Source organism: Myotis nattereri (genome assembly GCF_964212035.1).
Source record: "Myotis nattereri genome assembly, chromosome: 17".
Lineage (NCBI taxonomy): Eukaryota > Metazoa > Chordata > Mammalia > Chiroptera > Vespertilionidae > Myotis > Myotis nattereri.
This window is the reverse complement of record NC_138092.1, coordinates 26157758-26301936: the sequence shown is the minus strand read 5'-3', so window position 1 is coordinate 26301936 and position 144179 is coordinate 26157758. Positions and strand designations below refer to the sequence as shown.

General features: G+C 39.2%; 1 pseudogene across 1 annotated transcript; it reads left to right on the top strand.

Annotated features, from left to right (window-relative positions):
* Positions 1 to 61956: 61956 nt before the first annotated feature.
* On the top strand, positions 61957 to 78690 carry LOC308533255 (ferritin light chain-like; annotated as a pseudogene). The gene is made up of 2 exons: positions 61957 to 61979; positions 78175 to 78690. The product of its transcript is annotated as a ferritin light chain-like (transcript).
* Positions 78691 to 144179: the final 65489 nt, after the last annotated feature.

Sequence of the window (144179 nt, the reverse complement as noted above, 5' to 3'; positions counted from 1 at the left end):
TTTAATTCGATCACAGATTGCATTCAAAGGAATATGATTTAGTAAGTCAAATTATTTTAACTATATTACAGCACTTCAAACATTTACCTTTGAGCCCCAAAGAATGAATCAAGTGTCTCTTTTTCAGTTCTTCCTTGCCCCAAATTCTATGGGCTTACTCCAAGTCTAGTCACTCTGAGTGCCTACTAGCCTGATACAGACAGGCTCAGGAGTTATCCACATGCGGGGATTTAGCTGCGCTTGAAAAGGGAGCAAGCAGGGGAAAGGGGGAGGGGGGAAAAAAAAGAGCTGTATTTTTTTTCTTTCCACAGAGCAGGGACCTTTACAATGCTTCACAGTGTGCGAATAGAGCTACGTGCTGTGATACCATTTAGCAATAATGGATGGCTTGTGCTGCCCAGACTTAACAGGCCAGTGAGCAACATCAGGCTGCAGATGGAGTGCTGTGAGACTGCCGTGCATGAAAAAAGGATGAAAAATAAAATTGTCTATGGCTATTGTCGACATATTTATCCCTTGTTTAGGGATTCCCATGGCAACAAAAAGCTGTGACCCGCTAGTGGAGGTGGGGAGTCTGCACTGTAGAAGGGTGAACTTCTTGCCCAGGAACTGAACCCTATCTGCGTGCAATCACCCCCTCTAGTGATAACATGGTGCATGGCAGGGCTTTTCATAGTTTCCTTTGGCACCAAGCACTCAACGCCATATGTTATGGCTCTAAACTCTGAAAGCATAATATTATTATATTAAATTAGCATGACTTATTTTTTAGGAGACTTCTAAAACTTTATTGTTTTAAGTCTTTTAATTTTTGCTTTCCAAGGTTTGGTTTTGTTTCCAAAAGTTAAACTAAATCTGGTAAATAACCAAGTTGCTGGCTTGAGCCAAACTCTTCTCTGTGACCTTGCCTATGTCTCCCACATTTGGGAAACCAGGTAAAGAAGAAAACCAATTAGCATGGAAGAAACAGTTAGGGTCTTTGAGGCCACTGTTCTTTCTTTCCTGGTAGAGGGGCTGGCATACAGTTATAATCTTAGGGGTGTCCTAAGCTATTATATCTCTGCCCTGACCCCCACAACCTCCCGCTCTCCAACTGTCATCTGTGACAATGTTCATGCTTAGAAGTCATATCCAGACCATCCAGAAGTTCAGTGTGCTTCAGGAGCAGGAATCTCGACCCAAAGTGTGCCTATTGAAAGTGTACAGTAGATTAAACTCCATTGTCACTCCCTACCCCAAACTCAGTAGCCTAGACAGTGGTCGGCAAACTGCGGCTTGGCAAACCGCGGCTCGCGAGCCACATGCGGCTCTTTGGCCCCTTGAGTGTGGCTCTTCCACAAAATACCGACTTCTGCGCATGGGCCACGAAGTTTCAATCGCACTGTACAGGTGCGCCCGCACGTGGTATTTTGTGGAAGAACCACACTCAAGGGGCCAAAAAGCCGCATGTGGCTCGCGAGCCGTGGTTTGCCGACCATGGGCCTAGTAGATTCCCTGGGAAGACCTTACCCCTTTAAGAATTTACAACTCAAAACCTGCCCCCGCAAGCAAGGTTTGAAGAGCAATTGATATTTCCTGGTCTATGTATTGTGGAATCTTGATCAACAACAAAGTTCCCATTATGTGTTCCCCAAAACACGGGTATCATGAACTTTTCCTCTAAAAGAAGAAACTGGGATAAAAAAAAAAAAAATATTAAGCCCTGCACATGAAGTTTCAGAATGGGCTCTGAGAATCTATCATTTAATAATCAAAGGGAAAAAAACAACAACTGTTTAACTTTGCTAAACCTCATATTTTCCAAGCACAAATAATCATAGCTTCTGTAATTTGTTAATATCCTACCAAATTATAGCTGTGAAATTAATCTTGGAAGCATTGATCTTGAGTAAGTGCATGGAAATTCAAGGCAAGCAAGGAACTCCTTAAGAAGCTGGATTTGGAAGCTGTGAACCCAACAATAAGGAAATGATATGAAGAAAATGAGACATAATAACCACCATAGAATTGGATATATTTAAATCATTCACATAAGGATTCTGTTTTGCCTTATAAAGTCTAATTAGGAAAAGGTAGACATGAAAGCATCATTTGGTTTTACTATGTTTTATTTAATTTTAAGTAAGAGAAGCATTTTTCTTCTATTTGTTCTCAAAGTCAAAGAGTACATTTTAAAAAATTCAGCTTTGGTAATCCCCTAAGTACTTGGATTCAGAAAAGTTTCCATCATGGGACCATTCCTGTTTCTCCATCTCTCTCCTTCCTCTTCCTCTTTTTCACATGCTCCCCAATCTCACCCCCATTCACACAATTTGGTGCTGTTCTATGTCTAGAAGAATGGCTTAATTTTTCTCAATGATCTTTTTTTTTAAGTTTCAGTATATTACATTCTCTATATATTTTTCACTGTCTTTGTATTTCCTGCAAGATTTCCCACTGTGACAATAGTAAAAACTTTCACAAAATTTTGTGAAATTAAAAAATACTTGAATTTTATCTCCCATAATTACTAGCAAGAAGACCTTGAGCAAGTGACTTAATATCTTTTAGTTTCAGTTCCTTTATCTGTTAAATGGATTGAATAATATCTGCCTTATAAATAAGCTTTTCAAAATATATTATACACATTTTAATATTCATTTTACATGTATATAATAGGGAATCTATCAATAATATTCTAATAACTATGTATGGTGTCAGATGGGTAGGAGACTTATTATGATGATCACTTAGTAACTTACATGTCTAATCACTGAAGTATATACCTAGAATGAATATAATATTGTATGTCAACTGTAATTAAAAAATAAAAAATGATTTAAAAACTGAAAAAATAAAATACAAAATTTCAAGGATAGTGCCTAGCACATAGTAAGTACCTAGTAAGTATTAATTCTCTCTTTAGAATACAATATGATTGTTTGGCATACTAAATTATTTTGCTATTTTTTTATAACCACCCAGTCAAAAAAGAAAAAAAAGGTAACAAAAAAAGGAAGCTCTATTTAATAATACAAAGGATTTCATGGAACCCAATAAGTATGGCCAGACTAAATATAAATAAAATGTAAGTCATCAGGCAGCTACTCTTTCTGTCTCTGCATCTCACAATGTCAGCTCAGATTAGCAGTAGAACATGTTACATCAAGTACTCAGACCTATAGTCCTTCTGTTCTTTGACTGAAGTCTACTAAGATTCACCAAGACATAAGCTTAGGTCATTACCCATACAATATTTCCTCACTTTCCCCAGCCCACTCTGATAAGATAATAAACTACAGAAATGATTTTGATGGCTTTTATGGGAGATTTCAGTCTATAATTGGAGGGGAAATTCAGGGCTGTAGGTAAACATCTCTTTTGGCAGAGGCTAACGGTTAATTCCAAAAGAGAATCAGATATTTCATATCATCTTTTATTCTTCAAAAAAATTAAATTTATCTCCCCTCTTTTCAAACACTGTGGGAATTTTTTTATTAACATGGGGATTGTCAGAGTTCAGACATCTGAGTAAGGTAACTACATAACAGAAATAAGCATCACAAAATCTGGAGACGTGGGACTATTGTCTATCACAAAAGAAGTCTATCTGATTGAAGACTAGAAGCAATCCAATCAGAAGAAGAGAATCACAGTATGAATTGGTTATTAACAATCAATAAACCTTCTTACCCCCGTAACCTCTTCAACCTATGGTCCCCCCCCCCCCCCCCCGCCCATGCTTTCTTGTTATGGTCCAGAAAGCATATTTAACAAGGACATTGAAGCAGTGATCCAGTTAACTTAACCAAAGTTCTTCTATTCTTATGTTTTAATCCCTGCTCAGCCATTCAATTCCTAGGTGACCTCTGGCTTTTTTGGAAAGGGCATTATAGTGCTTATGGACTGAAGAACTGCTAATTCCTCTTTAAAAGAATTTGAAACTATAGAGGAAGATAAATACTTGGCTTAATAGGCTTGATCCTGATTTTTCCTCCAAACAAATTGACATTTGTTAACAATTTGGTTTAAGTCTATAATTAGAGAAATGTAAAAATATTGTCAGGTTTTGTTTTACCTGTTTATCTGCTAATTTAATACTTATTGAACATCTCTATGCAAAGGTTCTATTGTAAGATGAATTTACAGCAAACCAGCTGCCAAGTTACTTGGGGTCTGTAAGAACCCCCAGGCAATAAACAAATAATTCTAATCTATATATATATATATATATATATATATATATATATATATATATATATATATATATAAAAGCCAAAGCGACTAAATGACCAGTCAGCTGGTCGCTATGATACTCACTAACCAATAGGGGGCAAACACTCAATGGAGGAGCTGCCCCCTGGTGGTCAGTGTGCTTCCACAGCCAACCTCCTGCAGCCAGCCAACCTCCCACGGTCCCTCACCCCGGCCAGCTGGCCCTGATTGGCCTCGATCAGGACAGGGCGAGATGGCCCCAATCGGCCCCAATCGCCAGCCAGGCTGAGGGACCCCACCCGTGCACGAATTCATGCACTGGGCCTCTAGTTTCATATAATAGGTGAGCATATAGGTAAAACTGTCAAGGAACATACATAAATGATCTGAGGTAAGGAGGGGATGCAAGACAGTATTAGAAGAACCAGGATTTGGAGAACAAATAAGAATTTTCAAGAAAGTAGTGTCGAGGTCAAAACACTGGGTGGGGAATGGGGATGATTTTGGATCTTCCAGAGGAGAGAAGAGAACATTTGAAGAAACTGCCATGGAAAAAAGGCAGGGCAGAAATCTTGGATGTTCTTGGTAGAGTGACAAATGGTGAATGAGTAGAAAGACAGGCAGGGATAGATCACAAAGGGCCTTATAAATTATTCTTTGGAGGATGAACAAAGGATCAGAGGCCAGTTGAGAAAAAGGAAATAGTGTAGAGGGGGTGTGTAACAAAAAAAAAAAAAACCCTCAGTCTCCCCCCTTCTGTCCAGAGGAAACCCCAGATCTTCGCTATGTCTTTCCTTCTTTTGAGTCTCCTTTACTATTCACACAAAACACTTCATGTCTAGGCACCAAATGTGTGGAGGTTGTTTCCCACACGACCAAGCAATTCTCTAAAACCAGTAGGGTGTCCAAGAATTCAACTCAATTCTGACACTACCTACTCAGAAATAGCATCAGATTCCATAGGTTAAGAGTTCAGTTCTACAAAGCTGCTCTCCCTTCAGTTCAGATGGCAGTTGGAATCTTAGGAAGCCACCTGTACTTCTGACCAAGCTGCTGTAAAAGAGAGGCTTTAACGAACTCCTCCTCAGGTTTGATTAATTTACTACAGCAGGTCACAGAACTCAGAGAATGATTTTACTTCCTAGATTACCAGTTGCATTGATAAATGATAACTTCTCAGCCAGTTGTCTCCAAATAGTCTGTCCCTTCAATAGAAACAACTGTGGGTTTATTGTTGGTCATCCTGCTCTGCAATTGTAAAGTTAATGACTTTCTTACAAAATAAGATGGATAGGTTAAAAAAAATTGGAAAAAAAATCAAAGATGCTTTCCTCTCTTTCTCCATCATTTTACTACTTTGAAAAAAAGTGAAATTCAAGTCTAAGAGTGAAGGATTTGAAATTACTATCTCAAAAATCAATGTATAGCCTCAACTAGTATCTCAACTGTAGGTGTTTTGTCAATAATGATACCAAAACAGACTGAGTTGCGGTTTTGTAAATAAACTATTGTCCTGAAAACGAAAAAAAAAAAAAAAGAAAAAAAAAAAGAATGGAAGAAGAAACAGGAAGAAAAGCTTGTGCTGGTGTTCAGAGTTACTCAGATCTTTCTTTGGAGGTTGGGAGGAGAAAAGAGCCCCTAAGGCTCCTCATTTTACCAATAAAGTTTCTGTCTAATCCTCAGAGATGCAATAATGATGAAAGATACTGTTTCAGGGTGGTATAGTAGGTGCATGCATTACTGGTCAAGTTCTCCTGAGATATCTCAGATATGTGTCTGATTCCTTAGTACCATTTCCAGTTGGAAAAAAGAGGAAAAACAGTATGACCAGGTTAATTTCAACTGCTCCTATTTTTATTGCAACTGTAAGTTGATTAATTATCATCATTCTCAAAAAATTAAAAATTAGTATTCTGACAGTGTAATGTGTCATACATAGAAAAATGGATAATTTAGGGAGAGCGGTTAGCAAGAGAGAGAGAAGATTACATAAAGATAGGATTTCCATAAATAAAACAGTACTTTAGGAAACTCAAGTTAAATAATACGATTTAGACTAAGTCCTCTGTATTAGGTTTCTATGATTATCATAAAAATTACCACATACTGTTGGCAAAACAATGTAAGCTTGTTATCCTAAGAGTTCTGTATTAGAAGTTGAACATAGGTCTCACTACTCTACAATCAAAGTGCTAGCAGGGATGCATTTCTTCCTAGAAGCTCTAGGGGTGAACTTATTTCCTTAACTTTCCTGGCTTTTAGAGGCCACCCACGTTCTTTGTCTTGAAGCCCTTTCCGCTGTCCTTAAATCCAAACATATTGAATCTCTCTGACCATCCTTTTGTGCTCTCATCTCCCTCAGATTCTCTTCTGTTTCTTTCTTCTACCTTTAAAGACCCTTCTTGTTACATTGGGCCCACACGTTAACAGGGTGATCTCCCTCTCTGCTGATTAGCAGCCTTACTTCAATAAGCAACCTTAATTCACAGGTTCCAGGGTCTCAGATGCAGCCACCTTTCAGAAGTCATTATTCTGTCTACCACACCCTCACTTCTTCCACACAGTTCATAAAATCACACATGAGATCCTACAGTTACCTGAGAAGTATTATTATTTAACTTTCTGAGTGCGTATGTGATTTTTTTTTTTAGATATGAAGGATATTTTACAAATGGTTATTCCAATCTTCAAGCTCTATATGATTCCATTTAGCAGGCATCCCATACATTCTGGGATCTCAGGAGTAACAAAAAAAAAATAGTGTGCTTTCCCTCAGAATGCCACATCTTGCCAGTACGTCTATTGAGACTGTGTTTGCAGTATCCATAAGCCACCTCACCTTCTACTGTAAGACAGGAGACTATAATGGGACTAACACAATAAAACAAAAGTAATAATTTTGGCTCATCTTTCTTCTAAAGAATTATTCATTTGCTTTGCTCAGCCCACTGATGTGCTGATCATGGTCGGTGGTGGAGATATGTATGTGGAAAATCCAGGAGGTTCTAAATTGACCCACAGGCTATAAAGGCTATGGAGCTTCTAGAGAAGAAGAGGTCAGTCAAAGAGAAGACAGAGAAGAAGGGATTAGGATGGGATAGGCTAAAGTTTGGAAAAGAGAGAAAGAAAAAAACAGGAGCAGTTGTCATGAGACCAGGACTTCCAGGAGATATGTAGCAAAGATGTTTGGGAGGAAGTCTTACTGTACATCCCAGGTTTGTTTCTAAATCTACCCTTTCCTTCAATGTGTTTGCAATTGGATATGTTTCTATTGAATGTTATATGTTGAAATTGTCCCTCAACGCAATCTAAATTTATTTGTCTTAAATAAAAATGATCCACAAACATTGTTTGAATGTTTATCAAGTAGAGAAAGCTATAACCAAAATAAGGCCCGGTTCCTGGCTTAAGGGTTCTACATTCTGCCTACATCTAAAGCTATATAAACAAATTAATACATATGCTATAGGCAGTAAATAGTAAGTTCTAATGAGTAGGGCCAATAAATTCTACAAATGATTGGAGCAAAAGAAGTTGCAAAAAAAAAAAAAATACATACACCAAAAAAGCCTGTCATCTCACTTCATATCAAATTAGCACTATGATTATAGCAGCCAGCTATTGAGCCTTTATTTTATGCTAAGTACATGCCAAGGCACTTTATCATATCACATTTAACTTCCCACATTCTTGAAATGTAGATATTACCTCTATTTTAAAGACGAGGAAATGGCTAAATATTTGCACAGAATAGGTGATTAAACCAGTATTCCAACTCATCTTACGTTTTTCTCTTTCCCTAACAGACCATGTGATAGTGTATAAGCCATATAACATTTTTGGTCATTTTTTTCTTAGTCTGTAAAATGATCAGTATATTAGTTTTCCTTGCTACTGGTGGTAAGCTGAAAAATATTGGTCTACAAACATATATTCACTTCCTAATATCCAGAACCTATGAATAGTACTTTATATGGCAAAGGATTAAGGATTTTGAGAACAAGAGTTTAACCTGGATTACCTGGGTGGACCCTAAAGGCAATTTAAATTTCTGTTGTTTTAAGCCACCAAGTCATTTCTTAAGGTAGCCTGAAGAAACTCATACAACATCATAACAAATGACCTCACAGTTAGCAGTGTAAAGAAAAGTAACGTATTATTGCACAGTTCTATAGGTTAGAAACCTCTCATCAGTTCAGGTAGGCTCAGCTATTTTCTCTGCTCTAAATCTCACAAGGCTGAAACTGAGGTGTTGGCAGGCCTGCGCTTCTTTCTAGAGCAGTGGTTCTCAACCTTCTGGCCCTTTAAATACAGTTCTTCATATTGTGACCCAAGCATAAAATTATTTTCGTTGCTACTTCATAACTGTAATGTTGCTACTGTTATGAATTGTAATGTAAATATCTGATATGCAGGATGGTCTTAGGCGACCCCTGTGAAAGGGTCGTTCGACCGCCAAAGGAGTCGCGACCCACAGGTTGAGAACCGCTGTTCTAGAGGCTTCAGAAGAGAATGCACTTCCAAGCAAATTTAAGTTCTTGGTAGAATTCAGTTCATTGTGATTACAGGGCTCATGACACGCAAGTTTGGAAAGAAATAGAACCCTCTCTGAGGACAAGGATCGTGAGTGTTGCTCATTGTGCTATTCCCAGGATTCAGTGACTTGTCTGGCTTAGAGTACGTGTATATTTAATACATTTTTATTGCATTTGCCCCCTGCAGGGAGATGCAGCTTCCATGTCTGCTAGGCTAACCATGCTAGCCACTAGGGACATATAAGGGAGGCAGGACAAAGCACACTGCTCTTGGAGCCTATGGTCTAGCCAAGGGTGAGCCGACAATAATTAAATGAAAGTATAAACAAGTTCATAATGACAAACCCTGTGAAGAGTTCTATGAAGTTAAAGCAGGAAGGAATGTAAAATGTGCAAAAGATACCTCATCTAGTCTTGAGAATATGGAAGCCATTCGTAAGTGAGGAGACTTTGAGCCCAAATATGAAAAATGGGAAGATGTTGCGTGAATGATGGCTACATAGGTGTGGGTAAGAAAAGGTGTGACCATAGTCCAAACCAGGAGTCCTGTATTTCCTACAGCTTGTGGAATCACTATCTGGTGATTTTTAGTTTATTTATGTGTTTATTTTCTACTCTTGCTACTAGAAAGTAAGTTCCATAATGATCCATAACAAGTAGTTTAAAATGGTAATTTGATTGCCTTAATGAAAGATTCTAAGAACATTACTAATTACATATTACAGTGTCTTATTTATGTAGACCTCTAGGAAAAATTTCTCTGAGTTTTCAGTTCTCTCTATCAAGGTCGGATGTGTTTCTCTTTGGCAACCAAAGCGCTTTGTTTTGTTTTTAACTTACAGACCCTGAAAGCTGGGTTGACTTCATGTGACTTGCGCAGTTCCACAAGCTCCATTCAAAAAGGCCCCTTGTTGAGGTTTAATGTTCTTGGGTAGCTGAAATTCTTAATACTCTTTTGTTTAAATTTGTATTTTGGACCTTGGGACAATGGAGCACGTGCTAGGCTTCTAGCTTCAACTCACCTGCAGCCCCACCTCCCACCACCTACCTGCCTCCCTGGGATGATGAGATCTTGGCTTTCTAAGGGCCATCCCTGACCTCCCCGTCTCCAGCCTCACTCAGATGCTACTGATGCCCCATTCCTCTTGGCACCTCAGGCACTGCCTGGCTTTTCTGTCTCAGGATAGCGACCACTCTGCACCCAAGGAGAGTTTGTGCACCAGCCTGGGCCGTGGGGAGGGTCAAGGTCAGGTGGTGCAGACCCTGTGGTGTTTCAGGACAGGGCATAGCAATGGGGGTCTCAGCCCTGGGCTGGCAGCACCATGTCATTGATGGGGAAAGCGTCTTGACCACCCCCAGATCCATGTACTGATCACACCCAGGCAAAGGATTTTCAATCTTGTGGGGGTTGCCTGTTCTTGTTGGGTTGGAGTAACGGGTCGTGGGAAGGGCAGACTGACTTCCTGGCTCTCAGAGAACACACATTATGTAGGTCTGGTGGCTGCAGGAAGGAGAGCCCAGCAGCAGGTGGGTCTCCTGAGCCAAGTCAGGAGACAAGCTCCAGGTGCCTGCTGAGAGCCTGCTCTGTCAGCCAGTGTCCCCAGGCCCGAGGGAGAGAGCCATTAAATAACAAATAAAACCACCATAACAGGTCTAGAGTGAGAGCGTGAAAAAAAGGAAAAAGTTTCATGTTTTATTACATTTAATGGCATTTTCCCTGCTTTTTCAATTAGGGCCCCCACATTTTCATTTTGCAGAGGGGCCAGCAAATTATGTAGCTGGCCCTGCCTATAAATCACATACTAAATCATATTTTACTCATTATGCTGCTGCTAGGAAAATCAGAACAAAACTTCAACCAACTTTAGCATGATATCAAATAATTTATGGCTTATACGTTGAGTAGAGAAATAACCTTCCACCCATCTTTTTTCTTATCTTTCTTGACTTTACTAGTATTTCCCTTTACCTTTTTATGTACCCAAAGAAGAAAAAACTCATTTTTAGTTATCTTTGAGAACTTTAATCCTTTTTAATGTACTTATCTAAGATAGAAAGTCACTAATTAAATAACAAGGGAATTCTGTATGTACCACACTCCTATAAAACTCAAGAAAAGCTTGCTTGATATGACTTGTAGTTATTTACTTCATGTGGGAATTTGCCACCATTGCAGTTGGTACTGTGTAAGTACATTCTATCTTGTCACACTCATCAGACTTGTGAGAAATCTAACTTCTTCACTGGCTAGAATGTTCAATGAGGATGCTATGAATGTACTCTGTCGTGTCCCATGCTTTATCCCACCATTTCACAGAGAACATGATTAAGAGTTATTGATGTGCCCTGGCTGGGTGGCTCAATTGGTTGGAGCATTGTCCCATACACCAAAAGGTTTTGGGTTCGATTCCCAGTCAGGGCACATACTTAGTTTTCAGGTTTGATCCCAGGTCAGGCATGTAAGGGAGGCAACCAACCAATGTTTCTCTTTCACATCGATGTTTCTCTCTCTCTCTCTCTCTCTCTCTCTCTCTCTCTCTCTCTCTCTCTCTCAACAATAAAACCTTATCTTCAGGTGAGGATTAAAATAAAAAGAGAGCGTGATCAGCATGTAATATTGCCTGCCTTTGTAGAATGGAAACCTACTCACTTTATATGCATAAAAATGGTTGCTAAAGTACTTTGTCTTTAAAATCAAATGTATGATCTCCACTGCTCACTATGGCTATTAGTTTCTGGCCCCATCGTCCTTTAAAGGGATACTACCTTCAACATTTGCATTGCAAGCTAGAATAACCCATTGATCAGTGATTTTTTTTTTTTTTATTGATCAGTTAGTATATGCCTGGTTTTTCTAAGCACTGGGAAACCAGTAATGCACAAGTTGGAAGCTATCCCTAACCAAAAGAGATTTCAGTCCTAAGGAGCAAAAGACTGTAAGCAAGTAAACAAACAATACTACTGTAGATCATGATATGTTATAAAGGAAGAAAACAGAATTATATGTTACAGGCAACAGTTAGGGGAGTTACGGGAGTTTCGTTCCATGTAAGCCAGAACTTTAAGGAGCCTCGGAGAAGCCAGTCGTTAAACATGCCGGGAGCAGAAATTTTAGAAGAGAGAAAGGTTAGGAAAAGAAAGGAGAGAGTATGGCTGAGGCATAGCCAGGATAGTCCATGATACCTTTTCAGAATTAGCCAGAAGTAGCCCAAACCTCCTTCCTGCTCTACCCTCCCTTAGTCATTAAGGCCATTAAATGGCTCCCTCTGGTAGTTGCTACACTTCAAACATTCTCATAGGACAAAACCGCAACTGATAGAAGAAATATTTATGAGTGATACCAAGAAAACAATATTAGCTGGGTGAGTAGGGAGATAGCGAGCCAGGAAGGAGGACTATGAGCATAAATAGGTAATGGTCTCTGATTGGCCTAAGAGAAAGCAAAAGGACAGGGCAAAACCAATTAATGTTGACAAGGGACCGAACATGGGTGCTTTACCTAGTTGCTTCTTGATTTTCCTAATAATTACTGCAGTCAGTACTAATCTCTGACTAACAACAGTCCGATCCCTGTCTGTGATGAGACTTTAATGTTTAAAGTTGACTTTCCCTTTCTCTTACATATCGAAATTCCAAAAAAGAAGGGAACCAAACAGTTGAGTCTAAAGCATCCTTAGTCAAACTTATGAGACTCAAAAGGCTTCTTTCTACTGTCCAGCCCAGCTCCTCCATGGCAGGCTCTCTCTTCCTGGCAGCCTGCAAGAGGTTCCAAACCATCCCATCTTTAATGCTCATGCAAGGGGTACTTCTAGCTATTACATGCGATACTTATTTTAAAAGGTGTTCTGAAACTTCCAAACACTGAAAGTTTTTGAAGGGCATATGATGATAATGATGAGGATGATGGAGATGATGAGGATGGTGATGGTTGTGTAATTCTACCCCTTCATCCAAGTGGTGGTGGTTTCCTAGAAAAAGCAAACCTGATTTTTACTGGCAGAAATGATTTGCAGGGCCACGTCCTGTGAATGAGAACGTTCACTGCAGGAAGCAAGCGTTCCCACGGATTGCAGTAGGTGGTTAGCTTTGTGATTGCACTAACATCATCACAACCTTGCCTTAATTTAACTCTATTAAATAGAAGAACACCATGTGAGATCCTTTGGTTGGTGTGTGTGTTGGGATGTGGGGGTGGTGGTGGTGGAATAAGGCTCCCTTGAATGCCCTTTTTAACTCAGTGGAGCATTCCAGGAATCAAACCACTCTAGGTTTCAAGGGTCTCAAGAACCCAGCCATGGTTTGACATTAAGCAAAGTTTTGAATGATTTTGAGAGGAAGAAAGCAGAGAGGAGGGGTATATTTTGGGGTCAGATAAATCAAAGCACATTTGGCCAGACACTGCCCCCCTTCATTTCCAAGCACATGTGAATTTCCAGGGAAATTGAATCCATGTGTTCCTGATTCATTTACATTTAACTCTTCAAAATGCTTTGTAAGCCCTCCAAGAAGCCTTCAGTGTGTAGAGATAGGAGGCTGGGCTTTGTTAGCCAGGCAGACACCTAACAAGCTGAATGAATGGGACGAGGTTTTAAAGACAGAACTGAGGAAGGTCAAGTGGTTTCCAAATTTGACCCAACATATTCCCCTTAACTTCTGGGTCCCAACCACCAACTTCTGCAAAGTGTACACAAAAATAAACGCTCCTGTCCCTGGCACCCACTGAGCAGACTGACGCAGGCTTTCACAGCCACTTCCACACAAACCTAAGCCCTTTGATGGTCAGAGACAGAAACCCTGACATTTGATAGAAGCCTTGTGCTTCCCGATGTTAGTTTTCTTTTCCTGGGCTCTAGTCACTTCCTTTTGTGAAATGGAAAGGCCGCTGCTGCCACCCCTGAATCTTTGATAAGAATTGACGAGACCCAGGGGAGTGTGGGAAGAGTCGCTGACTTCAGCAGCTTGGCAGAAGTTCCACAGAGACTTTCTGATCTTCCTCCACATGCTGAAAATCCCTAGAAGTCCTTTGACAGAGAGGAGGTTCAGAAGGGCAGCCTTCCTGTCCTCATTTCTATTAGAAAAAAATCACACTCACACACACACACACACACACAAAATAAGGGTAGCCACCACATTATATCCTAGAAAATCAGACATAATAAATATATCCTGTTCTTTGAGTGGGGCAGGGAACAGTTAGAGCTCAGTCATTCTCCCCTTCCCACACATCTGACATGCAGTCATCAGTAGACACACCCCATCTTTAAATTGCACAAATGTTCTGGCAAAAACCTAGGCTTCCTTTATTATGTGATCATAGCTCAGATGCCTAGCTCACGAACAAGGAGTTTTCACAAAAGAAATTGCTAGAGCTCACATGTGACTATTGGGTTCCAGATACCTCTTTCTACCTTTCACTTATATAGCTTCTCCATCTGCAGCATATTCTGCAGTATCTGAGATTGTCTAGCTAAATCCAACAAAGTCTTTTTGAGTAGGTCAAATCCTGGTATAAGCTCTCAGAGCAGTCTTACATTTGCTTATGTGATTATGTCCATAATGCCCAAGGTCTCTTCTAGTGAATTGTTTTATTACTGTAACGTAGTGTCTGCCACCATGTAGACGCTCAAGAATAGATACTGAATGGATTTAATGGGGCCTTACTCTATGCCAGGCAGGGTGCATTAAATTCCATTGGATGCCCACAATAAACCTAGACTTTTTGCTCTTAGGATCCCTGTTTTTACAGAATGAAATGGAAGCTTAGGAACATTAAGCAGCCTACTAAGGCCGTGAAGTGAATAAGGGGATTCAAGGGTAGGCTTGTCTCACTCTATTAACCTCTGGTCAGGATAGGCTTGGTAAATGTGGCTTTCACTTTGGAAAAGAAGCTTTTCACTTTATACCACAGAAGGAAGTCCCTAATATCTATAAGAACTCACCTCACTAACTGACAAAAATTTCCTCTGGCCTTCTTTGTCTAATACATATTCCCTGAATTCCCCTCCAGAGATAGCCCAAAATACATACTTATTTTTGGGGTGCACCAATATATGCTATTTAATGCAACATGCTCATTCACTGTATGCCCTATAATTTGTCTAAATTTTGACCTAAGATTCTAAACTCTGAAAGCTAGAAATAAACAATGACTATAACACTTGAGATCCCTATCTGGTAGACACAACTTTCTTTTCTTTGATTTTAAAATGCTTTCCCTTGCCTGGTGAAATACTCCCCTGAAGACCACAGACACATAAGTTCCCTTCAATGAGTTCATTGTCAGCCAGTTTATGTAAGGGCAGTGAAATGATTCATGAGCAAACCTAGGGCTTTACAAATACTACCTAAAAGATTGTAATCTCAGCAAGTATTCCAATTTGAAGCATTTCATCTTCAAGTTAATCAAATATATATTTGTCTAGTCTGTGTGTAAAATTACCATAAACTGTAAAGTACTGTGCAAACATTAGTATAGTTGTTTAAGGAGGAAAGGATCACACTGCTAGTGAAGTTGGCCACATGACTTCTGCTTTGTTGCTTTGGGTCTATTCATTCTCTGGGACTCTGAGCTTTATAGAATGTACCAGAATGGTTCTTTACCTGGAACCCATTTAGGAATAGAGACAGGACCACCTTCAAACAACACTTAAAAACTGAGCGAAGAATTAATGATCTCTAAAGGATTTAATAACACCTTGGCATGATCAACATTCAAAATAAATTTGGGAGGAGAGAATTAGATTTGAAAACATCTAATTCTTTTTCAAGAAAGATTATCTCTCAGTAGAGACATTTCACGATCTGGTGAAGAAAAAAACTGATAGAGAGGCTTCTCAAACTTGATTGTGTTCATGAATCACTATGAGATGTCATTAAAATGTAGATTCCAATACACTAGGCCTAAGTTGGGACCCAACATTCTGCATTTTATCAAGCTCTCAATTGATGGTGATGACACTGGGCCATCCTCAGAATAGCAAGACTCTAGGAAATTATATAATTCAGCTTTTAGACATAGGAATTAGGGATCAGTCTCTGAATTTAGACTGCATGGCTTGGAATTCCACCTCAGTCACTTACTGTGTTATCTTGGTCAATGCATATTATTTCCCCTTGCCTATCTCACATCTGAAAATGAAGAAAATATTAGTATAATAGTTTCCTATCTAATAAAAGAGAAACATGCAAATTGACCATACCCCCGAACGCTTCCCATTGGCTAATCAGCAGCATATGCAAATTAACTGCCAACCAAGATGGCGGCCGACAGCCAGGCAGCTGAAGAGAACAGGAGGCTTGCTTGCTCCAGTGACGGAGGAAGCCAAGGTTCCCGGCCTGCGGCAGCCCAGCTCTGAGCTCCGATGCAACAATGTTTGCCGGGGTCCAACCCCAGCAGGTCCAGGGGTCCCCAAAGGTGTGGACGGAGTTGGGAAAGAAGGAATGACACGGAGACAGCGTTCAGTTGATCAGCAGCCTAGCCAGGATCTCCAGCCAAGTTCTGGTCTGGATCTCCAGAGAGGTTCTGCTTAGGATCTCCAGCCAGGTTCTGTAGCCAAGTTCCCTCGCTAGGTTCTCCAGCCAGGTTCTCCAGGTTCTCCAGCCAGGTTCTGTAGCCATGTTCCCTCGCTAGGTTCTCCAGCCAGGTTCGGTCCAGGTTCTCCAGCCAGGTTCAGTCACCAGGTTCTAGTCAGGTTCTCTTGCCAATTTCTGTAGTCAGGTTCAGTCCAGGATCTTTTGCCATGTTCTCTCGCTAGGTTCTGTCTCTAGGTTCTGAGGCCAGTTTCTGTCCAGGATCTTTTGCCATGTTCTCTCCAGCGAAGTTCTTCTGTCTCTAGAGAACGTTCTGTGTAGGTTCTGTGCCTAGGTTCTGTCTCTCTCTCTGTGTCTCTTGCTGTCTTGTTACATCTGTATTTATACCAGTTGATTCAATCCTATCAATCTCTATTACAAAGGTTAGGGCGTTTCTTATCTCCATTCCAGGGAGTAAAGATTATGTAGCTTAAGCATGATTGTTCGTAGTTAAAGTGATTAATTACCCACCTGGCACTTAGTTAAGAGGTTTTATTCCCTCCCTAACTTCAGGGGAAAGTCCCTACCTGGGGAAACAACCTTTCTCAGAGACCTTGGTTAAAACACATAGTACAAGAAGGTGAGCAAACATATTAAGAACAGTATGCCATATATGCCAGGTCCCTTGAAACAGCAAGGGTGGACCGGCTCCTGGCAAATTCCCCCTTTTTTATTTTTTAAAAGCAGGCATTAAAAAGAAAAACCCGAAATGCTCCCTTGTATCCATTTTAAGAGTAGGATTGGCGCTTTCCGCTATTACCTGAGTCCTGATCTATCACCCCAGGGAGAGCTTGCCAATCCTGCACTTTCCCAGGGTGGAAAGGCTGCAGTGGGGTTAAGGATAAGGCTCCTTGGGCCTACCTTCTCCCATGCCATTACATTTACCTTTCCTTCCTCAGAAAAGCATGGACATATTTCTTGTATAAAACGTTCTGTCTGACTGGGAGTAACCTTAATTCCTCTGCTAGCAAGCATATATGTTAAAAGATCAATACAGAGTCTTTTTTCTTTAGACTCAGTATGGCACATCTTCTTAATCTAAAGATCAATACAGAGTCTTCTTTCTTTGGACTCAGTTTGACACATCTTCTCAATCTAAGGATCAATACAGAGTCTTCTTTCTTTGGACTCAGTATGGCACATCTTCTCAATCTAAGTTCTGTACTATCCACCTTCTTACCCTACTTATCTTCTATAGGGGGGTCTGTAGCACCCTGGTGGAGTCCTATCCATCCCGAGTGTGGGGTTCTCAATGGCGGGGGGTGGGGGGGCTTACCTAGGGGAATCCTGTTCCAGGGGTTCCCAAAGGTGTGGACGGAGTTGGCGAAGACTATCCACCCTCTTCCTATGGTGGAGTCCTATCCGTCCCGAGTGCGGGGTGCTTACCTAAGGGTCCCTGTTCGGGCGCCATATGCCGGGGTCCAGCCCCAGCGGGTCCAGGGGTCCTCAAAGGTGTGGACGAAGTCGGCAAAGAAGGAATGACACGGAGACAGCGTTCAGTTGATCAGCAGCCTAGCCAGGATCTCCAGCCAAGTTCTGGTCTGGATCTCCAGCGAAGTTCTGGTTAGGATCTCCAGCCAGGTTCTGTGTCCATGTTCTCTTGCTAGGTTCTCCAGCCAGGTTCTCCAGGTTCTCCAGCCAGGTTCTGTAGCCATGTTCCCTCGCTAGGTTCTCCAGCCAGGTTCGGTCCAGGTTCTCCAGCCAGGTTCAGTCACCAGGTTCTAGTCAGGTTCTCTTGCCAATTTCTGTAGTCAGGTTCAGTCCAGGATCTTTTGCCATGTTCTCTCGCTAGGTTCTGTCTCTAGGTTCTGAGGCCAGTTTCTGTCCAGGATCTTTTGCCATGTTCTCTCCAGCGAAGTTCTTCTGTCTCTAGAGAACGTTCTGTGTAGGTTCTGTGCCTAGGTTCTGTCTCTCTCTCTGTGTCTCTTGCTGTCTTGTTACATCTGTATTTATACCAGTTGATTCAATCCTATCAATCTCTATTACAAAGGTTAGGGCGTTTCTTATCTCCATTCCAGGGAGTAAAGATTATGTAGCTTAAGCATGATTGTTCGTAGTTAAAGTGATTAATTACCCACCTGGCACTTAGTTAAGAGGTTTTATTCCCTCCCTAACTTCAGGGGAAAGTCCCTACCTGGGGAAACAACCTTTCTCAGAGACCTTGGTTAAAACACATAGTGCCAAGAAGGTGAGCAAACATATTAAGAACAGTATGCCATATATGCCAGGTCCCTTGAAACAGCAAGGGTGGACCGGCTCCCGGCAAATGTTGCAATTATAGAAGCTAAACGAGCTCCAGATAGCTGCTTTCAGCCGGCAGCAGGCTCAGAGCTTAGAGCGGCAGTGATGGCAACAGAGTTTCAATTATAGAAGCTAAACAAAGCCCAGATATCTGCTTTCAGCAGCCGAGGCCTCAAGCTGGAGCTGGCCTCAGAGCTAAAGCCAGCTCTCAGCTCCAGTGACAGCCATAGAAAGTAAATAAATCCCAGAATAAAAAAAGAAAAAAGAAAAAAAGGAGAGTTGGGAGCTTCAGTCACCTGCCAGCCTGAAAACGGCCCTCAGCCCTTCATCCAGACTGGCCAGGCACCCCAGTGAGGAGTCCCACCCTAAAGGGGGTGTGGGCAGCCTAAAAACAGCCATCATCCCGTCATCCAGGCTGGCCAGGCACCCAAGCGGGACCCCCACCCTGATCCGGGACACCTTTCAGGGCAAACCAGCTGGCCCCCACCCGTGCACCAGGCCTCTAGCCTATACTACAGGCAGGGCGGGACAGCACGAGCTGCCATCCGGGCCCCATGTGCAGCCCTGGGCGGCAGGGCATAAGCCCCACCCCCAGCCGGTACCCCTATGTGCCACCTGTTCCCTCAGTCGGGATCCCCGTGCCGCCTAAGCCCCACACTGCTAAGCCCCACCCCCAGCTGGGAACCTATGACTATTGGAGAGCAGGAAAGTGCTGCTGGGCCCTGGGTCGCTGTGGTGATCCAGCCAGCCATCGGTAAGTAGAAAAGTGCGGCCTATAGGCAGCCCCCAGCTGCGCCTGATCAGGGAGCAGGAAAGCCGGGCCTGCGGGCAGCCCCCAGCTGGGCCTGCTCCCCGGTCGCCATGGGGATCCGGGAGCAGGAGAGCAAGCCCGGCCTGCAGGCAGCTCCAAGCTGGGCCTGCTCCCCGGTTGCCATGGAGACCTGGAAGCGGGAAAGCCCAGCCTGTGGGCAGCCCCCAGCTGGGCCTGCTCCCCCATCGCCATGGCAATCCTGGAGCAGGAAAGCCCAGATTGCAAGCAGCACCACCATCCTGGCCATAGCTCAAGGGAGAGTACAACATGCGGTGGAGGCCAGAAGCCTGAGAGATCAACACAGAGGGGCTCCTGCTCCAAGCCTCCATGGTGTGGCTGGGGGCAGGCCCCCAGCAGACACACACACACACACACACACACACACACACACACACACACGGCAACTGCTTCGAGCCTACGTGGCGCTGCTGGGGGCAGGCTCCAGTAGACACACACACACACACACACACACACACACAGGACGTCTGCTCCGAGCCTCTGCTGCAAGACTGTGGCCATCAGTAGGACATCCACTGAGGGCTCCCGGACTGTGAGAGGGCTGGGCTGAGGGAACCCCCCCCCCCCCCAGTGCATGAATTTTGTGCACTGGGCCTCTAGTAATAATATAATACTAGAGGCCTGATGCACAAAATGTGTGCAAGAGTAGGCCTTCCTTCCCCCAGCTGCCGGCACTGGCTTCCCACTGGCACCTGGCGCACGGGCTTCCCTCTGGCTGCTGGCAGGCACTCAGGACCCAGGCTTTCCTCGCATCCCTGGCTTCGTCTGGAAGGTCATCTGGAAGGACGTCAGGTCTAATTAGCATATTACATTTTTATTATTATAGATATTTTCTTCATTCCATTTTTACTATTAAGTAAAAAACCTATCACTTCATTGGCTTTTTAAACCAATTATATAACATAATTTATGGAAGTGTGTTTGGCATTGTATGTTAAACATAGTAAACATATAATGAATGTTAACTATTGTTATTACTATCAACTGTGTCCACAGAGAATGTTGCTTCTTCATATAACCCCTTCTTCCACATCTAAAATATAAAAATTATGAAAAAATTTTTTTCCAAATAAAAACAGAATATATGAAAGGATTTTTAAAAATTCTCTTTGGGCAAATACAGGCAACTACCTATTGTGTTTAGTAGGAACATTTATGGTGGCATTTGATGTCTTAGCATTTTCTAAACTCTACTTTTTATTTTATAGCCACTTCTTTATGATTAATTTGCCTTATTCAATTTTATAGTAAAATTTAACTATGTGTTCAGAGTCTCACTGGTAATTCTCATCAGAGTAACACAGTGTGTAATTTTGATCACATCACAATTGGCTAGTAGAAATAAATAACAGAGCCATGCTTTCACCTTTTTGCTTTCTATATTGAATGAGTGTTTTCTTCTATTTCTCAAACAGTAGAAAAGGATTATCATTCTATTTTGTTGTTTTATTCATTGATCCCTAAGTGGAATCAGTCCTTTTGCTTATTTGTCAATATTCATTTCAAAGACAGAGTCAGAGCAGACATACTTTTAGTCCTCAACACTAACACTTTTTAAGTACTTCTGTGTCCTGGGGACTGTTTATTCATTTAACATATATTCATGTCCTCACCTATTTAATCCCTATAATCCCTGGAGGAAGTACTATTTTTACCCCCATTTTACAGAAGTGAATACTGAGAGTCTCGGGTTAAGTATTTGCCCAAAGCTCAACAGCATGAACAGAGAGAGCTACAGCATAGAGAAATGAGATGCAACCTAGGCATTCTGGATCCAAAGCCCTCATAGGTAATCACCACTAGATTAGGTGACTTCATCCCACACCCAGGGCCAGGCCTACGGTGAGGTGAGGGAGGCATTTACCTTAGAAGCCAAATTTAAGGAGGCACAAAGAAACTCAGTGATCAAGATAAATAACATTTCAATATGATGTTTTTAAAAATAAACATTAATACATTTATGATGAATAAATATTAAAATAGTTCTGAGCTGAGCCATATTGGAAATCTGAGGTAAAAGAAAAAACTAGTAATACTGATCCTTTCTTTATCTAAAATTTTGATTTTTTTAATTTTGTTTATCATGGATATTTTTGGCATAAAGTTCAATATTTTAAAATCTATCATTAAAATATTTATCTCAATTACTGAGATGTTTTCATGTCCCCTTAAACTTACTGAAGTGAATGCCACACTCATCACTCCCTTGTCCTGACTCTGCTCATCTTGTCTTGCCTCTTTCCAAACATTGTAGGTGCAAGAAAATGTGAGGACAAAGCGCAGGTGTTGCTTAAATTATTTGTCCGACTCTATAACAGCAGCTGTGCGGGGCCTCCCTTCTCTTCTCCCCTTCACTTCCCCTCCCTCTTCTTTTATTGCTTCCCTCTCTCACCGTCTTTTGTCCCCCTGTCCTTTCTGCTACTTTACCCCCTCTCATTTTTCATCTTCTTTGCTCCTTCCCCTGCTTCTGGGATTTCTTGGATTTATGCCTTCCAGTTTATAACCCCAATGACCCAAACCTTACTATGCCATGAACAGGCCCTTCCACAATCAAGGCAGCTTTTAGCATCCCTGGCTGTCGTAAAAGCAGTACCACAGTTGTTATCTTTCCTCCAAGAGGTTTAAATTTTCCCTGCTGGGTATTATGCTAAGTGAAATAAGCCAGTCAGAGAAAGAAAAGTATTGCATGATCTCACTCATATGTGGAATCTAATGAAAAAAAAATAAACTGATGAACTAAATAGACCCAAGACATGGAAACATGAAACAGACTATGGAATCTCAGAGGGAAGGTGGGGATGGGTGGGTGGGGGAGATTAATCAAAGAACTTGAATGCATATATGCATAGCCCATTAACACAAACAGTAGTGGTGAAGGCCTGGAGTGGGGGGCAGGTGTGGGCTAGAAGGGGATAATGGGGGAAAAAGAGGGCATCTGTAATACTTTCAACAATAAAGATTTTTACAAATTTTAAAAATTAAAAAATAAAGAAATAAAATAATAATACATTTTCCCTGCTGGGGGTCGGAGGAAGGAGTTTAACCTTTTAAGTGGCTCACACTCCTGAATTAGTATAAACTTGCTCTTTTATCCGTGAAATAAAGAAGAATTTTCTGAGCAAACAGTGGTTAGCCAGGCGCACTAAGGAGGTGGATACCGTTTGGGGGTCTGTGCTCCACGCACAGTTTTTGTTTGATTGTTTTATTTGAGTAAACCCGGGACTTAATGAAGTAACATATACCTTTCAAACCTATGATAGCTGAGCAACTGTAAATTTAGGAGCAGAGAGAAAATATTTCATTTTTACAGAAGCAAAATAGATAAGAAGCGACATTTGATTATGAGATATTCTTGTGTTCTTTAAAGAGAGTCCCTGACCCTTCTAAAGGCTTTTATTTTTTAAAAAATATTTTTAAAATTATTTTTTAGAGAGAGAGAGATGAAGGAAGAGGGAGAGAGAAACATCTATGTGAGAGTAGAACATTGATCGACTGCCTCCTGCACGCCCAGACCGTGGATGGAGCCCACAACCAGGGCTTGTACCCTGACTGAGAATACAACAGGCAACCTTTCTCTGCACAGGATGAAGCCCAACCAACTGAGCCACACTGGCCAGGGAAAAATTTTTTCCCTTCTGTCACCATGTGACCATGTCCAGGCCAGCTTGTTGGAGGTGAGAGACCTTGAGAAACCAAGTAAGTCACTATAGCTGAGGTCTAGACCAACTAGTTCCCTGATGACCTAGATTCTGACTTTAGGCACAGGAGTGAGCCCAGCCAAGTCCATTGAACATAGCTCAGATGACTGACGCAAATCATAAGCCAAATAAATGATTGTCATTTTAAGCCATGAAGTTTGGAAGTGGCGTGTTACTACACAGCATTAACTAGCTGATTCATGGAAGAGTTGTCAGTGTCCCAGCATGCCGGAGGAAACGGAAATGTTTCCCAGCCCTGGGAGAACCACTGCCCCTGGCTAATCAAGAGCTAGCTCTTTGGTACTCCTCCTGCTGAAATGAGAGCTTTGATAAACGCGCTTCTGGGATCTTCTCTAAATATTGACGACCTTCATCACTTCCATATGCCTCACTTCCTGAAATTGCTCAGTCTGATCATCAGATTATTTTTCCAAGTTCTGAGATGCCCCATCAGTTGTAGATATAAGCTTGAGAGCTACACACGCCTCCTTTCAATAGGCATTCCTAAGTAAAACATCAACCACAGCTTTTGGAAAACTTTACTTTCAGAAGCTCTGATTAGTAGACTGGCAATATGGAAGTATTCCCAGTTTGTTGCATTGGAGGGTTTAATCCTACATTTTTAATTTTCAACCTGAGTCCACATTACCTTATTTACCACCACCTCACCCCACCCCCAACTTCTTCAAAAACAAGGTGAGAGGTGAAAGATTTATTTCCAGATACAGGAAATAGCATCTGTTAAGTTGGTTTTACACTATAGTTTTGTCGATTTTTCTTAAATTCTAAAATGTATGGAAAATACATACTAAACAGACAAGTTTTCTGATTCTTGAAAATGCTCATGAATATTTTAGTGAAACTATCCTGTGAGACCCTATGAGGTAAGTAATCTATTTCTCCCTTTTACAGATGAAGACATTGAGGCATAAAAAGATTAATTTATCCACTGCAACAAGATAATATCTAAAGGAGAAGTAGACAGACACTTTTGGGGGGAAATCAGCTCTGCTGGGGAATTTAAACTTTAAGTTGGAAGAATATTTACGTAAAATAAAAGTGTTAGAAAGTGGAAGAAATCATTACTTTGAACTGGTATGTTAAAGTTTGTTAATAGTTTTAAAATGAAGTTTTAAAGGGAGGTGGAAGGAGTTTATTTTTAATATAAAGAAGTGTAAAGTGACTTTTTCCTTTCTCTTTTTCTCCATCGTCTTGTGATTAATATTATTAATTCTGCAAATCTGAGTTGGATTAAGTGTTAACTTTTCAGTCTTCTACCTCACATCCCCATCGCCCACTCATAATCGGTACATGGGCAATCGGTTCTGTGTTCACTTAACAATTCTATGTGCTTTCTAAACAGCTATTATTTTACAACTTGCCTTTTCCTCTTTTGGTCAGATCCTTTGTTAGAGGAAGAGCAAAGAAAATAAGTGACACAAGAGAGGAAGCACAATAGGGACCTGGGTGAGCCACCAAAGACACACTGTCACCTGCCTCATTAAGAGCCGGCTCTGCTTGGTGTTTCCGAATTCCTAGCTCACAGTTTCCTATTGTCATTTCTATTGTTTGACCACAGGGTTTTAGTAAATACTGTTATTTATAAGATGTGGCCAGTTTCTTGATGTTGCTAAATCTTAGTTCCTCTATTAAATCATTCTTCTTAATTTCACATCGCCTTTGTTCTTATAATTGCACTTCAATTGGTCATGGAAACAGGCACCTCAAACTGGGTACTGTTTTGAAGAAACATTAAAAGGTTGCTGTTGTAGGTTTCTATCCTCTCTGACTTTCTCAACTTTCTAGCTTTCATTGTTTTTCTTTCTCCTTTTAAATTATTTCTCTTTTATAAATGCTAAAATCCTCAAGTGTTTCAGCATTTGAATCCCAGTGACACCACCTTTGCAACTATACAGAGTCTCAATTGTCCTATCCACAAAGTGGGCATATAACGATGAGTGTGCCTACCTTCCAGAATCACTCTGGGGAATCAAATACATTTAAGCTGTGTGGCCCAGTATCTGGCACATACTAAACTCACAATAACTATTGTTACTCTAATTACCTTCCTGCTAGGTTCACGGACAGGTCACTGAAGTGAGTAATTCACAAGCTTTTATCAGGACCCAGGAATCCTGACTATTCAGCATCTGTTTTCCGTATGCTGTTGCGTTACCTTCAAAGTTTCCCTCTGCCCACATCTATGAAATGATTAATAAGAAGTGAGGCTTTTAATTATTGACATATTCATATAGATGTCCACAAATCAAATACAAGACTTGGGGTGGGGGGCGGTTGTTCATGCATCATTAGTTTCATTTTTTATTCAAGGGTTTGCATCTTAAGAGAAAGGTGCTACGTCCAAGAGGTAGAGATGTAAAATCCAAAATGTGAAAGAATGTGTGTGGCAGGCCAAGTGCACTTATAATATAGTTTGTCCCAAATGGTGATTCCTAAAAGTATCCAAGCTGGCTTTTTATGGAAGGCAGTCATACAACAGAGAAGGTGGATTTCATAATAGCTGGCAATGAAAACATCAATATCATAGATGATAAGCTAAAAGGGTGCTTTCTCTATATTATAGTCTTTACATACCTTTTTATGAGATCAGAGTAGGAGGAAGGGAAAGAAGAAAGTATCAAGGTACACACAGCCATGAGTAGAGTTTGGCTGAAAATGGCAAAGCAGCAGGATAGTATTTATCTGGCCATATCCATTGATAATGATTCAGTGACCTGTTTTGCACAAGATATGGCTAAGAACAACTTAACAAACACAGAAACATCTCCTCCATTCTTCTCCTAATTGCTGAAAGTTTAGGGTGCCTGATAGAAGCAAGGCTAATGTTCCTGGGTTACTTGAGTGGAAAGTGAGGCTTAGTGAGGTTGAATAAATGGTCAGTAATCATCCAATGAGTGGCAGAGGCAGGATAAGTCCAGAATCCTTGCATTTGCAATAACAACACAAAGAAAAATGACAGAGTGAGTTGTCTGGTTGAGGATATTGTTTGAGAGAATGGGCCTGTAAGGAGACACATTTATCTAATCAGCTGAGCACCTTGGTATTTCACAAGGATACATGTGATTGCTGGGCTGAGAATCAGTAAACTTTCAGCAGACAAGATTATACAATGAGATATATTTTGAATGGATCCATTCTATCCCATGGTGCAAGGCAAAAGTAAAACATCTGAGATCTGTTGAAAAAGTGGAAATATAGGAGAACATTTAATCCAGAATAAATCAGCTTAGCTTTTTCAATATACTAGTACATTGGCTTTATTTTACTTTGTACTATGTGGTGCTTATTACATTTATTTTTTAGAGATTGCAGTTTTGCAGATATTTCCAAGGCATTATCTAACAAAGTAATCCAGAATACAATACAATACATCCTTATACATCCTTATTGGTCATTAATCCTCTGAGGGATTATATGGCTAATGGAAAATTAGAAGAAGAAATTAGGAGCTATATATGCTTCTCAATATGATTTTTATTACCAAGAAAATATGGTTGGTCACAACAATGAACATATGCTGAGGAAAGGAGGGGGCAATGAGGGAGAAAGAAGAAAGGAATGAGCAAAAGAAAAGGTAATTGTATGGAATTATAGATCAATGGGAACTTAGATATAAGCAATTATAAAACTCTCATGCAAGGCTCAGAAATATAAATGCACATGTACATTCATGCACACTCCCAGGGTCAAACATCTATCTGACCCCATCATCTAGGCCAGTGGTTCTCAACCTTCCTAATGCTGTGACCCTTTAATACAGTTCCTGATGTTGCGGTGACCCCCCAATTTCATTGTTACAAATTGAACATAATTAAAGCATAGTGATTAATCACAAAAACAATATGTAATTATATATGTGTTTTCCAATGGTCTTAGGCGACCCCTGTGAAAGGGTCGTTTGACCCCCAAAGGGGTCGCGACCCACAGGTTGAGAACCACTGATCTAGGTTCTTCACACTTTGTTCTACTGTAAAAAGATCCTATTCATTATGTGATAGATAAACCCACATTAAAAGCAATCTGAAATTCTTAAAGAAAGGCCCAAAGTGGATGGGCTATGCTGTCATTCAAATCTGGATTTAGCTTCCAGCTGTACTCCTTAACCAGCTGCAAGGTAGGTATAGTTGAAGTTGGTTGTATTCTCTTGAGAAACATCCTCATCTTTAAAAGTCTTGTAGGTTTATTATAAGATTAAGCAAATATGTATTTAATTTGTATATTTAAAATATCTATTTAATTTATATTATATATATGAAGTGTTTAACACATATTATCAGTGTATCAAAATAGTTAAAAATGAGTATTTGGATATGGGTGACAAGAACTTGGTAGTAGAGTAAGATTAAGGGCTTTAATTCAGTGATAGTTGCCTGAATGGAAGATTTAAATTAGGTTTTATATGAGGCAAATGAGCATGAAATAAGTTATAAAGATTATTGAATACTAGTGGCCCAGTGCACAAAATTCATGCACATTAAAAGGGAATTAATTAGAGGAAATATTTTAATATTGCTATTTGCCCTTTCTCTATAATAGAAGTGTCAGAGATGAAAGAAAATTAGTAAAATGTATATGAAAATCTTCCTCCTGTCAGAGTCTGGGGCACGCTACAGGACCCAGAGTCAAGTCCCTGCCCACCCGTGTGCACCTTGAAATGGCGCAAGACCCAGACCTGGCCGGTCCCACCCCCGTCAAGCCCTGCCAGGTGGGGGATGCAACCTCAGGTCCCCTGGCCTGGCACCGGGCAGGGGGCACAGCCTCAGGTCCCGTCAAGCCCCGCTGGGTAGGGGGGTGCAGCCTCAGGTCTCCTGGCGCACCCTCAGGTTCCCTGGCCTGGCACTGGTGAAGGGGATGCGGCCTGAAGTCCCCCAGCCCAGCTCCGGGGTGGGGGGCATGGCCTGAGGTCCCCAGTCAAGCCCCACCAGACAGGGGGTCGGGGGGCGCAGCCTCAGGTCCCCCACCCCGGCCCGGCACCATGCAGCCTCAAGTCCCTGCTGATCACTCGTTATGGCTTGTTATGGGAACCCCGCCTCTACTGTGGGTGCAGCCATCTTGTGACATGTGATAGAGTAAGGGTCAATTTGCATATTACCTCTTTATTATATAGGACAAGAAAACAGAGTAAAAGCACACAATGTAAACATTGGTAAACATTTAAACTTGGTTGGGGAAGAGCAAGAGGTGAGCTTGGAGGGATATAGAATGTGAATTCAGTAGAGGAGGTGATGAACTGAATAGGCAACGAATGAGACCAAAGAAGGTAAACTTGTCAAGTATGAGCGACCATTGTGCATTCTCAGCAGACAAGTGAACTAATATGGCTTTTTTTGGTACTAATTTGAGTCTTTCTAATATCTGATGAAGGAATAGTATAGTGCCAGGTACACTGTGATTATTTAGGTAAATTAGCTAATTTAAAAAATTCTTTTCAAATACATTTTAATCAAATTTAGAGAGTTAAACAATCCTATTCCTCTTGAGACTGAAAATGGTAATCAAGAAGAAAGAAAAAGGTCAATAAAGAGAATCCAATTGGAGTTTAACTCATGTGTAGATCACTGGCACCTCCTGGTGGCCAAGATGAAAATCCACCATCAGCAGAAACAAGCGGACCATCTCCACAAAATGTCATTAGTAAGCGATGTGAAAAACAGATGTGTGTTAAAAAATAACCTTGGGCTATTGTGGAAGACTATATTGTAGATGGGAGATAAGTATATACAGGAAATATTATAGTTTTAGATAATTCACAAAAGAGTTGGCCATCACTTAACTAAGGTGGTGGTGGTAGAGTCGGAAAAATGGGGTTCAAGACACTTTTATGAGTAAAAACCAAGAGGAATATCAACTCAGCCTTACAAATGAGGTAACTGAGGTTTACTGAGATAAAAGAAAATGCCAGAAGTTAAACAGCTAGTAAGGGGAAGATCCAGAATTGAGTGTCTAGCCTATCTGCTTCCTTATCTTATCCGGTACACAACAACTCCACAATATCGTAAAAGGGGAAGAAAAGTCCATCCACATCAACTCACATGCTCAGTCTAGGCCCTGAAATTAAGGAAGAAACAAGAAGTCTTTGAGCACTCATCATTTTTCTAAAGGTTTTACAAGGAAAAACTTGGAATAAACCAACAAAAAGAATAAGACATACTTTTTACAAAAATTTAACTTCCCAGAAGGCTTAAAAATTCCCATTTCTTTAAGATCATCCTGTATTTAAAAAATAGATGTTGATTTTTTAGTTGATTTTGAATGCAGAAGACTCCATTCATTTCTTCAGGATCACATGCAGCCAATTATCAGTTACGTACCAGTTATTGAGAATCTACTCGTGGCAGAAAATTGTATGTGATGCCATTAGAATATTCATGCATATTGTAGCCAAGACCATGTCCCTATTCTGGAAGTTTAACATCAATCAGAATGAAGGCCTAGAGGGAAGCTGATGTAAAAACATATGTCAGAAACACCACACACACACACACACACACACACACACACACACACACACACGAAATACCAGCTGTAGAAATCATCCTAGAAACCTATGCTGTCCAAATGGTAGCCACTAGCTACACATGGCAATTGAGCCCTTAAAATGTGTAGTCCAAATTAAGATGTGCCAAAGTATAAAATACAAACCAGATACTATAGACTTAGTGTGATTAAAATGTAAATAATCATTAAAAATTTTCATATAGAATACAAGCCAAAATGATTTTAGATATATTAGGCTAAATAAAATATATTACTAAAATTAATTTCACCTGTTTCTTTTGATTTTTATTGTGGTTACTAGAAAAACTGAAATTACCTATATGAATTGTGTTTATAGGATCACAGTATATTTTAATTGGATGGTGCTGTTCTAGACATACTTACTAGAGGCATTTTAGAGACTTTGTATTGAAAGGAATAACAGTAGGTGGATGAGATGGGTCTGGATGTGTCCAACTTTGTTTCATATCCATTCTCTAAACATGGTCCCCTTTAGCCACTGTCAAATTTCTGAATTCACACTTGATTAAAAAAAATGGTACAGAAGAATATTTGTCACTTAAAACAAGATTATTTACCAATCGTTTGATGAAAATATTGTAATTAAAGGCTCAACACATACCTAATTATAATATACTAGACGCCCGGTGCACAAAATTCATGCACAGGTAGGTTCCCTAGGCCTGGCCAGTGATTGGGGCCAATCAGGGCATTCCTTCATTCCATGCCACCCCCTGGTGGTCAGCACACATCATAGTGAGTGATCGAGCTCCCTCTCTCCCAGCCGAACTCCTGAAGGGACAGCTTCCATATTAGCCTTATATATATTCAGATATACAAATGTGAGGAGTTTCTTTCTCTTGGGTTTTATATCCTAAAGTAGAATTGTTGAGGCATAAGGTATGTGAAAGATAATGTCATAATTTATAAGAGAATATCAAATTTGTTTTTAAAGTAGCTATATCAGTATATAGGCTGATAGAAATTTATGCAGCTTTAAGTTTGAAATGCATTCTTCAAAATGTTGATTGTTTTACTTTCAAACAAACACATTTTCCTATTTATTGAAAATGTCTAGCTATGTTACAAAGAAATATGAAGCAGTTTATAATACTGTCTTTAGTAAATTCAGAATGATAATAACATTGTCCTATATAATAGAAAAATTACAATTATAATTAGACAGAAAAATCAGAAAACATAAACTCCACGGTTCCATGGAAGAATGTCAGAAGTCCCTGAATTACATGCAAAGTGTAAATGCTTGTGGAAGTACACAGCTTTCTTTAAATTCTCAAACATTTATGTGCTCCAGAAAATGCTAAGAATCATGACTAAAAGACAAACCAAATGATTATTGTACCACAATCCTGAAATTAGACATTTGAAGGGGGGTAAAAACCTTAAACGTCTTAGAAATTATAGCAAAAGAAGAAGTATGATTTATTATATAGTTTTCACAGGACAAAATGCAACAAATGAGTTTTTATCTTAATAATTGCACTTTGCTCAGGCTATCATTTAGAAATCACATGAGATTTTTATGTCTTATACTGGATTTGGGCCTTAGGAATAGTGTACATTTTAAAAGTTAGCCACTGATAATGTACCAAGAAAAACTCCTAGGTTAGTAAAATGTAAATTAAAAAACAAAAAACAGGGAGTGAGCAAGACACAGAAATTGTAAAGTATTTCCAGCCAAGGAGTATGAAGTAAGAAAAGAATCAATACATGGCGTATTTGAGAGTTCTTTCTTTTTCCCATACTAAATTTTTTTTCTTTATTGATTAAGGTATTACATATGTGTCCTTATCCCCCATTGCCCTCCCTACTCCCCTGCTCCTGCCCTCAGCCCCCTAATATCTGTGTCCATTGGTTATGCTTATATGCATGCATACAAGTCCTTTGGTTTATCTCTCCGCCTTCCCCCCACCTTCCCCTGCCTTCCCTCTGAGGTTTGACTGTCTGATGGATGCTTTTCTTTTTTTTTTTTTTTTTAAATATATTTTATTGATTTTTTACAGAGAGGAAGGGAGAGAGATAGAGAGTTAGAAACATCGATGAGCGAGAAACATCGATCAGCTGCCTCCTGCACATCTCCCACTGGGGATGTGCCCGCAACACAGGTACATGCCCTTGACCGGAATCGAACCTGGGACCCTTCAGTCCGCAGGCCGACGCTCTATCCACTGAGCCAAACCGGTTTTGGCTGGATGCTTTTCTTATTCAATGTTAGCAATAGGCACCAGTCAGGGAGGGCCCATTTGACTGCCCTGGGAGAGGCTTATAAAACTCTTCCAAGCTAGCAAAGGAAAAGACCCAGACAGTTAAAAGAGAAAGTACCAGCTGCGGAAGATCCCCATTGTCATTCCCGAGTACACAGGTCATATAATGAACAACAGAATGGACATGGGGAACCTCCTAGGAAACCTTCTTGGGAAGGGCAAACAAATGGCCCCATTGGGAAGTGTTGCTGGTTTGTGTTCATGAAAACCCATCAAACTGCTGAGAGGTTTTTTGTTTTTTTTTCTTCAAATAAAATTAAAATAAAAGATTGGTTTTATGCCTTTGTCAACTGGATGGTGGGCATTCCCACTGGGATTTACACATCCTTTGACTAGTGTCTGTTTTTTTGTGATACGTGGCTGGTAAAATTTTACATAGGAGCTTTCTGCTAATGTAATATCTCCTTACCCATGTGGTTGAGAGAAGAGTCTCCCTTAAAATATTTTCTCTTATTACCTTAAATAATTTTAGTAAAGTTTAAATGTGGTGAAACTTTCAGAAATGTGTTGTGCAGTGCCTCAATTGCTATGGAAATGTGAAGATAATATTGAGAAGTCAAAGGTCAACTCACATAATCTCCTTTTACAGAAAAAAATTATATCATCAGTCTACCTGATGAGAAAGACAATGTCTAGTTATATGTTCCTTAACATTAACAACAGGTTAGTTGCTCAGATTTAACCTCTCTCTCCAGATCTTAGACTTTTACTCTTTTAATGAGTGCTATGGCCATTTTGATAAGTGTGTCTGGATTTCACTCTGCAACATGGTACGCAAATTTCCCACCATTTGGAAACACTGTTTATGCACAAATAAAAAGAAAGCGTTAAGTTTAAGCAAAGAAGTAAGAATAAGAAACCACACATACAGGCTCCAGTTAATCATCATGTCAAATCCTTTGAGGGGTCATCTCTAAAATCCAGCAATAGCAAGAATGGCTTCCCATTAGCTGTCAAGTGATTATTTAAGATATAGTCAAGAATGAAGATAAGAGGTAAAAAATAACTCCATATCAGAAGTCAGAAATAAGTTTGAATTCTGGGCTGTTCACAACTGAAGCCTAGAGGTGTACTCTTGGGCTTCAGTTGCCACATCAGCAAAATAAAGGGGTTGGGTTTAGAAAAAATAGGTGCTTGACAAAATCAGGGAGGACACCTTTCTCAAGCTTCCATCTAACTTAGCTCTTTGAAAATAAGCACCATGAGATTCAATTTTCAATCTACCAAGAGAGAATGAATTAAATACTTATGCTGTTGTCCTTTATTTTCTACTAAAAAATATTAAAAAGAACTCTACATTGGTATCACCCCTCTACAGTTATGATTTCTTATTTTAGATTATTCTTAAGATGAGGCCAAAAAAGATTCCCAGGTTTTCTTTGGTGTTGTTTTGTTTTGTTTTTTTGAAGGTTAACAAAAAAGTTTCATTCTAGTGAAGCTTGGTGGACATAACATGATCATTTCTTCTCTGGGGGGATGGGATAGGGAATTTGATTGTACTCTTCTTTATACTCCAAAATGATTGATAATACAATATACAATTTTTATTTCACAGGCTGGCTTCTTCTACTCTCTAAACACAAATATTTCAACAGAATTCTCATTACATACAGTACATATAAAGATTGTGGAATATTGCATTCCTTTTTCTTCACCTTCCTCTTTTTATATTTCATATAAATTATCTTGGGAAAAAGTTTCAAATTTTTGATGTACCATGCTCTCTAGCAACAATTTTTTGGATATATTTTTATTAATTTCAGAGAAGAAAGGAGAAAGATTGAGACAGATAGAAACATCAATGATGAGAATCATTGATTGGTTGTCTCCTGCATGCCCCCTTAATGGAATTGGAACCAGCAACTCGGGCATGTGCCCTGACCAGGAATCGAACTGTGACCTCCTGGTTCATAGGAACCACTGAGCCACACTAGCCAGACTCTAGTGACAAATTTTAAAAGATTGTTTTGTGACAAATGACCAAAGGACTGGGCCACCAGGCCAGATATTCCAAAGGTCCCTGACTGACTGAGACTTATTTATTAGATAGTTTTTAAGAATGCTCTTGTTTAAGAATCCAAAATTTAGAACTGGAAGAGGAGAAAAATATATCATTTTGAAAGATTGATTTGATATATAAATTACAGTAATATGATTTGCTACCTATTATGAAACAATTTGATAATAATTTTATAACAACCTCATCAGTTACATGTCAACTTAACAAGTATGAGTTTCAACCCAAGAGTATGATGAAAAGGAGGTTCTAAAATATGATTTCATGGTAGAAAAGAATTTCTAAACATCATAAAAGAAAAACTTATGAAGTGGGACACATTAAAATTAAAATAGTTTGTTCAAGACACCATGAAAAGAACATCAGCAGGAATGGCAGGGTAAAGATATCTGAGAATCTGCTCTTTTGTAAAAGCAATAACACAGGTAAAAATTGTCAAAATCAATTTTTTCAGAACTCTGGAAATTAACCAAAATCTTACAACAATTTGAGAAGCATTTAGTCAAGAAAAATGGCTGAGTCTTGGAAAGAATAGCAAGCCCTGTGGCATTTCAACTTGTTCTACTTCAATACTCATTCCACAATTCCATAAGATTAAAGAAAAATAAACAAGCAGTAGCCAGTCTTACCGTCACTGTAAACACCAGCAGTTTACCAATCAGAATGGGTGGAACAGCTTTGAACCTTCCCAGAAGCACCATTCTCAGAGAACATTCATTATTTCACCTGTCTAGCAGTTCCCTGGAACCACGCCCAACAATCCCAACACACACAGAACTTGTCTTTAATCTTCTTCACTCAGAGCTTACTCACTGTGAGCAGCAGTGTCCTTGGAGGTAGTTGTCAAATTATTTAACACTGCAGTGTGCATGCCCTGTGTTCATGTCTAGAGTAGACATAAGGCTATGGCTCTCATATCTGATAAGTTTTATGAACACAGGAGCTACAGGCTAAGCAAGAATTATAAACTTTCTGCCTAAGCATTGAAGACATGCTCCAACACACATACAGAGCCTGGGCGAAGGCTAGGAGGCCTATTGATTTTAGGCATTTAAGAAAATCTCTGGCCAGTCATTAGCTAACCACTAAGTTAATAAAGCAGAGAGTTCATTTGCCACATATGATAAAGAATAAAGACCTTGTAATATTAGTTCAGGAAAGTCACTAAACAAATACAACAACAACAACGGCCAACAAGCTTTGGGGAGGAGTGGGCTTATTTCCAGAATTGCCACATTAGATTATTTAAAATGTCCAGTTTCCAACAACAAAAATCATAAGACATACAAAAGGACCCCCCCCCCAAAAAAAAAAGTATGGGTTATATACAAACTGTCCCTGAAGAAGCCCAGACATTGGACTTCCTAGACAAAGATTTTAAAATCAGCTATTCCAAATATATTCAAACAACTAAAGAAAACCGTGTCTAAAGAAATAAAGGAATGAATGAGCATTATGTCTCACCAAATAAATAATATCAATAAGGAAATGATAATTGTAGAATAGAACCAAATACAAATTATGAAGTTGAAAGCTGCAATAAGTGTAATGAAAATTCACTAAAAGGGGAGCTCAACAGATTTGAGTTGGCAGCATAAAGAATCAGATAAGCTGCCCTGACCAGTTTGGCTCAGTGGATAGAGCATCGGCCTGCGGACTGAAAGGTCCCAGGTTCGATTCTGGTCAAGGGCATGTACCTTGGTTGCGGGCACATCCCCAGTAGGGAGTGTGCAGGAGGCATCTGGTCGATGTTTCTCTCTCATCAATGTTTCTAACTTTCTATCCCTCTCCCTTCCTCTCTGTAAAGAATCAATGAAATATATTTTTTTAAAAGAACTTCATTCCCAAGAAAGCTTTATTAAAAAAAAGAGAATCAGATAAGTGAAAAATTAGTCCATTCATAGCATCCAGTCTGAGTTACAGAAAGAAAAAAGAATAAAGAGAAGTTAACAGAACCTCAGACCTACGAATCACCACCAAGCAGACCTACATATGAGTCCCCAAAGGAGATAAGAAAAATGGGCAGAAAGAAGATTTGGAGAAATAATGGTCAAAACTTCCCAAACTTGAGGGGAAAAGTAACTTCTATACATCCAAGGAACCTCTATACATCCAGGAGCTCAATGAACTTCAAATAGGACAAACTCAAAGAGATCCAAATCTAGACACATCGTAATCAATGTAAAAGGCAAATCCAAACAGAGAATTTTGAAAGCAGAAAGAGAAAACTAACTCACCACAGACAACAAATCTTCCTGAAAGGAATTTTGTGCTAGATATTAGCCAATCATTTTCACTCTCACTTCATTTGACTCTCTTACTGTGCCCACAAATGCAAAATGAAAAAGTTGCTCTTTTTGATAATTTACTTTGTATTAAAATATAATATTTTTATTTTTTATTTATTCTTAAAGTATAAGGAGTGCTGAATTTGATTCCTGAGAATTCAAATCCAACTCTAAATTGTCACTGTTCCCTTTTTTTTTTTTCATTCATCCCTAAGCCTAATTTTACTGAAAATTTCTTCATGTATAGGTAAAATCTAAAATCTGCAGGGAGAACAGACAGAGCTAAAGTTTGTATATTTGGAGTAAAGCTGTTTGTTATCAGCTTCTGCTGCTTTCAATCTATAGCACAGTTAAGAATAGGGCAATTATGCATAGTAAGTTTTCCTTTCAAAGCTAAAACACAAAAGAAGTCCTTGTCAAGTATTATTAATATCTTAAGTTCATCATAGCCAAAGCCATTCAAAGGAATAAATCTACCCAAAATAGGAAAGTGTGTGCATGTACTTGTGTAGAAATAGTGGGGGAGGTGAGAGAGATAAAAAGGTGAAGGACTCATTTTCTTTCAAGGTAGAGAAAAAAAAAGATATTTCATTGGATGAAAGAAAACACGACCCTAATAATAAATAAATCCTCTTTTAAGAATATAAGCTTAAGTAAAAAGGGAAACTAGAGGTCAAAATTGAAAACCCAAGTTTAATTCAGAAAAGAGTGCCATGGAATGTTAGAGAGCGCTGGGCTTGGGTCAAAGCTGAGAATTTAATGGGATGGTGGCAGGAGGTGAGGCATAGCAAGGCTGTTTGACCAGACCGCTCTTGGTAAAAGGTGGTGCAAATATATAATTTGTATGTTACCTGAAAATAAAGTTATGTTATGACTATTATCTCCAAATTAATTTGCATATTATTTGGTGTCATTTCTTTTTTTTTTGTTTTAGCATGGGAAATGCCTTATTGATTAAGTATAAATATTCAACATGTAGCACAATTTTCTAACACTAATTTGGCTTTTTCTTTTTTTTTTTTTTTTAATGAGGTGGTGTCGGAAAGCATCAAAAGAAGGTCAAATCATTTCAGATTTCTGAGACCTCTTGTTGCCCTTCATTAGCTGTGCAAACCTCGGAAATATAGTTCGCTCCTTTGCAGCCCAGTTTTATCATAAGGAACAGAAAATAATCATGCCTGCCTTACCCAAGTCCCAGGGTTGTTGTGAGATCTTATATATAAGACACAAAGCACATCAGAGAGGTAAGGGGCCCTCCTTGCTATCCACACTGCTATAAAATGTGACTGTTAATAGAGAGCTACAGTCAACTTTTAAGGGTAACTTTGCAGTAATTCAAGTGTTTGTTCTGGAAATTTTGAAGCTGGAAGGTAAATCTGAGTCTTCTACCCTTGTCAAAAAGGCTCATATTTCATAGACTTCTGACCTCAAAGTTACCACTGGATTCAATGCTGATCATGGCACTCCAGGTATCCTGTTCCAACACGCTTTCAAGGATGTTTTGCTGGAAATTTCATTTTTACTTAATTGACCTTGTTTGCCAAGTGACACTGAAGCAAAATTAAAGACACTAAGGGGGAAATGCCCTTGGACTTAAAGACACACATACATGTGTGCAAGCAAATACACACACAGTGACACTTAAATATATAAAAATAAAACATTAATATAAATAGTTGATATCCGAACCTTACAAAAAGGTTGTTGCAAGATTGGGAACCCAAGGGAGTAGACTCTTAGGGGCAGATTCACTTGCCATGTAGAAAAGTGAAGGAATCAGGGTTGAGCAGAGGAAGGAGTTGAACTGGGTTGAACTTGTAGCAAAAGCCTCAGCTGCTCTGATGGGGAGCTCTGGAGTTGGCATGGCCCTTCAGAGTTGTCTCCCATTAGGCTGAGGGAGCAGGCCTTTTGTATCTCAGTATAAACTGTCCCAGGCTGTTCCAGGGAAGGGGACTAAGCTTGAGCAAGGTGTCTTTCTTTTAGCTGGGAACAAGTACCAAAGAGGGACTCAGCTTATAGATACCAGTTGCAAACATTCCCAGGAACTAGAGAATTTAGTTCTTCAGTGATCTGGGTATGATCTGAGTGAATACCACCGAGTCTACTACCTTGTGCCTTTCAGAGGCATATTTAGCATACCTATGATCCGTTCTGGGAACAGACCCATTGTTCTTGAAGGAAACTTACAAGAAGCTTCCTTCTTGTAAGTTCCTTAGTTCTAGGACCTACATGTTTCCTGGGATGAACTACAAGATCCATAAGTGAAGCTAGTGTTGAAACCTGATGTTCATTATATTGCTTCTTCATCACCGAATCAAAATTCTGCTCACCTGCAATTGACACCTTTGTTAGCCTTGATGGCTTAGCTGGTAGAGGGACCCAGACTCTTACTCCTAGGACTACCACGCACTTCCCCAGCTTTAGCTGCTGAACTTGTCCACTTACTATCAAAATTGGGCCAGGGAATACCATGCAGTACCTAAATGAATCACCTGAGTGCCAACTATATTATTTACTGACCATACAAGAGCAACCCGATTGGCGATTCCTTCCCTTGCATGCTATTCTTATAGCATGAGAAGCTGAAAGTGACTGAAGAGTTGTTGAAGCTTGAGCTTTAGTGGGATTCTTGCTGTGTTTCCTAGTAGAAGCTTTCTCATTCTTGGAACCAAGACCCAGACTTGTCAGAATAAGGAACACAAATTCTCTAAGTACATCATTGAGAGTGATAATTTTTAAAGTTATGCCTACTTTCACTGCTTAGTTCTAGGACCTACATGTTTTACCTTTTGGGGACATATCACCATACATATGCTTCTTGATTTAGGATATATACAGCATTTCTTAAAGTGTTCTCTCTAGGCTGATGCCTCAGATGTTTGTTCAACAAGCTGTACCACAGCTAAAATGAGTGACAGCTCCTAGAAGGTGTGATATCTGATAGGACCAATGGGCTCCATGAGAATAGGCTAATACCAGACCTACTCAGCTGTGAAGAAAGTCTGAGGTTGCCTTATATGGACTCACATATCAATGGACTGGATACTCTAAGTTCTCCAGTCATGAACCCTATTGGTATAAAAGGCAAACTCATACCCCCAATGAATGTAGATTCCAGTTAATATGAAAGATAGCCTTTCCCAGGGTGGATGGGGCCTGTATAGTCATTGTGCCACTATGGGCTGGTATTCTGTCATAAGGTGACAACATATTCAGGATCTCAGAGTTGGTCTCTGGCGTTAGCAGGCTGGAATTTGGTAAAGGCAGTAGTAGCTAGCTTAGCCTGCATAAATGGGAACCCATGCAGTTAGGCTGATGTACAGCCTCCATCTCTGACACCAAGCTTATCCTGTTCATACGCCCAAATGTGCCAGTATTAGAGTGGTTGACGTCAGCTGACTGAGTCACTTGGTCTACTTGGTTTTTAGTGTCTCTTATTTGGTGGATGTTCTCTCATGGGTATCAATTAGCCATAGAAAAATCTATCACACTTCATGCCCACTGCCAAAATTATTCCAATGCTTCTTCCCCAGAATGACTTGTCCCCCAACCTTCTACTCTTTCTCCTTCCTGGCTCTCGATTAAACCACCAAGCCATTTTCCACTGCCTATCTCTCTGTACAATTATCATTATTACCTCAGGCCACTTCTCTTTCCATACAAATTAGATGACCAGGCATACAGCCCAAATTTCTGGCCATTGGGATGATTTTCCATTACAATGTCTTTCAGAGCTAATCATGAGTGGGCTACAGTGCATCTCAGTCCAGTGTCAGTTTGTACATACATACTGAGCTGACCTATTCATGCCTAAGTTTAGTTGTTTCCCTTCTCTGTTAGCTGGTCATAAAGGAGTTCTCCATAGGTCCTAGGTGTGAGCTGAGGGAAAGGGCTGGTACTATAGTGGTGGATAATGTGACAGTCTAAGTCTGGGCCACCTGCTAGTAAACCCCATTTGCTTCCGGCTTTATTCTTGTCTGATCCCAGCTGTACCTCTTCCTTCCTATAATGGATCACTGCTGGCCCTAGGCAACATTGATGTGGAATATATGCCATGATGCTACACTTCTGGTGGTATGTCCCATGGTCAGGCATCACCTGTTTACCAAGGCCCAATAGCACAATGGGAAGATTTTGTTTTAAAGAAAGGCAATAATAACTCTTTGATATAGATGGCATGGTCTTACTACACAACACTAGTACTTTAGGATGAAAGGTAATCTGGCATTTAGAGTATATTTCAGCCCATAGGGCTTCTATAAGCACTCCTAAACAAAACAAAAAAGACAAATTTAACATCTTGTTACACACATATTCTTGACCTCATTAAGGTGGAAGGATAAAGCTTAAGGATACTCAGTGTAATTAACACACATCAAAGCCATTTTCTTCTAATCATTCTGAATAAAGAAAATATTTACAAAGCATTATCAGCGCTCTCTCAAATTCTTTCCTATCCTAAAATTAAAGGTAATTAAGTCTTTTAACTTGGAGCAGGTACAAACACACAAATCAATCAAGTGATGCTATCCAACATGAGAAAAGTTGAAAGACAATGAAGATCAGAGCAAAATCAGAACTGAGGCATATATTATCCATGAATTTTCTTTCTTCTTTCTAAGGGTCGAAAGCATACAATTTCTTCATTGCCTGTGTTAAGGGCTGTTTGTTTTGTATTTAACACAAAGGAAGGAGAACCTTTCTATTTGGTTTACGTGGAAATGAAGCATTTCTAACCCATCAGAGTGATGGTATTGTCTTCTAAAAGGCATTTTGTGTTTACCAAAGGTACAGCCTATCTAAAATAACATAGAGTAGCAGAAGCCTAAATGAATACTTGGAGAAAAGTGGGGCATTATTTAAACAGGAATTACATGTGATATTGTATTATAGAGCCCAAGACGGAGGAACAAAACTTTTAAGGGGAAGGGATTTTCCTGTTCTTAAAGAAACATGTATGTTATTAGAGATGTCTGAGCCCTGCAGACTTTAGTTCACTGTAGCGAAAAGGCTCTGAAAAAGATGAAATCATCTGTATTATATTATAAGCAGTTAGGCCAGTTGAAAAGGGACATTGAGTTTGCAATGTGGTAGATATTAGCAAACACTTAAGAGAAACCACAAAAAAACTCGTGCATTGGCCTGGAGTAAGCCTTCAACATCTGCTCAGGCCCTTCAGAGTCTACACTGCTGAGAACATAAGTTAGTTTGTTGGTCATTCCTCTGAACTTGAAGCCAGATGAGCAAATCCAAGCCATTTTATGGTACAATCATTCAAATCATTCCAGCATGTTACAAGGTTTTGTGCCTTTGCCTTGAGCTTCAAAAAGAATTAGGCGGCATTTGTAACACTTCACACATTCCAAGGAAACGATTGGATCAAACTGTAAAAGTTTTCAAGTTCTGATGAATTTTTAATGTATAATTTAGGTTGAGTGTCCAACCTTAAAATTACACTTTGCTATAGAGCCATTTTGCTAAAGTACAGGAAGGCAGTTAGTGATGTTTTGATTATTTTATCACATTTAAGCTATTTATTTATATTTATTATCATTATTTAATGAACAATTATTTTTAACTGGTGCTAATATTTTGACAGTCTCATTATAGGCTTCACCCAAAGGAGATTTATCAGCCAAGTTCAAGATTAAGAAAAGGGCATGTACACAGTAAGAGGAATTCTGTTGTTGAATATATATATATTACATATTTATATATATAAAAGATATATAAATATTATATATTGTTATATAATATATAAAGGTTACATATATTATATATGTATATATATATATGTGTATACACACTTTGTTTTGAAAATATAAAGTTATGAAGCTAAAAACAATGGCCCCGATATTTGGGTTATTTCACTGCAATCACAAACATTTTCTTCCTATCCATGAAATCTGCCAAAACACACATTCTTTATTTGAGAATTTTTAATGAGCACATTGATTTAGGCAGGACCAGGAGTGAATGTCATCCTTTTAATCCAGAATTAATGATCATTCTCAGAAGCAAATTACTTTACAGTAGGCCTAGAATATTTAATGTGTGCCTAATGGCCTCAATTAGGTTAGAGTTAGCCATGTAATGCCTATTAGACTGCTGCTACCTGAAAAAGAATAGGTGTTGGAGAGATTGGATTGGAGAGGGAGGGGAAGGACCTCAAAGAAATTTTTAGGTTGATTCACAAAATGTTCTTTTATGTTTTTCCTGGAACTCTGGCGTGTTAGCCTAATTTCCCTTCTTTCAGAGTTAGGATAAAATCAACAATGTATGGATCTGTTGCTACGTGTCAGGAGGTATACTTAATCCCTTATTTGCATTATCTTTTTTAAAAAGCCACAACAACCCCATGGAAGCTGTGCTGCTATCATTGTCTCCAATTCCTTGTGGAGGAAACTGAGAATTACAGAAACCAAATGACAATCTTGAGCTTGTACTCCAAGGTCCCTGGAAGATCCAAACCTTAAAAGCCTAGTCCACTCCAAATATCTTGGAATACAGTTAAAACAAATCAAATCTACATTATGCTTTTGAGCATTTTGAAATCCACATTCTAGGAGTCAGGACCCTATACCCCAAAGATACACCACCTGGATAGTTAACAGGGTTAACTCCCAAATGTTGCTTTTCTTTATCCAGAGATTAAAAAAATTTTTTAAAAAAGGTAAAGTTGGCCTTGCTTAGAGGTAACTAAAGCAAAGGTCCTTGAATCCCGTTCAAGCAGCTGTAACCATGGGATGATTAGTTAGATCCGTAGAAACCACAAGAGAAATGGCATTTGTTTCCTGCTCCCGAAGCAGCAGCAAAGGAATCACTGCTCTGCTTCTTGCTCACGCTCAAGCATTTTAGGATGCCTGCCTGACTTCTCTTCTGGGTCTTGCTGAGAAAGGGGCTGACTTACATTGGCAAGCCTTAGAGTACTTGGTGATAGTGCACGGAACTCTGGAGCCTAAGCCCGCCCTCCCTCCCTCCCTCCCTTCCTTCCTTCTACCCAGGGAAACTCAGAAGCCTAGAGAGAGCGTTTCATCCCTTTTTATCAGTGCGCTTTATCTTCAAGTCAATTTTTATGAGGAAATAATGTCATCGCTCTGAGACACCTTAGAGAGCATCCCGGGCAGTGTCTCCTACCTGGAGCCACTGAGGAGTTCATTGGGGGGTTCACAAAGACTTCCTAGGCAGACGACAGAAAGGCTAGTTTTAATGGAATCCGCATTCCAATTTGTTGATCACTTTGGACTGTTTCCTAATGTTTACCTGCCTTTCCCAAGGAGACATGAAGGTCTGGGAGTTCACCTTTTCACTTCTCTTTCACAATCAGCCTTTGCCTCGTTTACAAAATATCTCCCCTCTATTTGAAGTCTTTCTCGGGGGCTCTGCCCAGGGATGTAAAATCCTTTGGGATGCTTAATGAAAAGGCAATTTGAGAATGCAGAGCTGAGAGCAGAGTTCCAGAGGAGCAGAATACAAGAGAATTGTTTTCAACAGCCTCTCATTCTCATATAAGGATTAAAATGTTGGACGCCACCAAAGTTATGACCTATCCCAGCTATGAAGAGCAGGTCTTGAGGCGAGCAGTAGCATAGGTCTGCTGGCTTTAGAGCCTGCCCCTTTCCTCCTAATCTTATTGCTTTAAAAAAAGATCAAGATTGGTTAAGTGCCTTGCATGCAATCATCTCAATTCAGTATTTTTTGCCTTATCTTGCCTTGAGAATTCAAGTCTTAAAGGGAAAGGGTCACAACAAAGTCAGAAACTCCAGTTGAATTAAAACTCCAGGATAGCCAGGATGGTATTACTCGGGGACTAATACTTCTTTCTTCCTTGGAAGAATAAAAGTAGGATGACAAAGGACCATGGTACACATGCTCTAAGCATTAACTGCAAGTGGGAGTTTAATAGCTAGTTTTTGAGCCAATTTTTGCGATGGCAATTTTCCTCCCTTTCTGTGTTCTCTGACCATTTCTCCAACCTAATTTGGGTTACAAGCAAATTGTCCCTTCAATTGACTTCAGTGAGCCTGAGTAGGTAGGTAGATGAAAGTCATTTTAAATGTATTTCCTGTTCTTGCTTTTGAGAGGACTTCCCAGAGCTGTGTTATGTATCCTCTGTCTCCCCAAATTGCATTCCTTCAGGAAAGCCCTGCTAACACTTGGAAGTGAGAGATTTCCTTAAAAAACTGGGCACCAAGCTGGAAATGTTTTCTGACCCCCAAAAATATATCAGCTCCTCTTTCAGTGACTTATCCAATATGTGATATGATTTAAAGATGAAAGAAGAGAGGAAGAGAGGAAGGAAGGAAGGAAGGAAGGAAGGAAGGAAGGAAGGCAGGCAGGCAGAGAGAGGGGGAGGGAGGGAGGGACTGAGAACCAGAGTTCTCAGTTAAGTTTTTCCATCACCTCACACTGTTATGTTGGGTAATTATCTTGTTTTCTGTTTATAAAATCTGCAAAATTGGATTAATAATTCTATCTTTATAAGTTTGTTGAGAGGGTGATATGAGATGATATAAATTAATTGCAGTGTTCTGTTTCTTGCACAGAATAAACTCTCAATAAATCATATGTAGCATTATTAGGGATTTATTAATGAGATGTGACTTTACAATGAAATTCTCATTTACTTAGCAAAACCTACTTAGAGAACACATTTGGCTCTTATTTGGATCAACCAGGTGATGGGGTAGTTCCTCATCCAAGAAACAGACTAACCTTCCTTTCTCTCCAACTCACACATTGTTATTCCTGGAAGAATTACTATTTAGTAGAAAAAAACTCAAGCTCTCATTTCCCAATGGAGAGACACTGAGAGAATGCTGAGAATAGGAGACACAAGAAGTGGACACGAGCATAATTCGCCATCTGTTTTGTGAATAAATATTCAAATAAATGACTCCTGAACAGAATCAGCCCAATCAAACGCAAAAGATATATTCTCAGATACATTTGACTTGGGTTTAAAGAAATTTATCAAGCCAGAAAGCTTTTATTTCAAATAGATGACAATAATGAGTGATATCAAAAATTATTTCCTAATTTATTAGGTACCACATTTATGTTAATGCATTTAATCTGTACAACAACTTGTGATTGTAATATTATTATCTGTTTATGCAGGAAAGTTTATGGTCCAGGAAGGTTATGTTATTGGCCTCTTTATTATATTTCATAAATGATGGAGCCAAAATTTGGATTAGGCATTTTGGCTCTAGGGCAGCTGCCTTAACCAGTAAGATATACCACCTATAACTTTAAGATAATTATAGATAAGGGAACAGAAAGAATGCCACATCTCTGAGTGAGTTTACCTATGCAGCAATTTTCATGAAGATCCCTTCTAAGTGGATATTATAGTCAATATAAAGTTTTTCATAAAAATAAGAATTGACTTCTGTAGAAACTTTAGGATCACTCTATTGCAATAGATCATCTTAAAGGCAAGGAAGAGTCAGCCTTCAAACTTAGTCCCCCAATAAGTCTGGTACTCCTTCAAAAGAATTAACGTATCTCAAAAAAATGCAGGGTTTACCTGTCCGTAAGTAGTAAGAATGACAATAATAATAACAGACTCTGGCTGCACGGAAGAAGTGACAGTGTTCTTGTTCTATTTACAAAGTCTCTAACTTATTACAGAGTATCAAGGATAGGAGAAATAGACTAGTTTGGTTAAGTCACCTTATACTTGGCCAAGATGGAACTGCTCTCTATAGAATATTCTTGGAAAGTGAAAGTATAGAAGAAAAATTAACAGAATCCTCTGCTAAGGAAATGTACCTAGAGCCAGAGATTGGATCAGGGCCACTGTTATATAGACTAAGTCTCAATCTATTAAAATGACAATGTCTATCCATGGAAGGACACAAATTACAATGTCAGGCCCTGTCTATGCCTTGGAGAATAAACTGAACACGCATTGCAGCTGTTTTCATGAAATGGGTATAGAGCATTATATAGAATTGTGCTTTCACCAAAAAATACAAAAGAGGCAACTGATTCAATGGTCATGAAATTAAGGCCTGATAGCCCTTACATATTTTCTTTCAGATTGTTTGAATATACTTGCCCATCATTTTATCTTTTTAAGAGTTTTTCAACAATGTACCCTCTGTTTGGGCTATGACAAATAGTTGAATTGAATGGAACAGAGAGAGAAATTCCTGTGGCTTGGATTCATTGCCTCCTTATTGCAGCATTTCCTAATACCTTCAGGCCGAATCTGGTGGTGAATTTCTAAAACGCAGGTCCATCCAACAAGATCCAAGCATTTCCTACCCATGCACAGAACATGAATTCTTAGGGTCAGCCTTATCAGCTGAGTTACCTGGAGAAAAACAGCTAAATTCTCTAGGCCTCAGCTATAAAAGATGATGTAAGCATTCAGCCCAATGCCTGGCATAGAGTAAGTTCATTGTATGTTATATTAAATCAGCTGGTCCAGTTGATAAAGCTTTTCCTCTAGACCTACAAATCACTTAGTTTTATGTACAAAATAATCCTGACTCCCTTGTACCTTTATTTTGGTTTTTTAAGAGGCGGCATGCTGGTGTGAAAATAGATCCGAATTAAAGTGAAATATCTGGCTCTAGTCCTAGGACAGGGGATCTGAACGAGTCACTTTGCTTCTCTGTGTCTCTGTTTTCCTCATATCTAGAATTGAAAACCATGCCCTTGCCAATTTATTTTGGAAAAACTGTTTAAATAAGTCAAACCAGTGGCAAAATCTTTAACCTGTGCAATGTCCTACAAAGATTAATGATCCTGACCCACTAATAAGAGAGAATTCAGTAATTTATCCGCACTTTCTAAACCACTCTCTCCAGTGACCAGGGACACATGGTTAGCTGGGCTGAAGGACACAATAAGTGAACCTAAAACTAAGTAACACTAATTAGTCTACATGAGAACTTCATTATGACCCCTGAAAACTTCCTTAGAACATTTCTAAGCCAATGGAAACATGGTAGGATGTATGAAATGGACATTACAGCAATTGTTTGGTGATTCCATCACCCTGAAAAGGAGCATATGTACCACCTAACCTAATTATCGTTAAAGAACTTCATGATATTAGCCGGAGAATGTAATGGGATGAGCATGAAATCTAGAATTCCAGGTTTGGTATTCAAGCCAGCTATGCCACTTTTAAATGAGCAAATTACTTAATGTCTACATTCTATAGGGGGAATGAATGACATTTTCAGAATGTTGCTATGAAGGTTAACTGGCAAATCACATGCAAAGGGCCAATGTACTTAAAGCTCTTAAAAGACAATGTTAGTCCCTTTCCTTATATGAGCATTGAGAGCAGCTGACTCACTGTTCAAGCTTATGGGAGACGGGAAAAATGAAGTATGGGATGAAAAATTCTAAATCAACTTAATTTTGTTTGCATCAAATTTTTAGGCCTGAGAATTATACATCTTTGACCTACACCTCATGGTTTTAGAGTGCTATCATCCAATATGAAAGCCAGTGGCTACATGTAGCTACAGAGCACTTAAAACGTGGCTAACGGGATTAAAGAAATAAGATTAAATGTTATTAAATTTTAATTACTTTTCATTTACATGCAAGAGCTAATGCTTCTATTATTGCCAAAGGTTAAGCATGTTTGGAATAGCATGAGTATGAGAATGTATTTTTTCAACTATGAATGTTATAACACCTAAATATAGATCAAGTATTTAAAATGAAAATTTAGCTTTCTAATTGAGTGCCTTATGTAAAAAACTACATATTAGATTTTTAAGATGTAGTACAAAAAAGAAAAAAGTAAATATTATTAAAATATTGATATTGAGATATTTGGTTAAATAATATATTAAAATTAATTTCACCTGTTTCTTTTTACTTTTTTAAAATGCAGCTACTAGATTTAACATTTTATATTGGCTCATACATGTGTAATAGACAGTGCTTTTTTTAGATTACCTCAGGAAGAAATTCATTTATCCTTAACTTCTGCTAGTGAGTAGCTCAGCAATTATGTGGACAGCCTATTCCACAAAACAGCTCTTTTTGTTGAAAGGATTTTGATATTTATAGAGTTGCAATCTTTAATCTCTTTTAAAAAACCTTAGAATAAGGATTTTCCTCTTCCATGTAGCACCTCTTCAGAAATTGGAAAGAGTTATAACAGTAATAATAAAAGCAATATTACTTGAGCGCTTATTATGTGCCAGGTATTGGACTGTATGCCTCATTCACCGTTTGAGATAAATAATTCTAACATCCCCATTTTATGGATGAGGAAGCTGAGTCTGAGAGGATATAAGCAATTGCATATGAGGAGTGGTTGGCATGCAACCTGACACAAAGTATTCACTTAGATGCAAGTTGACAATCCTATCATCACTACTGCTTCTGTTGCTTTGTTTATGATCCCAGGGTTACAGAACTGACAGAAAGCCCCTTTCCTCCTCATTACTAATCAGGGAGCGAATTCCCCTGCATGTCCAGGTTGCCTGACTGAGCACAAGCAGGCCTAACAGCATCTCACACCACAGGAAAGAAAGCTGAGGTATGCATTATAGACCAGAGCCAACGTACTGTTGAGTTGTGGCCACAGAGTTTGTCCCATGTTGATACCAGGTTAGTTGTTCCAGAGGTAGCTGAGGTTGGAACAAGTGGCCAAAGGCCCTGCAGATCAGTGAAGCTGGAAGGATTGGAAGTGGAGCAGGTGCCTGTTGCAAATGAACAACACATTTTGTGTAGCATCAGGCACAAAATGGAGAGGTTTAGAAGCATTCTTACCGGTATGATGCTGCTACTGGCAACACTCCACTGAGGATGTGGCTTGATTCCTGATGTTACTGTTAAGCCACCATTTGACTATTTTCTCACAATTATGACTAATTTTCTATTTTCTGAATCAGAAACTATTTTCTGGCTGGTTGAATAAGTGGGTTTTGGTCATATTACCTTCGATCATGAAAGCCTCTCTCCTTGAAGAGATGGCCATTTGTGGATCAATTGGATATCACCACACACACAAGAGAGAGAATGAAAGAACTCTGCAATGCCCTACCCAGTTTGGCTCAGCGGATAGAGCATCAGCCTGTGGACTGAAAAGTCCTGGGTTCAATTCTGGTCAATGGCACATGCCCAGATTGCAGGTGGATCCCCAACAGAGGGCATGTTTCTCTCTCAGAAACATCATATCTCTCTCTCTCCCTCTCCTTTACTCTCGGAAATCAATAAAAATATATATTTTTAAAAGAGACTGGCACTAAATAATTTGACATACATATGAAGAAAGCAAATTATATTTTTAATGAAGGTTCCACAAATGTTATTCAGCATATAAATATATAAACAATATCTCACTAAATGACCTAGTCAAAATGGGAACATTAATCAGGTAGATGTGGTTCAATTATATGAATAAAGAAAAATTAACATGCTAGCAGGCATTAGTAGAAGAAGGCATTGTATCCAGAAAGAGTTATTGACAAAATAAGTAAGCATAAAACTGTGGAAAGTTGAGTGATTATGTGTAGAGATCTATCGATTATATGTGTGTGAATGTATGTTTGTAGAATATACAGATACAGGGGTGGGCAAAAGTAGGCTTACAGTTATGAGTACACAAAACAAGTTTATTCTTGTATTATTATGTATTAATTATTGTGTTATTTTCTATACCGACAACTACAAACCTACTTTTGCCTACCCCTGTGTTCTCCTACCACAAATTGAAACAGACACTGTGTGTCAGACACTGTGTTAAAGCACTTGATTTTCTTAAGAAAATATTATTTAGTTTCAAGACAACCCATATGTGGGTCTCTTTATTGTGCCCCATTTATAGACAAGAAAACTGAGTCATAGTTTGTGTAAGACCTTTGGCTAATAAGTGGCAAAGCCAAAATTTGAAACAAGTCTTTTAGCTTCCATCATTTCTGCTCTTGAATGGTCCTACATGTCATGTATTGAGTCTTTGAAATAAATGTACTACCTACTATTTCCTGAGCACATATTACTAGGCAGGAAACAGGATTGGAAATGTTATGCACATCAGTTCTCAATTGTAGAGATACGTTTAATATCTCCATTTTACCAACAGAGTAAGAGTGGTTACAGCTCAGAGTGGTTAAATAACTAAGCAAATAAAAGAATGAGTGAAAATAAATTATCCATCTGAAGAGTGACACAGACAAAATAAATACTGCAAACATTTACATAGGGCATGCAAAATTGGTGAGGTTATTTATAGATGTCTGTGATTACTGGCAGGGTAAGGCCAAGAACCACATATAACTCACCCCCATGACTTGTAAAAGATTTGCTTATCCATGTGTGACTACAGATGGCAACTAAACTACTAAGAAAATTTATTTTTTTGTGAAAAAAAATTCCTAAACTATTTTCCATATCTTTGGGGGTAATAAAGTGTGTGTGTGTAATCACAAATGAAAGCAACGTGTTTGTATGTTCAGAGTTGATTTCTCTATACATCCAGTAGGATGTGAAGCATATTAATGATAGGCTTGAGCTGGTGTATTTTTAAATTCTTTATTTTTAGAAAGGGGAATTTCTACTTCTTTAGACATTCAGGAAGTATTAAGCTATCAGAATTAAAGTTATAAGAAAAATAGAACACAAATCTGATTCAATGCTCTGGCGTATTGTATTTTACTTGATTCAAATATCAGGGGGCATATTATGGGGAGAATGCAACAAAAATATGTTGTAGAGCCTTTCATTGTTCCACAGATTTGGCTGTGAAATAAAATCAAATCATGCCTTCCATGGGTGCTGTAACATGAGCAGGGTTCTAGCATTAGAAAGCATTGCTTATGTATACTTTTCACAAATCCAGGCAGTTTTAGATTGGTCCCCAGGATGAAGGACAGAGCATCTGTGTAGATGCTAAGCATGCAATAGTGCCAAGTGCATTAATTTAAGTGGGCTAACAAAATATATAATGGCTCTAAAAACAATAAAGGTTGTGTGTGTGTGTTGCTCATGAAACTATGCTAGGCTGGTGGCAAGATCAGAAGCATTTCTCTTCTCTACACTGTGATACAGGCTGATGTGATCTGACATCTTCAACAAATGCCTTCCGAGGTCACCTTGAAGGTTTTATCCATTCTAGCCAACCAGAAGGGAAGGAGATCATGGAGGAATGTACTGCTGAGATACAGGCTCAGAAAGGACACTTTGCACTTCTACTCATTTCATTGGCTGGAACTCAGCCTCAGGGTCACCTGGAGCCACAAAGATTGTGAAAAATGAAGTCTAACCGAGCGCCCAGGAAAAAGAGGAAAACATGCATTTCTATGATAAGCTTAGAGTCACCTCTGCATGGTGCACCTCCAGTATCATCTGTCCATGAGTATCCTATTTCATTCACATAGAATGCACCCACCCGTTCCGTGCCAAGAACATGATTCAACATCCCAACAAATTGGTATATCCATCTCAAAGGCTGGGATGTCTGAGCAGTGAAAAAGCCTTTCTATCAGGAATGGATGTGCTTTATCATGGCCCAGTAAACTATGAACTAAAAAGACAAATGTTATCTGCACCATCACAAACACACACATCCAATAAACAATGGTAAAATCAAGACAAGATAACTATAATAAAAATGTCTTTTTAGAAAATGAACATATGAGAGATACTCAGATATCCAATGATGCAATCCTGCTGGGCAGGCATTATGAAGCAGCCTATTCTAAGAGTAAGAAAAGTGCTTTGATTAGACCCAGATTCTCTTCTTTGGTGGGAGATCTCGGGACCACTGCTCTCCATGGCCTTGGTTCCACTCAACTGGAGGTTAACTGATGGGGCCACATTTGAAGGAAATGCTGAATGTAAGCAAGCCTTGGGAAATACACAACTTTTATAGCATGCTTTGACTTCTGTAGGCTTACTTAGAGGCTCAAGGCTTTTATATACTATTATTATAATCAGAGGTTTTTTGAGGCCAGGCCTATGTTTTGGTCAGTTCCAAAGGCCAGTGACCATGTCCTGGGATTTTTTAAAGATATGCCCTGAGACTCCTTTTTTTTTACTTCCTCACTCACAGATCATCTCTTTTAAATTAATGGTTGCTTCCTTGAAGCCTATGAAATAATAGGCTTGAGGTAGAAGAGTGGGTGGGTAGACAGGGTAACACCATCAATCTGACTAATATTTGCATTTCAATTATGCATAGAAATAAAATCTAAGACATATATTTAATGAGTAAGACAAAATCACCCAGCTAGTTAGTATAATCTCATCTAGGGGTATAGAGTGTTTTGCTTATTTCTGATGATTGGGGAAAACTAGGTCTGATACATAGTTCAAAATATCTTTCTTTGACAGGTTATAAAATTAAAAGATAATGATAATGTGATGCAGTTACATAATTATAAAGGTAGAGGAGACTTAAAAATTATCTGATTTGTTTTCAAATTTTAATTTTGTTCTGCTTGGAAGGCATAAGTCTATATACAAATCCACTCTACACCCCTGTCTATCATATCCCACTGTTAACCCTGAGGAGTATAATAGAACCTCTAAACTCATTTGAGTACAATTTAAAACCCACTGATTTCACTTTATATGTTTAAAAAAAGGAAAATGAGAGAAAATAATGGAATGCTTGAAGGTCATGCAGACAAACACTCAACTGGTATTTTATTTCTTTTGTTTTTCATCTTAGATGTTTTTCCTAGCTCTGTCAGTTATTACGGAAGAAAACAATGTACAGATAATATGCTTGTTTTTCACCATTGACCAATACACCTGCAGGAGAGCAATTTGTCAGAATCATATGTGCAAAGGCCTTCAACAGCACAAACAACTCATGGTTCTCCATGTGTCCCAAGAACTGCACAAAATCCAACACTGGCTCTGATTTTTCTTTCTTCATTTACAATGTTTTAGTGATATTTCTCAAACTGATAAAAGATTGACTTGGCCTAAGCCATGCCTCCTATTTTCAAGAATAAGTTGTAGCTTTGGATTTTAAGTCCCTCCTTTATTTCTCCAGAACTATCCCAAATGTTATCCATAGAATCATCATTGTATAGGGTCTCTGGCAATGGCTAGATTTGAGAACATGTGTAAGTCTCCTGCATCCCACATCAAGTTAAATTTATACATGTAGTCACTTTAAAATGATAAAACTTCTCTAAAAAGGTAATTCCCTAACCCACTGGACTAACTCAACAGGATAGAAATGGAATAGAGTAGGACAGTGTGCTTGAGAAGGAGAAGGTAATAAAAGAAAAGGAAGACTTACACTATTATGTTTCAGTTTAATATCCAGCTCCTGGAACAAGTGTTCAATAAGTGGCAGATCCTACATCATTTCACGAACTATTCAATGTGGATGAGTGGCAAATATGGGAAGGGGTGTAGTACACAGAATAACTGGAGCATTAATTCTCTAATAGATCCCTATCTATAGAAACATAAGAACCATGTGAATAAGTGTACGCACATACACACGCATGCACATGCGGGCACATGCGCACACACACACACATGCACACACCTACAACAAGATAAAGGATAAATAGGAACAGTGGGATAAGGCTATGAGAATTTCAAAACCCATACAGAATTAGATATTTTTATTGTTCCATGAAATAGAGAGCTATTTATTTATGTATTCATTTACTTGGCAAGAGAATGCTTTTTATGAAGATCAATATAAAGATTGAATTGGAATTAGAGCACGTAGAAGGGTATAGGAATTAGTAATACATAAGCAGGCAGAAGAGTTTGGAGGGTGTTATTAGTACGTGGCTTGCCATTTATTCCTACCAACTCACTCTGGCTTCCAAATTGATTTAAAAAAAACAAACAAACAAACAAAAAGGATGGCAGGGTCCTTAACTATTCTCTTTGAAAATTTCTTTGGATGACACCAAAGATCAAATATGTAATCATGTCATGTTACTTGGCTTGAAGACCTTGCCAAGAAAATGGAAGACTGGCCTTTCTTCTTTGGCCTCAACTCTTAAATTCAAGAACTCACAACAGCTTTCTGTACCATATGGCCTGGCCACCTGTGAGTTTCTCATTACTCCTCTAGATCTAGTTCAAGACAATATGATTTGGAGATTTTTTTTAAGGACAAGGTGGAGACACCTAAACAAAATATGTATGCAATATCCAATCATCAATTTTATGCCCAATCAATTTTCTACACTAACTGGGTAATGAACCCAATGATATAATCATGTTTGCACATGTAAAATTACTAGGATAATTAAGAGAAGACAAGAAAACAGAACTTTACTTGGAATGCTATAATTTAGGGTATTTACTTTTATGAGATTTGATGTTACTGGCCTTATTTTAAAAGTGAAGACTATTAAATAACAGTTGGAAATGTAATAAAAGGACCTTCAGCCAAAGTCCAATTCATGGTGCAGTAAAGACAGAAGTAAGAAGAAGGACTCTAAAACAGAAGGATTTGGCCATAGCCTTTTTCTACCACTTCATATCTGGGACAAGTTAGAGATCTACCTACCTGGACATCAGATGGCTCACTTTTTAAGAGAATGATGGTCATCACATCATACCAGTCTAAAAGTAGAGGGCTGAACCAGATGTTTTCTGAGGTCCCTTTCAATTCTAAAATCTAAGCCTAAATTCTGGTGAAAAGTTAAAAGAAGCATATGATCAAAAAAAAAAAATGCAAGTGACTAATAACCCAGGCCTCCATGATAAGCAGAAGGTAGAAATCTGAAGGCTTTCCCATGCTTCCTCCACACTCCCACTAGGTTGGGTAATTAGTTGTAGCAATTATCAGTCATCATGTATTGTATTATCCTTGGCTGAATGTTCCAGTTTGGCTGCTCCCAGTAGAATGTTTATGTTCTCTCTACCTAATTAAACCCAGAACTGTCCATGTGATGTACATAAACGTAGGTGGAAGTGGCTATAATTCCTTCATGAAAGTAATGTTCTCCAGGGGGAACCAAGATGGCGGCATAGGTACACACTTGTACTTGCTGCCTCACACAACCACATCAAAACTACAACTAAAAGACAAAACAGATATCATCCAGAGCCACAGGAAGGCTGGCTGAGTGGAAATTCTACAACTAGAAGGAAAGAGAAAAGCACATTGAAACTGGAAGGAGGTGCAGAGGTGTGGAAGTGCGGAGGTACGGAGACATGCATGGAAACAGGCTGGCAACTGAGTATGCTGTTGTCTTTTTCAATCAGGAGGGAGATACAAGTTCCCAATTGCTCTGCACTCTAATTCCAGGAAAGACTCTAGGGACCCAGACTCATACGGGGAGAAACTGGACTGTCTGGTATCAGGCCAGAATGCAAGGGCGGCTTTCTCCCAGAGGTGCTTGCAGTGATCATTGTTCCTGCATGGGGCTGTGGGACACAGAGACCCCAGGACTTCTCCAAGGCAGAGCACCCAATTTACAACCCCACCCAAGCTGTGAGCAGAGGCTTTTGCATATGAATGGCTTGTTCTTTTGCAATCTAAAACCTAACAAACTGCAGCTAGGTCAAAGAGCACCAAATCTTCCAAAAGAAGGCCTAGACCAGGGATGGTGAACCTTTGAGCTCGGTGTGTCAGCATTTTGAAAAACCCTAACTTAACTCTGGTGCCGTGGCACATATAGAAATTTTTTGATATTTGTAACCATAGTAAAACAAAGATTTACATTTTTGATATTTATTTTATATATTTAAATGCCATTTAACAAAGAAAAATCAACCAAAAAAATGAGTTCATATGTCACCTCTGACATGCGTGTCATAGGTTCGTTATCACTGGCCTAGACAGCAGTCTGCATTGTTTCACAGCTGAGCCTCATCTGGGCACTTCCAAACCCCAAAGAGGAGGAATCTGCAGATCTCTCTGTAGCTCCTGCTGGGTAGCCTCAGACAGTGGCTGACTTTCCACCTCCTTGAAGACCCAAAAGCCAGTGTACCCAGTGGTCAGAGTGAGACCATACCAGAGTACAACTCTTCACATCCATAAGTGACACACTCAAGGGGCAGACTCAGTGAGTACCAAAGCCCCACTGAAACAAGTCCTGCTACATAAGGGTGTCTCCAGCACAGAAGTTCTCCCATTGAAGACACAGCTGGTCCACACAGCCAATTGGCCTGGTGGACAATTCCTCCCAGTGATACCAACAGAAATCAAGACTTAACTACAACAAGACTGTTCACACAGCCCACAAAGGGATGCACCAAGAGTGTCAACCTCAGGTAATTAGGGAGGCTGAGCCACTGGGCCATATAGGACACCTAGCACACAAAGCCACTCTATTAACCCAGGAAAGCAGCCAAAATGTGGAGACAAAGAAATATATCACAAACAAAAGAAATGGAGGAAAGCAAACTACTGGATATAGAGTTCAAAACCACAGTTATAAGGTTACTCAAGAATCTTCTAGAAATTTAGGGAGACCCTCAAGGATATGAAAAAGGACCAATTATAAATTAAGCATACACTGACTGAAATAAAGAATATACAGAGATCCAACAGCATAGTAGAAGACCCCAAGAATCAAGTCAAAGATTTGAAATACGAAGAAGCAAAAAAATACCCAACTGGAAAAGCAAAAGGAAAAAATAATACAAAAATATGAAAATAGTGTAAGGAGCCTCTGGGACAACTTCAAGCATACCAACATCCGGATTATGCGGGGTGCCAGAAGAAGAGAGAGCAAGATACTGAAAACCTATTTGAAGAAATAATGGCAGAAAACTTCCCCTACCTGGTGAAAGAAATAGACTTACAAGTCCAGGAAGTGCAGAGAATCCCAAACAAGAGGAATCCAAAAAGGACCACACCAAGACACATCATAATTAAAATGCCAAGGGCAAAAGACAAAGAGAGAATCTTAAAAGCAGCAAGAGAAAAACAGTTAGTTACCTACAAGGGAGTACCCATACAACCGTCAGCTGATTTCTCAACAGAAACTTTGCAGGCCAGGAGGGAGTGGCAAGAAATATTCAAAGTGATGAATAGCAAGAACCTACAACCAAGATTACTCTACCCAGCAAAGCTATCATGTAGAATTGAAGGTCAGATAAAGAGCTTCACAGATAAGAAAAAGCTAAAGGAGTTTATCACCACCAAACCAGTATTATATGAAATGCTGAAAGGTATCCTTTAAGAAGAGGAAGAAGAAGAAAAAGGTAAAGATACAAATTATGAACAACAAATATGCATCTATCAACAAGTGAATCTAAGAATCAAGTGAATAAATAATCTGGTGATCATAATAGAATCAGGGACATAGAAAGGGAATGGACTGACTATTCTTGAGGGGGAAAGGGGTGTGGGAGATGCAGGAAGAGACTGGACAAAAATCCTGCACCTATGGATGAGGACAGTGGGTGGGGAGTGAGGGCGGAGGGTGGGGCGGGAACTAGGGGAGTCATGGGGGGAAAAAAGAGGAACAAATGTAATAACCTGAACAATAAAGATTTAATTAAAAAAATAATAAAATTTACACACACACACACACACAAAAAAAAAATCATACACCTGTGGATGAGGATAGTTGGGGGATATGGGCATGGGGTGGGGTAGGAACCAGGTGGAAGGGAGCTATGGGGGGGAAAAAGAGGAACAACTATAATAATCTGAACAATAAAGATTTATTAATAATAAAAAAAGAAAGTAATGCTCTCCAAAAAGTGATTAATGTAGGACTAACCTATAAGGTGACCAACCATCCCTGTTTACCCAGTTCTGATTATTTTCTTGGGATGTGGGACTGACTCTTAAGGCTAAAACCAAGAAAGTCCCAGACAAACCAGGATGAGTTGGTCACTTTATTTTTATTGATAAAGCTCCCTTAGGTGCCGGAGTACAAGGTTTGCCCATGGTTGCTCAGTATCTCCTACATAATCCCTTTTCTTCATCTGCTCCCATGCCTACTCAACATTCCTGGTCTCACTTTCTCCTGTAAAAGCTTACTAAAAAACAAAGCTGATAAACTAATAATAATCTAGACAAGATATTCATTCTCTGGTCTGATTGCCAATTTAACAGGAGTCTGCAAGGCCTTATCTCAAAGACATATGGAAGTGAAAACATGAAAGTGAGAGATTTTGAAGAATGTAAGAAGATGCTCAGCCATCCTCAGTCCATACGATGTACACCGATGTAGTTGACACAGCTCTAGATTTGCATATAGCTGATATAGCTTCAAGTCCTTACTCTTCTACACAGTAGTTCTGTAAGCTTGGGGCTAACACCTAACCTTTTTGACTTTGGGTCCTCGTGTTTTAGGAATGGAGCAAGACAATATGAAAAGCATTTTGCAAACTCTACAAAGCTATAAAATAGTATTATTGTTACCATAATATATTCTCATTCATAAATACTGACCACATTGTTAAATCACATTTTATCTATTTACCAAAGTAATTTTTTATTTAATGATAATTTCCCTTGACCTCAACTCACACAGCAAAAGAAGGGAGGGCAGGTGGTATCTACCCTAGACCCACAAATATGAATATGATGTTAACTTATACCAGGGAGAAATTCCAACTTGGGCCACTAAGCATAGGTAGTAATTATTGGAAATGCACACTTAGCAGTGTAGGTGGTACGCACAGTATCGATGATGGAGAGGAGTTAGTTGGGGTAGTAGAAAAAGAAACGCGTCAATATCTGAATCTCTGTACTAGAAGGCAGAAAAAAGAAAATACACTAGATCTCCTAATAAGTTCATTGCCACTTTAAAAGGGAGCTGTTAACTCCCGTGTCTTAGTCCATTTGCACTGCTATTACAAAATACCATAGAATGAATGGCTTATAAACAATGAACATTTATTTATTTCTCACAGTTCTGGAGGCTGGGAAGTCAAAGATCAAGGTTCCATCAGATTCAGTGTTGGTGAGAATCCACATCCTGGTTGATAGTCATCTTTTCATTGTAATGTAACATGGTAAAAAGGGCAGAGGAGATCTCAGGGGTCTCTTTTTTAAGGGCACCGATCCCTGTTGTGATGGTTCCACCCTCATGAACTAATTGCCTCCCAAAGTCCCCACCTCTGAACACCATCGCATTGGGGATTAGGTTTCAACGTAACTTGGGGGAGACACATACATTCAGTCTATAGCATCTCCTCAAGCCACTCCACCTTCACTCCACTCCCTATTTAATTATAGTAGGAGCAATATATTTATCCTTCCAAACCTATACCCCATTTTCTCCTTCTTACTCTGTGCCCCTGCACAAATTACATCATTGGATGTCTTTGACATCTGGCTCCTGATGGAAACAGTGGAAGAGAATGAAGGAAGGAAGGGAGGTCAAGGTATTTCCCCCACTGAATGAACAATTTTCTTAAATGGTTACTGAGGGGTTGACTGTATTTGTCAAGTCAAAGTCACAGCTCCAGCCAAGGTTGTCCCTCCATATGGCTCATTCCAGGTTCCCATTCCCCGCTGGTTTAAGGTGATAATAGCACTTTGATGTCACTATCCTGGAGTCATTATACTATCAGCTTGGTTTCCCTGTATTCTGCTCAACCTTTTTCAAATAATCCATTTTGAGAACATGTTTTGTGTCCTACCAGCCTCTGAAGGATTCAAGTACCTCCTCTGTAGCAGGCCAGTCTTACCTGCACTTGTAGATATGTATGTTCTGTTCATTTTTTAATGTGTAAAAATCACTTTTCAGTTATTTATAACAACACTTTGTATCAATTATTATTTCACTGAAAGAGAGTAGCTTTTCTTGACTCTGCCTTTTTTATTCCTAATAAGAAATGAAATAAACTTACAAGATCCAGCCACTCTACAGAACAGACCCTTGACCAGCCTCTCTGGACGTTGGTTTTAATGAAGGCTACTGAATGGCTCAGAAACAGAGTCTCCTGCCCTGCCTGTGCTTTTCTGCAAGATAAGTGAAGCTGAGACCTGGATAGCTTCCAAAGTGCTGTTTTTAAAGGCCTGGCTTCTCTCTCCTCTTAGACCATTTTCAGCTAACACATGTGAACAATCTGAGGCTTGCCAGTGTATTTCCTGGCAGACACAGCATGTGTCAGTTTTATTGCTCATTCAGACTTGGGAATTGAATTGAAGGCAACAAATGCTTATTGAGCCACAATTTTGTGCAAAAGCACTTTGTTAGGTGCTATTGAGATTATAGAGCTAAATATTGTTATCAGCAATAATAATAAAAAAAACTTGGAATTTAGGAAACATTTTAAAATTGAAACAGTAATTACTCATTGTTCCACAACTATTATGTTCCAAAATTTTACTAGTTGCATTCACTGTTTGGTTCCATTTAAATTTCAGGGGGAAAAAAGTTGTAAGGGAGCAATTATCTCTATTTTTATGAATGAAAAACATAGAGGCTCATGGATGTTAAGTATGTCACCCAGGCTCACACAGCTAATATGTAGGAAAAGTAGGATTTGGATCTACTGATCCTGGGGTGCCTGGTGCCAAAGTCCATGTTCATCGCCATAACCCTTGAAAATGGCACTTACCTTATTCTGGATTTAGAACAGCTCAAGGAAATGATCTTCCAAAATGTCAGCTGCCCATCTTACCTCAATGCCTTCTGTCGTTGAGCAGCTGTCAGAACACAAAGTGATACAATGAAATGTGTATTGACTCCTGCAAGGGGAGTCAGGAAGAAGAGGGGGGGTGCAGCAGGTAGGGTAGCCAGTCTCCTCCTTGGTTGAGTCTGCCCAATAGTCAGAGGATTTTTACAGCCTGGCCCTCAGACATGGTGAAGCAAAGGGGCCTGGAGAAAATACAGTATGCTTTTATCCAAAAGGAAAAACATAGGCATCGCCCCATTCTTCAGATGCATGACTTATTCACTGCATGATTGTCTGTAAACAGAGACTCAGAATATTAGAGTCTCTTTTTAATGCACTAGGAGAGCTTACGAATTAAAGGGAAATGCAGTGATTTCTTCAGTTAGACAAAGAATTCTTTAATATGACTCGTCATCTGCTTTTTTATTCATATTTCAAGTTGTTACAAAGAAATGTTTGTTTTCTATGATCACACATTACTAGTGTGACTTTTCCTGGTTACATACTATATTGGAATGCATTTATGACCTAGAAATTCCCTAATTAAGAAAAAGGAGCCTAAAATAGAAGAATTAAATAATTGACAGTGTGATAAAGCTAGCTCCCTTTCTCTGCTCCAAGACAAAAGACTGCTCCTAGGAAAAAACAATTGCTAGTCCCTTCCTGCTGCAGGAGTCTGGTTGTGTCTGCATCGTAATTCCAGTGATAAGTGGTCTAAATTCTTCAGAGAGAAGAAAGTCTCAAAGGACCTTCTCTTCTGCTCTGCTTTTTAGAAAAGGAAATAGTTTGCTTTTTAGTCTAAATGACCACATCATTTGCATATTGGGAAGCAAATGAAGTTTTTCCCCAAAACTGAATATGATTTTTGAAAGGAGTGCTCCATAGTTAAGGAGCAGAGCCAGATGTCTTTTCTATAGGCCATTTTTTTTTTTCAAGATGAAATTTGGCTTGAATGGCAGCAGGTGGATGGTGGAGATGGTCAAACATGCATGTGGTTCAAGAACAGAAGAGAAGTAAACCTTTCGCTTCTGAGCTTTTGTTTTTGTTCACTTCTTTTGGAGCCCGGAAGTTGTCCCAGTGTTTTAACAGTACCAGGCATGGACCAAACACATTGGTTGTAGAAGTACAATGGAGTGCAGAATCCAGTGAGCAGGGAAACGCTGATGATGATGGTTTCATACAAATCTTACCATAATACACGTCCTAACCTTCCTTTCTAGGTTCTGTTAGACCTCTTCTTGCCTGACATGGTGTGAAATGGAAGGTTGATTCACGACATGCAGCATCTATGTGACTTTGGGTAAGTCACTTGCTAAAGTCATTTCCCTGAGTCTCAGGTGTTTCATTTGTAAAACAGGATGAGCTGAGCTTTGAGAAACCTCACTTTTCTCAGGCTCTAATACTCCATACACCAAAGAGAAATAGTTTTTACAGAATTCTTCCTCATGGTAAAGTCATGTCTTCAGAGGAAGTTCCTGGGGTTCCAATGTAAACATTAGACTTCCTTAGAATGGGGTATAATTGCTACCATTATGATAATGTCTGGATCGCTGTTGTTCTGGTGCCTGATCTTGTATTTTGCTCCATGTGCAGCAATGGCTGAAGTTCATTCTTCGGAAAAGCTGAGATATTGACGACCACCCATGGTGAAGTTTGGCCATTGTGTTTGAAACAAAATAAGATGGACCATTGTACTTGGAACAATTTGTCAAAAGGCAGATAACATTGTTTGAAAGGGACTGTAACAGAGTTTGGCTAAGAATAAACAGTCTCCAATATTAGGACTGGCCTGAGAGATATATTCTCCAGACTTCAGATACTACAGTTGTGATGTGTCACTATTTGACAAGTCGTTAAGTCACAGCCTCGTGTTTCCTAAAAACCAGTCATTCATATGCCACCCACAGAAATTTCCTAAAGCCACATTTTTATTTAAATAGATTCATCATTTTAATGTCATTAATTTACTTTAAAAAAAACATTTTCACTATCATAGAGAAAACCATATGTAGAAATAAACCATTCCATAAAAAATTATTGCTACTAAAAATTCATCTGCTATTTTTACATTTTTAAATTACAGTTTACTTTCAATATTATTTAGTATTGTTTTAATATGCACAGCATAGTGATTAGACAATTACATACTTTACCAAGTGCTCCCCCTGATATTTCCATAGCCACCTGACACCATACAGTTATCTCATATTTCCTATGCTGTACTTTACATCTCCATGACTATTTTGTAACTACCAATTTGTACTTCTTAATCTTTTCTCCTCTTTCACCTAACCTCCTAACCCCCTTCTCTCTGCAACCACCAGTCTGTTCTCTGTATCTATAAATATTTTGATATTGTGTATTTTGTTCTTTAGATTCCACATATAAGTGGAAAATTTAACCCACTACACAGAATTTGATGCCTCCGTTCTTTAGCTCTGGATTTATTTCTTAGGAAGGTACAGCCCACAGACTTGGGGGAAAGATACAATATAGTATTTAAGTCCGAAAAATCCTGAAATCAGAGAGCAAGTATTTGATTTTCAACTATGACACACACAAGCTGTTTATAATTGGATTATTATTGTCTTCCCAAAGCCCAGTATCTCATATAATAATCATTTCCCTAGCTCTGTGACTAAGACAATGTCTCCTGTACCTGAAATCACTGTGTATCATTCCTTTATAGGCCTCACTCAGTGGTAATTTTGCACTTCTTTGTTGAATGCGTGTCTTCCCTAATAGATTGGAAGACCCATAAAAGCATGCCAGGTTTCATTCACCCCAGCATCTCGCTTGATACCTAAAAAATAGTAGAGATTTCTAATCACAGACCAAGCAACAATAAGTGGGACATGAGGGCAAGTCTTATATTCTTCTAGAAAGAAATAGGCAGTTTTTCCCCTCCAAGAATATATTTCTTCAGGTAAGGGACACAAATAAGGAGTGATTCTGGGGTGGGGAGTTTGAATTTCAGGGTTCTCCACATTCCCAAACCTCAATGATCTAGCCATCCCAATTGTTGGGGTTTCTTTCTGTCTCAATTCTTATTTTTAATTATAAATACACTCGTAACTCTTTGAATTTAACACATTCAAATAGATATGAATCTATTGAGTAAATTTTCATTCATGAACTACCTGAGATGATCTTGTGTACCACCAAAATTTACACCACACTTTGGGAAACTATGCTAGAGTAACATGGAGTTAAAATTCCCAAAGCCCAGATTCTATCATATCACCTTTCTAAACAGAGTAATTTAAACATTCCTCTATGCCAACAAAATAAAAACAAAACAACAAAACTTGACTAGACATACTGTAGGCCCCAACCCATCTTTCCAATCTTATTTCACAACTAGAGGCCGGGTGCATGAAATTCGTGCACTCAGGGTGGGGGTGGGGGTTCCTCAGCCTGGCTGTGCCCTCTCGCAGTCCAGGAGCCCTTGGGGGATGTCCAACTGCCGCGAAGGCAGGAGAGGCTCCTGCCGCTGCCGCTGCATTGGCCAGTCGTGAGCCCAGCTCAGGGCTTCTAGCTAGCAGTGCTCCCCCTGTGGGAGCTCACTGACCACCAGGGGGCAGCTCCTGCATTGAGCATCTGCCCCCTGGTGGTCAGTGAACGTCATAGCAACTGGTTGTTCCACTGGTCAATTTGTATATTAGCCTTTTATTATATAGGATATCATTCATCACTTACCCTATGTCCTTAAATACTGAACATTCCTTAAACATTCCCTCCTCTGACCTCATACGTATGCTACTCCTTCTATGGGGAATGCTGTCTTCCTCACCTACTCATAATGTTTAAATCCTACTTATCTTTCAAAGCCTACCTTAAATATACTTAGATAAAACTTTCCCCAATTCTGAATAGATTTAATCTGTCCTTCCAGTTAAAGGCACAGGACCAGAATATTATCTAGTTTCCATTTTAAAATGTATCACTTCTTACATTGCATTGTTCTGCTTTAGTCTCATATCATAACATCATCAATAAACAATCAAATAATTAAACCAGGGGTCCTCAAACTTTTTAAACAGGGGGCCAGTTCACTGTCCCTCAGACCATTGGAGGGACGGACTATAGTTTAAAAAAAACTATGAACAAATTCCTATGCACACTGCACATATCTTATTTTGAAGTAAAAAAACAAAACAGGAACAAATACAATATTTGTATTTGCATGTGGCCCGTGGGCCGTAGTTTGAGGACCCCTGAATTAAACCATACACTTCTTGTCTGTTGAGGCATGCATTTTGTATTATTCATATTTTCATAGTGCCTGGCATATTATAGACACTTGGTGGAATATATAATTGTATAAATAAATCTGACATGTTCCATTTTAAAGAAATGCTTAGCTCTGGACAGATGACTCAGTTGGTTGGAGTGTCATCCTATGCACCAAAAGGTTGTGGGTTCGATCCCCAGTCAGGGCACATACCGAGGTTCGATCCCTGGTTGAGGCATGTACGGGAAGAAACCTATCAATATTTCTCTCTCACATCAATGTTTTTGTCCTTTATATCTCTCTCTATTCCTTCCCCTCTCTCTAAAAAAATCAATAAAACATATCCGTGGTTGAAGATTTAAAAAAATGTTTAAATTTTCTGTGTCTGGCCTTAAAATCTCATCCCATCCCCTGAGGATGGGATATTTTGGTGCAGGCAAATTTTTTGTTCCTTCTTGTATCTCAGATTTTCATAGAGAGTTCTAAGTAGAGAGAAAGACAGGGTTAACAATGGCAAGATATGGTTTGAGGGCAGGGTCTAGCTGTGAAGGTACATAAGCACAGGGGAGATGAGGAGGCAGGGAAAGCATCACAGGGCCTTTGTAGATCAAGGTCACCAATATTCTTTGATATGCCATTGTTTGATTAAGTTTAGGAAGGATTCCCTCCAAATGGATGCCCCTGATCTAAGTTTTTCGAGTTTGTTTTTTTTTTTCTGGGGTGGGGGGCGGTGTTGTTGCTAGTGTATTATGAAAAGTATAATTAAACAGTCAATAATAGTGATAGGTAGCACTTATTTGTTACTTATGATTCAATCCCATTCAGCTACCTAATGAATGTAATTGCCGCCAATTTGGCCATCTTGCCTGTCCTTCCTCTCACCCACGGCCATGTGTGGATGAGTGCCAAGTGAATCATTCTCTAGCACAGTACCCTCCACACCACTCTTCTCCTTGGAAAGCCTTCAATTGCTGCCTCTCTTTGCTAATAGTTTAATGACAGTCTTTAGCTTAGCATTCATTGCCTTCTACTTTCTGGACCTAAAGATTTTTTAATTTCTCATACTCAAGTTCAGAAAAGCAAAATGACAGTCCCTAGATTGGGTTGTTTCTAAAATATTTTTATTTTGTTAATACGGTTGAAAATGTTGTATGAGTTGTCAGCATTAAAACATCAGATCACATGAAAATCTGGATTTCTATTCTTCTTAAAAAAAAATTCAGACTCTCTGGCAACACTGGGTCTTCATTCTTATGGGATAATATTCATAAGTATCGCTAAGTATCAGCTGTCCCCTTTGGATAGTCCAGTTCTTGGCAGACTCCATCATTCCTTAGGACTCATACATACATGCTCTGGCCTTCTTCATTTTCATACCCTGTCAGACCACCTCAGACATGTGCATTTGAGGCCCTCACTCTATCCATGCGGGTGATTTTCTGTTACTCTAACTCTCTTGGCCCCACTCAATTGTTTGAATTATCCCTTCTAAATTCCCTGCCATGCCCTATCTTCCATCAACAGCAAGGGCCTTTATTTTTACTTTCTTATGCAATCTACCAGACATGCCTTATCCCTTTTTTCCATCTTCATAATATCTTATAATATAGTTTATGGAATTCTTTTGGCCTATCTTGAAATACAGTTAATTAGACAATTTAAAAAAAAAAATCCTTCTTGAGTTGTACCGATGACTAAGAGCTAAGACTTTGGTATCAACCCAACTTGGATTCAGTTCTCTACGGAGCCACTCACTGGCTCTACCAAGTAAGTCCTTTCATGTTTTAAAATATCTTTAACTGCAATGTGAGGCTAAGCCTTTTAACTTATTTCATAGGGTTTTTTGAGGATTACAGGGGACAATACATGAAGAGGGCTTAGTACAGCTCCTGGTATCTAATAAGCACTTTCTAAATATTAACTATGCTAACTCATTATTAATATGACAGCATTCCTGGCAGTTATTTTCACTGTGCTTTTTTTTAAAAAGCAAAGAAACTTTGCAGCTGAATAATCAAAAGGACAATGACCCAATCTTATATGCAGCCTATGAAACACGCAGCAACAAAAATCTTATTTCATCTCTTTTACTAGATAGTAAAACATTAATATTTGACATTTACATAGCACCTGCAGAACATAAAACAGCTGGGGTTGGTGTTTCATAAAGGAGCCCTCAAAGGGTTCTACCTTCAGGACAGATCTCATTAAAATCAAAGCAACATGACATTATCACCCTCCTTAAAGCAATGGCAGAATTATACATTTTAACAGAGAAACTGACCATAATAGAGCATAAGAAATTATCTACTCTTAATAGAAAATTCTGCCACTCTATTCGTCCTTCCTGGATTACCACATGTAGGCCAGATCTACTTCCTTAAGAAAAAAATAACCAGAAATTAAATGAACAAAAACATAAAGAGCCCATTGTATGAGGTCAACATAAATAATGAGGTCCTTGCCATTTGGGAGAATGATTGAAGAAGAAGGAAGAGAAGAAGGAGGAGGAGATGCACTTACTATCCCCAAACACTGTGCTTAGTGCATGATCTCACATAATCTTAATAACCCAAACACAGGCACCAATACTCTTTCCAGCTGACAGACACAAAAACTAAACCTTGGAAAGGCTACATAAATAGCTCATTGTCATATGGACAGTGAGTAGAGGTGGGATGCCAACTCAATTCTCTTTGTTCCAAGAGCTCCATTCTCTATATACTAATACTGAAGGGACTATGTGGAAGTGTCTAAAGAAATAAAATGAACTCATTCAATAACTATTTTTGATCTCCAGGACTTTTGCTAAATTCCACATAACTAGAATGAAAACATACTGTTAGACACTGAGAGAGGTAAATTAAAGGCATACAAATGAAATTTCTGCTGAATACTCCATTTAATGATCATTATCTACAATAAGAGACTTTATTTTTTTAAATATACTTTATTAATTTTTTACAGAGAGGAAGGGAGAGAGATAGAGAGCTAGACACATTGATGAGAGAGAAACATCAATCAGCCGCCTCCTGCACACCCCCCACTGGGGATGTGCCCACAACCAAGATACATGTTCTTGATCACAATCGAACCTGGAACACTTCAGTCCACAGACCGACGCTCTATCCACTGAGCCAAACCGGCTAGGGCAATAAGAGACATTTCTTTTAAACTTTATTAAGGTCAAAGAATAGCAACCCATCCCTAAAGAGTTTTTTTTGAATAGTGTAAGAATATTCTTGAATATCATTAATATTTTAATCTTGAAACCCATATCAAATATTCAGAAGTCTTATTTGAATGCAGCTTCGTTCCGATCCTCTAAAGTGTTTTTCTTCTTACTATGTCCTTAATAGAATGAACAATCAGTTTGTCAATTAGTCACTATCCCATAAAGTCTAACTCTAATTTAAATGTGAGACACGTCCACATATGATCCCATTAACATGTAGATTTAAGGGGCAGAAAATAAAACCAATTCTCTGCTTTAAGGGGGAAAGGAAGACTAACATGAGTGTCTACTATGTTTCAGTTACATATGCATATTATATTGTTTAATTATCAAACCAAACCATTCAAGGCAGAATTATTATCCCCAAAAGTGGAAACTGAGGCAAGGCAAGAGGAAAGGATTTGCCCCAAAACTCATGACTCATAAATAACTGAGTCAGTTATTCAGATTCTGCCTGGCCTCTTAAAACTTCAGTTTATGATCATCTTTCATGGCCACAAAGATGAGAGTAGTTTCTTCTCTATGCTTTTGAAGGATGATTTTAATAATAAATGACTTCTTTTTTCCTCTTTCTTATATTTTCCAATTTCTATGGAGCTAAAAGATCAAAGAGAGTTATTTTTTTAAAAACTGCCATTGTTTCTATGATGAAGGGTAGCGACAGCATTAACGGCAGGTAGTAAACTTGTGGGAAAATGCATCAGTGAGCCTTTGGGTTAAGGAAATCTAATATGGAGTTGGGAGGCATGACTACCTTCTCTACCTAATGAAGCCAATAGGCATTTTCCTCAACCACTTTCAATGATGGTGGTGATACAGCCATCCTCACACTTGCCCTTGTCATAGGACATCATATTGGTAAAGTAACATACCAAAGAAAAAGTAGATTTTTCCACAATGTATACCAATGCCTGAGATTGAGTGGTTAGTGATAAGTAGCAACCAGGTAAGAGTAAAGAAGCTGGTTATAGCATGAATCTGACTCAGAAACTCTCTTCTCCAAATAGTCTATAGGAAGCTGGGGTTGTTATTTAGTATACTTGAGACCTGGTGCACATAATTTGTGCACAGGTAGGGTCCCTAGGCCTGGCCTGCAATCAGAGCTGATTGGGGCCTTCCAGCTGAAAAAAGTAGAATGTCTGCTAACTTTGGCTCTACATCTGCTAACCTCTCATTCAACTAATCTCTTTTAATTTTTTCTACTTCAGCCTTTTGCTTTCATTCATATTCTATCTGTACAGATAGTAGCTTGAATTCTACCTGTTGTCCAGGAGTTCTGCAGTCCAAGTGTTGTAATATGTTAAAAAAATAAAATGTTTACCTTGCTAATAATGCTATCTTGTGATTTTACATATATATGATATATATATTATATATATATATTATATATATATAATAAAAGTGTAATATGCTAATTAGACCAAACAGCCAAATGACCTTCCAGACATCCTTCCAGGTGACCTTCCAGAGGAAGCCAGGGCTATGAGGGCTGAGGCAAGCCTTGGGCCTCTAGTGTATATGTGTGCGTGTGTGTGTGTGTGTGTGTGTGTATTGGATGGCTTCAAAGCCATGGGTATAATAATATAATTTCCACTGTTATATTAGTTTTTAAATGACTGCAAATCTTTGAAATTCTCCTATTGCAAAGTAAAGTCTAGAGAGAGAGAGAGAGAGAGAGAGAGAAGCAAAGTTTATGTCTCTTCTCCTTGCATCTGGGTGGGCTTGTGACTACCTCCACCAACAGAATATGGCAGACATGTTATGTGCCTTCCAATGGTAGGTCTTAAAAGATCATGCAACTTCCTCCTTCCTCACTGGAACACTTTCTGTGGGAGCCCTGACTGTCATGTAAGAGGGTTGACTACCCTGAAGCCCCCATGATGAAGAAACTATGTGTATACATTTCATTCAAAAGTTTGAGCTGAGTCCATTACAGAAGCATAGTTAAATTAAAACATTTTACCATTCTGTCATACCTGCTAAGAAAATTAGTGCAAAAGTCAGCATATGATATCAGGCTTCAGCCATTCAAGTCACTCCCAACCATTTGAGTCCTTAAATCTGAGGCCCTAGACATTATGGAGCACACACAAGCCCATGTGTGCTCATGTGAGATCATGTACTAATAGAATGTTTGTTGTTTTATGGTACTTGGCTTTGGTGTGGTTTGTTATGTAACATCAGATAAGATACCCAGAACACTATCATTTTAATATGCTTTCAACAATGGGAGAAAAATAGTATGGATGGGCAGCTACTAGTTAACTTTGAACCTGCACAGCAAACTATGTCTTTCCGAAGGACACCATCTGTTATTTGTATCTCAACAGAAAATACTGAAAACCCCTGCCTTAGATTGAGTTTACTGAAAGAGAGCCTTACCACTATCAACACACCTCTTACAATGATTTCATCTCATGTGTAAGATACTAGTATTTAATTGTCAGAGATGCAATTCAAACAAGTTCAAATTTAACAACATGGTTCACGGGTTCATATAGAATACTAGAGTAGCACAGAGAATCAAAGAGATACAATGAACGGGGTATGATTTTAAGAGATTTGGCTAGCTCATCAGGGCTGTCTCGCTCTCATTCCATTTTCAGTGGTTCTCAACCTTCTGGCCCTTTAAATACAGTTCCTCATGTTGTGACCCAACCATAAAATTATTTTCATTGCTACTTCATAACTGTAATGTTGCTACTGTTATGAATCATAATGTAAATATCTGATATGGAGGATGGTCTTAAGCGACCCCTGTGAAAGGGTGGTTCGACTGCCAAAGGGGTTACGACCCACAGGTTGAGAACCACTGATTTATATGAACTCTCTGATTGCCTCTGCTTGGTTTTATTTGAATATCATTGAGAATGGTAACCAGTGCCCAACTTCACAACCTGCAAGCTAGCAATATTAGCGAAAGGAAAATTATCCTCACAGTCATTTAACAATCCTACAAAAGAATTGACTTGACTTGCTTAGGCTGCAAGCCTACCCCTTGAACCAATTATTGTGTCAGGATGGGGTATTATGTTTGGTCCCTCCTAAAAGACATGACATCCTTGTGCTAGGACCTAGAGGGAATGATTGAGAATCCCACTAGGCTACATGAAATGTGGGAAAAGATTCCTAAAGAGGGTACTTTGACTAAAAGAAGTAAGATGGAAAAGTCTGATGGGAAGACAAAAACATTATAGTAACCCCAGCCTGTCATGCCTTTTCTTCCAAAAGTAAATAAAAGATTCGGTCTCAGCATGTAATACTTGCTTCAGGCAGTATACAATGTCAAGATTCCATAAAATGTAACATTTAGGAAAACTCTATCATACTTAACTCATATATGCCTTAAACTTTGTACTATATTTCAGTAATAATTTTTAAAAACCTATAAAATTAGGGTATTTATTTGGAAAAAGAAATTTCTATAGAATTATTAGAAAAATTACAGACCAATTTAAATTTATTAAATTGATTATTTTTACTTTTCCCTCTTAAATTGTACCCCAAATTAATTGGGTTTTAATGTAATTTTACTAAAGTAGAAAAAATACACCTCCAAATATAATTAACAAGCATTCCTTTATGTATTATTCATAGAAGAATAACTTAATAGGTATGAATATATTTTTGTGTAGACATATTTGTTCACTTGCATTTGAAGTGGGGTGTACAAAGTGCTTCCCTAGCTTATAAACATTTACTTTATACTAGAGGCCTGATGCATGAAATTTGTGCCGGGGTGGGGTTTTGGGGGGGGTGTCCCTCAGCCCAGCCTACACCCTCTCTAATCTGGGATCCCTCTCACAATCCAGGACTGCTGGCACCCAACCTCTTGCCTGCCTGCCTGATTGCCCCTAACCACTTCTGCCTGCCAGACTAATCACCCCCTACCACTCCCCTTCCAGCCTGATCAATGCCTAACTGGTCCCCTGCTGGCCTGATTGCCCCTAACTGCCCTCCCCTGCTGGCCTTGTCACTCCCAACTGCCCTCTCCTGCAGGCCTGGACTCCTTCAACTGCCCTCCCTGCAGACCTGGTTCCCCCCAACTGCCCTCCCCTGAAGGCCTCATTCTCTTCAACTGCCCTCCCCTGCTGGCCATCTTGTGGCGGCCATCATGTGTCCACATGGGGGTGGCCATCATGTGTGTTGGAGTGATGGTCAATTTGCATGTTAACTCTTTATTAGCTAGGATTATAGAAAATATCCATATGGTAGGAAAGGTATCATAATATAACTGAAAAAGAACTTGGCACTACAATGAGAAAAGACCTCAATTCATCACTTACTACAACTGTGACTATGGTCCAAGAACTTCACCTTTTAGAGCCAGTTTTATTATTTGTTTAATGGGAAGTCATGCCACATTTAAGTAAATGATTTAATCAATTAAAACAACTCAGTTGATTGCTTATGTCAAAATTTGCTTAGGACAGGGCAAGTAGGAAACCAGATTTTCTTAGATCCCCTGTTTACAGAATCTAGTCCATTACCTGTTTCTGTAAATAAAGTTTTATTAGAGTAAAGCTACTCTTGTTCATTTATTTGTTGTCTATGGATGCTTTAGTGCTATGAGAGCAGAGCTGATAGTTGGAACCAAACTATATGGCTCACAGAGCCTAAAATATTTATTACCTGGTCTCTTCTGAAGGAGTTTACAATCCTTGTGCTAGTTTAAACTCTTTTAGGAAAGGAATTCTCATAAATTCTATGTCATTCCACCCTTCTTTCATAAACCCTATTGAGTTAGAACAGAATTTGGGGCACTTATCTTTTCAGTACAAATTCTTAACAAGAAGTTCAGTGGCCCATCAGACAGCATTAAAGGTTGCTACTTCACCAAGGGCTAGATAGGAGTACCTGTGTTATTGCTTCTATCCACCCTACCCCACTGTATGAACTGGATGATGTTCACAAGCTATTTCAAGCTTCCTTTCTTCTTCAAATCTAGAAAGAATAGAAGGATACTGCTATGTCTGAATGCCTGTGCTTCCCAAAATTTATATGCTGAAACCTAACCCCCAATCTGATATTATCTGAATATGGGGCCTTTAGGAGGTGAGTAGATCATAAGGGTGGGACCTCAAAAATGGGGACTGTGCCCTTATAAAAGACACCAGAGAGATCCCTAACCCCTTCCACCATGTGACGACACAACAAAAAGACAGCTATTCATAAGGCAGCAAGCTCTTATGAGTCAGTGATTCTGCTGGTGCTCTGGTCTTGAACCTCTCAACCTCCAGAACTGTATGAAATAATTTCCTATTGTTTCTAAGCCACTTGGTTTATGGTATTTAGCAGAATAGCCCAAATGGAGTAAGACAAGTACACTAGTTGGAGTCACAGGATCATTCATTCAGGAAAAAAAGCTGTTAGTGATGATGACCTTAGGAAATGAGCACTGAATTTGGAAAGTTAGGAAATATTTCTTTGAGGAAGCAAGGAATCTGCTTCTGTAAGTGGTTGAATAATCTCAAAGACATGGAGGTGCCGATTGGTAGGGCAGCTGCTCAAGAGAAAGAGTCCTTTCCTTCTCTCTGCAACTGAAAGCAAAGATATTTACTGAACATGCAAACCACTGATCATTAAAGACAGAGTTACTAATTTATTTCTGTAAGATAAATGCACGAAGCATGCAGAGAGCTGAAGACAACAGAGGGCACCATGAAGACTTTGCAGAATGCCCAGAGTGACACGGGCCAAGAGACCAAAGTGACAACGGGGAGGGAAGTGACCCATGGAGCGTTAAATGAAGCAACCTGACTTGAGGAGATGATGGCCAGCAGGAGACTTACAAGGGAGTTTCTATAGATGGCTCTAAAAGTTTGGGCTTAAAGCAGTGTGGTAGGCTCCTGTGTGATGTGAACCTGAAAGTGACAGTAAGAATGTTGACTGGTTTATGAATCCAAAGCCAGCCTGGAAGGAATATGACCATGGGAACCTTGGTATAGGGCAGTGGTCGGCAAACCATGGCTTGTGAGCCACATGTGGCTCTTTGGCCCCTTGAGTGTGGCTCTTCCACAACATACCACATGTGGGCACACACGTACAGTACGATTGAAACTTTGTGGCCCATGCACAGGAGTCGGTTTTCAGCCTGGGCAAGTCTATTTTGAAGAAGTGGCAGAAGAAGTGGGGGTACGTTCGCTGACGTCGACCCCTCAGATTGAGGACGTTTTTAGCAAAGGTCAGCTTAGGAGTACCCTAATTAAGTTAATAACAATGTACCTACCTATATAGTTTAAGTTTAAAAAATTTGGCTCTCAAAAGAAATTTCAGTCTTTGTACTGTTGATATTTGGCTCTGTTGACTAATGAGTTTGCCAACCACTGGTATAGGGGATGGGTCCTGGGAGCAGGGCTGGGCTAAATGAAGTACTTCCTCAGAGTGGCCTGGAATAAATATAAGCAGTTTGAGTTGAACAAGATAAGGCACACATGAAAGCCAGATAAATTTCCAGGATTATGTCCAAGGAGTTAAGTGAGGATTTAAACAAGAAACAGGTGTTGAGAGGTCAGAAACCTATTAGGAATCAGAGTCCATTGGAAGGAGGCAAACCATTAGGACAGAGACAACGGGGAAAAGAGTGCATGTCCAGGACCCCACTCTTAAACTGCATGTGGCCTTTAAGGAATGGGGACAGGTCAACTGACCTAAAGGCACAGGACTTGATGTACACTTGCAGTGGTTCTCAATCTTCTGGCCCTTTAAATACAGTTCCTTATGTTGTGACCCAACCATAAAATTATTTTCGTTGCTACTTCATAACTGTAATGTTGCTACTGTTATGAATCATAATGTAAATATCTGATATGCAGGATGGTCTTAGGCGACTCCTGTGAAAGGGTTGTTTGACCACCAAAGGGGTCGCGACCCACAGGTTGAGAACCACTGAAGAGCATTCCCCACCATTTGATTTGCCTATTTCTTCAATTACTGATAATGTGAGAATTTTGTTTTCATGAAACGTTATTTTTTTGCATGTTGTGGACAGTGAAGTTGCAGAAGAGAGATTATTTCAGGTACTCAAGAGGCAGCTCAATTTTGTGGACACGTCTGTAAGGTAAATAAGAGACCCTAGTTTACGACATGAGCCTCTCTGATCTAAAGTTTACACCTGATTCACCCACAGCTTGATTTATGAACTGGTTAACCTGTTCTTACAGCAGGATTCTTCTCACATAGGGCTGCTTAATCTGTTTTGTTAACAGCATTTAGTTAGTCACAGATGTTCCCAATACTTATCTACTTTATACCCCTTGTGCCTGGAATAGGTAGCAACTTTGGAAACACTGCCTTACAAAACCCCGAATTGGCTATTAAGAACATTCTGGGTAGGCTGAATCGCATATCCTTTTCCACGTGTCTAACACCATCTGGAAGCGTTTTGTTTTTCATGAAAAACGTAGGTCACCTGATTATTCTATGGTTCATTGCTCTAGAAAATGTTTCCTAAATCAAAATAACTAACAAAAAAACCCTCAAAAACACAAGAACAGAACATTTCAGTACAATCCTTTATTAGCATGATTTCAGTGGCTAAGAATTTAGAAATCAGCTCCCAAATAAACCAACATAGAAATGATGACTTTGGGCTGGAGTGTGTGTGTGTGTGGGGGGGGGGGGGGAGGGGGGCGGGTATTTAAATGCTAATTGACAATATGGCAAGGATTAAGAAGAGTGAGCTTCTTAAAAATATCACTAAAATTGAATCAATTCCTTAAAGCTACTACCATATTCCTTTCTGATCATGTAAACTTCATGTTTAGAAATACTTTTAAAATACAGTGGTCATTGTCTGTCTCTTACCTATAAACTTTCAGGAAATAATGTCAAAATGATTTTTTTTAACTCATGGATTTTGGTTTATTCCACTAAAGAGAGTAGAAACTACTCCTTAGTTTTTTAGTGCTTGAAAAGGATAAGTAGAATTTTAAAAATTGATAACTGCATCTGCTAAAACATAGAATTAGTTATCTGAAAGGGAGGAGACAAAGTATGAATTTCTCAAAAACCTTGAAAAGTTAGGCTTAAGTGTGTGGCATAGCAAGATAATAAGCAATGTGGAGAGGTAAAGGCTGTGGAAAACTGGGGAGTGTATTCTCCACTTAACGAAATTCAAAATCTCACCTTTTAAAACACCATGCTGGAGTAAGGTCTAGTTCTACTGTCTCGTCAAGATCAGCCATATTTGACATACATCAGGGATTCGCCATGTCTCATTGTGCTGCAGTTTATCATCATCATCAGGCACTGTGCAAAACCCTCACATGGTTTATTTCACTTACTGTTTAACTCTCTGAGGTAGGCATGATTATCCCCATTTCACAGAAAACTGAGTTAGTCCAGGGCACAGAGTTCATGATACAGAGAAGGCACCCAATTAACATTAGTTGAAAGTCTTGATGAATGACAAAACCTTTCCCTTCTGTTTTTATGTTGTGATGTGGGGCTGACATTTTGTTGGGTTCCTGTTAGGTTTGCCACTAGCAGGAAATTGGGAGGTGGAAATTGAGCAGAGGAGCTCCCTTGATCTTGCCCTTCCATTCATCATTGCACCAGCAACAACCCTTTTCCCAACAGTCGCCAGCTCCCTTGCTATGCCCAGAACCAGTGTCACCGCATTCCTTCAGAGCTACCAGCAGCAGCCAGTTTCTCCTCCAAGCTTCTAAAGCAGTGGTTCTCAACCTTCTGGCCCTTTAAATACAGTTCCTCATGTTGTGACCCAACCATAAAATTATTTTCGTTGCTACTTCATAACTGTACTGTTGCTACTGTTATGAATCGTAATGTAAATATCTGATACGCAGGATGGTCTTAGGCGACCCCTGTGAAAGGGTCGTTTGACCACCAAAGGGGTCGCGACCCATAGGTTGAGAACCGCTGATCTAAGGGATTGGCATCAGCCAGGTATCTCTCCCTCCTCAGAAGCCTAAGTTCTTAGCTCCACAGGGACTCCTGCAAGCTCCTGAGAACCAGGACTACCAACCAGTCAACTCTTCCTCTTCAAAGGTCTACTCTAGGCCCGGCTCCACATTTGCATTTCTAAATTCTGAAAACCACCTGCTGGTCCCTTTATTCCCCCAGGCTAGGGATGGAAGCTGCTTCTTGTGCTGCCTCCAAGTTTTCTTTTTTTCTATTTCAGACTTCATATCCCACATTAACCAGTTCTCAATATTCTTCTGTCAAAATACCTGATGTGATTCTGGTTTCCTGCTGGGTACATAACTGATACAGGATACCTACTACCTTGTAGGGCGGTTCTGGAGATTAATTGATGCCTGGCTCATGGTAGATTCTCATTCGCTATTATTTGATTCCTTATTTGGAGCAAACTCCAGTATTATCTCTCTTTCTACATATTTGGTAAGCATACCTTCTATGCATCCAGCCAAGATAATGTCAATACTATGGAACAAAACACGGTTAAGGGCAAAGCCCTGTTCCACAGCACTAGGACCCATCTTCAAAACGGGCTTCATTCTTTCTATTTTTAAAAAATGTATTGGAGTGGCACTGGTTAATAGGTTAATAGGTTTCAAGTGTACTTTTCTATGATACATGATCTGTATATTGCTAACCAACATTCTTTAGGTATTTATTATCTCTCCACAATGGGCATGTATTATTTTCATCTTTGAATTATAAAAGAATAAACCGATTTTCATTTTGAGAAAAAGAAAACATTCAGTGCTTTAGACAAATTTTGACTGTAACACAATGAACTGAAAAGAGCTGCAGGAAACTTAATGTTAGCTCTTTCACTAAGATTGTGTGGCTGTGAGCAAGTCACTAAACTGCTTGTGTTCCAGTACCTCTAAGAGTAAAATGAGGCAGTGCCCTTGGCGATCCCGGATCTATCTCTTGCTTCAACAGTGTTTAGACAGAACACTCCCAGGGACATGCCTTCTTTCAGCCCCCGGCCACCTCCCTGTGTCTTATCCAGTCACCACCTTCAGAACCACCTCCGAACCAGCCAACACACCGGGTTTTTTCTTCTACCTTAACTCCTTATTGCCAAACCACGAGCTCCCAAATTCGTCAGCATTGTTCCACCGAGGTGGAGGCTGCGGTCAACCGCCTGGCCAGCCTGCATCTGCAGGCCCCACACCTACCTCTCTCGGGCTTCTATTTCCACCATGACAACATGGCTCTGGAGGACGGGGGCCATTTCTTCCTCAAGTTGGCGGAGAAGAAGCAAGAGGGCGCTGAGCGTCTCTTAAAGATGCAAAACCAGCACAGTGGCCGCATTCTCTTCCAGGACGTGCTGAAGGTTTCCCAAGGTGAGTGGGAAAAATTCAGGGGGCCATGGAAGCCGCCCTGGCCTTGGAGAGGAACCTGAACCAGGCCCTTGTGGAGCTGCAGGCCCTGGTTCTACCCACGCAGACCCTCAGCTCTGTGACTTCCTGGAGAACCACTTCCGGGGTGAGGAGGTGAAGCTCATCAAGAAGATGGTCAACACCTGACTCACCTCTGCAGGCTGGCGGCCCCCAGGCTGGGCTGGGCGAGTATCTCTTTGAAAGGCTCACCCTCCAGCAAGACTAGGAGCCTTTGGGGCCCAGAGGCCTTTGAGGGGCCCCTCTGCATTCCCTGGTGTCTGGCTTTTGCCTAAGCCTCTCCCCGAAACTACTAGCCATTCTTTTAACCACCCTGAAGCCCTCTCCCATGTATTGGACCAAATGAAACAATAAAGCTTTTTGCAGAAAGAAAAAAAAAAGTAAAATGAGGAACTTGAACTAGGCAATGTCCAAGATTTCTTTAAGCTTGCTTACTCTAAACGTAAGAAATAGTGTTACTGTACATATTTCATGTCACTGAGATATTGCTGACAATAAAATTATTTTAAACCAATTGCAGTTCAACAGCAAGAAGCTAAAATTGGGGAATGAATGGATTCTTCTTTGAGCAGATGTGAAGTTAATTATATCAAACATGGGTAAAATCCAAGTGAAATAAATTCCTCGAAAATGTCAGTACTTCTATGGTCAATTCACTCCAAGCCTAAAAAAAAGGGAAGCTAGTCTAGCCAAAATTGTAATTGTGAGGAAGTAACTCATGCCTTCTTACCATGAAAAAGCTCCTCTACAATATGGCAGGGCTGGTGGTATGATGTGATCATAACACTACCCAATTATGTGGGAGAAGAATATGTGTTAAACTTGCCAACTAGAACATCAAGTTCAGCTAACAATTCTTTGTGGCCCCTAAATTGCCACTGTGGCATCCATCTGTCTGGTCACCATGGACTTCAGTGTAGCTAACACCACAGGCACAGCTAACGCAAGTTCCTCTCCTGTGTGTTTAGAAGGAAATAACCACAGTCACTGAAGCCAAATAATTTTTGCAGCTTTCCCACAGTCCAGATAAATGTCCTCAAGCCAAAGTAGCAGAGTGACAAGAGCCTGAAATACCTGCAGAAGAAAAAGCCCAGCTTGGGAAAGACATTTCATTTGTATGACTACCTCGATAATAAAATACATTTTGTGATCATTTCTTTACTCTCTCCTCTCTCCTTCCCTTCCTCCTTCTCTCCCTTCCTTCCTTCATTTTTTCTTTTGTTCCTTCCTTTATTCTTTCCTACTTTCCTGCATATATGTATGTATGTGTGTGTATATATATATGTATATATATATATATATATATATATATATATATATATATATCTTCTATATTTATTAGGCTATTACATACTAAGCACTACTTGTACAGAAATGAAAACTATAGCTTTAAATTCAAGCAGCTTGCAGTCTAGAATAATAGAGATAAAATCACATATAATGGTAGAATTGAGTAATATGTGCTATAATAAAGATATATATGTGATTCTATAAGATTACAAAGCAACTGAGAATGGGAAATTAGTGCCATTAAGGGAAGGTGCTTGATATGAGTCATGAAAAATACAGGAGTGATGTGATGGGAGAGGGAAGGAAGAGAGGTCCATCGAGGCAAAATGAGTAGACTGTGAACAGTCAGCCACCTGAGAAGAAGCACAGCAGCTCCTGGGATCTATGAAGCAGAGCACTGTCGCTGAAATGGAAGGGAGGGGAAGAAGGAGCAATGCCAGACAAGAAAACAGCAGAGTCACGATCACGGAGCACATTTATGTGACAGCAGTGTGTGGATCACATTGTACATAATGAGAAGCCTTTGAAAGGAGCTTGACCTGATCAAATTTGCATTTCTGAAAAATTATTTTGGGGTCAGTGTAAAAAAATAGATTAGAGCAGATAACACTGGGAAAAGGGGGGAATATATTAGAGATGATGGCAGTGTTTCAGGGAAGCTCTAGCAGCATCTGGGTTAAGATTGCAACAACTGGAGTAGACAGGAGAGGATGGGTATAAGATACCATAAAAACAAGTTGAATGGCTGCATTTTGGAGGAAATGAGTAAAAGAGAAAGAAGGGTCTAGGATTAGTCCTAAGACTTATATTTTGCTATTTTTATCTTGGCCACCTCTCAATTATACATGCTCAGAGGCAGAACTGGGTCCTATGTTTTGTGGGGAAAGAATTCTGACTATAGTTTTCTCTTCCATCTGTAATTATGGTTCTTGAAATTTTTTCATCATGGTGATTTACTCCTGTTGTTTCCAAAGTGTGTTGTTCCACGGAAATCCCAAGTTATCATTCATATTACTCCAGGTAGGACTAATACCCTAAGCTCATTATTCTTAATTCTTCAGAGAAGTACTCTACAGAAAAAGAAAACATATTTTCCCCCTCAGGGGATTATTGGGCATAATATTTGACTCCTATTTTAGTTTTGACATAGAAATAATATTTTAATGACTTATCTTTCACCAGCACCTGAGAATAATTTATGCTCTACAAATATGTGCCAAGGTTTTACTATGACTTTTAAAAAATATATTTTTATTGATTTCAGAGAAAGGGAGGGAGAGGGAAAGAGGGATAGAAACATCAGTAATGAGAGACAATCATTGATGGGCTGCTTCCTGCATGTCCTCTACTGGGGATCGAGCCTGCAACCTGGGCATGTGCCCTGACTGGGAATTGAACCATAACCTCTTGATTCATGGGTTAATGCTCAACCACTGAGCCACACCAGCAGGGCTGCGAAGACTTGTTGCAGTCTCAATATTATCACACACCCACAAAGATAATGATTTCCCATTTGCTGTGCACAGCCTCGGATGCTGCTCAGGAAGCAGCCTCAATATTAAGGAGGATGATCTTAGCTAGATAAGCTGGACACAAATGACTGGGGGAAGGGAGACTGGCCATTAGTGGACTAGTACCAGAAAACAGAGATAAAAGGGAGGGAGAAATAAAAGGATAGTTAATGCAAACCTCTCCTTAGAGATCTTCATATATTTTTAGCACATACATTAAAAGACAGGAAAGAAGTTAAAGCTGTAGATGCATATCTGGGAGTCATTAGAAATTGCATGAAGAGAGGAAAAAGAAATAGGGCAAGGATGAAATTTTGAGAAATTTTAGCACTTAAGAGGCAAAAGTAAGAAGCTTATGAGAAAAGCCAGAAGTGTCAGAGTTGAGACTCTTCAAAAATATGGTCAGATTAAGCCACACTGAGGAAATAAGTGACTTTTGAACAAAGACTTGAAGAATATGGAGAAATAGCCACGTAGATTTCTGACAAAGATTATTCTAGGTCTAAAAAAATAGCCAGTGCACAGTCCCTAAAAACTGCCTGGAATGTCTGAGGAACAACAAAAAGGCCAGTGCCGCAGAAATGAAGTGGGCAAGTGAGGGGACTGAAAGAGAGGAGCTCAAAGAGGTGATGAGGGAGGATCATGTAGGTATTTACAAGCCATTGTCTTCTCTCTGGCTTTCATTCTGAGTGAACTGGGGTGCCATCGCAGGGTTTTAAGCAAAGGAATGAGACTCACTGGCCACTATATTGGAATAGGCTATAGGACAGGCAAAAACCTGTTTTCTGAGTTACCAGAGAGAAGGCAAGAGATTAAGGCAAGAGATAATGATGGCTCAGACTAAGGTAGTAAAAGTAGAGAAAAGTAAGAATTGGTTGAATCTTGGATATTTTTTAAAGGTAGAACCAATAGACTCTCCTCGTAAATTATACTTAGATGTAACAAAGAGGCTAGTCAAGGATTCCAATTGTCTTTTTAAAAAGCATCATCCTAGTGAGGGATTTGATAATGAGAGATGCTACATATCTGGGAGAGTGGGCTGGGTTTATATGGAAATCTCTGTAACTTCCTCTCAATTTTGCTATGAACCTAAAACTGCTTTAAAAAATATAGTCTTTAAAAAACTAAACCATGATAAAAATTGTACATAAGTTAAATTTAAAAATAGAAATTGTTCCTCTCTTTAATGTCTTGATTATATTTCAGATTTCCCAATTTTCTAGTTAGTGCTTTAATGTTCTCACCCTCCTAAAGTGTGTTTGGGTACATATTAGTAATTCTCTTCATAACAGAAAAAACATCAATTATATGCTGCACAAATTCATAAAAACCACCAGGAAACCCACAGTTATTCACAGGAAAAACTTCACATCAACAAAAGTAGCAGTAAACAACACAGGCTAATTTTCCTCATTCTTTTCCAATGTGTGGGACCTGTTGACATGTTACAAGCTTATGTTATTTCAGTTGTCCTAGAAATTCCTTGTGTTTGTTTAAGAATTGCCTAATGTTTATTCCTAAGTATAGGTTACTGTGTTGAGTGAGTATGCTTTTTCTTTTTTTTTTTTTAATGCTGATGTAATAAAATAGAACAAGTAAAAGTTAATGGTTTGAAGCAAAGGTCCTTTAAACATAGGCTACTATTTTTCAGTGATAATCGCATTTTATGGGAGAACTGATTCAACTACTAGCTCATTTATTTCATAAAAATATCCAGTTAGAAATGTCCACTGTGTTCTGAGGTTTGCAAGTGACCAGTGAGTTCAATGAAAACAACAGGTTAAGAGTGCACTTCCTAGAATCAGAGGGTTCTGGGTGAATTTGAGCTTCATTGCTTGCTAGCTGCCTCACCTTAGGTGATTGCTCTATTTGAGCCTCAGTTCCCTTTTGCTGTAAAATGGAGCTATTTATATTAAACTCATCTCACCAGAAAACAACTACAAAATATGGACAAAACACACATACACATACATACACGAAAAAAATAAAAACCAAAGATATCAGAGAAAAACCAAGACAGGACTTGAGAGGTAAAGATTCTGAAGCAATGAGAAATAAACTGAGGGTGAGCCCCAAATTCTCTACTGCTATTTTCTTGAGATATTTGTGGGGTCTAGCGTTTAAGCAGAAAATGACAACTAAGCATCTTCCCCCTCAGGGATTGATGCAAAGATTGTAAAGATAATGCATGTAAACAGTGCAGTCAGGAATGTGCTAAGCACTCCATGTATGTGTAAAAGGATTAAAACAAACATGATAAAAGGGTCTTCTGTTTTCACAATGCTGTCTCTCATTGCTCCCCCACCTTTTTCAGATATTTGCTTTTTAACTCCCTCACCCCATGAACTTTGGTCACCTAATAAACCACTAGGCTTTCCAAAAAGAAAATAATAATAATAATTCTCGGAAAACACTCTTCTGATGGGTATAGCAAGTGTACCAAGGACCATAAAAACAGAGGATGTTGAGCATCTTTCATATGTTGATTTGCCATCTGTATATCTTTGGTGAGGTGTTATGGTTTAGTTTTAATAAAGACTATTTGTTAAGGAGCTCTTATGCACCTGATAATATCTTTAATACCTTCAGCAATCTTCTAGTTAGGTATTGTGATAATATAATATTAAGGCAGTTATAGTTCATAGATATGAGTTTGATGCCACCTACTAGCTTATGACTCTGAGCATGTTACTTAACCTCTCTAATGCTTCAGCTTCCTCATCATTAAGATGGGGTAAATGATAATACCTGCCTCAAAGGACTCCTTTTATGATTAAAATAGTGTCCCGGTGCACAGATTCATGCACACTGAAAGAAAATTAATTAGAAGGTGGCCAGTGGGGTAGGACTGGGTGAGACAGGCCAGACTGGCCCTAGAGCCAACCTCCCGCAGTCCCTCATGACTGGCCACACCTCCTGCGGTTGTCTGCAGAGTAAACAGGATCCCTCTGGCAGGTGGGGTCCCTCAGCCTGTCAGCCTGGCTTGTGGGGATTGGCCAAAATCGGTTCTCTGACATCCCCTCCCCCCCCAGGGGTCCTGGATTGTGGGAGGGTGATTCTTGGATGACACACCCCAGAATCAGGCTCCTCCTCTCTGGTTCAGGGTGCGTCACCCAAGAACCTTGGTTGCCAAGTCACCGCAGCTCGGCAGCTCCTGTGTTGTGTCTGCCCCTTGGTGGTCAGTGGGCATCATAGCTACTGGTTGGATAGTCAGATGGTCACTTAGCCTTTTATATATAGAGATATTATATATGTAATACATGCATAGGTATTAGTACATAACAAACATTCAATAAGTGTTATTATGGTGATTATTATAAATGAGGTACTATTATTGAGACAATAATAACCCAATTATATATAATTGTATGTGTCATACTTGAAAATCAAATACTTGCTCTCTGATTCCAGGATTTGTGAACTTAATTACCATATTGTATCTTCCTCCAAGTCTGTGGGCTGTATCTTCCCAAGAAAAAATCCAGAGTTATAAGACAGAGCCAACAAGTACATCAAATTTTGTGTAGTGGGTTAAGTGGTGGCACCCAAAATATTTTTTTATTCCATAATTTCCAGAAGCTATGAATGTTAACTTATTTGGAAAAGAGTATTTGTAGACATAATTAATTAAAGATCTCAAGATGAGGAGATCATCCTAGATGACCTGAGTGCTCCCAAAATTTAATGACAACTGCCATTATAAGAGTCAGGCAGAGGGAGATCTGACAAGAGGAAAAAGCCTCATGATGACAGAGGTAGAGATAGGAATGATGTGGCCACAGGCCAACAAATGCCGACAACCACCTGAATTTGGAAGATGGAAGGGATAGAATCTTCCCTAGAGCCTCTGAAGGGAGCAAGGCCCTAATATTAGCTTGATTTCAGATTTCCGGACTCCAGAACAGTGAGAAAGTCAATTTCTGGTTAATTTTTCTCCCCTTTCAGTGTAATTAGTAGTTTAATATTTACACTCCTTGATTTTTAGTTACATGCATCACATAATTTAGCATTTGACCTTATTTCTTCATGGCTGTGTCTCCCCAACTAGGATGCAGGTTCCCCTAAGCTGGAACTATCTCATAATTTGTTTATAGTACATTCACTTCACATCATGACAATGGGTCTTATTTGCCTTCAATAAACACCTATTGATTGACTGATTGTGATTGATCAAATCAATGGGAGACTAAATACGAGTACATCCATAAATATAAAAACACTGGGACATGCAGGAATGAGTAGAGACTTCAGAGTCAAACAGACCTGAACTTCAATCTTGTTTCTGCCATTCATTAACTTAGTGGACAGGTATGAATTACTTATACACTGAATTTCAATTTCCTCATTTGTAAACAATGATAATACCTACTCTCCACCTTGTTGAAGGGAATCTTGACAATTTCATGTAGAGATATTGGTTGTTTTGTTCTCCCCAAAATACAGCACACCTTCTTATGGTAATAGTGTGTAAGTTTTCCCCATTAGCTAAGGTCTCTGTGCAATAATAGTCAAGGCACCATCTGCTCTGGCCAATGGATGATCATGTGACACTAGGCTGTCAGACTCTTTTCCTGGAATTTGAATCTCAAAACCTGTTATAGTAATAAGTTTCATTAGTATAAGTTAGCATAAGCAAATTCCATTATTTTTTTATTATTAGAGTTAATTTTAACTTTACTTAGAAGAGGAACTTAATTTGTGTGTGTGTGTGTGTGTGTGTGTGTGTGTGTGTGTGTGACCCTGATAAGGACCTTGTAACTCCCTGCATGTGTATCCTGGTAAGCCCAGAAGACACCACCGGAGCACAGTGATATGAGACACTGAAGAAGCCCACCCATCGGGTATAAAAGAAGGACTCTCACAGCAGCAGTTAGACGCCTGTCTGCCCTCCACAGACAAGACGTTCTCCTTGCCCCTGGAAACTGCCATTCCTGCTCTGCCTCTGAGCCCAAACTGTTAGAGGCCTCTCTTCATGTCAAGAGACCGAGCACCTGCAGCTGCATACCTGACAACCTCCATGTGTCTCTGTCAGCGAGTGTCTCCGGGTGGCCTGCCAAGGACTGAAACCCATCAGCTCTCTGGTAAATAGACCTGTGTGATTCTCGCATTTTGTTTGTCTCCTGTGTCTCCTCTCTTCTTAGTTTTGGTTTAAGCTCAGCCTAATTAATAATAAGTACCCTTTGATGTCTGTATTCGTATATCCAAATGAGGCAGACTGGGTCACCTGTGCATACGTTCCCATAGAAGTGGAACAAAACCACTGAGAATTAAGACAGGTAATAAGGTTCAAGAAGATTTCCTAATGTATGAGCCTTGAAATGATTGACCTAAAAGACAACTTCTTAAAGAACAGGAGCTTCACTGATTGTCATTTCTGATTTCTGTTTTTGTTTTTTAGCTTTTCTTCCATTCTATGATTCATTTCATAGGACTGACCTTCCTATAAGTTTTTTTTGTTGTTTTGTTTTTGTTTTTGTTTTTTTGGTCCACTTTTCCCAGAGGATTCAGTTTTTGTACTTTGAACCAAATGTTCCTGAACAATACATGTCTGTCTAATAACTGGGACATTGTAGGAACCCAATACACGGCAGCATTTATTAACAGCGGTGCACTCCTTTTAGAACATAGAGTCAAACACAAAATAGAGGGGCTGGTATACTTTACGATGGGTATTTTCTTTCTTCATATCTCCTGGGGGTGATTTTGTGTTCCAAGGAACATTTGGCAATATCTTAGGACATTCTTGGTTGTCACAGCTGGGGAGCTACTACATAGGCATCTAGGAGTTAGCCAGGGATGTTGCCAAACATTCTGCAATGCAAAGGACAGCCCCCGCAGCAACAAAGGTTTGGTTTAAAATGTCAATAGGGCCAAGATTGAGAAACCTTGCTTTAGAGGAAGCAGGACAGCACACTGTAATTTCCCAGGAGTAAGTGGCATTATTTTAGAGTAATTAATACTTGTGTTTAGAATCAGTTAATTTACTCCTTAGAGGGGGGAGGGGGGAGAAATGAATCAAGATAGTGATTGCCACAAAAGTTATTAAGATTTTAAATTCTTTCTCAGCAATGTGCCTACCAATATCTAATCAATGTGTTTAAGTTATTTGTTGTCCTGAGTCTTTGATGATTTTTTTTATATGACTCAACAGTGTCCTTCCTCGTCTTCTTAGCAGTATAGTCTCAATTTCTTTGAAGAAACCTCTCATCCTTGAATGTGCTACCACATCTTTAATGAGTCTTTGGCATCAATTGTTTTCCCTGTGGGAAATGACCTAATCAATAAAATCAGTATATATAAAACCAACAAAAAAGTGTGTGTGGGGGTGCGGGGGGGGGGGGGCACGGAGGTGGGGAAGGGTTTAAGGGAAAACCTATTAGCATCTTAACCAACCTAATGTTCTTTCCCATTCCTAGTAATCTGTTCCCTACTTTACTTTCTTTGTAACTGTATTGTCCATCAGCAATACATGGTTTGGATAATGATGAGGATAATGAGATGAACTTCAAGATGAGTTACAAAGTGAAGAATTAATCAGAGAAAAAAACAAGGCCTTCACTTTGGAAGGGATTGCTTTGGCTGGTATGATAAAGAAGCTTAATTCATTTGGCTGTTGCCTGGTAACTAAGGATCTTTATTAAAGATGAGCCTCAAGCGCAAATTCCAGTTCCTGCTATGGAGAGAGAAAGGTTTTATATTTTGGGTTCTCTTGCCTAAGGTAGTTTTTAAAATATATAATTACTATGTTATCTGCCTATAGTGATCTACAATTTACATAATAAAGAGGTCCTTAAGGGCTGTTCCTGGTGGATTTAACAAAACTCTGACATTTTTTAAATGATCCACTCAATAGAGAAACATTCAATGAAATGGGAGGATAAAAATAGCTTTTAATAATCTCTAACTGCCAGGGACATTTGCCACTGAATATTTTCATTACTAGGATGTTTATTACCTTGACTCTCTTTTAAATTGTAAACTCATTTTAATTCCTTCAAACAAAAAGCCCAGGCTTGCAAAATATTTGGCTATTTTCTGAGCTAACTATATCCAAATGAATATTTTAACTTAAGTGATGTGCTACCTACAAACTTAAGAATGTAAGAAAGTGATCCCACATCTCCTGTCACTATTAATGAGGATAGACAATGACAAAAGAATATTTCCTGGAGATAGAGCTCATTAGAGCTACTTAAGGTGTAATAATGTGAGGAGTATCAATACAGTTCTCCATCCTTCTGAAGAAAGAACATCTAGATCAGGGGTCCCCAAACTTTTTAAACAGGGGGCCAGTTCACTGTCCCTCAGACCTTTGGAGGGCCGGACTATAGTTTAAAAAAAAAACTATGAACAAATTCTTATGCACACTGCACATATCTTATTTTGAAGTAAAAAAAACAAAACAGGAACAAATACAATATTTGTATTTGCATGTGGCCCGTGGGCCGTAGTTTGAGGACCCTTGATCTAGATTATTTGTATTTAGTGGCCTTCTCAAAAAGATATACTGGAAAGAGGAGGGTGGAACTAACTCTTTATCACCTCTAACTCGCACTCACTAGTGGTTTGATTTTGGGAAGTTACTAAAGCTCTCTGAACGTCATCTATAAAATGGGAACAAAAATGTACAAATAATAACGCCTATCCTATTTTTTAGTCTATAATTACTGCTAAATTCAAAAAAGAATATGATGTTTATAAGTTGTACCAAGGTAAATTGTTGTAGATAGTCATAGTCACAAGTTAAAAAAAGAATACAAACATAGATGCATGGTTAATTCACCTGTTTTCACCGAACTATATTTCAGTTATTGTAGTCCTAAACTATATTACCACTGGCATGCTGTAATTTTTAGTGGTTGCCTTCTACTATATCGTGAGTTTTGGAACCAAAAATCTTAGGTTAAATCACAAATCTGTCACCTATAAGTCACAAATCTCTACCTATAAAATATAGAGAATGTTGCAGAGAAATCAAATGATATAAAGAATGTAAAGTGCTAACAATAGTGACCACTGAATTCATGTTGGGGTTTTGCAATGATTCTGCCTACTCAGAAGTATCTCTAATTCTATTTTCTTCCACTTACCAGTGCCCTAATGCCATGAATGGACAATACTCAAACAACAAATAACAGTGATCATAGTCATGTTGCTACTAAAAAGAAAATATCAACAGGTAAACTTGTTTACTAAGTTCTAATATTTGTCCTGATTGGTTGCTTTTCTTTTAAAGTTCCTGTCTGGCCAACATTCTGACTCTACTACCAAAACCCACAATTAATTTAGCTTGTAATAATACTAAGCAGTACCCCAAAATTATTTCTTTAGCAAGAAAAAAAATGCCACAAATGCCCACCATAGTTGAACATATCCAAGCATTATTCCTTGAAATCTTGCAGAATCAGACTAAACATAACAGCTGAGGCCCAAAAAAACCCACTTTCTCCATGGAATGTTCCATTTTGGTTGGGGCTTGGGTTTCTACTGTACAATATTTGGCTTTGTTTTACTAACCACATGCTATCTGTTGCCATCCTCTCCCTTGAATCCACCCACAGACATTTGAATGCTTCCATTAATAGTAAACCACCAGCTTCAATGCAAGCACAGCAATAATTACACAGCCAGTTCTGCATCTTAGGACTCTATAAAGAAGAAATTAATGGGTCTTCAAAATATAACTTTTTCACACATAGGGTTTTTTAAATTTTTTATTTATTGATTGATTTTAGAGAGAGAGGATGGGAGAGAAGGGAGTGAGAGAGTGCCATAATGTGTTATTTCACTTATTTATGTATTAATTGATTGATTCTTGTATGTGCCCTGACCGGGAATTGAACCTGCAACCTTGGTGTGTTGGGATGATGCTCTAACCAACTGAGCTACCCGGCCAGGGCTTCACACATAGGGTTTTAATCAACATTGTTATGTTTACATAAGCCATTAAAGCAAGCACATTGATCAAGCCTTTTTGTGTGTGCCTCAACATGATTGTGACCAAATTACTGTCAAAGGCCTCTCTGATCTATGTCAAATACAAATTAGAGACTACATGAATATATAATAGGACCACCACTGGAGCAGGAGAGTTCAGAGAGACTTTATGCTAATTAAGACTATCATTAGCTGAACATTTACTATTAGTTGGCACTATGCTAATCCCTCCTAATGTGTAATTCTGATGTGAAATTATTCAGCATTTATAACAATCTAACCAAGTGGCTATATTATCCAATTTTAAAAATGGAGAAACCAAGTTAATGTAGATTAAAACTGACTTACCTTAGTCAATTTTGAAATAAGGATTTGAATCCAGATAGTCCAATTGCAAAAAGAATGCCCTTAGTCTTTGAGATAAATTGTTTCTCAAAGGCATAAAGGATACACGGAAATAATCAGGTCCAATTTTTATATGTATATCTTAATATTTCTGGATTTATGTGGTTTTTTTCTAATTTCTCTGTCAAATCAGCAGTTTTTGGTAATACTGTAAGATGCTGCTTTGAAAATAAAGGCATCCCGCCTGGCCGCATTGGCTCAGTGGTTGAGCATTGACCTATGAACCAGGAGATTATGGTTCAATTTCAGTCAGGGTACATGCCCGGATTGCAGGCTTGATCCCCAGTGTGGGGCATGCAGGAGGCAGCCAATCAATGATTCTCTCTGTCCCTCTCCCTTCCTCTCTGAGATATATATATATATAATTTTTTTTTTTTAAAGAAAGGCATCCAATACCAGAACCAGCTGCAAGCAGGATGCTGTTTGTGGCTAAGTAGTGAACTTCATGTCAATGAAAAGACTCAGAAGGGCAACTTCCCAGAGCTGTGGCAAGAGAGGAGGTCCTGCCTTCACTTCAGAAGAGAAACAAATAAACTCAGTGTCCCCTTCCACCTCTAAGATTTCAATGAGAATATGAACACAATTTATTAAAAGCCATCCCGGAAGTTTGCAGTGTTCTGGCTTAAAGCTGAATTCTTTTTTTATTCTATTGGGAAATATTTTCTTTTATGAGGCTCCCAAACTCTTGGATAACCTTTGTTTTAGCTGCTATGGTGAAATAAACTGCATGCCAGCAGTGAGCACAATGCAACATGCCACATCCTAACTTTTCTAGTGGTGCTGATGCCCAAGGAAAGTCGTGAACACTTCCAGTAGATCAATAGGACCTCTCTAATACTGTCTCCCCCAAGGCCTTCCTTTTAAATCCATCTCCCACCACCTCCCCTTGGAGAGCCCATGCTATTTTTTTCAACATAATTCTAAAGCCTGCCATTTCCCCTGCCTCCTTATTATCCTTTATGCTTATCCTCCCTGTAAAATTTGATTAAATTTTAATTAATTTAATAACATTTAAAATTTGAGTAGTGATCCTTTTCTAAAAAGTCATGCTGTATGATCTAGCCAGAAGAATTAGAAAGGGAAATGATGTATTTCCAATCTATTATACAATTTTAGAAAGGCCAAGGCAAACTTGGGAGCTGGCAGAAAGCCAATGTAAAGGGAAAAAAAAACAAAACAAAAGAATCTCTAAGGTGACTTTGATAGTACACAGATGATCTCCCATCACTAAATCCATGTAGGTTTGAGGTTAGTCCTGGAGAAGATCAAAAGCAGAGTCTCAGGCCAGGAATAGCTAAAACCACCATGCTTGCAAGATTCGAAGTCACCCCTGCACAGACTGTAAATATAGCACTGACAACAGTGAAATTCCATGAATCCAGTGAAATCAGCCAATCACTTATTTAAGTTGAAACGATTACTCGTCTGGAATGGTTTCAAGCTCCATAGTGAATGGTTAATAGAGCTCATTTTGGATTCACACCTCCCTGCCCTCAAGTCTCAGCTTAGCTGCTAGGCAAGTCATCTAACCTTCTGGGCCTCTTTCTCCTCCTATATACCACTGGGATAATAATTGTACTTGTTTCATGAGACTATTGTAAAAATCAAACGGGAAAGTTCACGTCAAGTGTTTAGCACTGTGTTTATTGTACTCAATACATCAATAAGTTTGGGAAGTAACTACTACTTAATCTCTCTGAGTCTCCAGGTCCATTTGGGTAGAATGGGCATCATAATAGGACCTGCCGCAGAAGGCTGTTGTGAGGATTTTACGGCACACAGTAAGAGCTATGACTGCACTGCTGCTGCTGTTATGGTTGTTAAAGTTACTCTTTCAAGTACATTAAGCCCTCCATTGTATGCTGGGCTAGGGCCCTTTCCAGACTGGGTACATATCAGATCCCCAAAGCTGCTGTCTGATAGACATGCTGTATGAGTCTATCCTTGAAAAATTCTCTAGATAGGAAATAATCTGGAGCCAATCCAGATATATAATCTTGAACTTGAGCAGTATCTAATGCATTTTCATTTCAGTACTGGCCTTCACTGAGGAGCAACTCTGCACTAGCTGAGGGCAGGACTATGCCAGCCTTTATCAAAGGCAGTGTGGCTAGGACTGGAGGGGAGAAGGAACTGCTTTTGTCTAAGATTACTGGCGGCATTTCAGGAAGTAGGGTGGGGAGAAAGGTTAGGATTGACTCACTTCTATAAGAAAAATTTTTTAATTACAATTCTTTATGCATTAATTTATATTTATTCTCATTTAATCTCAAAACAACAACTCTGAAAGATAGATTTGTGAAAGATATTTCCCGTAAAATTGAAATAAAAATTTGAAGGGTTAAGATATCACCCAAATAGTCATAGGCTATAAGTGGTCAACATGGTACCAGTTGTCTTTCAACTATACCATCAGATATTCTGCATTTGAATTTTGATCTCTTAGAACTGTTCTCACGATGAATATATAATGTATTTGCGAGCACCAAGCTCGGGACCTGAAATTAGAAAAACTCATAGATTATGAGCTAAATCTAAATCTAACTGGCTAAAGAAAAAGTAGGTTAGAGTAATGTTTAGTTAAACAAAAGGCTCTCAAATGAAGAGTTCTATTTACCTACATTTTCCAGTTAACTAAAGATTAACCAGGAAACTTTTATTTATTTTTGAAACAAATGTTTTTTTCTGAAACTTATTTTTATTTGTCTTAATAATGAGTCATTTGCCTTCCTGCCTTAAGAAGTCAACGCCAGTGCATTTTTTTTCTTCTTTAACTTGAAGCTTTAGCTCTGGCTGTGTTGCTCAGTTGGTTGGGCATCATGCCATGCACCTAACGGTTGCCAGTTCTATTCCTGACCTGTGCACATGCCCAGTTTGTGAGCTCCATCCTCGGTAGGGGGTGTGCAAGAGGCAATTGATTGATGTTCCCCTCTTACATCAGTGTTTTTCTCTCTCTCCCTTTCTCTCTCTTTCTAAAAATCAATTTTTTAAAAATGAAAAAAGAAAAGCTTCAAGTTTTAGTTTGTTGTTTCTGAGAATTAATATTTCTGAATTTCTTTCTTTCTATCCTTAGAAAGGATAAAAGGTGAGCTTAGTGTCAACAGGTCCTAAGGTATATATTTTTAAAAATATATATATATTATTGATTTTTTACAGAGAGGAAGGGAGAGAGATAGAGAGTTAGAAACATCGATGAGAGAGAAACATCGATCAGTTGCCTCCTGCACACCTCCCACTGGGGATGTGCCCGCAACCAAGGTACATGCCTTGACCAGAATCGAACCTGGGACCCTTCAGTCCGCAGGCTGTCACTCTATCCACTGAGCCGAACCGGTTAGGGCTCTTTTTTTTTTTTTAATAAATCTCTGAAATACAGTAAGTCCTCACTCAACATCATTGATAGGCTCTGTGACTTTAAGTGAAATGACATTTAACAAAACAAATGTTTCCATAAGCTAATTGATATAAATAAGAGTTAAAGAGGGGGTAATTTAGGAAGCAAGAAAAAGAAGAACATGTCTGCCTCTGAAACACCAAAGAGGAAAGAAAGGACGGGCGTAAACCTATCCAAAAGTCCAGAAGAGTTGGGAAGGAAGTTGAGAGAGTTTGTGTCTGAAAGCCACAATTAATTTTATCAGCAGTGTAAACATTCTAGACAGTCTTGGCACCAACACACACTGGAAGCTGGGGAGTTGACGGAAATTATTTTTTAAGACTTTAGACAAAAACGGGGGAAAAAGCTAATTGCCTGGCTTACTTAATAAGGCCATGAGATCTGACAAATATCAAAATGATTAAGAAAGGCTGGAGAGAGGGGAGAGAGATAAAGAGAGATGTTTAGGGCAGGGGTGAGAGGGGGAGGCAGAAGAGAAAAAAAAGAGATGAGAAAAGAGAGAGAGGAAGGAAGAGAAAGAGGAGAGGAAGGTGGCTAGGGGAAGAAGAGTAAAGGGGTAGAGAAAAGAGAAGCTGCAGAAAGAAAGAAACAAGGTACCATCTCAGACCATTGAAATGCCTCTTTTGTGCTGAAATTCCTAGAAAGGGGAAACCATACAGAGATTTAAACTCTTTAAGGTTCTGGTTGACCAGCTGGCTTTCAACCAATGATAACTCTAGGCCAGAGGCTTGGTGAAAGCTAATGCAAACCGGTGAGTTTAGAACACAGAAGTAAATATATTCCCAGGCTGGAAAGTTGTAGAGTATTTCACAGGGGAAATCCTGAAAAATGTTGCTTGTAGTTGCATTGCACATTATTTATAAAGACCAGGGGAGGGGAAAACATGATAAGGCATAATTTTTCTATCTTTTCACTACAAATAAACCCATACACAGCGAATGCATCATTCTGAGTAGATACGAAACAGTTTCTGTGCTGCAATGTTTTTGTTTGTTTGTTTGTTTGTTTTTCCTTTCATGTATGCTATGGCCTAAAGCAGATCCCAAGGTGGTCCTAGTCCATTTGACAACTGCCTTTTATTTCACACCCTGTCCCAGGAAAAGACTGTTCTTGCAGAAGTTCCTCAGTGCTCCTTTGAGGAACTGCTTCTCTTCCTCTTTCCAAGACCCCCAGCAAGGGCTCCCCTGGACAGTAATCTCAGGTCCAGAGACTCCCGGAATAGGGTCTCTCCCATCTTCCTGATATTTGGGCTTTTGCTCCGTAACTTGTACAAGTACTGTGAGCTGTTACAAGTGTTGGTTGTATTTTCAAGGGAGCCCAGTTCCATGGTTTTAAATATAGGGTTACCATGATGAGCAGTTTCCTAACCATCAAGCATCTTTTGAACATATTATTGTGGCAAGGATTGGAGTCAACATGGTATAGTCAAAGGATCAAACTAGATGAGTTGTGGAGTCAAATACGTTTAGTTTTGAACTCACTTTCTGGCTACATGGTCTTAGGCAATTGACCAAAAAGTTCTCAGAGCCTCGGTTTCTGTGTCTGTAAAATGCTGCCAATAATACTATCTCAGAGAATTATTGTGAGGATATAAATCAAATAAAGGGATTGAGTATTGTAGTGACTTGAATAGTGCCCCCCCCAAAAAAAAAAATCATGACCACCTAGAACCCCAGATTGTGACCTTAGTTGAAAACAGGGTCTTCAAGGATATAACTGAATTAAGTTGAGACCATACTGGATTAGGGTAGGCGCTATATTCAGTGACTAGTGTCCTTATAAGAAGAGGAGAGGAGGCCTAGAAATGAAGAGAAGAATGCCATGTGAAGATAGAGGAAGATGGGAAGTAGATTTATGCTGCTACAGGTCAAACTGTGCCTGACCACCAGAAGCTGGACAAAGAAAGATAGGATTCTTCCCTGAGGCATTTAGAGTAAGCGTGGCCCTGCCAACACCTTGATTTCAGATGTCCAGCCTCTAGAACTGTGAAGGAATAGGTTTTTGTTGTTTTAAGCCATTAAGTTTGAGGTCAATTTTTTATCTTCACCTAAGGATATATTTTATTAACTTTAGAAAGGAAGAAATGGAGAGAGAAGGAGAGAGAGAGAGAGAGAGAGAGAGAGAGAGAGAGAGACATTGATGTGAGAGAAAAACATCGATTAGTTGCCTCCTGTACACACCTGGACCAGGGATGGAACCCGTAACCTAGATATGTGCTCTGACTGAGAATTGAGCCACAGCCTTTGGGTGTACAGACAACGCTGTGGTAATTTTTTATGGCAGTCCTAGAAAACTAATACAAGTGCATAAGAGGTGCTCAATGAAAGTTAGCTCAGCATCAGATGGGTCTCCCCACCCCCCCACCCCCCCATATTCTGGTGACTACCTTGAAGTCCTTGGATTGGTAACATAACCTGGTCCTATTTGACCACCTTTGACCCCTCCAGGTCTCATTTTAGCCATGTATTTACCTTCTTATTCTCCAGACCTGGGCTAAGGTGTATTCTGCATGTTCTCCTATAAGCTCTGCCACAGGCTGTGTGTGTGAGTCCCCACTTACTTCTTGACCCAGCCAATCCAACATATTCATTCATTCCATACACATTAACTAAACATTTACTATGAACCACTTAGTATAAAGAACTGGCTGTAAAGCAGTGAATAAAAGAAAGCCCCTCTTATAAAATAAACTTTTTGGTGAGAGGAGAAAAAAAGATAAACAAGTTAGGCAAGTGAATATATAATATGTCAGGTGGTATTAATTGAGTGCTATGAACAACAAGCCAGGATGGGGATAGAGAAAATTGGGGTGGGATATACAGTGAGTCAGAAAAGGTCTCTCTGACAAGGTAGTATTTTAATATTATCCTAAATGAAGCAAGAGAGTAATGAAGTCCTTCCGACACATGGGAGGTAAGGTGAAAGAAGAAATGAGGATTCAGTTACCTACAGAATTGTGCACCGTGAGTTGGACGTGGGCATCTGCACTGAATGACATAAGAAACCATTGGAAGATTCAGAATAGAAGAGACCATGATCTGTCTTATATTTTTAAAGGATCCCTCTGGCTACTGTTTGAAGAATAGGTTTTAAAAGGGTAATTGGAAACAAGATCAGTTAGGATGTAAGTCCAAACTAAATGTGATTTTCCCCTTCTCACTCTTTCTCCAAAGCTGTGATACAAGCAGGTGGAAGTGACAAGACATTACTGGAGTCTGTTGATATTTTGCAGATAAAGCCAATTTCATGAATTAATGTAGTTTCTAAGAGGAAGAGAAATCAAGGAACACGCCAAGTGTTTTACTGAGCTAGGGAAGATGAAGACGTTGGGAGCGGAGAAAGGAGGTGGATTAAATGTGTGGCATCCAGCATTCTGTGAATACAGAACTGATGAATTTCCTTCCCTTCCCCTGGAATCATGACTTAGCTCTCAGCTGGTGGACTCCAAAGGCATCAAGCAATGCAAAGGGAACTCACCAAGTTTATAAAAACTGGGAAGTCACACTGAGCTTTCCTTGAAACACTGTCTTAAATCTATTTTTAACTTTTTAAAATTACGCTATCATGTCGCCATTTACAACAGCAAATACACGATGCTCCAGCCAAACAAAAACTCAGCAGGAATCAGAGTGTCAGGTTTTTCCTGGCTGGTTGACCCCCGCCTCACATACAGGAGCTGTCAGATCACGCTGGCAGACCATATCAAATGGGGGTGGACTTCCCAAAATCCACCAAGCCAACCCAGGCCTGTGAGGACAGCACTTATGGAAGTGGCAGGGCCAAGGTGCTGAGTACCAGTCAGGACATCTTGGGTTGCTACTGAATTCTTTTAATCTGCTACTTTGAAACAATGAGGCTAAGAAGTTACCTCTTGTCCAAATGTGCCAACCCCTTTTCCTGACAAAGCAGTCAGTATGAAGAGCATAAGCAATTAAGAAGTAAGACATTACCCCTCTAGCCGGTTTGGCTAAGTAGATAGAGCATCGGCCTGTGGACCAAAAGGTCTCAGGTTTATTTCCGGTCAAGGGCACATATCTTGGTTACAGGCTCCTCCCAAGCCTGGGCCCTGGTCAGGGTGCATGCAGGAGGCAACCAATCGATGTGTTTCTCTCACATCAATGTTTCTCTGTGTCTTTCCCTCTCTCTTTCACTCTCCCTAAAAATCGATGGAAAAATATCCTCGGGTGAGGATTAACAAAAACAAAAAACATTACCAACCTGTGGGAAAGCTGAAGGGGGGAGGGATTTCAGAGCATGATTCTTCACACCAACTCTGTCTTTAGTGGATGGTTGCTTCAACCATGAGCAATTCTTTGGGGAAGCAGGGCTAGCAGTATAAGGTCCTAGGTAGTAACCTTTTATGAATCCCCCTGCCAAAAAAAAAAAATGGATAGAGAACTAGGGACTGCTTAGAAACATATGTTCTTCAGGGAGTCTTGCAAGACTTGCTCTAAACTCTGAGCCAACACAGCTGTAAGGGAGCAGAGGTCAAGACTTCACAGAAAGCCAGATGCTGCAGTGAGCACATATTGTTTTACAGACACATGTGTGTATGGATATGTGTGGTGTATAAATATATACATCGACATGTGTGTGTATACACTGGCAAACCCCCCTCCCTGCTTCCCATCCTTTTAGGTAAACTGAAGGAGGAAGGGAGGATTTCCTGTGAAAACAGTGTGTAACCCTGCCCATCTGATTAATGTGTTTGGCTGGATTCAGTGTAACCAAATGAAAAGGAGGAGTGGGAAGAAAATGTAGTGAGTGATAAGACAACTTCCCAGAGGGTATTCACTCAAACTCAACTCAATCCCTAAATACTGTGGGGGTTTTTTGCACTGTTCAATCTCAATCAGTTCAATTCCTAAGTACGATGTTTTGCCCTGTTAGATACTATGTGGGAGGTAGAAATATTGACAAGAGCAGTTACTCGTATCTATTTACAAGCAGTGTAACCTTGGGAAAGGTACTTAACTTCTCTGGTGAGATAACTGAGGGGGAGTATCGCTCTATTCTACCCTCCAATACACTAGATTCTACCCACAGAACTAACCATCCTATGCTATGGTAGAAAGAGCAATGGGCTGGATTCCAGCCCCAACTCTGCCACTCATTTACTGTGTTACTGTGGCCAGTTCATCTGACCCTGCATGTCCTCCCCCAAAATGATCCCCCGAAAGAGATGACTATGGAGTGATATGATTGGGTTAAAGAAGGTTCACAAAGTAACTGCCTATAAAAGAACTGAGTGGGTTCCAAGTATTCTAACAGGGAGGCCGCTGCACTCCACCTTTGTCCCACTATTGCCGTGCGACAATGTTACTGACTTGTATAACATGGCTCCACGGTCTCCATGTATGTAGGTTCCATGTCAAAACAGAGGGCTTTTACTATTCTTTACTCATCTACCCTTGCAGAGCCCAATGTAGCAGATAAGGAAAGAATCAACCACTTTTGACACCCGCCCCCATAGTTCATTAAACCATATCCCAGGGGGAAACATTTAACTGTATGATGCATTTAGCTGTGAGCTTTGCGCATGGTAGATGGGCAGTAAATGTTCTCTTTGACTGTCTTATCCTTCTCTTTAAGTTCTTTAAAATGAGAAAAGGAGCTTGAGCAGCTTCTCTATAGGACTTTTTTAATTGCTGTAAGAAATTCTTGCCCCAGTTTAGTGGGATCACATGACCACAATGGAAGCTCATTTCTTAATCATGCAACACTACGTAAGTGTTCCTGGTGGGCAAGTGGGCTTCCACAAGATCCAGAAACCTACAATTGATCCATCTTGAGGCTAATTTGTCAGTTAGGGGCTCAGAACCTTCTGCATTCACTTGGGAAGGTGGGAAGAGCAGGTGGAGAAGGGGTAGCTACTTCTCAATTGCCCTGGCCTGCGCCATGGCACAGCCCATTCCATTGGTAAGGATTAGTCACTTGGCGTCATCCACATACAAAGGGAGACTGGAAAAGCTACTTCCTGGATGTGCATCCAATTTCTAGTAACAAATCTAGAGGTTAAAGTGGAAGCACGGATCTTTGATGATCAGTTAGTGTCAGCCACAGAATTCAACTTATATTTGATATAAGCAAGTTCGTGTGCATGCACATGAATACACATCTCACATAGGATCTTTTATATATTTTTTCAACCACATATCGCAACGGCAAAAAGCAATGTGTTTTATTTCACAGGCAACCTATAAAACCTTGAAGATCATCCAAATCTATAATTATCTGATAAACCCTTTTCCTCAATTCAAGATACAACAATATGTTCACATCTGTTGTAGATTTCGTTATTGGCCTTGATTCATCATGCCTTTGCCCTATCACTTTCTGTTCCTCTACTGGAGGAATATACCCTCTTGCCCCCTCATTTTGAGCTCAGCCATGTAACTTCTTCGGCTAATAGCATGTTAGAAAACATGACACAAGCAAGGGCTTAAAATGTACTTGTGCATTTGAATATTGCCTCTGCCACCACCATTCAAAGAACAAGCCACAGTCTGATGGTCCAAGAAGGATGTAGAACAGAGCTGCTGCACTTACCCAGAGATCTGCAGGGAGAAGTAGAGTGGCCCAGCTGAACTTAGCCTAGCTCAGCTGCACTCTAGTGAGCTCATCGCTTACTGTTAAATGCTACTGGAAAACCATGATTATTTGTTACCCAACATTATTGTGGCAATAGCTAATGGATGCAATGTATTTCTGTTTTTAAAGTTTTGCTCAAGAGCCAACATTTTCATATTACAAAATTATTACTTTTTTTCCCCTTCTGGAGTCATTCTGCACTACCAATTTTCCAAGAATGTCTGAATTTATGTCGCTTAAATGGTGGCTGCTTAATTGTCCTTCCAAATGCAAGTAATGAGAGAATCAGAGAGTGAGATTAGACCATTATTGCTACTGTTGGTTACTGCCATTAGATGTAGCTGTTGAACATAGTCCAATGCAATATAAATACTTTTAATAGCACTGCTGGTGTAAATTCCTGTACTGACCATATGAGTCATGAGGTTTAGGTTTTTAAGAACGGTAACGTTTATTCATACTTACCACCTTAGCCATTGTTCTCAAACATACCTTCATATCAACATGGCTACAACCTCAGTACATCTATATATATAAAAGGTTAATATGCTAAGTGTCCTACCATCCGACCAGTCACTATGATGCGCACTGACCACCAGGAGGCAGACGCTCAATGAAGGAGCTGCCGTGACATGCACTGGCACCATGGACCTGGTGCCCACAAAGTAAAAAACCCACTTCCCCCAAGTGGTACACAGGCCCCGCCACAACCCTGAAGCGATAGCCCACCAAATTGCAGCTGATGCTGCCGAGACCCCATGGCTCAAAATGTGGCCCACAGCCCAGCCCAGCCCAGCCCAGAAACGGTGGCTGTGGGCACCAGATAATGATGTCACGTAGCAATGCCCAGCTTACTCTCCCTAGTGACTAGCCTCCGTGGAGTTTCTTCAGCCCAGGAACATGACTTGCTTTATAGTCAGGTGGAAACATTTTACACTTTAACCAAATGTCTGTGAAGTGTTTTCCCATGCCTCATCTCATTTGATCCTCACAGAAGTCCTGGAGTAGGTAGATAGGGGACTCAGTGGAATCCTATTTTCTTTTCATTAACCAGAAAACGAAGATTTACAAAGCTTAGAAACTTGACCCGACTGAAAAGAAGAAATGGTGGACCTTGAAAATGACTTCAGGTTTTCTCACTGTGCAGATATAGTCAAACACTGCTGCAGTTACATATTTTACCCTTTGTTCTCCCTGTGTGATCTACAATAATAATCTGCTTTCTGTTGATATTTACTGCTCTGTTGCTGACAATTACCTGAAAGAGAAGTTGGGGTGCTTCACTGGGCTGGAAAAAGTTTAGCCAAATTAGAAATCAGGGCTAATTAAGCAAGTTTATTCTATATCTATAAAAGACTAAGTTGACTCGCACATGCATGATACATATAAAGCTCTTGCTGGTGCCAATTGCACGCATGTGTTTTGATCTGTCATTTAAGATCATGAATTTGGTTGACACTTCTATTATAGAGAAAGGGTGAATAGCGATATTAAAATATTTCTTTTAATTAATTTCCTTTCAATGTGCACAAATTTGTGCACCAGGCCACTAGTTGTGTTATAACCGACTGGCATGCTCCCAAAACACTTGGTCTACAGCAAAGACTCTATATGCTCTTTGTGGGCCTTTTCTGCCAGCAAGTCTTTTCCAAAACCACCAGAGAGCTTCTAATAAAGGGGAAGATTAAGGTAAAGGAGATGCTGATATTCATTTTCCTGAAGTAATTGTTCCTCTGCACATTTCATCCAGCCTTTTCCAAATCCCAGCTCTGCATGGCAAAAAGTGTTTTTAAGAATCTGTATTATTTTTTTAAGCCACAATGTTTTGTTGTACGTTTTCTGCAATGCATTCATATATCTGCTCGCATTCAAGTGACGGCTGCTTTCTAATAAATCAACTTCATGCTAGTGTGATATCTTCATATAAGCAAAGGGATGGCTAGTGTGATTAATAAAATTTTATCGATCTTTTTTCACATTTGTTAATATTCTGTTATAAATATTACTTAAGGGAAAATTATTCAGAGGCAAGAGCTGTAAGGGTTTGGGGTTAGAGAATGTCAGGGCTTAAGGTATCACATAACTCACAAACTGACAGCCCAATCCAGTCTTCAGCCAAGGAGCTTGCAGATAGATTTAACTGAGCCAACAAACACCTTTAGGTAGGGCATGCCTTCTCAGTTTTAAATCCCTGTCATGCCCAGTTACCTTATGGCTGACAGCTTCTCTAGTTAGTGGTTTCTCCTTTCTTTGATCTGTAGGTATCTAACGACCTTTGAATTCAGGATCTCTGTTACAGATAAGTGCCCTCATTTCAAAAATGGGGGAAGTGAGGTCCAACTTGATGGTGTGGCTTATTTGATGACTAGTAGAGTCAAAGGTGGAACCCCAGGCTCCAGATTCTGAGCTTTGAACAATATACTGAGATTCAGAACTCGTGCACATTAAAAAATGAGTTGACAAGGGTTGAGCTCAGAAGCTATGATTCTCATTCCAAAGCAAAAGTCAGTGCATCCAGGTGTCAGGCAGGCTGGATGCAAGGATGATGGAATAACTATGGCCAGAATAATGGAGAGCAGGCCAATGGGAAGGGGAACAAGACTCTCCACTTCCTCCTCCAGGACTGAACAGCTGCTGTGGGATGGTAAATGTTTCCTTTCTGGAGCTAACTCTGAATTAACTAAAAGTGCCAAAAATATAGATGAAAGGAAAAAAAAATGTAGACATTAAAACCGACTTTTTTTACCCAAGTAAAACAGATGGCTGGGAAAAAGTCAAAGGAGCTGGGTTGAAGACTAAATGTGTGGTCCCAAGGGAGGCTGAGATGCTGTTTTATAGACTAGTTCAAGCTTTGGAAAATAACCCACAATTAAACCAAATTAATTCTGATTGCCCTTCTAGGGACTGATATCAGACTGGCTGAATGAGGGCCTAGGGAAAGAGATTGTCAATAGAGCTAGCAAATTGAAAGAAAGCAATGAGAATAAAGAATGCATCAACAGAATGGGAAAAAGAAACCTAAAGTATCTTGCATTAGTTATTCCTGTTTGATAAGAGCAAGAGGGAAAACACTCCTATCAGTAGCCATGTACCAAGTGGGAAAGGGGGAGAAAAGAAGAAATAGGATTTACCCAAATTTCATAGTGTGCATGTTAATACCATACATTTTGGGATCTTGATGAGAGGTAGATTGGGAGGGAGAAATAACCCAGGAATGGAGAGAAATATAGGTCAAATTGGCTTTCCTCTCCTACAAGAAAGGAGTGGTGATCACCAGTTATATAAATTTTTATGATTAAAGGTTAATGAAGTTTGGTCATTGATCCAAAAGGTCAGAGCTGGTAGATGAGGCAAGACCATAGATTCTCCAAGGAGAATTAAGTCTGGAGGCGGAGAGGCAGGGTGGTTAAATATAAGAGCTATAGTTCGTATTTAGGAAGAGAAAGAAGATGAAGAGAATAGGGCTAGCCTATAGGAGAAAATGTTGGAAAGGGATACTTGGGTAGTTGAGGTATCAGGGACACAACTAGTGAGCTGAAGTGAAACTGATATCAGGGCTCCAAATCTACATAAGAACTGATTTATCTGAAGGGTTTGGGACAGAAACCTTAATACTTATACTGACCCCAAACCATTACAAATCAGTAGCTTCTTGTAAAACTTGGCCTATAAATATTTCCTTTGAAATCTAAGATTTTTTTAAATATATGAATTTTTGCTAACATTTTAGAATCATATATTTTTCATTAAAAATCTAAAAGGTTTTATTTGAAAAATCTTTTTGTATTAAAAATCCTGGTTTCTTTTTAAAAGTTAGAAAATCAAGCTATATTGGTCATGTGATTTGTGGGGAGTTCAATAAATCACAGCCCTGTTTGTTTGTTTTCACTTGATTTATTGAATAAACTGAAAAATGAGGGTGGGGGGTGGTGGTGGAGATTAAGTCAAGTAAAGATCGAAATATCTCATTTACTGCTGACAAAGCCTGTGATGAAAGATGTGGCTTAGGTAAGCAGAAACAGTGGGCTTCTTGGTATCAGACCCCAGAAAAAAGCTTGTTCACATAAGCGCTGGACCACTGCAGGCCTTCCCATGAGGGGGGCCTGGCTCTGTAATACCATGTGGAGAGCAGATTAAAGTACACAGCTTCTCACACGGGCAAATGCCAGGGGGAAAGACCGAGAAAGACCCTGAGCTACAAAGTCCAGGTCCTCCTCCAAATTTAACAAACTTGGTCAGTCACTTACCTCTGGATAGGAGTGGATGAGAGCATGGAGAGAGGCCAGGAGGTCCCTCCGCTTAGAGAAAGGGGGAAAAGGAGTTTTCTCTCCACCCCTGGGCCTACATTCCCTGTGACAACAGCAGCTCCTGAATCTGTGGTCGCAGAGCATAGGTTCTGCACCCACTACAGCCCCTCCTACTTCTCATTCATAGCACAGCCAGCTAGCTTCACTATGTACTTACCTTCCTTGCCTCTCTAGCTCTTGTTTGCCACTGGAAGTATTGTCAGATGTTATCATTGTGGTCATCACACCACACCGATGGTTAGGAAAGCCAAATGGTTCCAGCTCCAACCTCTGGTTAGTAAGACCCAAGAATTAGAGAACAAAGTCTATAGTTTATGGTCTTTGGCAAAGACAGATAAAACAGACTAAGCCAAACTGAGATGTATAGTGTAGTCACATTTAAAAATCAAAATCTATCCACATAAGACTTTGCTGTACATGGGAGCTACAAGTTTATTAGAGAAATATAAAATATTAAGCAGATGAGAAATAAAATAGAAGGCTCAAATACCCATGGCCCTCTTTATTTGCTTTCTCATGGCTTTACCTTACTATATTCTAATAGCTTAATATATGATTGTATTTTTTATGGCCAAGATACAGAAGGCACTCAAAGTTTTATTAAATACATGAACAAAAAAAAAATCAAGAATGATGTCTTAAGGAAGAGGCTGTTTAGGATAAGTGATGAGGAAGGGTTCTATCAATTAGGAGGGTACCGTTGGTTTGTATAGAGAGGGTAGAGGTAGAAGCCAGATAGATGATAGCATCTTAAACAAGCTTGGATTTCTTTGAAAAACCTTCCCTTATCTTTCCACCATCTGAACCTAAAGCAAAGTGATCAAACCCTCATCTGTGACACCACTGTTGTTTACATTATATAAATATTTGCCATACAATATAGTTTATCTACAGAATAAACTAAATGGTATTTACATACTTAAAACAGACCTAGTCATTTTTCCTTAAAAAAAAATTATACTGTAGAGCAGGAAAACAGACACTACCCAAATAAACAGAGGAACATATTAAGCATAGAAGGTTGTTACAAATGCCTTGAGGAAGACTAAAGGAAGATTTTTAATAAAAAAAAATAATATCCTATGACCACTCTGGATGCCCCAATGAGAAGAGGTGCTAAGGAGAAAAGGTTGGAAGCTGATAGACCAGGTAACACTATTACAAAAGAGAAAACTGACAGAAATAGATGTAAATAAGGAGTGACTGGATTTTATAAAAAAATATATGTTGATGGGAGAACAATGGAATTTGCAATGGTTTGAATGTAAATTGTAAGAAAAAGAGAGTGGCATGGCTGGTGATGCTCAGTGGTTGAGCATCAGCCTATGAACCAGGAGGTCACAGTTCGAATCCCGGTCAAGGCACATGCCTGGGTTGCATGCTCCATTCCCAGTGGCGAGCAAGCAGGAGGCAGCTGATCAATGTTTCTCTCTCATCATTGATGTTTCCATCTCTCTTTCTCTCCCTTTCCCTTCCTCTCTGAAATCAATAAAAATATTTTTTTAAAGAAAAAGAGAGTAGTCAAGGATCCTAAGATATTTAGTCTGAACAGGTGGTTGACTGGAGTGCCCAATTATGAAACAGGAGAAGATGAATATGGCTGGAACAGGCTGGGGTGACAAGAAGCACCGTTTAGTAATTAACCATTTTTTGTCTGTTTCCAAAATTCTATTGTGATCTCCTTTATGACAACAGTTTTGTCTTCTTTCTCTTCATATCCACAATATCTAGCACAGTGCTTTATACAAATGAGGTGCTTGTTCATTTTCTTAATGTTTAATGAATGAATGAATGAATGACTTGGAAACATAGTGGGGTTTTTTCCCCTTGAACTCCTATAAGTGCCACTGGAAGCATAGATTTTATTTAATCACCATTGACTGCCCAGCATCTAAAACAAAGACAGTACAAAATGTTGTTGAATAAACAGATTCTTGTCCTATTCTTCTATTGATATTTCTGATCTTTGTCTCTGGTTCTGGTTAGCCTGAAGGAAATGAAAAAGCAAAATGATATGTGTTTGGGGCATTTTTTAATCATTTACTTGATGAAAAGTTGGAAAACAAAATTTGTGTACATCTTATTACCAATTTATAGCTATTAATACTGTCAAATCTAACAGGTTTCAAATATCCAAACCTCTCCCTGAACTTTGGGTCATTACATGTCTTTTTTCCCATTTTACTGGAATTTCATTTAGAAAGTCACTAGCATGTCAGGGAATATTTCCAAGCATTCAAACGTGTTCCTGTGGTTCAAAAGAACAGATAATCTGGCATTGTGTTGAAATCTTATTAAGATGCTAAACAAATTATTTATTGAACTGATTCTAATTTTCTCTAGTTTAAAAATCACTTTTAAACATCCATCTTTGTCCCGGGCAGTTGCCAAAGCTAACAAATGCCTCTCAGTTGGGGAACAAGCTGCCACCTTCTTCCTTCAGATCCTATTTCAACCCTGGAGATTGGCTCCCACTTGACTAAGAGCTAAAAGTCAGACCTGTCCTTGAATCTTCCTTTCATTGTAGGGCAGAATTTCTAAATTGCTTTTTCTTTCTTTCTTTCTTCTTCTTCTTTTTTTTTTTTTCCAGAACATCACAGTCTGGGAAAATATGTCTTGAAAATTGTAGTCTGTTCCCTCTGAGAGATGAATAATGCATTTAAATGCCCAGTGGTTAAAAGAATTCAACTTTAAAACCAGTGCTTCTCAAACCACATGACTACAGAATGCTTTTGTAATGGAGTATCATTAGTAAGTTGGGAGAAACAGTGAGGTCTTGTGAATGCTCTTCTAAAGATTTAGTTAGGCTTGGACATACAGGAGACCCTCCTCTTACATCAGCTCAAGTGTGCTAGACACTTCCCTTTAAGTAACTCCCCTCTGGAGAAATCAAGAACCCTAGGCTAGGCGCTGGAATTCCCACCATCCACAGAATGGGATAATAGGGAAAAAGCCTTGGCTTGAATGACATGTTTCAAGATTTTGTCTTAGCTCTGTCACTTGCTACCTATGTGATTCCTTTGGTAGGTCTTTTTTATGATCTGAGCATTGGCTTTCACATTCTACAAACTAGAAGTAATGAGCTATACCCTACTCATCACACATGATTGCTATAAGAATTAAGTACGTATTAGAGAAAGGTATAAAGTGTTTCACACACAAATGTAAAGCAAAATTATAATATTCCCAGAAAGGTTTTCTCTTCATCAGTGCTGCTCAATAGAGAGATGTGAGCCACATATGTAACTTTAAATTTTCAAATAGCTACATTTAAAAAGGAAAAAGAAGTGAAATTCAAACTCTATCATATTTTATTTAACCCAATACATCCAACATATTAATATAAATCAGGCAAAACAATCTATGTAAAAATAATGCGATATTTTACATTCCTATTTCTTTGTACCAAGTCTTTGAAAGCCAGTGTGTACCTTATACTTACAGAGCATCTCATTTCGAACTAGATGCATTTCAAGTGCTCAATAGTATATTTTGCTAGTGTGGCTGCTAGCAAAAACTTTCATATAGAAAGCCAGTATTTGTTTTAGTAAATTCCAGAGTAATAGTTTTTCAACATTACTGTAATCCTTTTTGGAGGCCTAATCAAAGAACCTTCCCCGCCCTCCCTCCTTTACAACTTCTAGAAGGTACTTGCATCCTTGACCAATATCTCTCTTCAAAGCCAGCAATGCTCTATTGAGTTTTTCACACATCACTCCAACACTCTTCTGCCTCCTTGTTTAAGGACCCTTGTGATTACCATATAATCTGGGATAATCTGTTTTAAGGTCATTTGAATTAGCAACTTCAATTGCATCTACTACCCTAAATTCCCTTTGTCATACAGTCATCGGTTCCAGGAATAGAAGAGGGGCTTCCTTGGGATGCCATTGTTCTCTTTGCCATTATCACAGGATGCTGTGAAAATTGTTTTTCTCTGCCCCTGGTGGAAATCTCAAGCAGGTCACCTAGATTTATCAGTTCCTTAGTAACTTAAGCAATTTCAAAACATATCTTCCTGAATATTTTCAACAAGCCTAACTGACTGATATTCAATTTAACTTCTTCTCTCTCCCCAATTAGGCCTGCCACAGGCCTGGAAATCTGGAGTGGGTTGGGAGGTAGGTGTATGATGAACTTCAACTTGCTTCTTTACCATTTCTTTCCCATAGCAATTGCTGCTATTTCCTATGGGGCCAATCTCATGGAGGAAGGATACTGCTTATAAGCCTGAACTTCTGGCGTTGGTTCCCATTAATGCCAAATACAATTGCTAGCACTTTGTTTCATTGGGTGCTTGTATGGGCTTCTTGAAGATTCTCCTGCAGGAACTTCCATCTGAACTTCCCCTCAGTTAGCTGCTACAACTCTTCTCACAGTCCTGGGGTTCTATCATTCCTCCCCTCTGTTGGGGTTCCAAGGATCTTCCAGTCGGTCAAATCGGACAGGTGACCTCAGGCTAGCTCCCTTCCATGGTGGAAATGCAGTTTGCTCCCCATGTTGCCCTTAGTGCAATCTAGTCTTAGCTTATGGCTTTTACTGGTAGACTTTCCAAGTCTGATTAATAATACTTAAGTTTACTAAACTCCAAGACGTTGTGTAAATCACACCAAGTGTCTTCTTAAAATTCTCTTCATTGGCTTAAGGTGAGATAGAAGAACACCCCACCCACATTGGAGGAGATGGAACAATAACAAATAAAATATAGAAGCAACACTTTTCAAAATAGTCCCTTTTACTTGTGCCTTCAAATGCAGTCTACAGTTGGATAGTGGGATGCTTGAGCAGATCTACATTTGTAATCTCTTATTATGTCATGAACAGGCAGTCAAGGACTCAGCTTTATGTGATGCCCTTGGCACCTAGTGAATTGCTCTTGGCTGTTGGTGTCTCAGTGGAAAGTGAGACATATCTATATATTACATATTACAGTAAAATTCTTTATATTTATGCAAGTATAGCACACATTGAAACAAATTGCTGGGACATAAACATTTCTAGTGAAGAGAATCCCACCCTAAGGAACTTTCTGGAGTTCACTGAAATACCTCAACCTTTTATTTTATAACTCAGAAAAGAGGAAGCATTTCAATATGAGGCCAGGGAACACTGAAAGAAGAGTAAGAGAGATAAAGGTAATAGAGCAGAGAAGTGTGAAATAGTTTCTGTCCCATTTCTAACTCCTTGTATTATAATTCTTCTCTAGTATTTGGACGGGTGTTGGCCAATAAATGGAGGACATATTTTGTTGGAATCCCTGGTCACAAACAATGTCCATCTGGGCCAACTTGACAAATGTTGGTAGAGGGTGGGGCGGTGGGGGGAGGGGAGGAAGATATTTTTCTCTCCTCTGCATAGAACCTTGTTCTACTTTGGCATTCCAAGAACTGGTGGCCTCATGATTGAGAGATAGCACCCAAGACATGGGCATCATTATTGCCATGTGGGTACCAAAAACAGTGGCAATGGGACAGGTTGCCCACACCAAGTCAAAATAAAAGAAGATTAAGTAGATCCCACCTTCTGACTACATGCTAAGGTAGGAAGCTTAGAAGTACAGACTAAGCCAGGGGTGGGCAAACTTTTTGACTTGAGGGCCACAATGGGTTCTTAAACTGGACCAGAGGGCCAGAACAAAAGCATGGATGGAGTGTTTGTGTGAACTAATATAAATTCAAAGTAAACATCATTACATAAAAGGGTATGGTCTTTTTTTTTTTTTTAGTTTTATTCATTTCAACGGGCCGGATCCGGCCCGCGGGCTGTAGTTTGCCCATGGCTGGACTAAGCTAAGAAACTGTGTTATTGACGTCAATGTAATTTCATGTGCATTCAAAAACCAGAAATGGTATGAACATTCAGAGTACATAGTATTTTGTAGTTTACAATAGACATCACAATATTTCAAGTAATTAAAGAACAGGAAGATTGTTAAGCAAACAATAAAAGATAAATTATAAAACTATCACCCCTAGACATAAAATTGTACCAAACCTTTAATACACTGAACTGACTATACAAGATATTTTTCTAATGCTCATGTGGTAACTCTTCCTGAAGATCATATTTACATGGCCTCAACTTTCAAATAGAAAAAAAAGTATTGAATTGTATTTTTTAAATTTAAAAATATTTTTAAAATAAGAATCACATAACACAGAAAAAAATTTTCTAGACACAGGAGTGAATTTTTCAGTTTTTGTGCAGCTATTCAACACAACACAGCACAGATCTGTTCTGAATCATTGTGGGCAGGGATCACTAAGCTCAGATACACTTACATCACCCACATCTTATTTTAGTCTTCCCTTTGATAATATTTAGATCATCTGCCCACCATCTAGGAATTGAAGAACTTGGAAGAGAACTGAGGAAACAAAGGGAGTTTATAAAGTCTATGTAGTGTTTGAAGAACAGGGAGAAGGAATATGAGAGAGAAAAAATGAAAGTGGAGAGACTGGCACATTTTCAGCATTAAATAAACATTTTGAATAGGCTAGCCTTTTTCTTAATGATGATTACACATTCCTAAAACTGCCATGGTTAACCTCTTGCTTCTTTTGAAATACGTATCTCTCTGGATATCTATCCATGCAGATACTTTCTCCTTCCCACTTCCTACTCTCTGATGGCCTTCTCATGGCTATTACTTGGCATCTCTTGTTTTCTGACCTCTATTTTTTTATTGAATTTATTTTGGGTGAGATTGGGTCATAAAACCATACAGGTTTCAAGTATACAACTCAATAAAACATCATTAGCACACTGCATCATGCACTCATCACCCAAAGCAAAGTCTCTTTCCATCCCCATTTGTCCCTCCTTTGCCCACCTGCACCTACCCCCAAGCCCCTTTCCGTCTGACTATCACCACATTATTGTCCACACTATTGTCTGTGTCTATGTGATATGTATATATGTGTGGGTTTTTTTGCTAATCTCTTCACCTTCTTTCATCCAGACCGTCCTCCCCTCTGACAGCTGTCAATCTGTTCCATGTATCCATGTCTCTGTTTCTATTTCAGCCATGTGACCTCTTCTTAAATGTGGGCATTCTCTAAAGTTCCATGCTCTATCCTTTTCTCTTCCTTCCTAAGCAATATATCTAGACAGTGTGTCATACCAATGATTTCAACCACTGAATGAGCCATAAAGATAAACTCAACATAGGCCAGCATGTGCTCACATTCTCCATCTTGGGTTCATCATCTCACCATTTTCACAAATTAGAAACCTCCAAGCAGCTTAAGCTATTTCCTTCTTCTTTTTATTTTAACCTTCCCTTCCATGCCCCCAGCCAATTAATCAAAAATCCAATTGATTTTACTCTTGTGCTGTTTCCTGTAGCTCTTTGACACCAATGCTGGCTTTGCTTTACAGAGCTCTGCCTTTCAAAAAAACTTCCCAAATGGCTCCTTGCTTCTCATCACCTTTCCTTTATTTATCATACAAACACCATCCTGGCATCTCTCAGAAATACAGGCCTGGTCATAGGACCTGCTGATTTAAGCCTCTGTTGTCCTTCCATCTTCTCTAATAAAAAAGAGCAAGTATTTGACATTGTCTTCAAGTACCTTCACAGTTGAAACCTAAATGTTTTTTTTTAGTACTTTTGCTAGGAGTCTTTATTAGCCCTGTGCTATTCACTCCCACCCCAAGTTTATCCCTCTATTTATTCACTATCCCCTGAACAAAAACAAAGCAAAACTGCATAAAACCTTAAATCCTTCTGAACTCATGTTGTTCTCTTTATATGGACGATCATATTCACACACAGACACTGGATAATGACAGTGACAACTACATTTATTGAGCAGTTACTGTTAGCAGGTACTATCCGAACAGCTTGTCATTTATTAAGTCATTTAATCCTCACTCAACCCTCTGAGGTAAACAGGATGAGTTCCATGTCGGGCATGAGGAAACTGAGGCACACAGTGGTTAAATAATTTATCCAGAGTCATACAGGGCTGACAAATGTTTAATGAAATTCTAATATAAGCAAGGCGTTTCATTTTATTTCATTTGACTATTAAAACCATGTTATGAGGGAGGTATTATTACATAAATTGTACAGGAAATTGGGGTTTACAGAGGTCTGCCTCCAAAATCTTTGCTATTTTCATAATAAAATGCTTCCTCTCATCTAAAGGGGAAAACACAAGCTTTATTGTTACAGTGATTTGGGGGATTTCCCATTTAATGTAGTAGTATTTTCTCCGTGATGCTTTTAGTGGGTTGGCCAATTGATGATGCTAAGCAGGCCTGGGTTAAACATTCTGTGATGTGCCAGCTGGAGCAGTCAACCAAGGAAAATGGGTTTGTAAGAACAACTAAATTACGAATCTGTCTGAGACATCCAACCAGCATAGATCTGATAGCATCATCAGCTGAGAACAATGTTTTATAATATCCAACCTATGGACTACGCAGGCAGTGTGTAATCTTTTGCTTGTGTTTCCAGATATACTTTGGAAAATCAATACCTGAGACCTTGTTTAAAGCAATTGATTTCAGATTTCAGGTTTTCCTATTTTTAAAATTTTCTCCTGAACCAGTATGTTTGGTTATAAATAAGGATGTTTTGGCCATCACACTAATGAAGGGCATTTTCTCTGGCCATCATGCGGTAGGTTTCTCTTGCCTCTTCTAATACAGCTGCAGAAGAAACCAAATCACTCAGACATTGAACAACCACACTCTCCCCTGCACCGTGCCCCCCCCCCCCCCCCCCCCCCGCTCCCCAGCAAACTGGCTGCTATTTCTGGGTAACTAAAGATGACATTTTGTAGCTCAGTGTCAAAGACTGAAACCGAAAAGTAAAATCACTGCTCACATGTTGCTATATGTAAAATTGAAAAGCTACAAATTTACCAACAATGTCCCACCTTTGGGTCAGTGGCCAAAAATGAAATAACATATTTAGCCAAATGGAAAAAAAAAAGATGATTATGAAAGTAGTCTGGGAGATTATAGATCACTTGAAAGTTTTAGAAAGGACCTCTTTCTGGCATTATTGTTTGCGAATGAGGCTAGTGAGAGCCAATGGGCTGTGTGCACTTGGTAATACCCACGGTAATTGCTGGCAGATGTATCATGAGGTTTCTCATTAAAATTTTAAAGCAGAGGCATTTAGTTTGGTCCTGTGGATAATGATGAATTTGTGCAGTAAATTCTAGATCCTGGTTGGTATGGTGAGAGGTAAAAAGTCCCATCAAACCACAACACAAGACTGCACAACTATACCAAACTTTTGACTTTAAGAAGTCTGATTTCTGGTCAATGGCACCTCTGTTATTCTCCTGCCAATTATGCTCAAATTTGCAGCCTCTTTTGAACCTTTCTTCTGCCTCTCTACACACATTTCCCATAAAAGTCTTATTCAGTCTCCTTTGTCAGTCTTGTTCCCACTTTTTGCTTCAGAACTAGACATTATATTTTTCAACTGACTTTATTTTTTTGCGATTTTTGTAAGTAGCTTGAATTAGAGATCCTTCTCTATGGTGGCAGAGAATGACTTTTTTAAAGTTGTGTGTCTTCCATCCAGAGAGTCTATTTCCCAGTCCTTCCTGCTGTCTTGTGTGGCCATGTGACTAAATTCTCACCAATGAAATGTGATCGTAAGCGATGGGGCAACTTGTGCATCACTTCCTGAAAAGGAAATCACTTGCCCTCTGACTTCCTCTCCTTCCGTTTCACTAGGCTAGTCCATACTCATGGCAATGAGCCAGTTTTCATCCTGCAGACGAGGACAACATCGCAGGAAGTGGTATAACGGCATGAGTGAAGAAATCTGGGCTCCTGAGTGATCTCATGGAAGAGAGATGCTTACCTGACCCAGATACCAACTTACATTAAGACAATCATATTTTGGGGTCTCTGTCAGAAAAGTTCATACAGGTGCAAACTAATACTAATATACCTATGTTTTCTACCCGCACTTGTTCTTAAACCTCCCCCAGCTTTCTGGAATCTGGCCACTTCTTCTTTTAGATACACACATATGCACACACACACACACACAAGAACTATAACTCAGTGACCCAAGTTATGGCCCATCCATCTTTCTGATGATGCCATACCCAGTTGTTAGTTCCAAGATGATTTACAATTTATAATTTATCAGGGCTTATAACCCAAAGAATTACATGATCCTATCTAATAGAATGACTACTTTCAATGATTTTCCAGGTATTTATCTGTATTCTATCTCTCAACAGTGTTTAATATTTGTCAGGCTTTTCCTAGAAACAATTAAATGTTGCTGGGAAATCCTTTCTGTTTGATTAATCTATATTTTAACCATGCAATAGAAATAGCCTTTTCCCCTACCACGAGTTTTTCTACTGAACTCTTTCTTGTCCATCATTGTAAATTAATTTTTCCAAAATCAATCTCTGATTGGGTCAAAATATTTTTAAAATGATATCTTTAAAAATAATTTTAGCCCTGGCTGGTTTGTCTGAGTGGATAGAGCATCAGCCTGCAGACTGTGGGGTCCCAGGTTCGATTCCGGTCAGGGGCATGTACCTTAGTTGTGGGCACATCCCCAGTAAGGGGTGTGTAGGAGGCAGCTGATCGATGTTTCTCTCTCATCGATGTTTCTAACTCTCTATCCCTCTCCCTTACTCTCTGTAAAAAAATCAATAAAATATCTTTAAAAAATAATTTTAAATTATAGTTGACCTACTATATTGTATTAGTTTCAGGTATACATTAGACATTTATATACTTTATAAAGTGATCACCTCGATGAGCCTAGTGTCAAACACTTTCACTAACACCTACTTTACTGAACTTTAAGTTTATCCATTAGTAACAGCCTATGCTGTCAGACTTATTATTTAGTTACTGTCTACATTGCCCTTCAAGTATCATAGTGTCATCACAGTGTTCTCCATACTCAGCAGGTCGGGCCACAATCCAAACCTCTAATCTGCCTGCACATCTTTCAAGGTGTAGATACAGTGTTCCTGCCTTGCCCAGGATACTTTCTTTGGGGCCCTCAAGAGAAAATAACTGATCTCCCTTTTTTCAGAATTTTGATTTTATGCATTTAACTCGTACTTTGTTCCCTTCTTATGTTTGTGAGCATATATCAACTAGAAAGAAAAGATTCTTGAGTGCAGGGGTATTTTCACTTTCATATCTCTTATCGAGCTCATGATAATGCTTTTTACAAAGGCAGAGGTATAAACATTGTGTGATATAAAAGTGACACTTTGCCTTTGGGTAATACTAGCCGTAATCTTATAGCAAAGTGCTATATTCATACAGTGATTTTTGCATTTATTGTCTCACTACAACCTCACAACAATCCTGGAGGAAGGAATTGATGGCATGGCCATTTGATAGATGAACAAATTGAAGTTCAGAGAGGTTATTTTGATGTAAAACTTGGGTTTTCAGTCAAAGCCAATTTATAAGGTGAAGATTAGAGTCTTGCTTGTTCTTCTGTCCACATTTTCTCTCACCTCTGTCACCCTTCCCCTCCCAACTATGGCCAACAGCTCTCCATCCACCACCACCCCTGCCACACACACACTCATTCTGTTTTACTCTCTGTTGGCTGCACTTACACTTGGTTGGATTTAATATGACTATATGAGTACTATTCATGGCTAAAGGGCATTAAATGATAGGATTTTATTTCCTTCCATTTATATTCAGTGTTATAATTCCTGGACAACTCAAAAGACAATCTGTTTTACCATCAATATCCAAGAACGTTTTTTCCTTATACCCAATAGTTGCTTAAAATTCATGTTTGCTTTGTATATGAATTGTGACAATTTTTAATAGCTTTTTATTCAGCATAGGACTTCCCATTGTCTTTAAGAACATTATTTACCTTTATTATATCTTCAACTTTTCCAACCTTTTCAATGAACTTTCTAATTTGTTGGATCACACTTTTTTAAAAATATATTTTTATTGATTTCAGAAAGAAAGGAGAGGGACAGAGAGACGGAAACATCAATGATGAGAGAGAATCATTATTGGCTGCCTCCTGCATGCCCCACAGAGGGGACTGAGCCCACAACCCAGACACGTGCCCTGACTGGGAATTGAACCGTGACCTTCTGGTTCATAGGTCGACACTCAGCCAATGAGCCACTCCAGCTGGGCAGATCCCACTTTTTTTCTTAAAATATTTCTCTCCTTTTCCCAGAAAAATCATCTTCCTACTCCAATCCAAACTATTTGATCTGAGAAGAATCATTCTGACACCTGCAGCCCTTCAATGCTACCCTAAATTAGACCTGTTGTAACTTGAGTCTGATGTCACTTATTTTTTTGTTTATACAGTTGATTTTTAAAAATATTTTATTTATTTCAGAGAGGAAGGGAGAAGGAGAGAGAGATAGAAACATCAATGATGAAAGAGAATCATTGATCAGCTGCCTCCTGCATGCCCCATATTGGGGATGGAGCCCACAACCCGGGCATGTATCCTTGACTAGAATCAAACCTGAGACCCTTCAGTCCTCAGGCCGAGGCTCTGTCCACTGAGCCAAATTGGCTAGGGCCAGTTGAATTTTTTAAGTCTGTACTTAAGTAACTTCCTCAGACAAGGATGCATGAGAAGTAAACTATTCAAATCCTGAATGCCTTCATCACACACTCAGACTTGATTAACAGTTTATGGACATACAATTCCAAGACTGAAATATTTTTTTCTCATAAATATGAATACATTGCTCCACTGACTTCCACATCCAGTATTGTTGATGAGAACCATATTAGTCTAATTAATTTTCCTTTGGAAGTGATTTGCTATTTTAGTCTGGAAAATGTTGGGAGCCTCGCTTAATTTGGGGAGTTCTGGTAAATAACAAGAACATGCCTAGGCATGTGTGCCTTTTTTCAATTTACTTTTCTACGTACAGTTGAAATCTTTAGGAAGCTCATAACACCATGTCTTCTTACACATTCTCAGTAAACAGACAAAATTTTAAAGTCTCAGTAGAGGCCACACTATCATGACTTCATTAGAGATAATACTTTAAAATAAGAGTGAGATGGTTTCCTAACTCTGTAGGTGAATCTAGGAGGACCTACTCATAGCTGTACAGCCTCCCCACAGATTCAGAGTCTCCCCCTCCAGGAGCCATGGGGAGTGCCTGCTCTATCTGGGGAACTGGCTCCTAAGTAAGAAGATAGAGCTGAGCAACTCCACGTTTTAGCATTATAAAATTGCCAATGCTGTAAATCACTCCATATCTTCTGGGGCAGAGCAAGAGGTGAAAAGAGACCTCAAATAACACAAAGAATTTTTTTTACAAAGATATAAATATCAAAGTGAAGAAGAACTATCCCCTCCTAATAAACCTGTGGATGATGCTGGGAATCCAAAGAAGGGTATCCCAGGATCCTATATTAACTCTGAGAAAGTCTCCCTTAATTTCCTTATTAAGTCTTTCACTTCCATGTTCTCCATTCTTTCTTTCTGTACTTTCTGTTTATAGAATTTACTAGTCAATCCTATTGACTAATAGGATTATTCCTTCTCATTCTAATATTTTCTCATACATTCCTTGTCTATTTTTTGCTCCACATTTTTGTACATTTCATTGATTTTATAGTACACTCTGTGTTTTCAACAATCATAATATAAATCATTAAGATTTTTTCTTATTCTAGTGTTTCTTTTATAGCAGCATGTTCTTTTGTATTAATGCATTATATTTTTAAATATATCTGAGTGTTATTTCCACCCAACAAGTATAGCTCAAAGCCCTCACATGTCTAAAATTGATCAAATTTATGATCATTCCAGATGAGTTGGTCTTCCTTTAGTGTTTTCTATCTTAGTGAATGGCTGGCAGATTGGTTTCAATCTAGTTATCTGTGACTCATTTCTTAGTCTGCCACTCTTTTGGGGAAAACTTTTCTAATCCCTGTGTCATTGCCTACTTCTCCACCATTGTTCTTCTTACATCAGTTTCTCATTTATCTGTGTCATGACTTGGTTGGTAGTCTCTCTCACTTGACTTAAAGCAGGAACTGTGTCTATTTTTGTTCAGCAGGTATAGTGTCTGCAGCATTATAGGCATTTATTAGATACCCGAAAAGAATGAAAAAAGGTATGCATGAATGCCTGAATATGACACCTCATGCCTGTAAAATCTAAAGAGCCAAGGGTATTAGAATGCTGTATTGCAAACCAGAGTACTTACGATTTCCTTAGAGTTTAAGTTTAAATGGTCATTTCTAGGGATCTGTATTTGAGTGCTAAATGACTTATAAGTAGTTAGTTATAAATTTTTTTATTGTTAACCCTCATATGCTATCCCTATATAATTATTTCTTACCTGTCTTTAAGAGGCAGAATATATGCTATTAAAAGGAAGAGACAATAATAGCTAACAGGAAAATATATATCCTAATGCTGAAAAGTGCCATGGAGAAAAATAAAACAGCACAAGGGGAGCAAGAAGTATTACATTATTGTTGTTGAGCTGTTAGTTAATTAATTAGTTTGCTTTTATATTGTGTGGTCAGGGATGGTCTCACTGCAAAAGTATCATTTGTGCAGAAATCAGAAGGCAGTAACGAGCAAGCAATCCAGACATCTGGTTTTTAAGCACTTCTGCAAGATTTTTAAGCAAGGTTGGCATGGTTGCAAAATACCAAGGAAACAAGTATGGTTGAAGCCAAGTGATTAAGGGAAAAAAACAGTAGATGAGTTCAGAGCAGTATCCAGAATTCATATCATGTGGCCTTTGGTAAGACTTGGGATTTTACTCTGAATGAAATGGAAACCATTGAACACCATACCACATGTTAAGCAATGTTTAGCCATGAAGATGTAACATTACATTCTTAGGAAACTGATAATCCAATATTGGAGACAGGCATATAGTCAAAATATTATTGTGTATGATGAAGTACTATGCTAAGGCTATTTCTATGGAGCAATTAAGAAGGCCGCCTGCCCCATAAGAGGAAGCCTTATCTAAATTGAGGAGAAAGCAGAGATGCAGAATCAATCTCACCTCTCTTTATTTGTCACAGTTCTGACTGTTAATGGGCCCCAACAATTGTTCTAGGACCCTTCTAATTTCTGGATCAATCTTGGAAGTATATCCAAAGCTTATTTCATAAAGACAGGAAAACAGAATATATTGCTGCTACAGTATTGGTACCAGGTTCTTCATGTGTTATCCAAGTTCCTATTTTCTGACCTTGGTCATCTTAAAAACATCTGCCTTGATTGGATTATAATTTCTTTGATTAGCACTTCCCTTCCCTACTAACTCTTGTCTCTCCCTTTATCTAAGAAGAGTCTTTCATTGGGGCTATCTATAGTCAATGCTAAGTGAGGGAAATAGAAACTGCTTAGGTATTTCAGGCAAAGAGGAATTTAATATAGGGATTCATTTACAAAATATTAGAACAACTAAGAAATAAAAGAGGGGAGTCAATGTTACCCAGATGTCTGTAACTACAGCGAGCCTCTGCTTTCACTACTCATGTTCCTGCTGCTAATCAGGAGACCATGAGTTCACGTATGTGTTAATGCTGCTACCCATAGTAGAAATGCATCTACCTTCCTCAGGTCTTCTAATGCTATGTGAGCACTTATCACTAACCTAACAGAAATAGAGCTGCCAAGTAACGTGACCAACTCATCCCCATTTGCCAAGGACTTTTCAGGTTTTAGCATAAAATGTCCCACATAGTGGAAACCTCCAGTCCCTGGGAAACTGGGTCTATTGATACCCAATTAGCCAGGGAATCAGGGAAATGTAGGTTTCAGGCTTCCAGCCCCCAGCAGAACAAAGGAGAGAAAATAAAAGTTGCTCTGAGACTGAATACCAACAGACAATTGTCTGAGTAGTTCCTTTAAAGAAAATACTCATGACTCAGAACCAATATGTCACACTTACTTAAATGTGAGCATAACCCATTATTTGGAACTGCTGTTGCTATGTTACTATTTGACATGCTGATAGAAAAGATTTACTGATTCATACTGAGCTACTATGATGATGTAACCCTGACCATGAATAGGTCAGATTCTAAGAGTAGACTTTTTGTGAGGTTAAGTGAGATTATTATTATTATACTAGAGGCCTAGTGCACAAAAATTTGTGTACTGGGGCAGGGAGGGGGGGGGTAGTCCCTCCTCCCAGCCTGTGTCCTCTCCCAGTCTGGGACCCCTCGGGGGATAACCATCTGCTGGCTTAGGGCCGCTCCCTGGGGGATTGGGCCCAAGCTGGCAGTCAGACATCCCTCTGGCAGCCCGGCAGCCCTCGGGGGATGTCCACTTGCAAGCAGGGAGCAGGCCTAAGCTGCAGTCTGACATCCTTAGTGCTGCTGAGGAGGCGGGAGAGGCTCCCACCACCACTGCTGTACTGGCAGCCGTCAGCCTGGCCGGTGGCTGAGCAAAGCTCCCCCTGTGGGAGCACACTGACCACCAGGGGACAGCTCCTGCATTGAGTGTCTGGGCCCTGGTGGTCAGTGTGTGTTATAGTGATCAGTCATTCCCAGTCATTCTGCTGTTAGGGTCAGTTTGCATATTATCCTTTTATTATATAGGATAGAGGCCTGGTGCATGGGTGGGGGCTGGCTGGTTTGCCCTGAAGGGTGTCCCAGATCAGGATGGGAGTCCCACTTGGGTGCCTGGCCAGCCTGGGTGAGGGGCTGATGGCTGTTTGCAGGTTGGTCACAACCCCTTCAGGGTGGGGGTCCCCACTGGGGTGCCTGGCTAGTTTGGGTGAGGGGCTGAGGACTGTTTTCAGGCTGGCCAAGCCCCCCTGGTGATGAAAGCTCCCAGCCTCTCCTCTTTCTTTTTCTTTTTTTATTCTGGTATTTATTTACCTTCTATAATTGAAACTTTGTTGCCTGAATGGAGCTCAGAGGCTGCCAGGGTGGGCAGGAGGGAAGCCTCCTGCTCGCTCCAGCTCCGTGGCCATGGCCAGCTGAAAAGAGGTATCTGGGGTTTATTTACCTTCTATAATTGAAACTTTGTTGCTTTGAGTGGAGCTCAGAGATGGCTGCGGCAGGCAGGAAGCCTGTCTTCCTCCATCATTGGGGCAACCAAGCCTCCTGCTTGCCGGCTGCCATCCTGGTTGGGTTAATTTGCATGTAGTTGCTCTGATTGGCTGGTGGGCATGGCTTAAGGCATAGTGAAGGTATGGTCAATTTGCATGTTTGTCTTTTATTAGTGTAGATAAGGTTAATGGCATATTATGACCATAGAACAACTATCCTATAAAGAGAATTATTATTACTACTATTAATAGCAACAATAGTAATTGAGACCAGTTGCTTTTACTATTTTAATATTCAGAAATAGTCTCTAAAGAATACTAAAATTAAGGACAAGTGGAAAAAGAAAAAGAAAAACAAATTCACCAGTCGACTTCTTTAATTTCAAAGGATAAATAACCTATTTTGTCACTGGTCCTATTCATTATTTCAGAATGTAGTTCTAATCTAGACACTTCTAGACCCTCTCAGAGAAGAAAGTAAATCCATCTACCTAATACAATCATGACTATGGCCTTGGCTTATTCTGAGAGCCAAGAACTGCCTCACTCTTATTCCTCTGTGCACAAATAGTAAGGGATGTTCCACTGTCAAAACACTAAATAAAACAAAGGGTATCACTTTAAAAATTAAATAATTTCCCAATCAGTGTGGCTCAGTTGGTTGAGTGCTGCTCCCTGCACTAGGAGGTCACTGGTTCAATTCTAGTCAGGGCACATGCCTACTTTGTGGGCTTGATCCCTAGTGGTGGGTGTGCACGAGGCAGCCAAAAGATATTTCTATCTTGCTCTCCCTTCCTCTCTCTGAAATCAATAAAAACACATTTTAAAAAATTAAAGAATTTCCTAACAGTCCTTGGTACAGAGAGAAAGTCCCTGTATGGCCACTGGGAACATAACCCTTGCTAGGTTATGATTTTGCTTTCATGACTTTTAAAGTGTCACATAACATGTATTTAGTTTCCATGCTTTCATTTTGTTATCAAGTAAGCATTGGATAATTAGATGAACTGGTAATAAAGTACTCTTCAGGCAAGATGGCAAAATCTAGAAAGGGCTGCCCCTCTCTGGAAAGCAGACCACTCCACACCTCTCTGTCCTCCCCCTGAAGCTGTGCAGAGAAAAGCTTTCAGTGGCACTGAAAGTGGCACTGGCTCTCAGGAGGCAGTCTAGGGCTTGTCCCTTAACCAGAGCTTTCATCACGTCTTCTTGGTTTATTCTGGCTGCCAGACAGGGTACTCACAGCTTTCTAACCTGAACAGAGAATGCATGTTTATCCATCCTGGGGCTCTGACATCTGATGCCCAGCTGTGATTACGCCAGAAGAATGGACTCCCCAGTCATCACTCCAGTGACTTTTCCTAGGGAACAATCCCTAGGGAGGGACACAAATCCCTCAAAGATCACAGAGGAGGGAGGCTCCTGGAAAAGGCAGCTGGGGCTACAAGGAAGCTCAGGAGGGACTGCTGCTGGGTGTGCACATATGCTTTAGGGATGTAGAAAGAACTCAAGTGTTGCTAATGGACCACTTACTTCTCAGAGAAGACAATACAAGGTTGTCTATTTTCTTTGTAAGTCATGTTACAACTGTTCTCCATACCTGTCTATAGAATGCCTATCTGCATGTGTCCCTTCAGCTCTTTTCACATTAACACTCTATTTAACTCTCTTTGGTCATTCATTCATTCATTCATTCACTCATTTCTTCATTGGTATTACATGCCTGGACTATATCAGGCCCTGTGCTAGGGACTGGGAACACAAGAAGGAATGGAAACTATTTCTTCAAGGGGTTCTCTGTTCTCTGTCCAGTGGAGGCAAACACCAGCAAGCATATAATTAGAATGCTTTTAGCAAAGTGTGTGTAGAGGTTCAATACATAAAAAGTCTTTATGCAAAAACTTCCATTACATGCACTGGTCTTTATACCATCAGAGACTAATAGATTTTTTGTTTGATAAAGTGGTGGAGGAGTGGATGGGAAAAGGTCAAGAGAAGTTTGTGGTTGTCAGATAGGAGACAGAGTTATTTCCCATGGGCCAGGCATTTTGTTTCTATCCATTGAGCCAAAGGCTCCGCTCTTTAGTATATTGTTGGCATGGATTTAATGTGTGGTCACCTAAATCATGACCACATCCACCACCACAAGTTTTAGGGAATTTTTCTTGCACTTTCTCAACTGACTTTGTGTGTGTGTGAAATACACAAATGCTGAATTTAATCATTTTTTCCTGTTGAATTTCATCCTATTGGTTGGATTCAATCTCCAGATCTGGTGAAGTCATTATGAATTATGCTTCTGTCATCTATTCTTGTAACTACTCCACCCAACTTTATGTCATCTGCAAATGTCACCAACATCCCCTCTTTCTTTTTGCCTCTATCCAGTCCGTGCACCACATGGCAACAAGAGTGCTCTTTCTAAAATAAAAATCTGATCTTTTTATTTTTCATACACACACAATTTAAATATGCTATCCATTATGACAAATAGTCTAGTATGAAACTCAAGGACTTTCATAATTTGCCTCTTTATTTCTTTTTCAACTCCGGACCCTTCCTCTTTTAAGACACACTATCTTTTTCCCAGGGAGGTACAGCCAATATACAGAACAAGAGTATAATCTGCCACATGTACTAAACAGAGATATTTAAAATCATTTTCATTTGAATTTAGGATATTTCAATGATTATTGGAATATTAAGATTTGTGAAGTGTTCATTATCAAAGTTTTGAGACAAGTTTCTTTAGATCTGATCCACAAATTTATCCGACAAATTATTGAATGTTATTATGGCTAGGACTCTATTTCCTCTTTGCTCTTAAACCTATATTCCTCTACCCTTAACCTCAAAAACTCCTATGTGAAACTCTTATATATGTGTTTTCTCCAACACCATCAAGCAATTGACTCAATTCTGACACTATACAGATCCCACAGATTAAAGATTCAGTCCCACAAGACTACCCACATCAGACACCAATAGCAAGTCCAGGAAGTCCTCTGTGCTTCTAACAAATTGGCTCTATATTGGAGGTTTGTGTGGCTCTCTCCTTTGGTTTGATTAATTTGCTAGGTGGCTCACAGAACTCAGAGAAACATTCACTTATATTTACCAGTTTATTATAAAGAGTATTGTTAAAGATACAGATGAATATTCTGATGAAGAGGGCAAGGCATGTGGGAAGGGACTCAGAGCTTCCTTGCTCTCTCTGAGATGACACGCCCCCATCACCACATGTTCACTTCCCTAAAAGCTCTCCAAATATCCATCCTTTTATGTTTTCAGGAATTCATCATTATACAGTCAGGATTGATTAAATTACTGGCCATTGATGATTGCTTCAACCTCTAGCCCCTTTCTCCAACCTGGAGGTTATGGAGGTGAGACTGAAAATCCCAACCCACTAATCACATGGTTACTTTCTCTGGCAACCAAATCCTCATCCTTAGATGCTTTCCAAAGTTACCTCATCAATATAAACTCAGGTGTGGTTAAAGACACCTTTATCACTTTTATCATTTAGGAAGTTCTAAGGGTTTAGGATCTCTGCAAGGAATGGGGATGAAGAACAATGTATATTTCTTATTATAAATCACAATATCATAGAAAGGAAGAAATAATGGGTGTCCGAGCCAATGAAACTTTGCTTGCAGTGTATACATACAGGAAAGAAAAGTGATTGTCAGTGATAAATGGCAGAATATGTGATTAAATTTGAAATATTTTTAACAACAACATGGATACCCTTATCTCTTTCTCTCTTTATGCCTTTGTCCAAAATCCCTGCCCACTATCTCCATCAGTAGCAGAGCCCAATTTTGATTATATGAAAAACATAGCTGCTCATTAGCCACCTCACATGAGCTACTGGCTAAATATTGTAAAATTTACTATAAAACTGGAAAAAGTGAAAGCAGCCACTACCCAAACACATTAATCAGAGAAGTTTAAATATTAATAACCTTCCACAAATATATTTTGCATTGTGATGTTGAAAATGATGGATACCTACTTGTAGGTTGGTGCCTTAGAGCCCCACAGAATAACAGCATTGGGTATGAATATTATACTATGGAATCAGCTTAATAAAAAAAGAATCTTCTGGTTTAGTCTTATTTTCCACTTTCAAATAATATACTGGAACTAAAGTTTACTTTCTTGAGATGAACCCTTTGCTAGACAGAGCCAGAGACTCAGAGATTTTGACTTTATGCAACTATGATAAATTCCTTAAGTTCTTCATCAGAAATGGGACTGATATTTAATAGCCAAACTGGTATTTGTTGTTGTTGATGTTAATCCTCACCTGAAGATATTTTTTTCCATTGGTTTTTAGAGAGAGTAGAAGGGGAAAGGGGGGGAGGGGAGAGAGAGAGAGAGAGAGAGAGAGAGAGAGAGAGAGAGAGAGAGAGAGAAATATCAATGTGAGAGAGACACACCTATTGGTTGCCTCCAGCATGTGCCCTGACTGGGGCTGGGTATTAAACTTGCAACCCAGGCATATACCCTTGACTTGGAATTGAACCCGCAACCCTTCAGTGTATGGACCAATGTTTTGACTACTGAGAAACACCAGCCAGGGCCACACTGATCTTTTAACTTTTAACTACTATATGCAGTAGTAAAATTACAAAATACTTCCATATCTGCTTATGAAAATCCATATCCTAGACGTTTTACATTTTGATAAATGTTTTGAAATTTACCCCTAGATGGAAGCCGTGAAATTCATGGTCAAGTTGGAGCACAGGTATAGTGAAATGATCTGGAGTTCAAAGAAAGAAGTTTGAGTTTCACTTCTGACACTGATTTGGGATGCAATACTGTAACAGCAGTGAATTATAACCCACCCCACCATTCTTTGACATTGTTTCTATAAATGCTGACTCTGACTAATAGATAACTTGTAGAATTACAACATGTTTGTACAATAATTCTAGGAACTAATTTCAAATGATACAGACTCCTATCTTCAGTCATCCAGCCCTGGGAGACTTGCTGACCTTCAACTGTAAAACCAGGATTAAATAGAACCAGGATGGCGAAAAACAGGGTGATGCACATCAGACCATCACTTGACTAGTTTCAACATCCTTATCAGAATGGACTGTGCTGGTCTGCACATAAAGAACTTTTCAGCCCTCTCCCCTTGATCTCTTTGTTCTGCTTTCCCTCTTCCTCCTTATAAAAACGTCTGCCTGAACTAAGATGTTGAGATGGGTTTGGGGACAAGAATCCCCATCTTCTTAGGTAGCTTGTGCTTAAATAAACCACTTTCCTTTAGCAACTGTCTCAAGAGTTTGGCTTTTATTGTGGCAAGCAGCCAAAACTGTGTTTTGATTACAATACTTGGTAAGCCCCTTAGCTTCTCTCCATTTATTTTTCTTCATTAAATTTTTAAATGACAATAACAATTCTGCTTACCTTGTAGTACTTAAATAACAACCAAATAAGATTGCTTATGATCTCTTTATGTTAACAATAATAATAGGAAACATGTAGAGGTTTTATTATGCATGAGAAATTCTAAGTATTTTATGTCTTTACAGTATTTCCTCACACAATATTATTCAGGATAAACTAATAACATTTATGTTTTACAGATGAAGAAACTGTGATTGTAAAAAAACAACTTACCCAAGGTCATATAAATAGAGTGAGGGATCAATTCAAAATCACTGTGACTCTAGCATTCAGCTAGCTGGTAAAACATTAGAAGAGGTATTAAAATTAGCAGGGCTTTCCTATAATTTTACCTTCAAGAACTAACATAAGTATTTGGACAAAGGTAAGCCTGAGTATGACCTTGGTTGCCAGATAATAGAATTTCCTTTTAAAAATATGATTCTGGCAAAACATACACATACACATCAAAATAAAAAGTCCAGTTTCCTGGTTCATAGACTATTTGTCTATGTCAGCCTCTATAACATGTGATGGCTGTTTTAACAAGACCAGGACACACAAATTTTTTTGATCAAACTTTCCAATTTCTATACACTTCTGATGAGCAAATATGTTACAGCCGTTTTCCAGGACTTTGTAAGATTCTCTCTGGTCAAGGTGTATTGCAAGGAAGGGTTCATCTGGCAACATCTGTGAACTTAATGGGAAGCAAAGCATCCTTAAGCATTGAGCCCATATGTTTACTCCACATTGGCTAGTCTCCCCACTGGGAAAAAGACTGAGGGCATGGAAAGTCTCTGTCCTTGAAATATGGTAGGAGCCAATGAACTGAAGCTGACCACAGATCTCAGACAACTACACTGAAACAAATAAGGAAAAATGGCAAAGGGAATTCTAGGCAAAGGCTAGTTTAGTCTATAATTGATCTTTGAGGAAAAAGTTTCACCATTATGACCACCCACGATGTAATGGAATTGGTTATAAAGTTTTGTACTTTTCCCCACTCTCGATGATACATGCTATCCCAATCTTCTTCTTCTCCTATGAATGAGCACCCAGGGTTTTCATGCTCTTTCCCATATTTCTATCTAAACCTATTCTCAAGAAGAAATTTGACCAATTTACTTCCTGGGGGAGAGGAATTCCTTAAATGTGTTTCAAGGTCCTGTCCCTTTCAGAGAGTATACATTTTAATGAGCAAGGCAGCTACTGCCATAGAACCATCCGCTAAAGAAGTAAGTGATGTGATTAGCAAGGTTACAGTTTTCTGACAAATGGATCTGAAATCACATTTATGTTATATGACCCTATCCAACCTATTCTACCTTCTGCTAACTCCTGGAGGTTTCTGAAGGTAAATATCAAGCTTACAAAATAAAGACAAGTATAAAGCCCTGAATACACACACACACACACACACACACACACACCACTTCAAAATACCTTTTTTTCTCTCCTGCTTCTCCCAAATATGAACCTCAAATAAATGACTCACATATGAAGTCTTCCCTGAGCACCACTGAAGCCTGCTTTTTGTCAGTGCTTCTCCAGTGATGTATACATTCCTCACCTTGTAATTATTTGTTTAGATGTCTACCCATTCATTTGTGAGTTCACAAAGGACAGGAGACATACTTTTCCATCTCTGAATGCCTGGTTCCTAGCTCATGCATCACACATAAAAGCACTTAATAAACATTAGGAGAATGATAAGTGGATGTGCACCAGAAGTAAGCACAAAGGCTTGTCTGTCTTACTTTCAAAAATGGATTGAAATTAATTGCCTATTTTAACTACTGTGATGCTTTGACAGGTGCCTGGGGTTCTACCCTGGATGCCATTTGCTCCTAATTTCCACATTGACATTTCAGTACTTTCACCTTCTATCAAATTACCTCCCCATGCAATTGCTGTTACTGTTAATTCTCATAACAATGTTGCTAATAAGGTAGGTCACATGACCAAAGGAACAACTCATCTACCCCATAGTAGTTTAGCCTAGCCAACTTCATCCCAGCTCAGCCCATCTTCCAGAAGACAGGAATGTCGGGAGCACACACAGGAGCTGCCCAGAACTCCCACCAGAGCCCCATCCAACCTCATAACCCCCTGCTTCCAAATGGCGCACCTGTTGCATTGGGCCATCTTTTATTTTGACATTAAGGGTTGTTGTTTTTTAATGAATTCCATTTTGGGTTTGCATAGTGCAAGGCCTTCTGTTTTCAATAGATTTCCTTTTGTCAATCATCCACTTCAAAATAGTCTCTTCAGCTTTCACTTTATTTTCTTTCATCTTCTCATTCATAAATCTTAAAAGCTGTTTTACATTAGTTATTTTTAAAGAATAATCCAGTCCATTTCCTTTGTCAATCTATTTGCTGTGTAGCCTGAGCAAACACAATGATGAGCTCCAGTCTTCCTTATACTGAAGGCCTTTCTCCCAATGCAAATGTATACATGTACTTGGAGGGACTTCTCAGACTCTATATAACTGAAATCTATTTAACATATTAGGGGAAGTTTGGGGTAACGTGTGAGTTGGTTTAAAACTGGCAGACACAGGTAATGTGCTCAAATTAGATTAAAATAATAGTTATTTTTATCCCTCTGTCTCTTATTAGATTAATTTCATCAACAAACATTTATTGAAAATCTGCTATATGTCATGTACCATGCTGGGCACAAGTTATTGCAAGTGGAGCAAAACAGACATAATCCTCCGCCTGATAGTACTTACAGTCAGTGTGGGAGACTGATGACCACTAAATAAACAAATAAATAAATGAAGTATATTATCCCTTTGCAGGATAGGCTAGATTCTGTTGCAAGAATTTAAAAAACCAAGGTATCAGGGGTTATAGCAACAACCCCTGTCATTCTTATTATGGATCCTTAGTGGGTTGGCTGGGCAACTGCTTAATATAACACTCTACAATTGATTACCTATTGCTATGCAACAAATCACCCCAAACTGCCCAGCCAATATGACTCAGTGGTTGCACATTGACCTATGAACCAAGAGGTCATGGTTTGATTTCTGATCAGGATACATGTCTGGGTTGCGAGCCCAATCCCCAGTGTGGGGCATGCAGAAGATAGTTGATCAATGGTTCTCTCTCATCATTGATGTTTCTATCACTCTCTCCCTCTCCCTTCCTCTCTGAAATTAATAAAAAGACATTCTAAAAAAAAAAAGATAGAAAAGTACCCCAAACTTAACTATTTAAAGCAGCACACATTTATCTCCCAATTTCCATAGTCAGAAATCCAGGTTTGTCCAAGTTGCATACTGAAGATCACATATGACTCATCATCTTTTTTTGCTGCCACTGGAAACAACTTCAGCCCCCTAACCCCTACTCCAGACTGCAATCTGAAGGTACAGTAGAGACTGTGGTTGTCTACCTGAAAACACTTAGGTCTCTTTTATAGTTCTGCACCTATCCTCCTACTTTGCTTCTTAGCGCTCACACTGCAACTTAATTCAGAGGATTAGTGAGAACCAGTTGTGCTTGGCAGCTCTGTCCCTCCATGGCAGCCTGCAGCCAGTGTCTACTGTGGGGAGGGGTGGGGGGGAGAGCTCAGTTTCCTTACTTCAAGTGGGACAAAAGCTTTATGCTTTAGAGCTTCCTGCAGAATCAGGCTGAGTCTGGGACTTCACTAGCAATTTCCACCTTGTTCAACTTCTCCCTCTCTGCCTTGCTTCTCTCACTCCACTGCAGGTTTTTCCTTGGGAGGAATTCCTCATTAAATCACACAAAAATCCCTGTCTAGGTACACTCTGGAGCAGTGGTTCTCAACCTTCTGGCCCTTTAAATACAGTTCCTCATGTTGTGACCCAACCATAAAATTATTTTCATTGCTACTTCATACTGTAATGTTGCTACTGTTATGAATCGTAATGTAAATATCTGATATGCAGGATGGTCTTAGGCGACCCCTGTGAAAGGGTCGTTTGACCGCCAAAGGGGTCGCGACCCGCAGGTTGAGAACCGCTGCTCTGGAGGAAGATGCTTGATGCTTGAGGCCACTGACCAGGCTACCCAACATCCTACCTTCTTCCCCAAGGACCAAGGACATCAATACCTACGACACATATATGACTGGCACACTCGGGGGAGCTCTGGGCTAGAGAACCAATTTTGTGTCAATACACTGTGTGCCAAGAATCGTGCGACATGCAATAGTTTGCAGCCTCAGTCCTATTGGCCTATCAGCAAAGCGAGACGATCCACGTGTTCCCGAAGTTGCAGGCCTCATATTATTGACACGGATGGCACACCACATCCTCATTTGTAATTTTAGAAAAGGAAAAATGTATAACAGATGTACAATTATTTGTAGGCTCTTCCAAGTCACTTTTGCCGATGCTGCCTAATTTTTTCAGGAAGTGATTTGAGTTGGCATGTGTCCTCCAGCCTTTGCAGTTTGAGCTTCAGCGTGTAGACAAGGATGGTGAAGACATTAACAACTTTATTTAAAGGAGTTGCATCTTATTTTAAAGACAAAACAGGAAGTCCCTGATTTTGCTGACAGACTTCTGGTGTTTGAATTCTATTTAAAGTGAGTTATGAAAAAAAATAAATAAATAAAGCCTATATTGGGGGAAAAAGCTACAAATAGCTTCATGAGCCTTGTGTAATGAACTAACATCTCATTATTCTGATAAGAGTTTTTTTCCAAGTTGTGGATAATTCAAAGCAAATGCTACTTCCCTTGAACGTCTTGTTGTTCTTTAATAAAAATAACTAAATCTTAGTTCATTGAGCCTTGCTTTTTTTTTTTCCTGCTTCTCTGATTCATTAAGTTTCACTGTAAAGTTCAAATAGAGCTAAGAATTGTGATAACTAAAAGTCAGCAATAGGCTGAGAACTACAGCTTAAGTGTAATTATATCCCCCCTCTCTATTCCCTGCTGCAGGTTTTAATAATAGTAGTTAGGCTGGGTGTTTCTTTCTGCAGTTAATCAAAACTACTTCCCAACGAGACTGAACTTCGCTTTTTCCACATTTAAACTGCAGCTGTTTTTCATATGGTGGTGTTCCAGAAAGGATCTGCGATCTCCCAGCCCCATGAGAAGGTGGGCAGGGTATGAGAAGGTTCTGTCATCTACCATTTCCTGCCTTTTCTGTTCCTGGAACACTCAAAATGAGACGATAAGTAGTTTTGTCCTTAAGAAAATTCTTTCCTCCACCTTTTCCTCTGTCTAAGCAGTTAAACACTCAGCAACCAGTTTTTTGGCTACTCATCTCTCCTGCGGGGAATGAGTGCTAAGGAATATTTCCTGCTATATTCAGGCTTTTACCAGAACAATGTGACATTGGCAGTGACAGAAGCAATCGCATCTTTCACTCAACAGATACAGTGTCCAGCGCTTCACCTGGGTCTGTGGGCTAGCACGGAGGGAACAGAGATGAACAAGGCTAATTCTTCCACTTGACAAATTCACAATTTCATGGGGGTCAGAGACAAATAAGCCAGGATTTTCAAAACAATGAGATTCATTACTTAAAAGAAATACATGTGACTTGAACACAGTGGTTAAGTAACTTGCCCAAGTCATATATTTTTAAAACTTGAGCCCAAACCATTACACTCCCAAGCCCATGTTTTTCCAGAACCGTTTCACACTGCTTTTTTATTAGGTAGTTATTCTCATTGTTTGAAAATACTGGCTTATTTCACATGGAAGAATTTTAGTTTTGTTCATCTCTGTGTCCTCTGAGTATCTTAGTCTCCAAATCTGGGAAATAAAGATAAGACTGTGGTACACTCATGTTAAAGTATCATTGATTCTAAAATACCCTGTCTAATAATAAGATGGTAAGGGGGAGAAAAAACTATATTAAGTGTACAGATGGCTAAAAAATGCTATAATTGCTGAAATTAAAAAATGAACACATATGAAAATAACTATGAAAGTAATATAAGCAATGCCTCAGGAGATTGTTGTGAGGATAATTGAGAGTTTTTATAAATCTTACACATTGCCTAATACATAATAGGCATTTTATAAATAGCAGATCTTACTGCCATTACTGTTACTGAAGTAAAAATAGTATAGTTAGATATGAGGAAGGGGCTTAACTATCTAACTCATAGATAAAGTTTTACAGTAGCAGTAACACTTAATCTGACTCTTCAAGATTTATTAAGTTGAGAAGAAAAGGAACTGCATTTGAAGCAAAGTTTACAATAGAGAGGCACACTCATATGTAGTTTTCTGTGAACCTACAGTAGCTCATGATGGCTAGATGTTAAAATGTGTACAAAAATAATAACAAACACCACAGGAGCTGTCAACAGGACTGGGTCAGGAAGGGCCATGAGTGGGCCATGGGTGGAATGACATAGAATTTGGGATTCCAAATGAAAAATGAACATAGGGCAAAAAAAATACCTGAAATTAAACTTCTCTATACATTTCATTGTTGCCACTGAGAAAGAAATTTTATTTCTTATTTCATTTCCCATATGTAAATATCTCAAGAGTTCTACAGTTTCAACATCTTTAACAATATGGTAATTCCACAGCGAACTGATGAATTCCAATTCTAGTGAGCTTAAGGAAGTCACAGAGTCCTTTCTTACCAGAGCTCATTTGATTCTGTGGGATGGGTAGGACAGAATATATTATATATGATTTCTGAAGACACTGACGCTGGGCTGATGACTCAATGACTCTCCTGAGATCTTATAGCTAGAAAGTGGCAGACTGAGGTTCACATTCATGTCTTTGAACTTCAGATCAGAAGTCTACCAGGCCTCTTTGGAAAGAACTTTCCTGGGTCTTTTGTCATATTAGAATTGGGCTGGTCCATTTCCTCTTCCTGAACATAGTTTGCCTCTGGAACTTTGCTCACACAGAAAATACCCCTAACAACCCTTCTTATGACTTTATATACAAAATCTGGCTATCAGAAAAGAGATAACTCAAGTCCTTCCTCATTTGAGAAGACTTCTCTTCTCCTTCCAGCCCATAGAGGACTTTCTCTGTGGCACCTCCCTATGTACCAAGACTAAATTCTTACACTATTATTCACCAAGCTTTCTTTTCCGCTATTTTATTCCTGATACTTTCGCCCTGCTCATTCAAAGGCATCAACATTACCTTGAGTAAAAGTATATTTTTAGAGCAAGAATTTTAATATTTGTTTGTATTTTTATCCTTCAAAATAGGCTTTTGATTCTGAAGACAGTACCATGTAAAATCTATACTAATAAAAGGATAATATGCTAATTAGACCAGGAGACCTTCCGGACATCTTTCTGGACAAAGCCATGGTGGCAGGGCCAAGGCAAAGGCAGTTAGGGGGAGCAGGCTGGCGGGGAGGGGGGGAAGTTGGGGGCGATCAGGCCAGTGGGGGGGGGGCTCTTGGGGAAAAGTAGACCAGCAGGGGAGGGCAGTTAGGGGTGATCAGGCCAGCAGGCAGAGTAGTTAGGGGCAATCAGGCAGGCAGGCAGGTGAATGGTTAGGAGCCAGTGGTCCCGGATTTTGAGAGGGATGTCTGACTGCTGGTTGGACATCCCCTGAGGGGTCCCAGGTTGGAGAGGGGGCAGGCTGGGCTAGGAACACCCTCCACCCAGTGCACAAATTTTGTGCACCAGGCCACTAGTATAGGCTATAAAAATGAATGATAAAAAAAGCCAGATAAGCCATTCCCCAATTCCCACATCTGTACTCAAGGGAAACTGTTGGTGGACTATGTGAAATGTCAGCATGGCCAGCGTTTTGGGAATGCCAACCAGTGTGAATGACCAGCACCACAGTTATATGTGGATTTTTGGTCATTCAAGGGGAAGCCAAGTTAGAGTGACTTCATTGTAGTAATGTGTGGACATCTTTCAATTTCCCTCCTTAGTTGCCAATGAATTATCCAGAAGGAAATCCACCAGGCCCTGGGACTTTCCTGCAGTTCATTAGAACTGACCAGAGTCCTCTGCCAGCGGTTCAGGATAACATAAAAGTACCTGGAATAGCATCCTGCTGTGGAACTGGCCCAGAAGAAAGAATTACCTACCTCCACCCAAATAAATAAAATGGGGGGTTTTCAATTTTAACTCTCAGGAGATGATGTGGAGAGATGTGTAATATAAAGTTCAGTTTAATGGAAATTATGTGGTTCTGGAGAATGGTGAGACCCAATCCCATTACAGTTCTTAACTTCCATATGGTTATTAAAACTTTTGTATATTTATGTTTCACTCCACAACTAGATTATACAATACTTTTTGGCTAAGACTAGTCTTATACCTTTGTATACCTGTAACAGCCATTATGAAAGAAGTGTAATGCATAAAAATGTTGATTAACTAATAAGAGGATAACTTCTTCAAAGTCATTTATATAGTCATAGATTATAGTGTCAAATATTAGATTTGGGACTTCCGACTTTTTAATAATAGTTTACTTAAAGCCCATATTAATTCATAAAGTGGGTTAAGTATTGGTAGATATATTACACACATATTTTTACATCACTGGAATGATTTTAACTTTTAAAAACATGCACATACATATTTGTGCTTAACATTTAACCCAAGGTCAGAGTTGCAGGTAAATGGGGAAAGCACTGGGCTAGGAATCTTATGGATAATACCTTTAGAAAGTCTTCCTTGACCAACTGCACTCACAGGGAGAAAATGTCCTTCCAAATGCCCTCATTTTACCGTTAGTGTTTCTATTATAGCTGCTATTATATCAGAACCCTTTCCTATATATACATCTCATTCTCTCTTTCTTACAGTGTGTTTCTCCATGAGATGTTTAGCAATGAGTAGAGATATTTTTAGTTGTCAAATGGTGGGAGGTGGGGGAAGTGGGGAGGTCTATTGGCATCTAGTAGGCAGAGGCCAGGGATGCTGCTAAATATCATACAATACACAGGACAAGCACCCACAACAGAGTTATCTGGCCCAAAATGTCAATCATTCTGAGTTGAGACCTCGCTGTAGAGTGTAAATCTCTTCAAAGTAGGGATTATGGCATATTTACCTTTCATTGTAAATGACTTCAATATAGTAATTTATCAATGCCATATTGATAAACTATTACAATAGATATTATCATAAGGAAAACTTACTTCAGGTTGTCTCAAGGGCTGTTTCTTCATCTTGGGCCAGGTAGCCATAAATTTTGTTTATCGATCTATCTTCTAGAGTTTTATCTATCTTCTAAAGAAAAGCAGCTATAGCCCTGGCTGGGTGACTCAGTTGGTTGCAGCATCATCCTGTACACCAAAAGGTTGCGGGTTTGATCCCTGGTTAGGGGGTGTAAGGGAGGCAAGCTAACAATCTCTCTCTCACACACACATACTCTCTCTCTCTCATTAATAAACATATCCTTGGGTGAGGATGAAAGGATAAGAAAAAGAAGAGAAAAGAAGAGAAAAGAAAAGAAAAGAAAAGAAAAGAAAAGAAAAGAAAAGAAAAGAAAAGAAAAGAAAAGAAAAGAAAAGCAGCTATAAATATGTAGCAAGTACTTATTTATGTACAGGCACTGTCTCAGTGCAGGAATAATACAGGAAGAGGAAAAAACACTTCCTGCTCAATCCCTCTGTCCTGTTATCTCCAAATAAGGCCTTAGCATCATTTATAACTTTTAAGCTTTAAAAATTTATTAATTTAAGGTGGGTTTTTCCCCCCTTCTAATTATTACCAAGAAAAACAAGCATAGTTTATTAGGCACTGTTCAGGAAAACCTACGATGAAAGAACCCAGACATCAGTGGGGCAGACTTGCCGTCTTTTAGATCCTTTCCCCAGAGCCCTAGGGATTTACCTTGAACTTCTCTCTTTGTTTGTGGGAGGGAAAGTTATTATTTCAATGAAGGTGAGAAGGCTTCCACAAGAGGATATACTAGAGTGGCAACAGTGGGGCACAAGGAGGCAGCATAGACATTAAGGATAAAACATACTTGGGGTCATATTGTAAAGGACATACAAGGGACCTAGAGGTCACTCTCTGGTCAATGGAGGGCTGTTCAGGGGCGGCCGTTCACTCTGGAGCTGGCAGTCTGGTCCTCATCTGTCTATGGATATAATTCTGAAATGAATTTTCCCAGTGGTAGGTGATTCACTGACTTGAGTAGACTCTCCAATAGAACTTCCTGCAATGACGGAAATGTTCTATAATGCACCGTTAGTGGAGGAAACTGAAGAGTTACCTGGCAAAGGGTATGCTTCCAGAAGAGGTTAAGATTAAGGGCCAACAGTCCAATCTACCTCAATGTCCTAGATTGTGTTATCCAATAGGGCAGTGACTAGCCACATATGACTACCACGCACTTGAAATGATTGGTACTGACAAACTAAATTTTTAATTTTATTTCATTTTAACTAATTTAAATTTAAACACATTTGTGGCTAGTGGCTCCAGTATTAGACAATGCAAGTTTAGAAAAATCTCTATTCTTGGTTAGCACTGTCTAATAGAAATGTAATAATGTAGCTTAATGTTTTTAGTAGCTATATTAAAAAATAATAAGAAAAGTAAAATAATTTAAATAATATATTTTATTCAGCCCAGTTATGAAAAATATTATCATTTTAATATTTAATCTGTATAAAGTTATTAATGAGATCATTTACATTGTTTTATAAAACTAACTCTTAAAAATATGGTATATAGTTTACACTTAAAAGCACGTCTCAATTTGGATGCTAAATTTCCAATGGTTAACATGGAATGTATTCCTACAAAAATAATAAAGTTGTGTTTAATAGATAAGTACTTTATATTTTACATTTGCTTCCATTTTTAAATTTAAAAATACACTGGTTTACATAAAATAACATTAAAAATGTCCTTCCTCAGCCACACTTACCCCATATCATAGAGGAAAATACAGCTCCAGACAAATAAAGAACTAACAAAATTGAGATGAAATATTAAATGAGTTGATCTTGCAGTGAGACCAAGGTAATAAGTGTGATGAAAGTTGACACTATTCAAACTGAGATGCTGGTATTTTCTACCAGAACAGAAGTGGAAAATGAAACAACATGCGGAAATGGAATTTCCCCATTTCCTGTTCACTTTTTCATTCTCTAAGTTACTTTTTTAGGAAGCTGCAATATTTCCAGCGTGTGAATTTGGCCCATCCTGCTCCCACATGTTCTCCCTGCCCTGGCTAAGAAACTCCTCCTTCTCAATGCAGAGTTTCGGTGATTCAGCCCAGCTAGTGTTAGATCTTAAACATCATTTTGCTTCACCACCATATCCTCAGGATGACAATCCCCGGCCTCCACAGAGCCAAGCCATAACCACTCTGACTCATCTTACTTGCATCTCCTTCCTTCTTTATTCAACTGGATAAACAGCTGTTAAGAAGTACAAGAGTCCTATACACTCCAGATCTACTTCCCCCTCTCTCCACACCCCAGCTCAGAAAGTTCATACGTGAGAAGCTCTGCTTGTCAGAGAGAAATAAGGGAAAAAGTGACTTCCGCACCTATATCCAATTTTCTTCCCATCTTACTTTCCCAAGTCACAATAATAAACTGTGAAATGTCATAAGGGAAGACAGGATGTTACTTCTAAAAGGGCATCCTATCCCTCAGAGTTTGAAGAAATCAAGAGTCTCTAATACATGCAATGTACATCCTGTGAATGTCGTCCATACCCAGATGCACAGAAGGCTCCAAAGGGATGTGGGAACTTCTATTAGGGAACCACTGCCAATTGTTTGTTGGAATAACGTTCCTTGGAAATGAGAGACTGGCCCCCAGATACTAGCTGTTAGTCAGCCAACTGACACACTCCAAATTTTCTATTCCATTTCTGGACAGTTGAATCTTGTCATATGTTATAAGGGCTTTCTGTAGGGCATTCTTTCTCCTAATGGACCTCAGGTGCAGAAGGTTGAGTCAGCCATTTCCCTCAGTTCATAATATTTTATTATTATCTATTGTCTTTGGTTTAGGTAAGTCCCACTCATTTATTTATTTATTCATTTATCCATTCATTCACTCATTTTGATATGTAGGTCCTTTTTTTTCTCCTTTTTATCACTTCTAAATCTCTCCCCTTCATAGGCAACCACTACATGCTATTTAATATCTTCTCTTTTTTTTTTAATATATTATACAAGATGTGTACTTTTCTGTTTGCATGTATTTTTAAACTAAATAACTGATGTGTTCATTTTATTTTGTATTGTTTATTGCATTTCTTTGTTTTTTACTAACATATGTATGTTGAAAATTCCTCTGTGTTGCTATGTGTATAATTTATCTGTTGCTTGAACTGATATCAGCACAATATCTGTGATGTGCACCCACCACACTTTACCCATTCACTGTCCAAGGGAGGGGTAATCAAACTGTCTCTACTCATCACACATATAATTCTTCAATGGAATTCCTCATAATGAACATCTCTTATAAACACAAAGTCCCTCAACAATATGTCTCTGTAATCTGTCTGGTGGTCCCACTTTCTACGTACACAGACCTGATTCCAGTAGATCCTCAAATTTTTAATTCCTTCCTCTTTGCCTTTGCACACACAAAAACCTCATAACAATCTCTACAGAAAACAGCTTATGATAGCTTCCTGCATTACTTTATTAAAAATGTATATTTTCCTGTTTTCCAATAGAAACTCAAGGTTTTCCTAAACAAAAAGTTGGCAGATGAAGGCCTGTGGGCCAAATCTGGCCTATCACCTGTTTTGGTATAACCACAAGTTTAGAAGGTTTTTACAAATGAATATTTGTACTTAATTTGACAAGAGGGAATGCTAACTTTGAACCCTAATTAAGTGATATGTAACCCCCCAAACATTATTCTTTTCAATTATACTAGTAAAGTTATATTGCAAAGCATCTATACTTGATTATTATATTTTGAATTTTACCATTAAAGTTTTTGTAGAAATGTACTTTCTTTTGTGTTATATAATATCACATATACTATACAATATCATATATACATATATTACATATATACATAATAAGCAATAGATATCACAATAAATAAATATATAGAAGTAACATATTGCATGTCTTAAATTTACATTACACATTAAATTCATTCAATAAAAATGTGTTTTCCTGCTTATTATATAATATTATATGTATTATATTATAATACATATGATATTATTACATAATATCATATGTATTATCCTCAAATTATCCTGTTGGCCCACAAAGTCTAACATATTTACTATCCTTCTCTTTAAATAAAGAAGTTTCCAACTGCCACACTAACAAATGCACAAGAGAACCTGGGTTTGAAGAAGGCTAGAGAAGAGTACAAAGGTGTGAAACTTGGCCCATTTCGGTGCAGGATATAGTATCCAAGATCTAGGGAAAGACTGTGAGAGCCAGTGACAAAGCCGCACCGCCCAAGAGCACAGCCACAGGTTTGCAGCAGACATGGTCAATTTACTCCTTTCCTGGCCAGATGGAGACTATAAAGTCGGAAGCAAGACAACCTTCTTTGTACCAGTTCTTTACACTGTCAACACATAAACTCCAAAAATGGCAGGCACCTTGCTTTCTTCAGGGCAAAACACATGCAATGAATTTTTATTAGCCTAATTCTCACCCATATGCATGGCTAACCCACCGTGCAATGTTCTTTATGCTCCCACCACCTGTGCAGTTGCATGAGCTATATAGGTCAGAGGCAACAGGACATTGTAGAAGCTTTGCAAGATGGGAAATAAGAACTTGAGGATTTATCCTTCTACAGAAATGAGTGGCCTTGTCTATTGAGTGATTTAATCTACCAAGTCCTCGGTTTTCTTCTCTATAAAAAAATGGAAATTATGCTACGTAGCTACTTCCAAGGTTCATTTAATGACCCATATAGTGCAAGCATTGATCAATCAGAAAGTACGTTGGCCATGAAGAGCGGGTAAGCCATACACGCCAGACATCCATAAACTGTGTGGGTACTAAATGCTAAATTGTGGTCACGTGTTCAACACAGAGCCTACAACATAATAAGTGCCTCATAATTTTTGGTATGATTTTAATGACACATTTCCTTCTCTTCCTTAAAAACTATTTCCTGCCTTATTTATTAAAATGCAATGTATTTCCCAGTGTCAAATATTCTATTTCTTTATTTTTGAAGATTTTCACAATAAATAAATGGGCTCTCTTGAAATAAATATTTGGAAAGAGAACCGCCAATTTGTCATGATTGGGAAACATTATCCTTTGCCCACAACATGAAAAACCATAATTGGCAGTGAAGATTCTTGCCAGAAGCAAATTAAATTAAAGATTTGTAGGCCTTAAAGTATAGCTAACTTAGAAGAAAGGGTTGTGGTAAATTTAACAGGCTTTACCCAAGCTCTTGACTACATGGAGAAAACCCCCAGGCAGGAAGCCTTCCATTATTTCTCCCTGGTTTTGATCTATATGCTTAAAGTACTTTCTTGGTTGAAATCAAAATATAAAACATTTCTTAATATCAGTGATTAGCAGAAAGATCAAAACATGATCAGCAAGGTTCTACATCTTAATTGGGTTCACCATGATATAAAACAGAAATGATTTATTGACTATGTATGTAACATGCTGGGCAATATTTGAGCTGCTTTACACATTTATGCTCATATAATCCTTGCAACAATTCTATGAGACCACATACTGGACATATTTCAATCACCACTTCACAATATATTGGTCTTTCTTGTCCAATATCCTATCACAACCATAGCAACCAGCTCTGCCTGGGTCTCTACTATCTTCATGTTGCACAATTTATAGCAGGCACCTGTCTTAGTCAGGTCTAGGATGCTATAACAAAATACCATAAACTGGGTGGCTTGTAAGCAACATGAACTTATTTTTCAGAGTTCTGGAGGCTGGGAAGATTGATCAAGACCCTCTAATGAGGGTCTGCTTTCCTGGTTCATAGAAAGCAGTCTTCTTTCTGTGTCCTTACATAATGGAAGGAACTAGGGCACTATCTGGGTTCTCTTATATAAGGGCACTAATCCTATTTATCAGGGCTCCACCCTCAAGAACTAATCATTTCCCAAAGGCCCCCACCTGCTAATATCATCACAGTAGGGTTTATAATTTCAACATATGATTTTTTGGGGAATAGGGGAACAAAAACATTCAACCTATTGTACCACCCATCCCACTTGTGTGTTTTTCTTTATCTCCAACCCCAAGACTTTTCTTTTGATGCCCCAGAGTAGGACACCAAGGCAACTAGCTCAATGCCTATAATACAGCCCAGGAATAAAGAGGAATTAATCCCTAGTCAAGTTTTCATTCAGTGAGGATCAGGAGCTGATGGTTGAATGCCCGCCTCCCCCCACCCTGCTTTTTCCCCAAGATAGATAGTCTTGAAATGTTTTCATAAGTAGCCAACTCAATAATACATCTTTGTATTGGCTCTCCATTCTTTTTGACTTCACTGCTCTCTTATTCCTTCTCTTTTGGACCATACTCTCAAAAATTATACTCACACATCTCTAAATAAGACTTTGCCTCAGTATCAACTTTCTGTGTAATATTTTTACCTTGATTCTAACATTTTCACAAAATGTTCATCACTTTATTTTTGACTTTGTATTTTTTTCTTTCTAGGTGTGCATCTTATAAATAAAATATAACTGAATTTGATGAATTTGTTTGTTTAACATAAGAATCTTGGATTCACTAATTTTACCTTCTCCTTTGTCTTTTTATGCTATTCAATAAGCTTTTGTTTCATCACATATTTTTATAATATACTTCCTTTTACAAGAGGTCATTTTGTTTTTTGGTATGGGTTACTCTCACATATTTATAAAACTATTATTTATAGCTATTTTTGTATTTCCTTCCCCTTCTTAGGCTAAATCTGTTTCATGAGGCCACAGTGCTTCTGTTAAGTTTACTGCTTCACTTTTATGTCTTGGTGCAAGGCAAAGGTTTGCTCATTTTTATTCATGAGAAATTGTTTACTTTGTATCATACTGTAACTAGAGCGTACTCCCCTGACCTAAGTCAGAACCCCTGTTTCCTAGGCAGACAGTCCAGACTCTGACTACAGGAGTCCTACCTCTGAGGATTATGCAGGGAATCAGAAAATGGCTTGTGACAACATGGTATACAAAACTGAGTTTCTAGTCCCATGTTGTCAGCTGTAGGTTTCCTTGTGCTCTGACCTTCACTTTCATATATATATATGAATATATATATATATGTATTGATTCAGATAGAAGTATCAATGATTAGAGAGAATCATTGATCAGCTGCCTCCTGCATGCCCCACACTGGGGATCAAGCCCACAACCTGGGCATGTGCCCTTGACCAGAATCGAACCTGGGAACTTGTAGTCCACAGGCCAACACTCTATCCACTGAGCCAAGCCGGCTAGGGCTCCGACCTTCACTTCTGAGCCCAGCAAGCCTGCTTCGGCAATCTGCTCCATTAGGACTACCACCTTCGCATCTGGCCCATCCTATACAGCTTTTTTACTCTTTTTACTGACAACTTTGCCATACCAGACCATGGCCAACCATATCTGCATTTTCATTTCCTCTAGGGAGCAGTTAGACTAAACTAGAAACTCGTGTTTCCCATGTGATAAAGGTTTTTTATTTGCCTATTTTGGGAAGGGTAGCTGCCCATGCAGCCGTGATTTGCAGCCAGGGAGTCTGATTACACTGGCATGACGGCTCCCAGAGTAACCATATAGATGAAAAAGTGCAGGGGAGAGTGGGAAGAGGCAGTCACTAGAGGAATTCCTTGGAAACATGGCAGGCAATGGCCAGAGGGAAAAATACCAAGTACTCTGTGCTGTGTAGACATTTAGTGAATGAAAAAGGAAAAGGAGGTTAAAATTAGCAAAGTAACAAAGCTGTTACATAAACTGGAGGGAACAATGCCAAGA